The 121,896-nt window shown below is 40.2% G+C and overlaps 9 protein-coding genes across 10 annotated transcripts; 4 read left to right on the top strand and 5 right to left on the bottom strand.

The window, feature by feature from the left end:
* The first annotated feature begins 2,499 nt into the window (after positions 1-2,499).
* dync1h1 (dynein, cytoplasmic 1, heavy chain 1) lies at positions 2,500-28,807 on the top strand. 2 transcript variants are annotated; one of them, XM_085343391.1, is made up of 78 exons: positions 2,500-2,861; positions 3,947-4,034; positions 4,136-4,309; positions 4,435-4,690; positions 4,842-5,028; positions 5,130-5,401; positions 5,530-5,757; positions 5,878-6,531; positions 6,659-7,081; positions 7,190-7,369; positions 7,510-7,659; positions 7,792-7,938; positions 8,121-8,261; positions 8,431-8,607; positions 8,774-8,884; positions 8,983-9,102; positions 9,192-9,431; positions 9,608-9,763; positions 9,923-10,036; positions 10,142-10,252; positions 10,347-10,556; positions 10,661-10,807; positions 10,941-11,107; positions 11,301-11,474; positions 11,621-11,975; positions 12,077-12,271; positions 12,369-12,651; positions 12,741-12,841; positions 12,958-13,117; positions 13,347-13,587; positions 13,667-13,850; positions 13,992-14,204; positions 14,314-14,552; positions 14,657-14,813; positions 14,922-15,146; positions 15,235-15,465; positions 15,582-15,722; positions 15,817-16,050; positions 16,194-16,400; positions 16,505-16,626; positions 16,731-16,896; positions 16,997-17,160; positions 17,272-17,401; positions 17,546-17,679; positions 17,788-17,902; positions 17,982-18,143; positions 18,302-18,516; positions 18,612-18,816; positions 18,951-19,124; positions 19,234-19,353; positions 19,477-19,597; positions 20,195-20,390; positions 20,727-20,844; positions 20,932-21,147; positions 21,257-21,469; positions 21,628-21,755; positions 21,844-21,997; positions 22,196-22,342; positions 22,471-22,621; positions 22,732-22,985; positions 23,120-23,254; positions 23,344-23,438; positions 23,533-23,707; positions 23,793-23,868; positions 23,984-24,144; positions 24,227-24,338; positions 24,447-24,507; positions 24,592-24,715; positions 24,817-24,930; positions 25,024-25,194; positions 25,344-25,561; positions 25,645-25,748; positions 26,727-26,935; positions 27,200-27,353; positions 27,445-27,587; positions 27,714-27,882; positions 28,162-28,286; positions 28,405-28,807. In XM_085343391.1, the coding sequence occupies exons 1-78, from the start codon at positions 2,612-2,614 to the stop codon at positions 28,531-28,533; spliced, it is 13,923 nt and encodes a 4,640-aa protein (XP_085199517.1). In that variant the 5' UTR covers positions 2,500-2,611; the 3' UTR covers positions 28,534-28,807. The 2 variants fall into 2 exon arrangements, with proteins under 2 accessions (XP_085199517.1, XP_085199516.1); XM_085343390.1 differs by lacking the exon at positions 20,195-20,390 and adding an exon at positions 19,819-20,014.
* Positions 28,808-29,825: 1,018 nt separating this feature from the next.
* Positions 29,826-31,328, bottom strand: LOC146612347 (uncharacterized). Its single transcript, XM_085343631.1, has 5 exons — positions 31,289-31,328; positions 31,029-31,084; positions 30,857-30,931; positions 30,557-30,649; positions 29,826-30,467 (listed from the first exon to the last, which is right to left on the bottom strand). Exons 1-5 carry the CDS (start codon positions 31,326-31,328, stop codon positions 29,826-29,828), a joined length of 906 nt encoding a protein of 301 aa, XP_085199757.1.
* Positions 31,329-32,665: 1,337 nt separating this feature from the next.
* wdr20a (WD repeat domain 20a) lies at positions 32,666-39,091 on the top strand. Its single transcript, XM_085342397.1, has 4 exons — positions 32,666-32,929; positions 34,850-35,032; positions 35,466-36,809; positions 38,374-39,091. Exons 1-4 carry the CDS (start codon positions 32,666-32,668, stop codon positions 38,425-38,427), a joined length of 1,845 nt encoding a protein of 614 aa, XP_085198523.1. The 3' UTR covers positions 38,428-39,091.
* A 2,032-nt stretch (positions 39,092-41,123) lies between these two features.
* Positions 41,124-46,037, bottom strand: mok (MOK protein kinase). The gene is made up of 12 exons (XM_085343248.1): positions 45,854-46,037; positions 44,056-44,170; positions 43,625-43,714; positions 43,484-43,554; positions 43,317-43,395; positions 43,184-43,232; positions 42,908-43,086; positions 42,577-42,678; positions 42,015-42,188; positions 41,707-41,866; positions 41,437-41,634; positions 41,124-41,201 (listed from the first exon to the last, which is right to left on the bottom strand). Exons 1-12 carry the CDS (start codon positions 46,035-46,037, stop codon positions 41,124-41,126), a joined length of 1,479 nt encoding a protein of 492 aa, XP_085199374.1.
* A 216-nt stretch (positions 46,038-46,253) lies between these two features.
* nemf (nuclear export mediator factor) lies at positions 46,254-56,049 on the top strand. The gene is made up of 32 exons (XM_085342502.1): positions 46,254-46,428; positions 46,540-46,608; positions 47,438-47,540; positions 47,830-47,955; positions 48,073-48,221; positions 48,340-48,407; positions 48,503-48,592; positions 48,681-48,754; positions 48,826-48,896; positions 48,990-49,065; positions 49,160-49,300; positions 49,411-49,619; positions 49,712-49,885; positions 49,964-50,027; positions 50,926-51,014; positions 51,100-51,203; positions 51,284-51,346; positions 51,460-51,572; positions 52,478-52,535; positions 52,622-52,680; positions 52,766-52,886; positions 52,969-53,212; positions 53,303-53,345; positions 53,433-53,482; positions 53,589-53,736; positions 53,915-53,992; positions 54,103-54,318; positions 54,546-54,581; positions 54,710-54,816; positions 54,893-54,936; positions 55,022-55,101; positions 55,511-56,049. The coding sequence occupies exons 1-32, from the start codon at positions 46,370-46,372 to the stop codon at positions 55,586-55,588; spliced, it is 3,204 nt and encodes a 1,067-aa protein (XP_085198628.1). The 5' UTR covers positions 46,254-46,369; the 3' UTR covers positions 55,589-56,049.
* On the bottom strand, positions 55,796-61,330 carry klhdc2 (kelch domain containing 2). Its single transcript, XM_085342503.1, has 14 exons — positions 61,269-61,330; positions 60,379-60,660; positions 60,205-60,284; positions 59,978-60,095; positions 59,725-59,837; positions 58,523-58,607; positions 58,249-58,332; positions 57,955-58,035; positions 57,745-57,803; positions 57,449-57,558; positions 57,287-57,359; positions 57,106-57,193; positions 56,968-57,020; positions 55,796-56,889 (listed from the first exon to the last, which is right to left on the bottom strand). Exons 2-14 carry the CDS (start codon positions 60,640-60,642, stop codon positions 56,766-56,768), a joined length of 1,332 nt encoding a protein of 443 aa, XP_085198629.1. The 5' UTR covers positions 60,643-60,660; positions 61,269-61,330; the 3' UTR covers positions 55,796-56,765.
* A 2,495-nt stretch (positions 61,331-63,825) lies between these two features.
* pole2 (polymerase (DNA directed), epsilon 2) lies at positions 63,826-69,469 on the bottom strand. Its single transcript, XM_085342994.1, has 19 exons — positions 69,399-69,469; positions 68,987-69,087; positions 68,822-68,897; positions 68,481-68,558; positions 68,233-68,326; positions 68,064-68,138; positions 67,861-67,944; positions 67,646-67,702; positions 67,512-67,560; positions 67,344-67,416; positions 66,589-66,761; positions 66,418-66,507; positions 65,045-65,099; positions 64,897-64,956; positions 64,729-64,806; positions 64,471-64,579; positions 64,118-64,294; positions 63,952-64,019; positions 63,826-63,844 (listed from the first exon to the last, which is right to left on the bottom strand). The coding sequence occupies exons 1-19, from the start codon at positions 69,467-69,469 to the stop codon at positions 63,826-63,828; spliced, it is 1,587 nt and encodes a 528-aa protein (XP_085199120.1).
* A 1,019-nt stretch (positions 69,470-70,488) lies between these two features.
* On the top strand, positions 70,489-78,185 carry LOC146612341 (kelch domain-containing protein 1). The gene is made up of 14 exons (XM_085342727.1): positions 70,489-70,574; positions 70,851-71,005; positions 71,473-71,543; positions 71,781-71,898; positions 72,308-72,420; positions 73,015-73,102; positions 73,219-73,302; positions 74,935-75,015; positions 75,106-75,164; positions 75,280-75,389; positions 75,495-75,567; positions 75,669-75,753; positions 77,497-77,549; positions 77,916-78,185. The coding sequence occupies exons 2-14, from the start codon at positions 70,898-70,900 to the stop codon at positions 78,058-78,060; spliced, it is 1,188 nt and encodes a 395-aa protein (XP_085198853.1). The 5' UTR covers positions 70,489-70,574; positions 70,851-70,897; the 3' UTR covers positions 78,061-78,185.
* Positions 78,186-78,604: 419 nt separating this feature from the next.
* LOC146612340 (uncharacterized) lies at positions 78,605-80,627 on the bottom strand. Its single transcript, XM_085343351.1, has 3 exons — positions 79,860-80,627; positions 79,640-79,707; positions 78,605-79,273 (listed from the first exon to the last, which is right to left on the bottom strand). Exons 1-3 carry the CDS (start codon positions 80,367-80,369, stop codon positions 79,171-79,173), a joined length of 681 nt encoding a protein of 226 aa, XP_085199477.1. The 5' UTR covers positions 80,370-80,627; the 3' UTR covers positions 78,605-79,170.
* Positions 80,628-121,896: the final 41,269 nt, after the last annotated feature.

The following is a 121,896-nucleotide window of genomic DNA, read 5'->3' as shown; positions in this document are numbered from 1 at the left end:
AATCAGTCCTTTTATAGATCTGTTTAATATTTTCTTTCGTCTGTGTTATGATCTCAAGGAACAAATTTTCTTTGGCCTTCCCGTGTTGTCCTATGACTTTATTTTGAAAACCTTCAATTAATTCAGTCAATTGTATATTTTAGATATTGGGCAAAGAATGTTAAACATGGAGCTGCCGTGCAGGCGGAAAAGAGGAAGACCACAGAGACAAATCATGGATGTAGTGAAGGACAACATGCAGATAGTTGGTGTAACAAAGGAGGATATTAGGGATAGGGTGAGAGGGAGAATAGGATGACCAGCGACAATAACCTGAAAAGAAGAAGGGAGTATTCACTTTTTATATAGGTGTAATATAGATTATTAAATATAAGCAACCAATTTTTTTTAAAGTATTACCTAACAAGGATTATAACTTTTTCTTGAGTAAAGACTTTAACACAAGTAATTCAACACAAAACAATTCTCCACGTTTCACGTACTGATAATAAATATGTAGTAGGTCACAGGGTTGCACATTATGGAGGGCCCAGAGTGCCAAAGGGAATTAAATAAATGCATAATTAGTATGTGAGAATGCTGTTTGTAGATTACAGCTCAGCATTCAATACCATCGTTCCCTCGAAGCTGGACAGGAAACTGCAGGATCTAGGACTGAGCAGCTCCCTCTGCAGCTGGATCCTTAGCTTCCTGTCTGACAGACGCCAAGTGGTCAGACTGGGCAGCATCACCTCATCCCCCATCACACTGAACACTGGTGCTCCACAGGGGTGTGTACTGAGCCCTCTCCTGTACTCACTCTACACCTACGACTGCACGGCCACTAACAACTCCAACATCATTGTGAAGTTTGCGGACGACACTACAGTGGTGGGTCTTATCACCAACAGTGATGAGACAGCTTACAGGGAGGAGGTCAGCGCCCTGACCCACTGGTGTCAAGACAACCATCTCACCCTCAACGTCGCAAAGACAAAGGAGTTGATAGTGGACTTCCGGAGGTGCAGAGAAGTACACACCCCCATCACCATCAACGGCGCTGCTGTGGAGAGAGTGAGCAGCTTCCGGTTCCTTGGTGTACATCTGGCTGAGGATCTTACGTGGTCAGTACACACAAACAAAACAGTGAAGAAGGCCCAGCAGCGCCTCTTCTTTCTCAGGAGACTGAAAAGATTCGGCATGAGCCCCCGCATCCTCAGGACCTTCTATCACTGTGCCATTGAGAGCATCCTCACTGGATGCATCACCACCTGGTATGGCAACAGCACCGCCTACAACTGCAAAGCTCTCCAGCGAGTAGTGCGGTGCTCTGAACGGATAATTGGAGGTGAGCTTCCCTCCCTCCAAGACATCTACAGGAAGCGGTGCCTGAGGAAAGCGGGGAGGATCATCAAGGACTCCAGTCACCCCAGCCATAAACTGTTCAGACTACTTCCATCAGGAAGGAGGTTCTGCAGCATCCGGTCCCGTACCAGCAGACTGAGAGACAGCTTTTTCCATCAGGCCATCAGACTGCTGAACACTTCATAGACACCTCAGCTTCACTACTGGAACTTTAACATTATGCACTCCATACTGTACAGTAACGCCACTGTTTTGCACATGTCTCACTCTGTATATTTTATTTTATATATTTTATTTATTGTTTACTCTATTTAATTTGTAAAATATGTGTACACACACACACACACACACACACACACACACACACACACACACACACACACACACACACACACACACGTAGAAAAATATTTAGTATACACATCCAGAAATGCATATACTATTATATATTGTACATATATTTATTAGTTTCAGATGTAGCCATTCTTGTATTTTGCTTGTTTACATTATTGTATTTTGCACAACTCTGTTGCTTGTGAAGCTCGCACACAAGAATTTCACTCACATGTGCTGTACCAATGTACCTGCACATGTGATGTGACAATAAAAGTGATTTGATTTGATTTGAATTAAATGAATATTAAAGTGTGTCATTTAATAATTAAAATAGGAAATAGTTAATCAACTAAATGAGTAAATAATGAATTAATGTCAATTAATTTCTTTAAAACATTCCATAAATTCATTTATTCATTTTTTTCAATTATAATTTATTAATGGTACATTTAATTCATTAATTATCTATTTATCAAATTTATTTTGGTACTCGTAGTCCCCAATAGAACATGGGCCTCAACATGCCTTTGATTTTTTAAAATTACATTATTATTGAATTAACAATAGCACAAATCAAAGTTTGTATTTTAAAAGCTATTTCAGCTGCATCATTCGAGACAACTCCCTTTCTCCCCCTATTTGTCGCACATGGTACTAACAAAAGGACAGAAAAAAAACTGATTAATTCAACTGCATTATGGGTATTGTAGTCTTTGACAACCACAGCTCGGTGAACTCCCCATTTAAGGAACGACAAATACCATAATCCTTTGCGCATATAAAACAGATTGCGTCAGTTGCGACGTTTTGACAGCGGCAGTCAGTCAACCTATGACCCGCTGGTAGAAGCTTCAGTCAGCTTGTTACCGTCATCCTTTTTTCTTTGTTCACTTTCACACAACACCTAGTCGTCGTTGACGCTCTTAGAAGGATGTCCGACGGCGGGGGGACGGAGGAAAACTCCGGCACTATGGAGGTGTCGGCCGTTCAGACGGTGGCTGATACCTCGGTGCTGCAGAAGCACATTCGGAAGCTGGTACCGCTGCTTTTGGAAGATGGCGGAGAGGCCCCGGCCTCGCTGGAAACCGCCCTAGAAGAGAAAAGCTCCGTGGAGCAAATGAGAAAATTCCTGGCCGATCCCCAGATTCACACCATCCTGGTCGAGAGAAGCGCTCTGAAAGGTACGTCAGAGAACTCGACTAGCTCACAAATATGATTTTAATAGCAACACTGTTTGTTCACCCAGTTACTTTAGAATAAAGTCGGCGTCTTTGCAAATTAGCTTTTCTTGTTAACCACCTGCCAAATAGTTTGGAAACTCATCGTTAACTGCTGCTTTTACAACGATATTAACAGATGTCGCTAAAGCTGTCCATCTACTTACTAAGATAACTGCGCCGCACTGGGTGGGGACGATAAAACAATCAATCACAACAATAAAAAAATGGAGCTGTATGTTGACGTAACTCCGTTATTTTTGTGTTCCTTCTGCATTTATATAAAGCTATTATATATGCATATCACGTTGAGGCCTGGTGCACAAATAACGAGACAGATACACAGTCATAATAAAAACATGAAGCATAATTATAGGAATTCAAAGAGAATGGCTCCTTTGTCATAGCTGTAAGTCATTTTATCATGTGAACCAGCTTGTGTCAATAAACACATTATCTTCAGTTTCCCCAGGCAAATTAATCCTCAGCTTCTGAGCTGCTTTCCTACTATATCTGTGCTGAATCTTGATCCTTTGATACCACACATGACCAGTCTTAGCCTGGAGGTTTTGGATTCCTAGCCCAAAGAGTCACTTCCCCGGCCTATTCGCGGTTTTGCATTAATAATACTGATACTGCAATGCAGCCCACTCATCACTTGTAAGGGAGGGTGTGGACATGAATAGCTGCACCATCATCTGCTGCAGCATTTCTCATTGTGCACATCTATCTAGAGTCCAAATAGTTTAATTCTTTTTTAGCTGCATTGCAACTTCACTGGCCTTAAGGAGTCAATCATGCATGTCTTTAAATAGTTTGAAATAATTTAAAAATAAAAGCAGTCACATGCCCTACCTTATTGTACATGAGGCAAATGGAAATGTAATAAAGCAAGACTATTTGCACTTTGGTGTCCTCATATTGACATAGACAAGGTATTAATGTGCTACTTTGACCTTGTTTTACACCTAGTATGAAGAACCTGATGCACACATTCAATGATGGGTCATCTGTTTAGTTAATTAATATATGTATTTGTTTCCTCACAGAGGAGGTCGGAGATGAAAGTGAGGAGGAGAAAGAGTGCATCACTTATAATGTTAACATTGACATCCACTATGGGATCAAGTCCAACAGGTAAATAATGCACTGGAAAAAGTAATACTGCATATGATCCTTCAGTTATTTAAATTCTGGCTATTCTGGATGAATACATTCACCTTTTCTTTACTCTGTAGCTTGGCTTTGATCAAGAGGACAGGCGTCATTGATGCAGACAAACCGATATCAACCCAAGTGCGAGTGCTGACTTTGAGCGAGGATTCTCCCTACGAGACGCTTCACTCTTTCATCAGCAATGCTGTCGCACCTTTCTTCAAGTCCTACATTCGTGAGTCTGGGAAAGCCGACAGGTAATGTTACTTTGCAAAGCCTTCCTTAAATAAACTAAATCCTGAACTTGCATTGAATTGTAATGGATGGAAATGTAATGGAAGGAAAAAACATTGTAACATTGTTATCTGTTACAACTTTCTAGAGATGGGGATAAAATGGCCCCCTCTGTCGAGAAGAAGATTGCTGAGCTGGAGATGGGCCTTCTCCACCTGCAGCAAAATATTGAGATTCCTGAAATCAGCCTGCTCATCCACCCCATCATCACAAATATCGCCAAGCAGTGCTATGAGCGTGGGGAGAAGCCCAAAGTCACTGACTTTGGCGACAAGGTGGAAGATCCTACTTTCCTGAACCAGCTGCAATCTGGAGTTAACCGCTGGATCAGGGAGATCCAAAAGGTAAGAGGAATTTCTATATATTTGTCCCAATTTAAAAGTCCATGATGGAAGTATATAACAAAGCAAAACCAGTCTTTGGAAAAAAAAAAAACCTCTCTAATAAAAAACCCTTGATTTATGGTTGCTATCATCATTGCTCGCGCCCTTCTAGGTGACTAAGCTCGATCGTGACCCGGCCTCGGGCACAGCCTTGCAGGAAATTAGTTTCTGGCTGAATCTGGAGAGAGCCCTTAACAGGATCCAAGAGAAGAGAGAGAGCCCAGAGGTTCTTCTCACTCTGGACATCCTGAAACACGGGAAACGTTTCCATGCTACTGTCAGTTTTGATACAGACACTGGTAAGTTATAACTTTGCTGTTTTTACTTGGCTGGCTCAACACATGTTTGCATTTAGAAAAGCGCGAGTAAATGTTCACTTCTCCTCTACTTCTTCCTGCAGGTTTGAAACAGGCAGTGGAAACGGTCAATGACTACAATCCTCTGATGAAAGACTTCCCTCTTAATGACCTGCTTTCTGCCTCAGAGCTTGATAAGATCCGCCAGGCTCTAATGGCCATATTTACTCACCTGAAAAAGATCAGGAACACAAAGTATCCCATCCAGAGAGCACTACGCCTAGTAGAGGCCATCTCCAGGGACCTGAGCTCCCAGCTGCTCAAGGTGTTGGGTACCAGGAAGCTCATGCATGTAGCCTATGAGGAATTTGAAAAGGTTGGTGTGGTTTTTTTTTTTTTTGTCTCCAGCATAAAATAACACCCACAATTACACACAAACACACACACCTTGGCCACTCACAGTATTATACATTTTCCTGAATGCCCTTACGCTTCTCTGTGCAGGTGATGGTGGCTTGCTTCGAGGTGTTCCAGACTTGGGAGGATGAGTATGAGAAACTGCAGGTGCTTCTTAGGGACATCGTGAAGAGGAAGAGAGAGGAGAACCTGAAGATGGTGTGGCGTTTGAGCCCTGCTCATAGGAAACTTCAGTCCCGACTGGACCACATGAGGCGTTTCAGAAGGCAGCATGAGCAGCTGAGGGCTGTCATCGTCCGTGTGCTGAGGCCTCAGGTAAACCTTTAAATAGTGTTTTTTTTTTTTTTTTTTTTTTTTTTTTTTTTTTAAATCACATCTTGACTAAGAGATTTAATGTTATTCTTCTGTTGTTGTTGTTTTTTTGTTTTTTTTAAGGTATCTGCAGTGCCTCAGCATGCCCCTGGAGAGACAGTTGAACCTCAAGATATGAAGGTGGCTGGAGTTCTCTTTGATGCTGCTGATGCCAATGCTATTGAGGAGGTCAACCTGGCATATGAGAATGTGAAAGAGGTTGATGGCCTGGATGTGTCCAAGGAGGGCACGGAGGCCTGGGAAGCCGCCATGAAACGTTATGATGAGCGCATTGACCGCGTGGAGACCCGTATCACGGCCCGCCTGCGTGATCAGCTGGGTACTGCCAAGAATGCCAATGAGATGTTCCGCATCTTCTCCCGCTTCAATGCTCTCTTCGTGCGCCCCCACATCCGTGGTGCCATCCGGGAGTATCAGACACAGCTCATCCAGCGTGTGAAAGATGACATCGAATCGCTGCACGACAAGTTCAAAGTGCAGTATCCTCAGAGCCAGGCCTGTAAGATGAGTCATGTCCGGGACCTGCCTCCGGTGTCTGGCTCCATCATCTGGGCCAAGCAGATAGACCGTCAGCTGACTGCGTACATGAAGAGGGTTGAAGATGTTCTGGGAAAAGGCTGGGAGAACCATGTGGAAGGGCTGAAGCTGAAGCAGGATGGAGATAGTTTCCGGGCTAAACTCAACACTCAAGAGATATTTGATGACTGGGCCCGGAAGGTATTTTATTCAACACCGATTCAGACATTTGGAAGAATATTAGATTGTAATTCTTACATATTGCTTCCTTTGTTTTGGGCTAATTGCAAATTCAAAATATTTGTTATCCCTTTCTTTTCTAAATCAGGTTCAGCAGCGTAACCTTGGTGTGTCTGGTCGGATCTTCACCATTGAAAGTACCCGGGCCCGTGGAAGGGGAGGAAACATGCTTAAGCTTAAAGTCAACTTTCTTCCTGAGATCATCACCCTCTCCAAAGAGGTCCGCAACCTCAAGTGGCTGAGTTTCCGTGTTCCTTTGGCCATTGTCAACAAGGCCCACCAAGCTAATCAGCTGTACCCATTTGCCATCTCATTGATCGAGAGCGTTCGCACCTACGAGCGTACTTGTGAGAAAGTAGAGGAGCGGTCCTCCATCTCCCTGCTGGTTGCTGGACTTAAGAAAGAGGTTCAGGTTCTCATAACTGAGGGCATTACTCTCGTCTGGGAGTCTTACAAGCTGGATCCCTATGTTCAGAGACTAGCTGAGACGGTCTTCAACTTCCAGGAGAAGGTCTGTGTGAAATAGATGTTACAGATATGCACGAACACAGACTCCAAACTGTCATTTAACTTTTAAATGACAAGTTGTATCAAACAATTTTGTCTTATTGTTTTTCAGGTGGACGACCTCTTACTGATTGAAGAGAAGATTGACTTGGAGGTTCGTTCTCTGGAGACCTGCATGTTTGACCACAAGACCTTCTCCGACATCCTGAACCGTGTGCAGAAAGCTGTGGATGACCTTAACCTCCATTCTTATTCCAATTTGCCCATCTGGGTCAACAAGCTTGACATTGAGGTCTGTACTGAAAGTTACATATTGTTCTGTAACGAATATAAAGTAATAGAAATACTTGGAATGTTTTGGTGTATAGTTGAACCTTTGTTTTGTTTTATAGGGTGCTTGTTGCTATGTTATTAAAATGGATGTTCTTTTAGATTGAGCGTATCCTGGGAGTGCGTCTTCAGGCTGGTCTTAAGGCTTGGACTCAGGTCCTCCGTGGCCAGGTAGAAGACAAAGCTGATGTGGACATGGACACAGAGGCTCCACAAGTCAGCCACAAACCAGGAGGGGAGCCCAAAATCAAGGTGAGAGTTGTGAAGTGGTACTGTGTTGCTTTGTCACGCTTTTCAAATGTTGATACACTTCTTTTAACATCTTGGAAAACCATGAACATCTAAGCACAGCTTGCTGTTTTATTATTATTTCTTTATTCTTAGAATGTGGTCCATGAGCTGAGGATCACTAACCAGGTGATCTACTTGAACCCACCAATTGAAGACTGTCGCTACAAGCTCTACCAGGAGATGTTTGCTTGGAAGATGGTTATACTTTCTCTGCCCAGGATCCAGAGTCAGAGATACCAGGTAGCCATCTTAAAACAGTTGTTGTTTGCACTGGTGAATATCTGGTGTAGGTAATCATGTAGTGTAAAACCACTTTTTAGACAAAATGTCTTTATTTTACTCAGGCAGGAATGATATTTGATGGTTTGGCCTATTGTACTTTGTACTGTTTTTATTTAAGCCACTCTGTCCCTCCTTGTTAGGTGGGTGTTCACTACGAGCTTTCAGAGGAGGAAAAGTTCTACCGTAATGCCCTCACAAGGATGCCTGATGGACCTGCGGCCTTAGAGGAGGCCTACAATGCTGTGGAAGACATCGTCAATGAGGTGGAGCAGTATGTTAAGGTAAGGGGCACCTATTTTAAAATAAAACATTACCTTACAAATTGATAGCTATTGATTATTTATTTTTTTTATTGTTTGTCTTTAGCTTTTATGACTCTTCGGACATACAGGATATACATTTGTGGTTATTTCACTGTTTATATGCTTTATTTTTGTTACTGCTGTTCAGGTTTGGCTGCAGTACCAGTGCTTGTGGGACATGCAAGCTGAAAACATTTACAACCGTCTTGGTGAAGACCTCACAAAGTGGCAAGCCCTGCTGGTCCAGATCCGCAAAGCTAGGGGAACCTTTGACAATGCTGAGACTCGAAAAGAGTTTGGACCAGTGGTCATCGACTATGGCAAGGTAGTAATGACTGATGGTTCGCAGTGTTGTGTTTAAGTAGGAGGAGGAGAAATACATTTCCACATTAAAATTTCCCTTATTTGTTTCGTGCAGTTGTATTTTTGACAATCCAGAACCCCCATGTGTTGGCTATACATTAAATTTTCATATTTCTATCTGATAACAGGTCCAGTCTAAGGTGAACTTGAAGTATGACTCCTGGCACAAGGAGGTTCTCAGCAAGTTTGGTCAGATGCTGGGACAGAACATGCAGGACTTCCACGCTCAGATCTCCAAGGTAACGTATGGTTTTACCAACATAGTTGGATGGATCACTTTCACACAGGGTAATAGTTATTCAGGACAGATGACTCATGCTTTGCTGTTCCTCATCAGTCCCGTCAAGATCTCGAACAACATTCTGTGGACACGGCTAGTACTTCAGATGCTGTCAACTTCATAACATATGTCCAGACTCTGAAGCGAAAGATCAAACAGTTTGAGAAAAATGTGGATGTAAGTACTCCAAACTATGTTTTTTGTTTTTAAAATCGGTTAAATTAAAATCATTTTCTAATCACAATCTCCCTCCTTTTTACCCGTAGTTATTCCGTAACGGACAGCGTTTGCTGGAGAAGCAGAGATTTCAGTTCCCTCCTTCTTGGCTCTACATTGACAACATTGAAGGCGAATGGGGTGCGTTCAGTGACATAATGAAGCGCAAGGACACCGCTATCCAGCAGCAGGTGGCCAACCTGCAGATGAAGATTGTCCAAGAGGACAAAGCTGTGGAAAACCGCACCACTGACTTGCTTAATGACTGGGAGAAGACCAAACCAGTTGCTGTAAGAAATATTTATCTTAATAAATTTAGTTTTCTATTTATAGCACATTTAATGCTAGATGTAGTTAATATTTTTAGATGCATAACTTCATGATGCCTTAGTTATAAAGAAATGGCAGATAAATTTGACTTACATTTTTTTTTTTTTTTTTTTAAATGTCTGATCTGTTCCCTTAGGGTAACCTGCGTCCTGAAGAGGCCCTTCAGTCTCTGACCATCTATGAAGGCAACTTTGGTCGTCTGAAGGTTGAAAGGGAGAAGTGTGCCCGTGCCAAAGAGGCCCTGGAGCTTACTGATACTGGTCTGCTCAGTGGCAGTGAGGAGAGAGTGCAGGTAATGCCAGCGCACATTTACATAAATGGTTAAATTACAAAATGATAAATGTAAAATTCATTCATTATGTTTTCTGGCTGCATTTCATTATCCATAAACTAAAAATTAAACCATTAACTGAACATTTTGAACCATTTCTGTCTTTGTGGTGACCTGTAGGTGGCGCTGGAGGAGCTGCATGACCTGAAAGAGGTGTGGTCTGAACTGTCGAAGATCTGGGAGCAGATTGACCAAATGAAAGAGCAGCCATGGGTTTCTGTACAACCACGCAAGGTACCAAAAGCAGAGCAAACATTTAGATTAAATCCCTGTGCCGTTCTGTATGATCCTTAAATTCTTCACAGAATATAACATTAGTTGATTTATTTGTACATGTAGCTCCGTCAGAGTCTTGATGCACTTCTGAACCAGCTGAAGAACTTCCAAGCAAGGCTGAGGCAGTATGCTTCATACGAGTACGTACAGAGGATGCTTAAAGGTTACTTGAAGGTCAGTAAACTAGTTTCACTCAAACTAATCAAAAGTTCTAACTTACACGACAAATTTACATTTTACATTTCCTGTGGTTTCCTTTTCACTCCAGGTCAACATGTTGGTGATTGAGCTTAAATCAGAGGCTCTGAAGGACCGCCACTGGAAGCAGCTGATGAAGCGCTTGCATGTGAACTGGGTCCTGTCAGAGCTGACTCTTGGACAGATTTGGGATGTGGATTTGCAGAAGAATGAGATGGTGGTGAAGGATGTTCTTCTGGTAGCCCAGGGAGAAATGGCTTTGGAGGAGTTCCTGAAACAGGTAAAGAAGATTTGCAAGAGATGGGCAGTTATAGCCTACATCATTAGAAATAGCTCTGTGGTTTGTTATGCTATAATTGTACTTATGCTTCTTTTGGTTTTCAGATCCGTGAAGTGTGGAACTCCTACGAGCTCGACCTGGTGAACTACCAGAACAAGTGCCGTCTGATTAGAGGTTGGGATGACCTCTTCAACAAGGTCAAAGAACATATCAACAGTGTGTCCGCCATGAAGTTGTCTCCTTACTACAAGGTAAACAGAACTATACGTTTAGTTTATTAAGGTGGCAGTTGAGCTTTTTTTTTTTTTTTTTTTTTTCCTTTATATTTCAGCCAGTCAGGATGGCATACATCAGTACCGTGTTTTTCTTTCCGTTTTCTCCCAGGTGTTTGAAGAAGATGCCCTGAGCTGGGAAGACAAGCTGAATCGAATCATGGCTCTGTTTGATGTCTGGATTGATGTGCAGCGTCGCTGGGTCTATCTGGAAGGTATCTTTACAGGCAGTGCTGACATCAAACATCTTCTGCCTGTAGAAACTCAGAGATTCCAGAGGTAAGTCTTTCTAAATGCTGCCAAATCGTGTCAGCATTTTAAAAATATTAAAAAAATATAAGTAAAAAAAATATAAGTAAACTTTAAGAATCATAACCTGATTTATTTGGCGCACTCATGTTTAGTCCCCATTTCCTTCCATAAAAATATTTTCTACTAACTTCTTGTGTAATCTGTCTCTGTCTTTTTCCAGTATCAGCACTGAGTTCTTGGCACTGATGAAGAAGGTGACAAAGTCTCCTCTGGTGATGGATGTCCTGAACATACAGGGAGTGCAGAGGTCCCTGGAGCGACTGGCTGATCTTCTTGGAAAAATCCAGAAAGCCCTTGGCGAATACCTGGAGAGAGAAAGATCCTCATTCCCCAGGTATGAAGGGCATACTAAAGCTGAGCAAACAGAAGGAGGAATGTGTAACATGTCTTCAAATGTATTTTAAAAGTGAAAGAGTGTATCGGATATTTTGAATGCATTTATTAATACAATGATTTGATCAATTACTTTCTTGTTGGCAGGTTCTACTTTGTGGGAGACGAGGACCTGCTTGAGATAATTGGCAACAGCAAGAACGTGGCCAAACTCCAGAAGCACTTCAAAAAGATGTTTGCTGGTGTCTCCAGCATCCTCCTCAATGAGGACAACACTGAGGTGCTGGGAATCTCATCACGTGAGGGTGAAGAGATTATCTACAAGACACCAGTCTCCATCACAGAGCACCCGAAGATAAATGAGTGGCTGACACTGGTGGAGAAGGAGATGAGGGTGACCTTGGCCAAACTGCTGGCAGAGTCTGTCACAGAGGTCACTACTTTTAACAAGGGCACAGCCATTGACCTGAGCCAATACATCAACTGGATTGATCGCTACCAGGTTGGGATTTAAATAATTAATTCCATACTGTTTTAATTTCGATACACTCTTGAAATCTGGAACTGTGTTAATGTCGCCTTATCTTTATTCTCGTTTCACAGGCCCAGCTGGTGGTCCTGTCCGCCCAGATTGCCTGGTCTGAGAACATCGAGTCTGCCTTGACCACCATCTCTGGTGGTGGGGACATGACGCCACTGCAGGGAGTTCTGTCGAATGTGGAAGCCACACTCAACGTGTTGGCTGACACTGTGCTGATGGAGCAGCCTCCAATCCGCAGGAGGAAACTGGAGCACCTGGTGAGTTTGGACTTTTTTTTTTTTTTTTTTTTGATATTTGTGAAAAATTGTTGTTGGATAAAAATTGTCTAAAATCCATTTCGCTCTCCATTCTTAGATCACAGAGCTGGTGCACCAGCGTGATGTAACCAGGACTCTGATCAAGAACAAGATCGACAACCCCAAGTCCTTTGAGTGGCTCAGCCAGATGCGCTTCTACTTTGATCCCAAGCAGACAGATGTCCTGCAGCAGCTGTCCATTCAGATGGCTAATGCCAAGTTCAACTATGGCTTTGAGTACCTGGGTGTCCAGGACAAGCTTGTTCAGACCCCACTGACTGACCGTTGCTATCTCACCATGACCCAGGCCCTGGAGGCTCGCCTTGGTGGATCTCCATTTGGTATGGAACTACTATTTAACTTTTTGTTTTACAACATGGCAAAGAGGGAAACAACCCCCCAACCTTGACTGAATTTGTCCTTTATCTAGGTCCTGCTGGCACTGGGAAGACTGAATCAGTGAAAGCCCTCGGTCACCAGCTTGGACGCTTTGTCCTGGTCTTCAACTGTGATGAGACTTTTGACTTCCAGGTAAATTTATCATTTTAGCAATTTTATAACAGGACACCAGCATACCATCAGAGATTAAACACTGTGCTCTGTTATTGCTTATTAATTCAGTGACCATTTTTCGTTTTCTCCTTCAGGCAATGGGCCGTATCTTCGTGGGTCTGTGCCAGGTAGGAGCCTGGGGCTGCTTCGATGAGTTCAACCGTCTGGAAGAGAGAATGCTGTCGGCCGTCTCCCAGCAGGTCCAGTACATCCAGGTCGCCTTGAGGGAGCACAGCAACCCCAACAGAGACAGAAGTATGCATAGTATTTGTGAAAGATGGCTGTCCTTTTAATGAGAAATATCCAGACTTAGACATTTGTGAGAATAAAACGCAGCAAAGCAAATATTCTTCAACACTTCATGCTGCTGAGGAAAAATATCACCAGAATATGCCACTATATTCATCACCAGTGATTAGGTTTTTCCAGGGGAGTGTATTATAAGTAAGTCTTTTTTCCTTTTTCCTTTTGGTCACTTTCCTAGGCGTACCTATCACTACAGAGCTCCTGAACAAGCAGGTCAAGGTGAGCCCAGACATGGCCATCTTCATCACCATGAACCCTGGCTATGCTGGCCGTTCCAACCTGCCTGACAATCTGAAGAAGCTCTTCCGTAGCTTGGCCATGACCAAGCCTGACCGCCAGCTCATTGCACAGGTCATGCTCTACTCTCAAGGTTTCCGAACAGCTGAGACCCTTGCCAAAAAGATTGTGCCCTTCTTCAAGTATGTATTGTTTTAGTTAGTAACTTTGACAGGACTTTAAGTCAGAGGTATGACAACTTAATCTTTTGCTTCTTTAAAGACTGTGCGACGAGCAGCTCTCCTCCCAGAGCCATTACGACTTCGGTCTCCGAGCACTCAAGAGCGTGCTGATCAGTGCTGGCAATGTCAAGCGTGAGCGAATCCAGAAAATCAAGAGAGAGAAGCTTGAGCGTGGAGAGGATGTTGATGAGAATGAGATTGCAGAGAACCTTCCAGAACAGGAGGTATGTAAAGTAGACTCTTGGACATGGAGGTCATGTTTATTCAGGGCAGAGTTTTTGCAAGTATAACAAACTTATTTTAGAAAATGAGTTGTTTTATTCAGTCTGTCATTTTTTTTTTTTTTTTTTTTTTTTTTGTTTTAGATCCTGATCCAGAGTGTGTGTGAGACCATGGTTCCCAAGCTGGTGGCAGAAGACATCCCTCTGCTGTTCAGCCTGCTGTCGGACGTCTTCCCTGGAGTTCAGTACCATAGGGGAGAGATGACTGCTCTGAGGGAGGAGCTGAAGAAGGTCTGCGGAGAGATGTACCTCACTTATGGAGATGGGGACGATGTAGGCAGCATGTGGGTAGAGAAGGTATGAAGCTGAGTGGAACTGATATACTTTAGTTCAATGGGCTTTAAACATTTTCCTGTTATAAGATTCATATATACTGACATTTAACTTGTCGTTCAACCTTTTCCAGGTGCTCCAGCTGTACCAGATCACACAGATCAACCACGGTTTGATGATGGTGGGACCTTCAGGAAGTGGGAAGACCATGGCATGGAGGGTGCTGCTCAAGGCCCTGGAAAGGTTGGAGGGTGTGGAGGGCGTGGCCCACATTATCGATCCCAAGGCCATCAGCAAAGACCACCTGTACGGAACCCTGGACCCCAACACTCGTGAATGGACTGATGGCTTGTTCACACACATCCTCAGGAAGTGAGTTCTGTAATAATTGAGTAATTACACATCTTCCAAGCTAGTCTAATTGTTGTAATTAATTTCTTTTTAATCTTTAAATGAACGATTTCTTTCAATTTCAGGATCATTGACAATGTCCGAGGTGAACTACAGAAGCGTCAGTGGATCATCTTTGATGGCGACGTTGACCCAGAGTGGGTTGAAAATCTGAACTCTGTTCTGGATGACAACAAGCTGCTCACCCTGCCCAATGGAGAACGTCTCAGCTTGCCACCAAATGTAAGAGCATGGCAGTTTATACACAAATTTATTTTTCTCTTTTCTTAATGAAGTCTGTCCTGGAGACTTCATTAAGTATTCAACCCAAATTATTCTTTTTCTGTCCAGGTGCGTGTGATGTTTGAAGTGCAGGATCTGAAGTATGCCACCCTAGCCACTGTGTCCCGGTGTGGTATGGTCTGGTTCAGTGAGGATGTTCTCAGCACTGACATGATCTTCAACAACTTCCTGGCTCGCATTCGCAGCATCCCATTGGACGAGGGAGAGGATGAAGCTCAGCGGAAGAGGAAAGGCACAGAGGATGAGGACGAGGCTGCGTCACCAATGCTGCAGGTAAATCTAGAGAAGAACACATGCTGTATTTAAAAACAAACAAATAAAAAACACACTAATGCTGTCCCCACTTTCTGCTTTAAACTAGATCCAGCGAGATGCTGCATCGGCCCTTCAGCCGTACTTTACCTCCACTGGCCTCGTGATCAAGGCCTTGGAGCATGCCTCGAAGATGGAACACATCATGGATTTCACCCGCATGCGATGTTTGGGCTCATTGTTCTCAATGTTGCACCAGGCCTGCCGTAATGTGGCTCTGTACAACAACAACCACCCCGACTTCCCCATGCCCATTGATCAGCTGGAGAAGTACATGCAGGTAATGTTCTCCTTTTTCTTGCTCTGTAATGAAAGAAGTATAAATGCTGAGGTGTTGCATCAACATGATTACTGTGCTTTCCTAAAACTAATTGTTTTCATGGAATTTCTTTGCAGAGGTATTTGATCTACGCTGTGCTCTGGTCCTTCTCTGGTGATGGAAGGTTGAAGATGAGGGCAGAGCTTGGGGAGTATATCCGTCGCATCACCACTGTGCCACTTCCCACTGCACCCAATGTTCCCATCATTGATTATGAGGTACATCCTTTCTTTGTCAAAGAGTTGCTGCTGCTATTAATTCCCTATATCCACTTTTTTAGAGATTAATTATTATGTTTTTATTTGTGTTTAGGTGTGCATCTCAGGGGAGTGGCAATCCTGGCAGGGCAAAGTGCCCCAGATTGAAGTGGAAACCCACAAGGTGGCATCCCCAGATGTTGTTGTTCCTACCCTGGACACTGTTCGCCATGAAGCTTTGCTTTACACATGGCTGGCCGAGCACAAACCACTGGTGCTGTGTGGACCACCTGGCTCTGGAAAGACCATGACCCTGTTCAGTGCCCTCAGGGCTTTGCCTGATATGGAGGTACTGGGCTATGAAATCATTTTCACGTTAATTGCCTGATCTTTGAAATATTCACAATCAGTTCTAATCAGATATTGGCATTATTGTTGTAACTAAGCTGTTCCCATCTAATAGCTAAAATGTCTACTGCTGCTTTCTACCAGGTTGTTGGTTTGAACTTCTCCAGTGCCACCACACCAGAACTGCTGCTGAAGACGTTTGACCACTACTGCGAATACCGGCGGACTCCAAATGGTGTGGTCCTCGCCCCTGTCCAGCTGGGGAAGTGGCTGGTGTTGTTCTGCGACGAGATCAATCTGCCAGACATGGACAAGTACGGCACACAGAGAGTTATCTCTTTCATCAGACAGGTATGACAAAATGATTCTGTGTTAAGCCCTTTGTACTTTTAAGTATGTCTAAGCACTTCATTTAAGTCATTGCTGCATCAAATTGGGATCCTATGTCTGTGCAGATGGTGGAACACGGAGGCTTCTACCGCACCTCAGACCAGACTTGGGTCAAACTGGAGAGGATTCAATTTGTTGGAGCCTGTAATCCTCCCACTGACCCTGGCAGAAAGCCTCTCACACACAGGTACAGCTCTCAGACTGAACATCTGATTAGAACTGTAGTATAATTAATGTTTAATGCAAAAGGCAGGCTCTAACAGTGGTCATATTACCACATAATCTTTCTAGGTTCCTGCGTCACGTCCCTGTGGTGTATGTGGACTATCCAGGCCCAGCCTCCCTTACCCAGATTTATGGAACCTTTAACCGTGCCATGCTGCGCCTTATCCCCTCTCTGCGAACCTACGCTGAACCTCTTACAGCCGCTATGGTTGAGTTCTACACCATGTCTCAGGTAAAGATGATTACATTTCTCTTAATATGCATGTTTTATTGGAGACTTTTTTTTTCCATATAAATAAAAATATTGAATATTATTCTTTTTTCCACTTCAGGAGCGCTTCACCCAGGACACACAACCCCACTACATCTACTCTCCCAGAGAGATGACCCGCTGGGTGAGGGGTATCTTCGAGGCCCTGCGGCCACTTGAGACTCTTCCTGTAGAAGGGCTCATCCGCATCTGGGCCCACGAAGCCCTTCGTCTCTTCCAGGATAGGTGGGTGCTCACTGATGTGAGGCTAGTTGTGCTTGCTCTGCATCAGCTATAAAGTGTAACATTTTTGATAGTAACGTTTAAAATGTGATCATATCTGATTGTGTCATTCAGGCTTGTAGGTGATGAAGAGAGAAGGTGGACAGATGAAAACATTGACACGGTCGCTCTCAAACACTTCCCCAACATTGATAAGGAGAAGGCTCTCAACAGGCCTATCCTCTACAGTAACTGGCTCTCCAAGGTACATATGTGGCCATATGTACTCAAATATGATGGCCAAACTCTGATCCTGCTGCTGTTAAGTTACTAAAGAGTTGTAAGAATTGACTTCATCATTAATGGCTCTAGTAAGAATTTTACTGAGTTTGTGTTTTTGTGTATGTAGGATTACATCCCAGTGGAACAGGAGGAACTGAGAGACTACGTGAAGGCCCGTCTGAAGGTCTTCTATGAGGAGGAGCTGGATGTTCCTCTGGTGCTCTTTAATGAGGTTCTGGACCACGTCCTCAGAATTGACCGGTGAGTAAAGGCTTCTGAGCGTTGTCATCTCAGTGTTACTTTAATTATAAATGACAAAAATAAATATTAATTTTGGATTACATTTTTAAAATCTTTATCCTTTGTTAGAATCTTCCGTCAGCCTCAGGGACATCTACTGTTAATTGGTGTGAGTGGAGCAGGAAAGACCACGCTGTCCCGCTTTGTAGCCTGGATGAACGGATTGAGCGTCTACCAGATTAAGGTAGATACAAGTGATTTGTAGTCATAGAACATTTCCCTGCCTTTTGCATGGATTGTTGAGCGTGTTTTTGTGTTTTCAGGTACACAGGAAATACACTGGGGAGGACTTTGATGAAGACCTGCGTACTGTGCTGCGTCGCTCAGGTTGTAAGAACGAGAAGATCGCCTTCATCATGGATGAGTCCAATGTGCTGGATTCTGGTTTCCTTGAGAGAATGAACACACTTCTGGCCAATGGAGAGGTAACTTACAGCTAGTTTCTTATTTGTGGTGCTTTATTCATTTGAGTGTAAAGACAACACCGCCCCTAGTTTTCTGAGGTTAATGTATGTCCATTGTTTTCTGGCTTTTATTGTGTTAATGTTACCCTTCTTTTTTTTTCTTCTTTTTTTTTTAATAGGTTCCTGGGCTGTTTGAGGGAGATGAGTATGCCACCTTGATGACTCAGTGTAAGGAAGGAGCCCAGAAAGAGGGTCTGATGCTTGACACACATGAGGAGCTGTACAAGTGGTTCACCAGCCAGGTTATCAGAAACCTTCACGTGGTTTTCACCATGAACCCCTCATCAGAGGGCCTGAAGGACAGAGCTGCCACATCTCCTGCCCTGTTCAACAGGTACAGACACTTAGAGTGGATGATTGTAATAAATGTGAGGAAAAAGAAAACTGCACTGAGTTTCCGTGTTTACTGAAAACATTCCTCTGCGTCAGGTGTGTGTTGAACTGGTTTGGAGACTGGTCCACAGAGGCCCTATATCAGGTGGGTAAGGAGTTCACCAGCAAGATGGATCTGGAGAAGCCCAACTACAAAGTGCCAGACTACATGCCCATCGTCTACGACAAACTGCCCCAGCCACCATCTCACCGAGAAGCTATCGTCAATGGCTGTGTGTTTGTACATCAGACACTTCATCAGGTAGAGCTGTTTCCAGCAAATGAGCTACTTTATTGTTATTTCAACAGCAGTTGCAAATTTGCAAACGTTCTTGGATACAAATGATTGTAAAATTTACTGAGACGTACATAAATAATACTTTTAATTTCTTTCAGGCAAACAACCGTCTGGCCAAGCGTGGCGGTCACACAATGGCCATTACTCCTCGTCACTACCTTGACTTCATCAATCAGTATGCCAACCTGTTCAATGAGAAACGCAGCGAGTTGGAGGAGCAGCAGATGCACCTCAACGTTGGTCTCCGCAAGATCAAGGAGACTGTGGATCAGGTGAAGTAGCCTTTTCGTTTCATGAAATCTTAAAAAGCCATCAGATTAGTTTCTCTAATGAAAATTTTGTCAGCTTGTTAGAAGTGCTTGTGTTTGTCTCCTTTCACAGGTGGAGGAACTTCGTCGTGACCTGAGAATTAAGAGCCAGGAGTTGGAGGCAAAGAATGCTGCTGCCAATGACAAGCTGAAGAAGATGGTGAAAGACCAGCAGGAGGCCGAGAAGAAAAAGGTAGGAAGGCTGAACTTTGAAATGACTAGTTTTTAAAGACTTTAGACATTGTTGCTTAGGCCTGCAATTACGTGTTTAAGTGTTTAAGATTTTAATTTATTTACTCTGTCATTGTGATTCAAGGTGATGAGCCAGGAGATTCAGGAAGCTGTGTACAAGCAGCAGGAGGTGATTAAGGACAAACAGCTGAGCGTCAAACAGGATTTGGACCAAGTGGAGCCAGCTGTTATTGAGGCTCAGAATGGTACAGTGATTCTTGTTCATTTATTCATCAGTGTCTTTAAAAAAAAAAATTAATTTAAGATTATTCTTTCAGTCATTTGATGTCATAAAACCAGCAAAACCAGTACAACAGCACTTGAATTGTTATGTAGACTTTGTTAACATCTTCTGCTTACATCCTCCCATCATCATGCCCCCTTCCCTCATCATAAAACCTCATCCTTGCTCACCTGATGTTGATAGCTGTTAAGTCCATTAAGAAGCAGCACCTGGTGGAGGTGCGTTCCATGGCCAATCCACCCGCAGCGGTGAAGCTTGCTCTGGAGTCTATTTGTTTGCTCCTGGGAGAGAGCACAACGGACTGGAAGCAGATCCGTTCCATCATCATGAGGGAGAACTTCATCCCCACCATTGTTAACTTCTCTGCTGAAGAGATCAGGTGACATGAGAGAATCTTTGTTTATAATTGTTTACTAAAAATTTCCCCTTCTGTCTCCCTCTCTCCCCCTCCTTCATGTTTTTCTGTCTTTGCCCCCCTGAACCTCTTTCCAAATTCTTCCCCCCCCCCAAACACTACTATTTGTATCTTGCAAACACATTCCTCCTTTCACTTAACTAGCCGTGAGTTCTATTAAGCGGCAGCACCTAGTAGAAGTACGGGCTATGACCAACCCCCCAGCTGCAGTCAAACTGGCCCTGGAGTCTATCTGCCTTATGCTGGGCGAGGAGACAAATGACTGGAAAAAAATCAGACAAGTTATTATCAGGGATAATTTCATCAGCAGCATAGTCAACTTTTCCTCTGAGGAAATGAGGTATATGTGTCAGTGTGTTTTGTTTTTGTTTTCTAATGGAAGCACAAATGCCATTTAATCAGTACAAGTGGCACCTGTGATTAGCAATCAGTGTTAATCTACTGGAACAAAGTGTAATCGGCTGGTTTTAAATCTAAGAATAAGCTGATGGTAAAAACTACTGTGCTTGTGATTTCTTGCAGCCAGAAATTGGTAGAAATTGTTCCCATCCCCACCTCCAAACCCAATTCAAAATAATCCTCCACACTGTTCCACAAGTTTGATTTTCTCAATGATTATTGACTGCACAGAGTGCTGCTGTATTGTAACTCCTTGGACTATTTCAACGATTTCCAGCGACTCCATCCGTGAGAAGATGAAGAAGAACTATCTCTCCAACCCAAGCTACAACTATGACCAAGTGAATAGGGCATCATTGGCCTGTGGACCCATGGTGAAATGGGCGATTGCTCAGGTAGAGAAGCCTGAACAATATGAAAATAAGGACTATAACTGGGTAATGAGGGTTTTCGTCTAATGTACACTTCTACCACTCCTCTAGCTTAATTATGCTGACATGCTGAAGCGAGTGGAGCCTCTGCGTAATGAGCTGCAGAAGCTTGAGGATGATGCCACGGACAATAAGACGAAGGCAGAAGAGGTGGAGCAGATGATCAGAGACTTGGAGGCCAGCATTGCTCGGTACAAGGAGGAATACGCTGTCCTTATCTCTGAGGCCCAGGCCATCAAGGCTGATCTGGCAGCAGTCGAGGCAAAGGTAATTGTCCATAAAACATGCCTGGTTCTGTTCAGATCATCTGTTCAGGACTAAACAGAAGTTTCTTGGAGGAAAAAAAAATCTCATTTCTTATGTTCTTTACTCCCAGGTGAACCGCAGCACAGCCCTGCTGAAGAGTCTGTCAGCAGAGAGAGACCGCTGGGAGAAGACCAGTGAGACGTTCAAGAACCAGATGTCCACCATCGCAGGAGACTGTCTGCTTTCTGCAGCATTCATCACATATGCCGGCTACTTTGAACAACAGATGAGGCAGAACCTGTTCACTACATGGTCTCATCACCTGCAGCAGGCCAACATTCAGGTATTTCCTACTCCAGTCCACATGTCCAGTCATTTTTGATCAACACGTCTCCAAATGTCAGCCTCATTGTGATTACTAATATAAACCATAGTCACCAGCAAGAGTGCTGTCAATAGATCAAATTTCAAGGTGCTCACTGACTTGATTTTCTCCTGCAGTTCCGCACAGATATTGCTAGAACTGAGTACCTGTCCAATGCAGATGAGAGGCTCCGCTGGCAAGCAAACTCTCTCCCAGCTGATGACCTCTGTACTGAAAATGCCATCATGCTCAAACGGTTCAACAGGTCCGCAAACCTCACCTATCTCCTTTAGGCTGTGTGTTCAGTTGAACTTACTTCTAAACATCTTTGATCTTTCTTTATCTCTTATTAGGTACCCACTAATAATCGATCCATCAGGCCAAGCCACAGAGTTCATCATGAATGAGTACAAAGACCGCAAGATCACAAGAACCAGCTTCCTGGATGATGCCTTTAGGAAGAACTTGGAGAGTGCTCTGCGTTTTGGAAACCCACTGCTGGTTCAGGTAAGAGCTACCTTCTCCAACTGCCAGTGTTTTCCTTGTGTGCTTGCTGCTTGATAATTTTCTTAAAGCTGCCATAATCAAAGGACTAGTTTGTTTAGAGTTTTTGGGGGGGGGGGGGGGGGGGGTGTAATAAAAAACAACTTGGAAAATAGATTTTAATCTCAAGGGAGATTAAATTTGAAATATTTATTTCCAAAGGACGTAGAAAGCTACGACCCCATCCTAAACCCAGTGCTGAACAGAGAGGTCCGCAGGACTGGAGGGCGTGTTCTCATCACCCTTGGAGACCAGGACATTGATCTGTCACCTTCGTTTGTCATCTTCCTCTCTACCCGAGACCCAACGGTAAGGGCACTGTTTATTGTATCAGTATTGATCAACTAACATTGTTATTTGCTTTGTTTAAAAAGTACAAAACAAAACAGTTATACAAAAGTGTTTATCTGCATTGTTATGGTCTCTTGTGTCTGCAGGTTGAGTTCCCACCAGACTTGTGCTCTCGTGTTACCTTTGTCAACTTCACTGTGACACGCAGCAGCCTTCAGAGCCAGTGTCTCAACGAGGTCCTAAAGGCTGAGAGACCTGACGTGGATGAGAAACGCTCAGACCTCCTTAAACTGCAGGGTGAGACAGAAACATTGAGATTCTGTGATAAAATGATAAGACACAGGTGGTGGGAAAAGAGATTGGTGAAATTTTAATGATTCAACTCTTATATTATGACTGTCTTTCAGGCGAGTTCCAGCTGCGTCTTCGTCAGCTGGAGAAATCTCTGCTGCAGGCCCTCAATGAGGTTAAGGGTCGCATCCTTGATGATGACACCATCATCACCACACTGGAGAATCTGAAGAAGGAGGCAGCTGAGGTGACTAGGAAGGTGGAGGAGACTGATATCATCATGGCTGAGGTGGAGGCCGTGTCACAGCAGTACCTGTCTCTGTCCTCTGCCTGCAGCAGCATCTACTTTACTATGGAGGCTCTGAACCAGGTCTGGGCACATCTCATTTGCTCTTTAAACTAGTACTGTTGGTAGTATTGTCTTCTTTTCTCAAAATTGCTGTAACATCAATGCACACAGAGATAGGAACTCAGAAATAAACTGAGCAAATGTTCTCCCTTCAGATGCACTTCCTCTACCAGTACTCTCTTCACTTCTTCTTGGACACGTATCACACAGTGCTGTATGAGAACGCCAACCTCAAGAACATTAGTGATCATTCACAGAGGCTTGCTGTCATCACCAAGGATCTTTTCCAGGTTTATAACATAACTCCTATGAATAAGGGTTGTTTTGGGGGGGTGAATGTAACAGTCATGAGCTTTATATGTGATTTGTGTGGCATTAGGTGGCGTTCAACAGGGTTGCCAGAGGTATGCTGCACCAGGACCACATTACATTTGCCATGCTGCTGGCTAAGATCAGCATAAAGGGCATGACCAGGTAAGAGAACACCTGAGTTACACTAATGGAGCACAAGCAGTCATGGCATACTGCATGAAGCACCGTTACTTATTTATTTTCTCCTTTTTTCCAGTGAGCTGCCATATGATCCAGAGTTCCAGCACTTCTTACGTGGTAAGGAGATCGTACTGACAGGCACACCACTTCCCAAGGTGAAAGGTCTGACCGCTGAGCAGAGTGAGGCCATGGTTCGACTCAGCCGCCTGCCAGCTTTCAAAGACTTGGTTGAAAAAGTCGAGGCTGACGAGGTGAGTAATGGTAGGCCGATGGGTAGTTTGTAGTTTGACTCTTAGAAACTCTATTAGTAATCATTTGTTTTGCTTGTTACTTCAGCAATTCTTCATGTGGATTGAGAGCAACACTCCAGAGCTGGCTGTTCCATACCTGTGGTCAGAGGAGAAGCAGTCCAGTGAGTATATACATTGTGTACAAACATTAAGGCCAAGCAAAAAACAAAACAAACACACTACAGTGTATATATTTGTATAAATTATATCTGCCTGAACTGTCCATTATATGTTCAGCTACCATTGGCCAAGCTCTGCACCAGCTCCTGCTGATTCAGGCCTTCCGTCCCGACCGTCTCCTGGCCATGTCACACATTTTTGTATCAAAGGTGCTGGGAGACACATTCATGAGCATCATTGAGCAGCCTCTTGATCTAGCTAATATCATCGACAGTGAGGTAATGATCACTTATTTATTTCAGATCAATGACCTTCCCATTGTCACTCTTGCTGATAATTCTTATTTTTTTGTGTCTGTAGGTGAAGCCCAGCACTCCAGTGCTGATGTGTTCTGTGCCAGGTTATGATGCCAGTGGGCTTGTCAGAGATCTGGCTGCTGAGCAGAACAAACAAATCACCTCAATTTCTATCGGTAAGAAGGAAATAAACGTAACTTTTGGTTTACCAGTAATGTAGATCAAGTGCTTAATGAGAAATTTTGAGGATATTGTAAATAACTGCTTACTGATGTTTTCCACAGGTTCTGCTGAAGGTTTCAATAAGGCTGACAGAGACATCAATACTGCTGTCAAGTCTGGCAGGTGACTAATGTGGTTTCTTTGTGTTTGTGAGACTGTACAGTTTGTGTTCTTGTACTGATATCCTGACTGTTCCTTGTCCTGCAGGTGGGTGATGCTGGAGAACGTCCATCTGGCCCCTGGGTGGCTGATGCAGCTGGAGAAAAAACTTCACTCTATGCAGCCTCATGCCAGCTTCAGGCTGTTCCTCACAATGGAGATCAACCCCAAGGTATATCACATCATTCATTAGATTTGTCATTTAGACTTGGATTAATTCATTGTCAGTTTTCACTACTTCCTGTTTTTCATGCCGCTGTGTTTTACCACCAGGTGCCAGTGAATCTGCTTCGTGCTGGCCGTATCTTTGTGTTTGAGCCTCCTCCCGGCGTCAAGGCTAACATGCTGAGAACTTTCAGCAGCATCCCAGTGGCTCGCATGTGCAAGGTAACATAATGGACATACACAAATGTGAAGAATAAACGATCAGTGCTGTCCAAACATTCTCCATGTAAATCATGTTGTCCCATATCCACGCAGGCCCCCAACGAACGTGCGCGTCTCTACTTCCTGCTTGCTTGGTTCCATGCGGTCATCCAGGAGCGCCTGCGTTACGCACCACTGGGCTGGTCCAAGAAATACGAGTTTGGAGAGTCTGACCTCCGTTCTGCTTGTGACACGGTTGACACCTGGCTGGATGACACTGCTAAGGTTGGAGAATTAACACTTTAAATGTTTTCTAGTTTTTGTATGACTAATCCTTTCCTCCTTGTAGCTGTTGCCTAAATCTATTAGATAATGGTCAGTTTTAAATAATATGACCTTGCTCCACTCCAATCGTTACACTCATGCACACACAGGGTCGTCAGAACATCGCTCCAGACAAGATCCCCTGGGCAGCTCTGAAAACCTTGATGGCCCAGTCAATCTATGGCGGTCGGATCGACAACGAGTTTGACCAGCGGCTGCTCAACACCTTCCTGGACCGCATCTTCACCAAGGGAAGCTTTGACAGCGAGTTCAAACTGGCTCTCAAAGTTGACGGACACAAGGACATCAAGATGCCTGATGGCATTCGGTCAGTATCTGATAAGTTTTAGCTTTTGTTGTTCTCTGATAAACATTCTCTGTTAAGCGTCTGATCATTTTGATTTGTTACAGACGTGAGGAGTTCATGCACTGGGTGGAGATGCTTCCTGACACTCAGACGCCATCTTGGCTCGGATTACCGAGCAATGCAGAGAAGGTCCTGCTTACCACTCAGGGTATGCTGTTGTTGCTGTTACTGAACGACAGCTTGTTTTTCATCTGTGTTCCATTTATACTTAACAAGTTGAGATTGAATATTCTCACTGGGTAGCTCATTAACCAACTCTCTCTCTATTCTAGTGTCATAACTCGTACTTTGGCAGGCTGTCGCCGTGCAGTGAGAGGTCGAAATCTTAGATTTAGTTGTTTTTTGCGTCTACTTTGGACAGAACACTGTGCCGGGTGTCAAAAAACATGTTAAGAACATTCCTTTTCCTCATCTCTCATCCTTCCATCAGTTCTCTTCCCTCTTTACCAGTTAGTTTTCAGAAGCAACCTTCTGTAGCATAGCTATAATGTGCAGCGTAGCTGTAGTCATAGCCATTTTACTTTAAAGGTTTTCTTCCCAAAGGATGGGTGTGGGTCTCCTCACCCTTCAGCAGCTGTATTTCACAGCCATCATGTTGCTTTGCTTAGATGTTATCTTGTCCCACCTGCAGATTAGGACTTCAAACATCCTACCATGCCTGCTTCCCATCCTTTCACTCCCCCTCTCTGACCTCCACAGTCATGGCTGCCAAAGCATCCATCCCTTGAGCACATGGTCCAGTCTCCCCTTCCTTCATCCCCACTCCACCACAAACTTTCTCCCTTAAAACCCGCCCCTTTTATTATTTATTTATTTTTTTGGGGTTGTGCTGATTTCTTTTACAGATCCAGTCATTCAGAAATGTGGATCGTTATCCACTTGGCAATTTCGTTTAAGGTTACATGTGTTGGAATTATTGCCTGAAGCCTTGTGTATTTTGTCTGACCCAGTGTAGTCCTATTTTTATTTTTTTTATTTTTGATAAAACAAACCCTTTAACCCATCCTTGAGGTAAGGTGTTTGTTTCTTTTCTGTGATTAATTTCTTCTTCCCTTCCTACATCCCACCATGGCCTTGTCTTCCACCTCCCTCCTTGCCCAATCACTCCCTCTGCCGGGCTGCGCAGGCACTGACATGATGGGTAAGATGCTGAAAATGCAGATGTTGGAGGATGAGGATGACCTTGCCTACGAGACTGAGAAGAAGGAGCGCACTTCATCCACATCTGACACCCAGCCAGCCTGGATGAGGACCCTCCACACCACCGCCTGCAACTGGCTGCAGCTCATGCCGCAAACGGTTAATCCTCTCAAACGCACAGTGGAGAACATCAAGGTAATGACAGAGAATAGAGGACTGGCAAGCAGGCTTGTGCTGACAATATCCTTCTTTCATTTATAACCAAGGAATTGTTTCACCGTCGGGTGATTTTCAATCTTTGTGCCTGAAATGTGAGGTAATCGGGTATAACGGACTTTAAAAAGTTTGATTTTCAGTAAATGAACAATTTTTCTTTTTCAGTTTCACCAAAGCACATCTGTCTGGCTTCTAATTTATGGTTTTGTTTTGGCATTAATATTATCTTTGTCCAAATACCAGGACCCCCTGTTCAGGTTCTTTGAGCGTGAAGTGAAAATGGGAGGTAAGATGCTTCAGGAGGTCCGTCAGGATCTGTCCGACGTGGTACAAGTGTGCGAGGGCAAGAAGAAGCAGACCAACTACCTGCGAACACTCATCAGTGACCTTGTCAAAGGTTCTTCACTCAGACTATTTGATGTACTTTAATGAATTTGTTTATTTGTTTGAATACTTTATATACCTGTGGTATACACCTGTCTGTTCAGGAATCCTCCCTCGCAGCTGGTGTCGGTACACAGTCCCCGTCTCCATGACTGTAATCCAGTGGGTGTCAGACTTCAGTGAACGTATCAAACAGCTGCAGCAGATCTCCCAGGCAGCTGCCAGCGGGGGTGCAAAGGAACTGAAGGTACTGTTTGTGCACACATTCAAACAAGCTTTGGTTCTTAAATAGTTTGGTTAAAAATGAAAACAAAATGTGTTTTCATTTTCTTTTTATTTCTACTCCCTTGTCTCTTCCTCTCATCATTTCCAGAACATCCATGTGTGCTTGGGCAGCCTGTTTGTGCCAGAGGCTTACATTACCGCCACCCGCCAGTATGTGGCACAGGCAAACAGCTGGTCCCTGGAAGAGCTGTGTCTCGAGGTTAACGTCACCACTGCTCAGGGCGCCTCACTGGATGCCTGCAGCTTCGGCATCAAAGGTTAGACTTAACACATATCATCTGATCTAGTTGGCGGCAAAAGCACTGCACAAATCAGATAACAATGCGGCCTTTAGACTGAACAGACAGCGTTGTAATTAAATCATATCCATATGAATTTAACATGTTTTTTTTGTTTAATCTGGACTGAAATCTAACCTAAAAAGGTGTTCGCAGGACTCTAAAACATGCTACTAACTGTATTTGTGGTCTAATGTAGTGAGTTGTTAAGACATGAATTTCTTTTTCTCGTTCCAATCTTGCTTGCTGCACCCTCAGGTCTGAAGCTTCAGGGAGCTACTTGTGCCAACAACAAGCTGTCTCTGTCCACCTCCATCTCCACTGAGCTGCCTCTCACTCAGCTCCGCTGGATCAAGCAGAGTAATGCTGAGAAGAGACACATGGTAACCCCCCCCCCCCCCAAAAAAAAAACCCCAGCCCCATTGGGATCTAAAAAGCTAGATTTTGAAATATAGCTATGGAGTTGTCCTTCTCACCTTTTGTGTTTTCCTTTCGCTGCAGGTCACTCTACCCGTGTACCTGAACTTCACCCGGTCTGACCTAATCTTCACCGTCGACTTCGACATCGCCACCAAGGAAGATCCTCACAGCTTCTACGAGCGTGGAGTTGCCATCCTGTGCACAGAGTAATTGAAACGAGACGTTTCCTCACTTTAAGTCTTGATTATAATCAAACCACATTTAATCACTTACATTCATTACCCCATAATAGTAGTTGTAGTAGAGATGTTTGTGGAACTGCAGTGAACATGTAACAGTTCTTAGTGTTTAGAAAGTGTTTTGGAAGGTTGAGACGTTGTCTGATGGTTAATGAAAAGAAAATGAAATTTGGAAAGGAAAGTTGGAAAAAAGATGTTTTAATGGAAGAACCAGCACGTTGTTGTATTTAGATGGAATAAAGCTCATTGGAATGAACTGCTTGGTCTTTGTGTTTTAATTAATGTCGTGCATGGTTGTTGCTATGGAGCTCTTTTCTTCTTAGGAGCCTGTTCAGACTGGGAAGTATTCTAAAGGAAATGTTTAAGTGACATAATGTTCTTTCTTGTGAAGCTGCTATGGATTGTCCCAAATGCAATATCAGCATTGTAACTTTAGACAGTTTTTTCCTGAATGATTTTTTTTTTTCCAAATTATATAAAGACATCTGGACTGAACATGAGACAAAAGCAAAGTTCAGCAAGAAATCTCAAATGTAAACTTGTTTTTTGCCCTCTGTCACAGTCCTCCTTTTAGTTACTTTTTTTTAATGAAATGTAATGAAACCTTCACTGAGCTGCCAGGCACAACTATATAATTATCCATTACTGCCACCTGCTGGTTGGAGGGGTAAGTATATTACCAAAGTTTCATGACAATATGCATAAAATATCTGTTACAGCAATAACTGTTTGGCAAAACCATTTTTATACACTCACTCTCTTTTAGAGGGTCGACAATAGACTGACAAGGCCAGGTGAGCCTAGTTTCCCTGTTACTCAAACCTAAGGAGTCAAATCAACATAACCATCTGGTTAAAAGGAAGGAATGCACAGACCAGCACAACACCAAAAGGCCATGTTTTGCTAAAACCCTTTAAGTAAAGCTAAAGGTTTGCACTTAAAATCACATATTAACTGTTTGAGGTAACATTACATTGTTCAAATGCTTACTGACCTAACTGCAGACACTCATTGAACCTCCATGAACCACTGGAGACTTAAATATTTTACTTTATTCATTCATTTGGATTTAAGCAGCTCATTTGAACAAAAATTAGGTTTTGATGAGTCACCTGTGACTAAATTTTAAGCAAGTGATAACCAAATGCCACCTTAACGATCAGGAGGTGCTCAAAGTTAACTATTCATGAATAAACAGAGTGCAATTCCAAATAACTATTTACAGTATTTCAGTCCACCTTAAATCTCAACTGTTAAAGAACTCTAACATGGTTCAGATGCAGAATTGTTTCCTTCTTGTTCATCGTCCATGTTGAAGACACACTGCTTCTTCCTGTGTCCCAACTCAATCATGTCTGTTCCAGGGAGACTCAGCTTTCTCTTGTACAGAGATCCAAGGTTACACAAGCAGGGAGATCTCTCAGAGAAGCAACCCAGCATGTGAGATGAACTCCCCTCCACTGAGCTTTGAGGTTTAGGTGGGTGAAGTGTGGAGGATCTTGTAATACGCAAGCCTGAATCATCAAGCTGCAATTCCATATCAGAGATTTGTCTGTGTGTTACTGAATCAGTTACCCTTTCTTCTGGAAGATTTTTACAAGCATCCCTGTCACTGTTAGAGGGAAGAGTGTCCAGTTCGCAGACCAACCGGTCAGAGTCACTTCCACATTTCATCTGGACATCCAGAAGATTCGGCTGTTCTCTCAGACAGTCTCTCTTGTCATTTTTTGTCCCTTCTCTGAGGGCAACAGAAGCAGAGTGATTACAGATACATCGCCTGCTTCGGCCCGAGAGTCGACATCCTCCTTTTCCACCACCTTTTGCCTGCTGCCTCGATTGCCTGCTGGAGACATTGACATTTGACTCGTCAGAATCCTCAGAGCTCCCATCGTACGGGTCCAAATCCTACAATCATAACAAGTGCACACATTTTAATTCATGATCAGCAATGTGCATTTTCAACACAAATGGATGAATGAGAGGAGAGTGCATACCAAAGAATAACAGCCATGCCTTTCTGCAGGCTTAAGCGTTAATGGCAACGCCCTCCTTGAGGCACCACTCTCTGGTGCACTGCTCACACATCCCTAAACACAACCACCAGAGGTTCAACATCAATAAGTTGGCAGTTATTTTTACAAAGATCGGTGCATGTCTGGCTTTATATATTAAATGATCACTAAAACTGTTTTTCCCCTACTATTTGAAAAATGCTTAAACTATACTATATACTTCCAAATTTGCTTATTATGTCAGTGTGCATGTATTGCCCAATTGATGAATTCAAGCAGTACCATGGTACTGGTGTCGGACCATCTTGGACTGATTTCAGAGTCAGAATCTGTGCTGGACTCCATGTTGCACATCTCCTAACAAAAAACAAAGGTCATACTAGTCCAACAGTATGCAAGTGGTCTAAGAAGAATGCAGAGCACCTGCAGATGGGCATTGGGTAAGTATTCTTACCATGTAATTTAAAGTAAGCTGGTCCATACTGCTGGGTGCTTGTCTATCAGTGCTGTCTGAATGTAGAAAACTATATGTAGGTTACATTGCAATAATGATTAAATCAAAAGACAGCCAATAACATATACAGGTGATTTATTTATTTTATTTATTTGGAAAAGATTGTGCACATGTTACGTTGACACCACAAATGAAAATGAATTAACTAGGAAAATACCACGTCTAAGGAGAAAAAACAATTAAATAGTAATCACTGATACCTGGAAGTGGACGTTGTGTTCTTCTTCTTCTGTGTGCCATGACATTTGGCGCGTGAAACAAATTTTCTTTGGAAATAACGCAAATAAGTCGAGATAAGATGGTCAGGAATGCTGGCAGCTTAATTAAAGAGCAGGTGCCTTGAATAAGAAACAGCCAAGTGTGGCCACAGTCAGGTGAGCAGTCTACACAACTGCACTGTCACAAGTTTTAAACACCACAGACTTGGCTAATTTCAAGATTGTGACAAAATAATACGTCCGGTTGTTGCTTTTTCAAAATAAAACGTGTACCGGTCCTGCGTTTTTTTAAGTTTTAAAGCTTATTCTAACTAAAATGTAAACATATATTTTTTTTGTATGAAATATATATTGTAAACTGTACTTTAAGAAAACAAAAACAGCAACTTGATCATAAGCTTAAACGTGTGGTTGATCGAGTAGTAACTTACTATATATTTATATATAAACAGTGCAAATATCTAAAACTTGTATTTTTTTATTTTTCAAAATGTATTTTTTTATTTTTTTTTAATACAATCAAGCCTAGTTTATGGGAGCTTGTTTCCGTCTCTGAAAAAAACTAAAAACAACAAAAATAAATAAATAACATAAATAAACCTCCTTCCATCAGGAAGGAGGTTCTGCAGCATCCGGTCCCGTACCAGCAGACTGAGAGACAGCTTTTTCCATCAGGCCATCAGACTGCTGAACACGTCATAGACACCTCACCTTAACTACTGGAACTTCAACATTATGTATTACTGTACAGTAATGCCACTGTTTTGAACATGTCTCAACTCTGTATATTTTTATATATTTATTTATTGTTTACTCTATTTAATTTGTAAAATATGTGTACACACACACACACACACGTAGAAAAATATTTAGTATACACATCCAGAAATGCATATACTATTATATATTGTACATATATTTATTAGTTTCAGATGTAGCCATTCTTGTATTTTGCTTGTTTACATTATTGTATTTTGCACAACTCTGTTGCTTGTGAAGCTCGCACACAAGAATTTCACTCACATGTACTGTACCAATGTACCTGCACATGTGATGTGACAATAAAAGTGATTTGATTTGATTTTGATTTGATAAATAAACTTATTCCTGAGTATTTGAAATTTCGAGATATGTAAATGTTCACTCACGGGCGAAAATTAAAATCAAAATTAAAATCTGTGGCTGAATCAAACTTCTGTGTTAAGTTGATAATGCAAGGTCTTAGATAAAGCTGTCACAACTTGTTGAAACCAGTCGCATCCCTTCCACCAGTTCCACCGTGAGCCGTTGGGGGGAACGGGAGAGTCGGAACGGCCGCTCACATCCGTGCGTAAGATCCGGCCTGGGGGAAAGGGATGAATGTTAATTTCAAAGATGGCGGCGGAGGGAGGAGGGAAGGAGATGAACGAAATTAAAACTCAGTTCACCACTCGGGAAGGCGTCTACAAACTTCTCACTCACTCCGAATACAGCCGTCCTAATAGGGTGCCTTTCAATTCACAAGGCTCCAACCCCGTCAAGGTCTCTTTCGTGAACGTCAACGACCAGTCAGGCAACGGCGACAGGATCTGTTTCAATGTGGGCCGTGAGCTCTACTTCTACATCTACAAAGGCGTTAGAAAGGTAGCATGCTAATGTGGCTTATGCCTGAGGAAATTCGCTATGCTGCAAGTTAAAATGCCACACTGCTGTGTGAGGTGTTGCAGGAGTTTAGGCGTGTCAAGTCACTCTGACAGGTGCTTGACTTTGAAATTAGCTGGCAGCTAGCTACTTAGCTCAAAGCTAGCCTATTAGTTAGCTAGCCAGCGTAACTGGCTAACGTTAGCAAGCCAGTAGCTACCCCGAGGCCAGGGGCTAAAACTCCCGTCTCCTATCCGTCACTCTCTTTACACTTGATGGCGGGTTTTTGTAGTTTTGCAAATATCATGTTGGTGAAGTTGACCTACTGTAACGGTTCAAGTTGACAGAGCTTAAATGGTGTTTATAACGGGCTTGGTTTGTAATAAAACTGTCCGTGTCAGCATTGACAGATTTACGTTGCCACCCTTGACACCTGTAGAAGACCTTTTGACTGACAGATATCGACAATCACGGTGATGCGGATTCATGTGGCTAACTGCTGCCGTAATGGCACTCTGATTTTGGCTTAAGAATTCTTCTTGAGAGGCTGAGCTAATCAAACTGAGCTGATTTGGTATATTTTTGGTATTTAATAACAATCAATGGGCACATAGTGTTATTGTGATCTGCTACCCCATAGTTGAGCATAATGTGGAAATCACATAGCAATTAATATGAATACAGGTCTTCGCTGTCATTGAGTATCAAAATTAACTGTCCACGTTACTGTTGATAAAAAATATGTTGTCGCACCTTAATGTGGTTATTAACGGATACCTGATTTGACATCACAGATTGAATGAGCTCTTTGTTCAATTGAACCTGCGTATAAAAGCATTTTCCATATTTACACACAAACATGTCATGTGTAGCCATTTTTTTTTCAGAGGGAAATAGTTGTATCCTGGTTGAAGGTCTGCCATATATTTGAGCTGTTTGAAGCAATTGGGAAAAGGAAAAAACTCGTGTGACCTCAGGGTTTTTAATATGTGCAAGTTAACATAGTTAGAAAATGTTAAATGCCAGGTTACTACACAGTTGGCAATTACTTCAAGTCATATATTTTGGAAGGCTTGGTAAGTAAGAAATGTATTCTGATATATTGTAGCAGACATACTTTTTGAAAACAAAAAACACAAACTAGAAATGTACAGTAGCTAGAGTTGTACAGTAGCCATCACTGTTGGCACATACTGGTTTTTGGAAAACATCTGCATGTCAGCCCTCAAGCCAATGTGTAATACAGCAGGTATGTTTAGTTGTATTGTAACATGATGAAGTTTTCTTTCAGCCTTTGTTTCTGCCATTGTGAGGCAGAAGTCTTGTGATTTTGTACTTTTTAGTGGACTCTTGATCAAGACCTCCATTGACACGTTTGCTCTTTGAGGCAAGACAAAAACAGTCGCATGTCATGGAAATGGAGAAACCCCTGAGTCATCACCTTACCCTGAAAAGAATTTTCCGTTCTACCAGTTGTTCAAACTGTTAATCATTAACAAATTTAACTGTTGTGTTATATTAACTGTCTGCAATGTATTTACTGCAGCTTCTTTACAGTAGTATAATACTGTTTCCTTAAAATGGCTAAAACAACTGCTTTTTGATCAGTTTCTCTATAGAGAAAAGGCATGCCCTTGCTCTTCATGCTCTTCTGTGTGTTTTTCAATGTTTAGTATTTTGCTTCCAGGCACTTGTCTTATACGCGGTTCAAGATGCTTGATTTAAAACGCACTGCCTCAGTCTTAAAGGTTTGATAGTTTGATATAAAACACGGCACTCTCAGCTGCTATGGTTTATTACTGGTAGTGTGACTAAGTATAGACTTTGCCATGCAGTAGAGTAGTTGGGCATTTTAGATATTTGAAGGTTGCTGCAATCTGTATGCATTCATTCCCCCCTTGCAATCTCGGTCTCTGTTTTCAGGCCGCTGACTTGAGCAAGCCCATAGACAAGCGCATTTACAAGGGAACGCAGCCCACGTGTCATGACTTCAACCACCTCACAGCTACAGCAGAGAGCGTGTCCTTGCTGGTGGGTTTCTCAGCAGGACAGGTACAGCTCATTGACCCTATCAAGAAGGAGACAAGCAAGCTCTTCAATGAGGAGGTAAGTCTAAAGGACACAGGTTGGAATAACATCTATGTACTATTTTTGTAGTACTGTTTAAGGTTGCACCTTACCGTCACGGTACATATTTTTTTTTAGGAACCAGGAAGTGACAATATGGTGCTTGCATGTCATCCAATCCCACAGAATTGATTATCTTCTACTCCACAATTAATTTACAACTGATAAGATTTTTTGTGTGATTAATGCATTGATATTCTTATGTATTTAATGCATCTTAATGAAAAAAAAAGTCAAGTAAAAATTACTAATAACATTACCAAATGGCCCAAAGCTTGTTGTATTAAAAACTTAAAGCTTGTTGAGCATACCAACGTCAATTTTACTGTATTAAAATTATTATTTTTTGTCTTCCCCTTCTCTTCTGCTCTCTCCTGCCTCTCAAACCTCAACCTATTTTTTCTCCTGACAGAGATTAATAGACAAGTCCAGAGTAACATGTGTGAAATGGGTGCCAGGCTCAGAGAGTCTGTTTCTAGTGTCTCATGCCAGTGGGAATATGTACCTGTACAATGTGGAGCATACCTGCGGCACCACAGCGCCACACTACCAGCTACTCAAACAGGGAGAGAATTACTCTGTGCACACTTGCAAGAGTAAATCCACGAGGAACCCTCTCCTTAAATGGACTGTAGGAGAGGGAGCTCTGAATGAGTTTGCCTTCTCTCCAGATGGGAAGTTCCTCGCCTGTGTAAGCCAAGACGGCTTCCTACGGGTGTTCAACTTTGATGCTGTTGAGCTTCACGGCACCATGAAGAGCTATTTTGGTGGTTTGTTGTGCGTGTGCTGGAGCCCTGATGGAAAATATATAGTTGCGGGTGGAGAGGACGATCTAGTGACTGTGTGGTCGTTCTTGGACTGCAGGGTCATTGCTCGAGGTCACGGCCACAAGTCGTGGGTGAGTGTGGTGGCTTTTGACCATTACACCACAAGTGTGGAGGAGAGCGACCCGATGGAGTTCAGTGGCAGCGATGAGGACTTCCAGGATCAGATGATCCACTTTGGACGAGACCGGGCCAACAGTACACAGTCTCGACTTTCTAAGCGTAACTCCACAGACAGCCGGCCTGTTAGTGTTACATACCGGTTTGGCTCAGTGGGGCAGGACACTCAGCTGTGCCTATGGGACCTCACTGAGGACATCCTTTTCCCGCATCTTCCCCTCTCACGGACACGGACACATACTAATGTGATGAATGCTACCAGCCCTCCTGCAGGTGCTACAATAATCACTAACACCTCTAGTAACACTACTAATGGAAACAACAGTGGTGCCAATACTCCTGGCATTAACTCCATCGCTACTACTTTACCACGTTCCAACAGCCTTCCCCATTCTGCTGGCACCACAACAACGACGGCAAACAATACCAACAAAGCCAGCAGTGGCGGTGGAATCAGTAGTGGTATTATGGACAGCGCCATCGCTACAGGTGTGAGTAAGTTTGCTACACTGTCACTCCATGATCGGAAGGAGCGCCACCACGAGAAGGACCACAAACGCAACCACAGCATGGGTCACATCAGCAGCAAGAGTAGCGACAAGCTCAACCTGCTGACAAAAACCAAAACAGACCCTGCCAAGACTCTGGGCACTCTGCTGTGCCCGCGCATGGAGGACGTGCCCCTCCTCGAGCCCCTCATCTGTAAAAAAATAGCACACGAGAGACTGACTGTACTCATATTTTTAGAGGACTGTTTAGTGACTGCTTGTCAGGAGGGATTTATTTGCACATGGGCGAGGCCAGGCAAAGTGGTAAGTTCTTTTTAATGTAGGAAATGGGAGGAAATTTGAAATGATGGCGCTTATGAGTCGATAAAGCAGTTAAGAAACTAAACTTATTTTGAACGCATACGTTAAACTGTGGATATTTGGAATACGATTTATAGCTTTTATAGTCAAATTGCCACTGAAGTAATAAACATAAGTTATAAGACTTGGTTTAATGTACACCTGCTTTCCAATGCCCAAGTTTCAGTGGGAGAAAAAAAACATCCTATGCTATGACAATACAGTTTGTGGTTATATAATAAGATAGAATTTTCTGTGGACCTGTCAGGTGAAGGAAGACATAAGATGTATTCATTGGTTCGCCATAATGATCTCGCAATGCATAGCCAACAAGTCATTTGCATATGTGGTCACATTCAGAGGGTTATGGTTGGGTTCTTGTCATCAGATGCATTTCCCGTTCAGCAAGATGGTCAAATTTCATCAAGCTCAGACACTCTCAAATCTCGTGCACACTTGTTTTTGCTTTTTTCGTTTTTATCTCTTAGAGTTTTTATTTCCCATTAGCAAAGCAATGATCAAATCATGCAGGTGATATAAGCAGCTTCTCCGTTATTGCTAGTGCTGTCTGTTGATTTCTCCAGTTAAAATGACTTGCCATTAGTGACACTTACTTTGTTAATTCTGTAAAGGCTCCATTTAAGCTGTCTCTTGGTTAATGTGCTTTCTTCAGTCCACTGACTTTTTTGTGATGAAGACATTATCACTCTGCAACCACTATTTATGTTGATTTTTGTTGCCCAGAAGACAATTATCTATCAAATTAACATTTTGAGCAAGTGAATTTTGTGGTGTCGGTATGTTTGAGCTGTGATATCAGTTATCAACATTAGATCTTATTTTCAGGTTTGAGATGCAGGTTGTGAACAGGTTGGCTTAATCATTGTTAGTCTTCATTAAAGCTGCGACCAGTTTAGGCCAGCTGATCGGAGACCTAAACTGAAACTGTTTGGATTTGATAAACTACTATTGAATCCCAACCCTGCTCATATTTCACCCTTTATGCTAATAGCTCTGTATTTGCCCAGGCTCTCTGCACTTCCCCACACGCTTACAGCAAAATATGTTTGTGCACACTTGCATATCCAGAATTGCACATATAGTCTGGAATATGCAGCATAACTAAAAGTCTACTTTGTATTGAAAAGACATATGGTTAAAAAATGCTTTAATGCTGAGGCTGTGGAAAAGTTATTTTTTTAATACAAAACCCACGGCTACAGAGAAGTGTGCTGTGTTAAGGATCCAGGTGCATTGTAATAAAATGTCAAATGTTCATAAAGGTCCCATCAGGAGGGTCATAAGGCTAGTTATAAAGTGAAGTGCCTTTATCGCGGATGTTATTACACCAAGCATTTATTTAAACCGCTGTGCACAGGCTCTTCATTTCTTGCATCGGTTGGAATATGGAAAGATAGGACGCATTTTCTAATGAGCTGTTTGTTGTTTGATTTTTTTTTTTTTTTCCTTTCTTTGCTTCAGTATGTGGACTTTCCCAATGCAAATCTCCTTGTTTTCCTTTTTTCAGGGTTTATTGTCATCCCAAAACCAAGCCAGCTCTCCCAGTGGAACAGTAGTATAGCCACAATATTTCTGCTGCTAAAGAACCCTGCAACCCAGAGTCTGATGCTGCTCTTCACCCTGCAAGCATTGCAAGTTTTCCTTTTCTTTTCTACCCCTCCCTCTCCCAGTTTTGTTAATGGCTTTTCTGTTGTTTTTTGTTTTATCACTCACTCGACCTAGAGAAGGAATGGAACAGGAAAAGGTGTGGTGCAATTGTGGACTATTGTGCTTTTGTTCTCGAGTTTTAATACATTTTAGAATTCTTTTTTTAAATCTTTTTTTTGTTTGTTCGTGCGTGTGTGTTTGCGTGCGTGTGCGCGCGTGTCAAATCTCATTAGGCTTTTCTGGAATTAATGCTTGGCTTTGTTAGATGCAAACCAGACAACTGTGGCTTGAGACTAAAGGGATAGTTCATTTAATTTTCATAATCATCTTTTTTATTTTAATGTTGTCATTTAACCCAACTCAGGGTTACTGACGAAAATATGAACTTTAGAAGAACTATCCTTTTATGACCAAGTGCGTAAGCATCTGAAATTTTTGCATCCATCCACATTCACCCACCACTTCTCTTTTCTTGAATAGAATCTCCCCGTTGATGACTTTGCACTGATTTTTGTTAGCTACTTTGTCGTTTTTTTGTTTTATAACTTCTCTAATGAAACAAAAAAAGAGAGTTGAGGATTGCCTGGTTCCACTTGGCTTTACCATCCTCAGTCTTGAATTCTGAATCTATATAGCTGGATGCTGCAATCATAGTCTTTTTAAAGAAAAAAAAAAAGGTTTGCACTTAAATTAGTTTATAGAAGAATATGGCTTTACATTTTTTGGGTGTGCTCAGAACTCACAGATGGCTAACAGTAGGTCAAGAAAATGATAAAAAAAAATACAATTACCGTAAAACCTTTATCTATTGAGCATTTATTTTAATATTATTTCAGATTTAAATCTGCTCTGTATCATAATGTGTATATTGTAATTAATTGATTTGATGGGGGCCTAAGCAAACTACCATTACTCCAGTGGAAGTTTTGTCATTGATAGTTATATTTCTAAAGTATACATATTAATAATATTAAAATAATCTTGAATACACTGTTTGCCGTTTTCATTCATTCCTGCACTCACGCCTAATTCATTTGGTATTAACAAAAAGCTGTAATGTGTGTTGTGTGGAATTTCCAGTGGAAGTCTGGCAGATACTTGAATCTTAATGCTGCTCAACTTCAGAACTGCTGTTTTTAATTTATTTTATTATTTTTCTCCAGATTGAAATTTTAACTAATGAAAGACGAAAAACAGACAAACACAACAAAGGAGGAGGCTTTTCCATTTGACAGTTATGCATTTTTAATGCACTGATAATAATGCCATAAGTGACCCCTGCATTAGATGGAAAGCTGATGGAGCTTAAATTACCCACTTTCTCATCAGTTTATTCTGTCAGCACGTCAGGAGTTTGTCGATAATATGCGAGCTTTGAGCAGTGGTTAATACAACATTATACAAATGGTGCTTGATGAGTTTTTCTTTTTACTCCAGTAATGTTTCACAATGATGTGCAGACTGAGTCACAGTCTGATTTAAAGAGCTCACAGCTCTGAGAGAAATGAAAAGCAACAGTCCCTCGAGCGAAGGGGTATGGAGGTACTGGCCAAGCTACATTTTTGCATCCAACAAACATTCAAATATCCTTTTTAAACCTAATCTGCAGTCAGTTTTTAAGCATAACTGTGCAAAATCTGTTTCCAACCACAACACTGATGCTGAGGACTGTTTTAAGTTCTTGTTCTTGACATTTGTACAGGAAGACTGGGCTTTTTAAAAAATTGTTTATTTCAAGGACTTCCATCACATCTCTAGAAATAAAAAAAAAAAAAAAATTAACACCACCTCTGAATGTTTTCACATTTATTACTTTTTACAACTTTGAATCCCAGCAGATTAATCAAAGCTACTGTGTGGAATGTCAAGATTTCCAGGTAAGGTAGTGCACTCTCCAACTGGACCTCTCCTATCTTACTGGGGGGGAATTCCCTGATCTCAGGTTTTCCTCAAAAATATTTATGTCAGCTTCTGGAAAAATATGAGTCAACAAAGTTAGTGGAGATTTGTTTGAAATGTCCCTTTGTCTTTAAAAAAAAAAAAAAACCCAGCTGTTGAAACTTCCAGAGTATTACAGTGAAGTCAAACTATAATTATATAGAGGCAGTCTCAGTCTCATTCAAGTAACGTTTTAAACTTCTAAAAGTGGTTTTTGTAAAAATAGCTGGGAGGTCAGAGCAGGGTAGCAAATTGAAGACATCTGTGTGCACTTTTCTTTTTTTGGGGGGGATGTTAAAATTGGCTTAATCATTTGATTCAAAGTTGTACAATAATAAAGCTCAAGCCCAAGTGGCTGCTTTTTGCAGGTGTCGTATTGCTTTACAAGAAGTTCCCACTGTACAGTGTGTTCAATTTTTAAGAGTAAAACTAAACCTCCATGCTCTTAATCCGCGGCATTAAAGAATATGCCGTTTATGAATTTCAGTTGTCAGTTTGCAGTTGAGATAACAGGTTTTATGGTCTTCTGTGACTCGCGTCTCAAGCACAGTTGTGATGTTTTACAGACGTGTCTTCTCAAGTTATCCATTTCAGTACAGGTCTAGCCAGTAGCTTTATTTTTTCTTTCTTTTTTTTTTTCTTCTTAATGTAATACTTCCTGTTTTTTGGCTCTCAGCAGCCTCCATGTTTTCTATCCAGAGGTGGCATATAGTAGGTCTTGAAAGCTGCATGGTGTGAGTCATCCCGGGGCTGTGAAGAGAGTAGATGCAGCCAAATGAAAGGCCATATCAAAAAGCATCATCAGGGCACTTGGTTAGTGGTATTAATTTGATTCTTCACATTTTTTTCTAGTGACCATTAATATGCCTTTTGTTTTTTTATTTTACTGCATTTGTGTAATGCTCTTGGTAGATGTTATTCCCAGAAGGTATAATGAAGAATTCAAAAATGTGAAAATCCTGGTGTCTGTCATACTGGTGTTTACCTTGGCCAACTGTGACTGGCACTTTTTGGATGTGATAGTTGGCAGTGTGCCTCTGTGAGTGACTGTAAATGCAGGCATAGTGGAGACTGGGAAGGAGATCTGCGGTCCCGGTACAACCACGTTGAGCTTGGGCAGCTCTGCTGGATAATGAGGGATGTTCCGTCGGATGAGGGTGTCTGCTACATGCTTCATGTTGTGCTGGAAATAGAGAAAGTATCAGATGTAATTTGGTGGATTTTATTGGAGCCAACTTTTAGAGCTTTAGCTTACACTCATTAAAGGTGTTTGTCTTGTGTGTCTCCCTCTCAGTTGTTTCCCAACTCGAGCTGGTCGACAGATATGGTCAACTGAGTTTTGTGTCACACAACTTCCGATTACATCCATAGTCCCAGAAACTCTGTGAAGACTCTCGGCCTTCTTATCTGCCATCCTAGGAGAAGAAACACAAGAGCATATTTATTTAAAACCCTTAAGCAATACACTCAAACTGTGACTTTGACACTAAGGAAGGCTATAATTTAACTTCTGGAAAATATTAGTTATCAGTTAAGATACATAAATACAATTAAGCACTTCACCTTATTTCCCTAAAGTATGTGTGCCTTAGGGCTGTTTCAGCAGCGATTCGTTCATCGGAGTCATAGGCAAGCATTTGATAGAGGAGAGACAGAGCTGGAGCTGGGCATCTGGGGACTAACCGTGAGATGCCAGTGCCTTTTTTTGGAGGGAAGTTGAAATGCATCGCTCTAGACCTGCACAGACATTACAACACCGGGACAAGCATAGCTGAGCACATTAAACTTCTGTACTGATTAGCTGATTTTGTTTTGTGTAATAACCTTAGCATATTTAATGAAGTCATGCAGAATTTTGTGATAATTGGAGTGGGTATAAATTTGTGTGTGTAATTTGGATGAAGTTTGTAACAGAGTTTAAATGTATTTTCAACCCTAGCTCCCACCCTAGTGTACTTGGAGTACTTCATTACATTTCTTAAAGTTGTAAAAAAAATAAGCTCAATCTAAAATATTTATACAGTTCAAGCATTAATGGAAGGACCTGTATTCACAATTTATTTGTGCCGCTTTCGGTCACATGTAATTACCATAATGAACTGTAATAAACATAATGACCACCTACTGCTTGAACTTTTGGAGCAGACTTTGATCTGGTGTTCCCAAAATATCATGAATCTTGGCAATCTGGTCCAACTCGTTGGTTCCAGGGAAGAGAGGATTCAAGCTGAAACACACAGGTATTATTGACACAGCAAAGCCATTCACACAGGTTTCATTTCACATTTGTTTATGCTGGGGGTGGGAAGACAGGAGGTCGAATTACACAGAAAGCTGAGAATGCAAAGAAGGGCAAAGGCAATGCTCTTGTACAAGGAATGAAGTTTAATTGAAATGCAATGTCCTCTAGCCAAACTTCAAGTATTACAGGTGAAATTCTGTGCTGCACAGGATACCTCATGATTTCAAAGAAGACACAACCGGCGCTCCAAATGTCCATCTTGAGGCTGTAATACCCGTCAGTGAGCAGGCACTCTGGGGCTCTGTACCAGCGTGTGGAGATGTACTCTGTGTGCGGGGGCTTCGAGTACACGCTCCGACACGAGCCAAAATCGCCAAGCTTCAAAATGTTTTGCTGCAAGTTGCACAAATATATGTTAAAAATGACACTGAAAATAAAAGTGCAACTATTACATTCTTGTAAGTCTGATTACTGCAATGATGCATCTCACCTTTATAAGAATGTTTTCTGGTTTTACATCTCTGTGAAAGATCCCACAGCTATAAAAGAGAACACAGCCTCAGGATACCCAAATAATGCCTTTATTTAATCATTTCATGTGAACTTGAGTGTTTCCTTTTTACCTGTGCATGTGTTCAAGCGACTTGCAGAGCTGGTACATGTAGTGCTTTACTGTATGTTCGGGCAGAGGTGTTTTTCTTCCTGCAAGGAATAAAAACTGTTTTGATCCTTAAACAGCTACAAAGTGAGCCTAAAAGTTAAAGTGACTCCCTGCCAGATTTAAACTTACCTTGTATATACTCATAGATATTCATTTCCATCAGCTCACAAATCAAAGATACCCTTCCAGTTTCCTTGTCACTGAAACATTTTGTTAAATTAACATGACGTACCATATCATATATTTAACTACGTGACAGGCAACACTTACAAAATCAGTTCATGTAGCTGGACAATATTTGCATGAGGGCTCAGTCTCTTCATTGCCTGGACTTCCCGCAGATTGTTGGCCTGCTCAAGACTTAACAACAGAGTAAACCATTAGCACATTTAATATGACAGAGGATGTACTTTTTTTTTTTTTCTTTTTTTTTTTTAGCTTTTATTGCGATAATACAGGAACTCTGGGAGGGAGTGCAGAGGAAGACACTCAGTAAATGGCCTTGGGGCGATACCCCTACATATATGGGTTGCTTTCTTAATTCAGTGAGCTACACCAGGCTTACCAGATTTAATGACCGTAATTGGTGCATTATTGTGAACAGAATACTCAACTGCTGACTTATGTATCAATTGCCCTTACAAAGCAGAGTATGGGGGAACTGCACATTACTAACTGACAGCTAGTTCCAGAGTACATACCTGTTTATTGTCTGCTTCATGGCTTTACATGCATAAAACTTCCCATCTTTTAAGCTCTGAGTTTTCAGGACCTCTGAAAATGTGCCTTCCCCAATTTTCTTGATTATTTTGTAGCCTGCAACAATTCATAAAAAAGACATATAAAAGGTTTTCAAAAAACAAGAATACATTATTTCTCATATTAATATTATGAATAATTTAAATTGTGTGTGTAATTGCACAGGAAAAAAACAAGTCTGCCTAATCTAGAGGGGAAGAACACGCCCCATTGGACAATAAAGCCCATGATAATTTTGGTGGGAGACAAGGAGCTGTCATTCTCTAATTTATAGCCCTCAACATCCAATTGAAGACATTTTGTCTTAAAACTGTGAGAAAACAATGAAGACTATTAATTTATCAAACATGTAAGTTGGTATAAAATCATTTTTTTTCATACATCCAACAGTCAAAAACCCAAAGATAGTCAGTGTGTTATGAATGCAGAGGTCAACCTATTACCCATATAGAAACTAGGGTCTTTCAGAATTTGTTACTTACAAATGTAGCTTTAATTTTAATGATTTTAACTAACTGGTAATAACTATTTTACTCCTTCTATCACTTCTCTCCACCCTGCCTGAACTCTCTTGGTCACCTCTTGGTCACTGCTCCTTGCTTTGGACGCTTGATCCCAACTCATCTACCTTCACTACCTCTACTCCTTGCATCCTCATCTTTTGTACCAACTCATTTTGTATAACAAAAGCTGTAACGTCTGTAGTATGGAAATGTCAAAAGTGGAAGTCTCGCCTTTTGTATCTGTCTTTTTCTAATTCACACACATAATAAATACACGAAAGAACCCACAAGAGCAAAATCACTTCGTGTCGTCTATAAAGGAGATTTACTTTTGTGTGACTGCAGCTTTGTCAATCTGTATAGCTAAATTCAAACCAGATAACATCATTTTTTAATGCTCTTTCTTGCTAAGAAAGCTGATTTTTAATGTCTTAACTATCCAAAATTAATAAGAAAAGTATTTTTTAATATATAGGCTGTCTATTTTTATTTTTTTATTTTAATTACTGACTACTGTTTATAGTCTCTCTCTCTGTCTCGCTGCATGTCTGGCAATAGAAATGGCAAATACGGGCGGGCGTGTAGGTCAACTCTAACGTTACCAATTATCGGTATAATGCTGATTTAATGTATGGGGAAAAACATATAACTAACAATAACATTTACTTAGTCAGTTACAGTTAAAACAGCTCATAGTTAGCAAATACATAAAAGACATTTGTAAAGAAACGTAATCGATGTGTAACCCAGACAGACCTGTCATCACTCCGCTCAGCTCCTAACTAGTTACTTACGATGCATTCCTTTGAGTTTTAGACACCACTTATGCGTCGACTATCCACAACATGCATATGTGGATGCTTCATTTCGCTCATAAGTTTAAAAAAAAATTAATATATATATATATATATATATATATATATATATATATATATATATTTTTTTTTAGCGTACTGTTGCGTCAAAAGGACATTGAAGTCGCATTGAGGGTGCTAGCCTAGCGCCGTTAGCGTGAATCCTGTTAGCTGACCGTCGCCCTGGTAACGGAGCACGCCTTCGCCCTCCACTTTGACCTGAAGGAGGAAACTGGAAACTCTAGCTGCTTCCCTCACATCAGTCCGAACATGGTTTGAATTAAAAGAAACAACAAAATATGGCCTGTCACGTATGAAAAGTGCCACTCGAGCTGAATTATTCGCAGCAGGCCCAGATATATAGCTGCAAATCGATTTCTTACCTTTTTTCAAGAGATGAATGGCAGCTGCTAGTTCGGATGCTTTTTCGTTAAGATGCGGGTTGTTATTCTGCATGTCCGCAATATTCCCCCTCTTAATCCAGTCGGTGTTAGGTGGTGATTTGTACTCATTTCGAAAGCTTGCCCTGTTTTTTACGTCAATGAGCCAGTTTGAGTAGTGCATCATTGTTGCACATTTATTGGTAAAATCTAGACCATTAGCTTAAAAGCATACAGAAACAAGTCCCGTTGGAGCAAAGCAGCCGCTTCACCTACATTCATATAACAAGAATAACGTTACCAGATAAGAGTCCTATTCACTCACGACCACTGTGCGCAAAAGGCGTGGACCTGATCATTTTTGTGCCTTACCAGTTTCCGTAAAACTGCCATATGTGCGCATGTTCAGGAATTACTTGCATGTTTTCTTTGCCGATTTTGCTGTAGAAATGTGAATATTTTCCCTATCACTTTGAACAGTTCTTTTTTGTTGTTGCTGTACCCTGAATTAAAATCACGATGAAAACACGATTTACTACTGTGGATATCAGGGCCGTTATTGCCGAGATCAATGCCAAGTAGGTGCTTGTTGTTAAGCTAAGCTAAAATTAACTCTCGTCTGACTGGCTGTCCACTGCATATTCACACACTTTTAGTTATTCATGAAGTTTTACCTCTTTCTTCCGCAGCTACATTGGCATGAGAGTCTATAATGTGTATGACATCGACAACAAGACGTATCTCATCCGTTTGCAAAAGTAAGAAAACTGTCCTCTGAAAGTTTTTCTCTTTTATAATGAATAAAGCTAGTAAATACAACAGAAACATCACAAAACTAGCTATGCAGCAGAATGACATTGTTAGGTTTTGCATTTCATTTATGCTAATGACAATTGATGCATTCATACACAAGTTGCCACATTTCAGTGAATGCATCGTCTTCGGAAATATGTTTCAAGTGTGTCCCAGTCAGTTGCTGTTCATCTGCTGTAGATAGTTTTTTTTAGACTTGTCAATTCTTCTTTTGTTCTTTTGACTAATAGTTCCTTAGTAATCACCTTGTTAGTGGAAAAACACAATTTTATGCCCGTCAAACTGTGATGTCTGTATTTTGCATAGCTTCAGCTACAGAAATGGGGACAGATGTGTGCTTTTGTGGCAGGTTGCTAGTAACAGAGTTAAAAATAGAATTTAAAATTGATTTTAGACACATCACTCATTTATCCTTTGAGTTATGTGTTGGCCTGTTAGATCAGTGTCAAGTGCCTAAAAAAACAACAACAAAAACCAACATTCTTGTGAAAATGGTCAGGTACAAGGACTGAACTGAAAATAAATAACAAGGCAACCAGTCTCCAAGGGAAACTTTGAAAGAGCCTTAGGTCAGTCAGTAAAGTCTGATATACTTGGAAAAGTATATAGAAATTAGGGACGGCGCAATACATTTGCACACTTATGATATTTTCCTTCCTACCAGAGCAGGAAATGGAAGTACTCAAGTAAAGTACTTTAAAATTAAACAGTAAATTTACTGAATTGTTTCCAGCACTTTGAATCAGTGAGAATAACAGAGTGTTGCATCGGCAGGCCTGACAGCAAAGCTGTTCTCCTGATCGAGTCTGGGACTCGTATTCATTCCACAGACTTTGAATGGCCCAAGAACATGATGCCTTCAGGATTTGCGATGAAAGTAAGACTATTTAAAAAACATAAAATAATATAATTGTGTTGATATTTTAGGATATTTATTGTGATGTAATGAGTTTATTGTCCCTTTGGCTTCACTGTGGATAAATAATTTAATTAGTATCCTTACTTGCACAAATTCAGTGACTGTATTGATTTGCCTGTCCCTAATAGATGGATCTGTACAGTAAATGTCATGTGGTTGTTGTGATTTATTTATATACTACATTTGTGTTTGTTTGTTTTTGGATCACTTGTTGTGATGAAACTGATGTTAAAGAGGTTTTTTTCAGTGTCGAAAACACCTGAAGACACGCCGACTGACTCAGATTAAGCAGCTTGGGATTGACCGGATTGTCGACATGCAGTTTGGCTCAGATGAAGCTGCCTACCACTTGATTATCGAACTATATGACAGGGTCAGAAAACATTTCAGATGCTTTTTACATTTCATGTTCATATTCAAAACCTGTTACTTACGTGCAACCGCATATCTGTTTATGCCTATTTGTCGGGGTGTTCATCTCCATTTTCAGGGTAACATCATCCTTGCAGATCATGAGTACACCATCCTGAATCTGCTGCGGTTTCGGACAGCAGAGGCAGAAGACGTTAAGATTGCTGTGAGAGAGCGCTACCCTGTGGAAAGCGCCAGACCCCCCGAACCTCTCATCAGTTTGGAGCGGCAAGGACCTCTTTACTAGTTTCTGGATAAACTGAACATGGTTCAAAATTTAGTTAAAAAAAACAAAACAAAACTCAGAACCTTATATCAGTGATTTATTGTTGTTTTTTTTATTTAGGCTGACTGAAATCCTTAGCAAAGCACCAAATGGGGAGCAAGTGAAAAGGGTCCTGAATCCTCACCTTCGTAAGTATCCAGGCAAAAGATACACAAGTTTAATCTTTTGTTTCAACATGTAGAAAGACTATGAATCTTTTTTTCCTTTCCTAACGCATCCACAGCATACGGAGCCACTCTGATAGAGCACAGTTTGATAGAAGCAGGACTGTCGGGCTCTATCAAAATTGACAGTCAAGTTGATTCTGCCCAAGGTATAGTAGGGCAGTTAGACTATTTTATTTCTCTTATATTTTTCTATAAATCTCCAACTAAATTTGGTCTCCCTGCTTTTTTCTTCAGTTGCTCCTAAAATCCTGGAGGCTCTGCAGATTGCAGAAACTTACATGGAAAAAACTGAGAACTTCAGTGGCAAAGTAAGCAGTTTTTAGATTAAGATTCTGTAGTTGTCTGATTGAATTCACTAACTCTTCTTTATTATAACAAGGGTTACATCATTCAAAAGACTGAGAAGAAACCAAGTTTAACTCCTGGCAAACCCAGTGAAGAGCTTCTCACGTATGACTCTGCTTTTACATCAAGGTGTACCTTTTTTCATCTGGTTGTGAAGTAAAGGATTGTTTAGCTCATGTGTATGATGTCTACTTGCAGATACGATGAATTCCATCCATTCCTTTTTGCCCAGCATGCAAAAAGCCCCTATTTGGAGTTTGATACCTTTGACAAGGTACATGTTAGCGCAGCTACATACCTGGGGGATCATAATTAAGTTATTTTTTCAAGAAAAATAAAGACTAATCCACCACAATAATCTGACACAGGTGGTAGATGAGTTTTTTTCCAAGATGGAGAGTCAAAAAATTGACTTGAAGGCCTTGCAGCAGGAGAAACAGGCTCTGAAAAAGCTGGAAAATGTTAAGAAGGACCATGAGCAGAGGTTGGAGGCCCTGCACCAAGCACAGGTTAGCAGCAAAGGCTTTACATAATAATTCTTGCTTGTACGCACAAGGAGATGTTGAGGACAATAACCACTCAGCTGATCGTGACTGAAATCTCGTTCTGTGTGCTGCAGGAGGTGGACAGAATAAAGGGTGAACTAGTGGAGATGAACCTGCCTGTGGTGGAGAGGGCGCTGCAGGTGGTGCGCAGCGCACTGGCCAATCAGGTGGACTGGACTGAGATCGGTGTTCTTGTCAAAGAAGCACAAGCTGCTGGAGACCCCGTGGCCTGTGCCATCAAAGAGCTCAAGCTGCAGACCAACCACATCACCATGCTTTTAAAGTGAGATCACCCCAAAAAGCAATGAACTTAAATGTCGTAATTTTTATGTGAAGTCAGATTGATATACGCGTGTTGTGTTGTGTCACATCCAGGAATCCATATATTTCTGAGGAGGATCAGGAAGAGGAAGAAAAGAAAGAAATTGTGGAAACGAAAGGGAAGAAAAACAAAAATAAAGACAAAGGACAGAACAAGAAGCTGCAGAGGAACAAACCCATGTTGGTGGATGTGGATCTTGGGCTGTCTGCTTATGCCAATGCCAAAAAGTAGGTTGATGTGTGATGTGCACACAATAATGCATTCTGTGGGGAAAGTTGATAGACTTTATTATTGTGTTTTTTTAGGTACTACGACTCCAAACGCAGCGCTGAAAAAAAGGAACAGAAAACCATTGAAGCAGCAGATAAAGTAAGAAAACTGTCTTTTCATTTTTCCATATGCCATGATGTGACTGTACGATCAGCAGGAAGCAAGATCCAGATCTGTTCTTCTAAGGAACGTTGTTTTCTTATGCATTAAAAAACTCTCCTGTGGAACAAACTCCCAGTTTTTTTATGCGGGGGAGCCAAGACACTTTCTCTATTTTTAAGATTAGACTTAAAACGTTCCTGTTTTAGTAAAGCTTATAGTTAGGGCTGGATCAGGTTACCCTGAACCATCAACTAAGCTTTGTCCACACTGGAAGCGACCACTGACTGTACAAAGCGCATGATACCACTGGTGATGGGAGGTAGGTGTGAGATACATTTTTATCTCTTCTGAGACGGGGTGACTGAAGCGACCACCACTAAATAAAATGCTACCATTGCCTGGCATATGACCTGGAACTAATTGCAGTGGAGAAATGAATGTACTCAAGCCGACTAGCCGTCACCTTCAGCTCTTCTTCACTCATCTCTTTTTGCTTCCCACGTGTTTGTACACCACTGCTGTATTTAATCATAAGTTATCACTAAACTCTGGGGCTCTCTCTCACAGTTTCTCTCTTGTCCTTTTTCTGTTTGCTCTTTTTATTTTCCCCCCATACCCCCAACCAGTCACGGCAGATGGCTGCTCTTCCCTGTACCTTGTTATGTTGGCGGTTTCTTCCTGTTAAAAGGGAGTTTTTCCTTCCCACTGTGAACAGTGCTTGCTCACAAGGGGTCAACTGATTGTATGAGTTTCTTTCTACTACTGCCAGGTCTTCACGCTACAATAAAATGCCTTGAGGCTACATCTGTTGTGAAATAACAGAATAACATACTTTATACTCTTATACTTAAATTTAGATTTTACTGATAATTTTTCTAACTTAATGTCACTAAAGGCCATGAAATCAGCTGAGAAAAAAACACAGCAGACCCTGAAAGAAGTCCAGACAGTGACCACCATTCAGAAGGCCAGGAAAGTCTACTGGTAAGACATGGATGTGTATGTGTGGGAACTTTATAATGTGCTTGATCTGTTGAGTCTGCTTTAACTGTCTGTTCCCGTTTGGCAGGTTTGAAAAGTTCTTGTGGTTCATCAGCTCCGAGAACTATCTCGTCATCGCAGGAAGGGACCAGCAGCAGAACGAGATGATCGTTAAACGGTACCTCCGGGCTGGTAAGGAAGCTTCTACACACTTCTCTTGGAAAATAAATACCGTCAAAATCTGGTTTATCACTTGTTCTATACTTTCTCAGGTGACATCTATGTTCATGCTGACCTCCATGGAGCAACTAGTTGTGTCATCAAAAACCCCTCAGGTAAACTTAAAATGCAGCTTTCAATGCATTTCCCCCCACTAAACTAGTTTAGGTTTCTCTGAGTTAAACTAGTTTCTCCTTACACCCTCCACTTGCTCATCGTCTTGCTCCAGGGAATCCCATCCCTCCCCGTACTCTGACAGAAGCTGGCACCATGGCTGTGTGCTACAGTGCTGCTTGGGATGCCAAGATTGTCACCAGTGCTTGGTGGGTTCATCATCATCAGGTGAGTCTAGAAAACTCTTCATGTTTTTTATGTATGTATTATCATTGAGGAGAGTGATACGATTCATCCCAATGAATCATGACGTTATCATTTTGGAATATACAGGCGCTATCAGAGAAGGAAAAACTTGGTGATTCAGTGCATTTAGATAGTCAGCTGGCCTCATTGGTGAATCTAGACCTGACCAACTGAAACAGCCTCAGATCATAACATTTTCCCACAAGCTTCTGTGGTAGGCACTGGGCACGATGAGTGGATCACCTCATCCGCCTTGCTTCTTACCTCGACGCACCCATCACTTCAGGACAGGTCTTATCAGACCACATGACCTTTTCCTCATTGCTCCAGAGTCCAATCTTTATGTTCCCTAGCACTCTGAAGACTCCTTTCCCTATTAGCCACACTGATAAGTGGTTTTCCTACTTTAATTCTTTAGTCTCCAGTTGTCTTTGCATTGTCCGCATGGAAATGTTCTTACTTTCACTATTAATCAAAGCTGTGAGCTCTTCTGATTTGATATGCGATCACTGATTACAATCCCTCTTCCTAAGAGATGGTTAACCACTAATCTCTCCAGGTTATTGTAGTTTCTGTAGTTTCCTTACTTGTTTCCTTTGCTTGAAGCAGGCCAATAATTACGTCTTTTGATATATTTTGATATGACTTTGGACATGGCTGTTTAAGAAATGAGAAGCTACTCACAGATATGTTAGTTTTAAAGCAGCCATCCTGTTAGCAGTCAAAGACTGCAGTAATTAAATCAGGGATACACTCACAAAATTGCTCCATACTAAAGTCTAAACACTCTCTGGGACCTTTGAACTTACAGGCATGTGGTGTTTTTTATAGTATAATTGTTTATTAATAAATTGATAAGTGGTATTATGTGTTTTGTTCTCCCCCAGGTGTCTAAAACCGCTCCCACTGGCGAGTACTTGACAACTGGAAGCTTCATGATCAGAGGTATCAAAGAGCAGAATTCGAATGCACGAAAGACCGACTACAAAGAGATACGATGGGACTCATTTTTGTAATTTTTTTTCCCTTAGGAAAGAAAAATTTTCTGCCACCTTCTTACTTAATTATGGGCTTTGGGTTCCTCTTCAAGGTGAGTACCATCACTAGCTGTGAGTGTATTTTCAAGCCTTTATCATTTTTAAAGAATTCGCTAATGTTTCTTCTGCTTTTTACAGGTGGATGATCAGAGTGTGTTTCGGCACCAAGGGGAGAGGAAGGTGAGAACCATAGAGGAAGACATGGAGGAGGCCACATCCAGAACTGCCGAGCTATTAGATGAGGGAGAGGAGCTCATAGGTAGGAAGAAGCCATCAATGATGTAATTTCTGTCTATATCTATCTATATGCATTTGTTGAGCCATTTCTGCTGCCTTTCTAGGGGATGACAGCAGTAATGAAGATCAGGGTGAAGAAAGAGCAGACGATGGAGAGACCAAGGAGGTGGAGGTGAAAAAGGAGGATGACACAGAGGAGGAGGATGATGGCGCGAGTGGAGAAGTAGACTCTGCAGCAGATACAGGAGCGAAGGTGTCAGAGCAGAGTGACAGTGGTATGGAAGAAGAGAGTGAAGAATTCAGCTTTCCAGATACGACCATCACCCTCTCTCATTTACAACCCAGCAGGTAGTACCACTAACCAAGCAAAAGAAAAGCCAAACAGATGTATATTTGCAGAATTAAAAGTACTTTAATAACATTTCTCCTTATTTCTAGGAGCTCCCAGAATTCCGGCTTCAAAAAAGAAACAACTGCTCAGGCAAATATTACCATCTTTGGACATTTAAGTTTTTTCCATCTCATTTAAAGTACAATAAATAGCAATTTTTTATTCATTGACTTTCAGGATGACGTAGATTCACAGGGGAAAAAACACATGACTGCCAAGCAGAGAAGGTGAGCGTATAACCCAAATGAAAATCCTGTTTTATATTACAAGCGGATGATGACAGCATGAGCAGAGAAAGATGACCGGTTGCTGTGTTTTTGCCTCCTCCCTTAGAGAAGAGAAGAAGAAGAAGCAGCAGCAGAAACAGGAGGGCTGTGAGACTGAGGAGAAGCCTGACAAGTCATCCGGTGGACCGGTGGGGGATCAGGGGTCCAAAAGTGGCAGTGGACCCTCTCAGCAGCCGTTAAAGAGAGGTCAAAAGGTGAGACGGACGGATGAAGTTGGCATTTTTTGTGCTGTGCAAGCATCAGAGGTCTTAAAACCTTTTAGTATTTTTTTTTAATTGAGAGCTGAAGTTTTACTAAATGAGAAGATTATAAGATTACATTTAGTTTAAAAAATGGGCTAAAGGTACCAGCCACACTCTTCTGTCATTACAGAACAAACTGAAGAAGATCAAAGAAAAGTATAAAGATCAGGATGAAGAGGACAGAGAGCTGATGATGCAGCTGCTTGGGGTGAGAATGAATAGAAAAACCCTTACATGCAGCTGGCACTAGTACTTGCAGCGCACGTGGTTCTCGATGGTGTCGCAGTAAATAACATTTCCGCTGCTTTGCTTCCTTAGTCAGCTGGTTCCACGAAGGAGGAGAAAGATAAAGGGAAGAAAGGAAAGAAAGGGAAGGGGAAAGAGGAGCCCGTCAGGAAACCGGCCGCTCAAAAACAACATCAGAAAGCTCGTAATGTGGAGACTGCTGGGAAGAAAGCAGAGCAGGGTGCAGGGGAGGAGGAGGAGAAGAGGCAGCCCGGAGAGGAGGGAGGTGCTGCAGAACAGGAGGATAAGGTAATGAAAGGATTCAGTATGTGTATGTATAATAATGTTTACAAAGTTATCTGCATAAAAAAATAATCAAAGTCTGCCTCCTTAGAAGAAACATATAAAGAAATTAAGAGTAGCTCAAGACTTTTACACAATACTGTATTTAGAACAAACCTATCTGTGGCTGTTTGGTGACTCATGGCCACAGACCGGTACCTGGAAAGGTTCAACAAAGCTTTCTTCTCTTTCAGGAAGATGAGGTGGACCAGGACAATCCTGGAGCAGAGGTAAGTTTGCAGTATAAATATTTAAATATGGATTATTAATCCTAAAAAAGAAATCTGTATGCCCTTTAAAAATACTACTAAAAAGAATAGCTTGATTTTAAAGGATTTCTTTTTGTCTGTTACTTTAGGAAGCAGAGAATCTGCTCACCTCTCTAACAGGCCAGCCGCATCCGGAGGATGTGATGCTGTTTGCAGTGCCAGTCTGCGCTCCGTACACTGCTCTTTCCAACTACAAGTGAGTGGTATCAGCTTTTCCTTGTATTAGTCAAATTGAAGAGACCAAAGCCTAACTGCTTGCTTGTCTTCTGCAGACACAAAGTGAAACTGACACCAGGTTCTCAGAAAAAAGGCAAAGGTAATTCGGAAAGCTTTTGACTGACATTACTGTAAAGATAGTTTCTTTCAAGCTGATGGTAAATTCTTGTTCGTGCTCCTACCAGCTGCACGCACTGCAGTGTTCAGCTTCATGAAAGCCAAAGAGGTGTCACCAAGAGAAAAAGACCTGTTCCGCAGCGTCAAGGTACAAAAAACCTTCTTGCCTTTAAAGAGTGCTTTCTGTTAATTTGTGTTGCTAAATTTACATAGTTAGTATCCATTAGAAAATAACTACAATCCAGTCATTTATCAAGGAATGCTACACAAAATAAGAAGCATTTTAATAAAGTCGCCTCACTTGTAGCCATTTCATGAGATTAAAATGAATGAACTTCAGCACAGTCATCTCACCTGTTGCTGAATCTTTATTGGATTACGTTTAGGGTCAAACAGATGTTTCAGGGTTTTTTTTTAACTTCACATTTTCCACCCAACAAACTGTAAAAATAGAATAATCTTATCGAAAACTGTTTGAAACTGTTACGGCATGGAAGCACAGTTTTCCCTTGTGTTACAATTCAAACTGTCCCTTTTCTCACGACGCTCTGCCGCAGGATTCTGACCTATCCAGAAACATGCCAGGAAAAGTCAAGGTGTCTGCTCCAAACCTGCTGGCTGCCAAGAAAAAATGAAGGATAGAAGACACGAGCCGGAGAGACTTTTGAAATTTACAGCATTTCTTCAGCACGGAACTGCACCTCAGTCCGGTTCACTGAGACTCTGCCGACTTCACCTATATTTCAGACATGGGTGGTTATTTTCTCAGAATTCTTGAGATTGTATTTGGTGAACCACAACATGTAACAAAGCTGAATATGTCATGTGTTTATTTTCTGAGTACAAATTATGCATTGCAGTAATAATATGCCTTTTTAATCCCACACTTAAAAACAAACAAACAAACTAAATCAATCAAGGGAATTTTGTGCAAACCAGGCAATTCCAAACAAAGCCGCAGCCCCAATAAACTTGCAGTGAGTTATTGATTAAATTAAGTTCGTATGCTACAGTAGCCACTTTCAACAATTTATTTTCTCCAATTTCAGGCTTTAAAAACCTCTTTGAACGTACAGAATCTCACACACACACACACACACACACACACACACACACACACACACACACACACACACACACACATAAATAATCATATATACACATAAAAACTTAAAGTTAGCATTTCTGTGCCTTAAAGTAGATAGTCATGTGTAGCATCAAGCACGAGTTTTAGGTCTGTGAGAACTTCGGAAAATCATTCAACATCAATAAACACTGTATTCAAGATATTCTCAAAAATTATAGTAATAATTACAGCAAACTTATTTTTAATTTGTTGTTTGATACAGAATCACTGTCTTAATGAATTTAAGTTTTGTTTTTAGTTCACGTTTGTCGTCATAAGACTCATCTAATCTGGACAGAAAACGACGCCATCATTTAAGCTTTTCATAACTACTGTCGAAACGACTCATCAAAATTAAGATGGGCAAAGAATGTTTAGAGAGGAAAAAAAAAAAAAAGCTAATCCCAAATGTAGTGAGAGGTTTCTCCTCTGTGCTATCGCATCACCACCACCACTCAACAATGATGGTTGTCCCGGCAACATCTATAAAGGTGATTAACAGTTTTGAGGATGGCCTGTGAACCATCATGCGTCAGGCGGGACCCATTTCTAACAAATCCGAAGCCGTTCAGCATTCCTTGGAGAGGTTTTTATGTATGAAAGTATCCACTGACATGAAAAGGACTACCTGCTTTCAGAAAGCATGTATCCCTTCCACGCATACATATTGTCCTCTAATTGTCCTCTTAAGAGCCCAGTGTGTTGACACGTGCCATTCTCTGTTTGAGGCTGTGCAGGAGGTGTTTAGGCAAACAGTCCCAGTAGCTAGACAAACGCTCCCTGTGCTGAAGGATGGTCTCCATGCAGAACCTGGAAATTGGAGAGTTAGATGAACACGACGTGATGGCAAAATAAATTGAAATGGATTTCAAATCTGTATGCACTCACCGAACTAATGATTTGGGCTGAACATTGAAAACCAGCAGGTCATTGCTGTGTGCCTGTGAAGTGGAGGAAAAAATCTAATTCACCAAGTGAAAATTTGCATTAACTGCAGGTTAAATTGAGATATGATGACCATCTTACAGCTCTGTGCTGCGACAGCAGGTTGTTGGCACACCCTCCGAACGCAAACACTTCGCCATCTGGACCAGCGCACGCTGTGTGCCACAGCCTAAAAATCACAAAGTCAAACATTGTCCACATTTTAGCTCAGGAAAAACTGCCAGCGCACTGCCAGCTGTTCACAGTAACGTGAGATGGTCACCTGGGGCTCTCTGTGTGACTGTGTTTGAAAGGCTTCCATTCATTTTTGCTCACACTGTACAGCCAAGCATCACCTAAAAGACAGAAAAATAATCTCTTTGAGATCAGGTATTATTTTAGGACCTCTGATTATTTGCTCCTTGAGGTCGAGTGTCTGACTCACTCAACGTCTCCCTGTCTGTGGTGAAACCTCCAAATAGCAAGATGTGGTCTGGTGACACAGGAGTGAAGGAGTGCCAGGAACGGCCCACTGGACCCTGCTGGGGAACGCTCCTAGAACAAGGCAGAGTGGGTCACAGGGGAATAATCGGATCAGATAGTCTTGCAATTCGAAACGTGATATAAAAAAAAAAGATTCAATTCAAAACCTTTGCTATGATCCGTATAATATGTATAATCTGATTAATAAAAACCTTTATAGTGTGGATTACATACCACAGCACATTAAGAAGCACTTACATTTCATGCCACTCCCACGTGTCCAGGTCAAGATAGTACAGGTCATTTAATCTGTAGTTCTGTGAACAAAACAAAAGTACATTTGTTTATTTTGAAAACATCTTCATCTTTAAATGAGTGCACACACTTATGCACATAATTTAGGAGTGGAAAAAAAAAAGAAGAAAAGTGATGCTTTGATTTGAAATTTCACGTTTTGCCCATGCTTACCTTGTATCGGCCACCAAACACATAGCCTCTGTTGCCAACTGTTGCGCAGGCATGAGCTGCTCTGGGTGAAGGGGTGTCCCCCTGCATCAGGCCAAACCAAGACAAATTGAAAATACTGTTTAAAGATCACTAAGATCTCTCTTTTTTTTTTTTTTTTTTTTAATTAGAAGAAAAAGGGAGAGGCTGTTTGATTACAGAGGATGTTTCCAAGTTTTACTGCAGGGCAATGTGACACACGCATTTGTGTGTATGCATAAAATCGAATGTGCTGAAGTTGTAAGGAAGTGTTTTTACCGTGGTAATTGGCTGACTCCACGTTGACGTCTCCAGATCCAGGATATGGATGTGGTTGTTCCAGCCTCGCCCAGGGCTGTCCCACTGTAGCGGTGAAAACAAAGAGGACAAGGCAGAGGGATACATTTAGATATTAAGCCGTAATTATTCAAGAAGCTCCAGCTATCAAAAGTACATTTAATTAGCAAAAACAGCATCTAATGGATTTCAAAACAATTTTATAATAGTTTTGTTTAAATGCATCATTTGTCATAAGATTTTTGTTTTTACAGACCACAAGAGAAGAGGATTCATCATATTCAAAAGTCCCTCGATGAGCGCCCTGTGCAGCGTAGCCATAGCCCCCAAAGTAGATAATTCTGCAATCATTCAGACAAATTACTTACATATTTAAAATCTTACAGAAATGATCTCTCTTATGCATTTCTCATTGTGTTGTGATCAGAAATGACCACAGATTTATCATGAGCATGAACTCTGGACTTTTAATGATTTCTTTGGACTGTTTTTCCAGCGTGGAAGGATTGTACATGTGTCTTTAATGACTTAAAAAACAAACAAATCTCTAATCCACACAGTGTCAAAAGCATACATACAAGCTCAAACATATATATAAACTCACTTAAATCTTTTAATAAGTGGCTCTGAAGGCAAAGGCCTCATTAGTGATCGTGATTGACTACAACGGGTAGTTTCTATGTGCAGCATTGAAAAGGATTTGCCTGACAGCAGTCATTGGATTGACCAATACTCAGAACAATGTGAAACTTCAAGAAGATATAAGAAGGAAAATTTTAGATTCACACACATTCAGATGTGTCACCACTTTGTCCAGTGTCTAGAGGAAGAACCAAACTGTCACCTTCAGATAAGAGGAAATTGGTTAGGATGTTTACGAACAACCCAGGAACCACCAAGGCTCAAGCCTGCCATGAACTGGAAACTGCTGGAGTGCTAGTGTCACCAACCACAATGAAGCAAGTATTGATGACTAGAAACAGCATCTAGTCAAAGGAGAGTTTATCAAATTTTAAGCGGGGGTGTATGTATGTATTTGACCCTGTTTGGATTAGAGGAAATCCAAAATAAATTCAAACTTGTGCACTCAGTCATTAATGATGTCTGCCGTACAATCATTCCATCCTGGAAAAAGAAATCATTAAAAGCCAAAAATTACCACAACATTCATTTCTACAATTAGAGTATGTAAACTATACAGTAATAAAACTTCTAAAACAACGACCATCATTGTGTCAAAATTAATGCCATTTTACTTTCAAGTAAACTCAAGATCAATCTATTGTTTTTACTCTTTTTATAGGAAAAAAACCCATTTCACAGTTAATCTAAAAACATGTTTGTCAAAAGAAATGAAGGATTGGTGAAACTGAGCCTTATTTTCTCAAGCACAATGAGTAACTACATTAAAAAAAACCTCCAAAACAAACATACAAACAAAAACCCTTATCCTGTTACCGGTTTTTCTGAACCCAGCAGCCCAGCTTGTCCTTGGATGATGGCGGAAGTCCTTTAAGATCCCTCATTTCCTCCCACACAAGGCTGGGAGTTCTCAAGGGCAAGCGGTAAATCTATACGAGCAAAGACGTTTTGTAAAGACTGTCCGCTCGCACAGCTGGCTGATATGTTTTTAAGGTAATGTGATGCAAGCACCTATTTAAAAACACCAGAAGCAGATAGGAAATTTAGTCTAACCCTAGTCACACCCTACCTTGTTTGTGTTTCCCCGGGCGTGATGTCCCCCGAAAAGGTAGAGAACTCCATCAACACACACCCCACAGCTGCCTGACATCGATGTGTGGAGGCTACCTCCAGCTATATGCTTTGTCCTGTAAATAGAAAAAAATAAATATATATATATATATATATGTTTATATTCATTTTTGTACACAATTACAAAGTAGAGGTATGATTGGCTTGCAAGCCAGATGCCCTCACCAGACTCCTGACTCCATGTTGTAGGTCCAGATCTCGTTTCTCGGCAGATACAAGTCGAAGAATCCATGGTTTTCAGCATTCTTGTTCAGGAGGATGAACACAGTGAAATTTAGACAATTATGGAGACGGCAGAAAGATACAGAAACATAATGGCAATGCAGTTTAGGAGCATACCTTGTATCCACCCCACACATACATGATGTTTCTGTCAACCACTGCTATATGACCACTGCGCTCAGCTGGGGCGTCCTGCTCAACTGCTTCAGCGTCTAATAACTGCTCATCGTCCACTTCCTCATCTTCCTCGTCCTCATCCATATCTTCATGTAATATCCAACCAACTAATCTGTTATCTTCATCTCTATCCGAGTCGTTGTCATCCTCTCCGTTGGGCAGATCTCCCCTGTCTTCTTCCATCTCTGCCCTTCCCTCTGCCATGCCAGCCTCTTTTGTTTCCTATCAAAGCAAGACGTAAGGTACTGAGAAATCGACTAGGTTATTGCCAATAGGATTATTCTATTAACGCATTAATCCCGGGCCAAAAATAATCTTTAAAACAAGCAAAAACAAACAATCAAGGAAATGACCCACATTTTAAACAGTGGAGGTGAGCAAAATTAGCCATAAAAATAGAACATGCTCTCTCTGTGTCAAGTAGAGATTTGCTTGTTTCTAGGTCAAAGTCACATCATCATTTACCATGGCAGCGGATTGTATCATGTTAGCAAGTAGCACGACAAATGCTGACCTACTTTTCTACCTTAACTATTTAGGCTACTAGCCCAACGCTGGCATTTAAGCATACCTCTAATATTACATGGAAGACTTACAGTGAATAACAGCTTAACAAAATGCTGTTAATTCATATATTTGTCTAAAATTCTCTTCATTGCTTTGCTGTAATTCGTGCTAGCAAGCACCAAACAGTTATTTCCCTCTGCAGAAGAAAAACACACCGAAAACTGTGCGCTAAATATCGCTCAGATATATCTACCTCGTTTGTCTAAACTAACCAGAATTCAAATATCCTACACAAAATCTAGCCAGTCCTGTCATCGCTTTACCTTATCAGATACTAGGGTTCCTTGCAAATTTCAGGAGCAATGCGCCATTTATGTAAGGTCATCACAATCTTCTGGGGGGCACGACCGGAAATGACAGACTTTTTAAATCCACCATCTTTATAAGGTCGGAATTAACGGGCTAGGCCGTCCTGCGTTGTATAAAGGTTTTATTATTTATATTATTATTGTTATAATTACTACTACTACTACAAAGTCACTACTGCTACAGGACAACTCTCATATAAGAAACAGGTACACACAATTAGGTCAAAATCAAATGGAGACGTTTTTCTTTTCAAAATAAAAGTCTCCACATTTAATTGTTTTCATTAATAGTAGGGTGGAAAAGTACCCCCAAAATTTAAGACTCCCAAACGCAGAACAAAGCGCAACAACGCTTTTCGTTTCGTTAAAGTTTCATATGAAATGGATGTTATATAAAGATAAAATTATAAAAATAAATAAATAAATTGCCAAGCTGAATGGGAGAGGCTACAGCAGAACTCAAAGCTCTGACTGTGCTGAATCCAACAGCATATACAGTGGGGCAAAAAAGTATTTAGTCAGCCACCGATTGTGCAAGTTCCCCCACTTAAAATGATGACAGAGGTCAGTAATTTGCACCAGAGGTACACTTCAACTGTGAGAGACAGAATGTGGAAAAAAAAATTCGTGAATTCACATGGTAGGATTTGTAAAGAATTTATTCGTAAATCAGGGTGGAAAATAAGTATTTGGTCACCTCAAACATGGAAAATCTCTGGCCCTCACAGACCTGTAACGTCTTCTGTAAGAAGCTTTTCTGTCCCCCACTCGTTACTTGTATGAATGGCACCTGTTTGAACTCATCATCTGTATAAAAGACACCTGTCCACAGCCTCAAACAGTCAGACTCCAAACGCCGCCATGGCCAAGACCAAAGAGCTTTCGAAGGACACCAGGAAAAGTATTGTAGACCTGCACCAGACTGGGAAGAGTGAATCTACAATAGGCAAGCAGCTTGGTGTGAAAAAATCAACTGTGGGAGCAATCATCAGAAAATGGAAGACATACAAGACCACTGATAATCTCCCTCGATCTGGGGCTCCACGCAAGATCTCATCCCGTGGGGTCAAAATGATCATGAGAACGGTGAGCAAAGATCCCAGAACCACACGGGGGGACCTGGTGAATGACCTGCAGAGAGCTGGGACCAAAGTAACAAAGGTCACCATCAGTAACACACTACAACGGCAGGGAATCAAATCCCGCAGTGCCAGACGTGTTCCGCTGCTGAAGCCAGTGCATGTCCAGGCCCGTCTGAAGTTTGCCAGAGAGCACGTGGATGATACAGCAGAGGATTGGGAGAATGTCATGTGGTCAGATGAAACCAAAGTAGAACTTTTTGGTATAAACTCAACTTGTCGTGTTTGGAGGAAGAAGAATACTGAGTTGCATCCCAAGAACACCATACCTACTGTGAAGCATGGGGGTGGAAACATCATGCTATGGGGCTGTTTTTCTGCCAAGGGGACAGGACGACTGATCCGTGTTAAGGACAGAATGAATGGGGCCATGTATCGTGAGATTTTGAGCCAAAACCTCCTTCCATCAGTGAGAACTTTGAAGATGAAACGAGGCTGGGTCTTCCAACATGACAATGATCCAAAACACACCGCCCGGGCAACAAAGGAGTGGCTCCGTAAGAAGCATTTGAAAGTCCTGGAGTGGCCTAGCCAGTCTCCAAACCTCAACCCCATAGAAAATCTGTGGCGGGAGTTGAAAGTCCGTGTTGCTCGGCGACAGCCCCAAAACATCACTGCTCTCGAGAAGATCTGCATGGAGGAATGGGCCAAAATACCAGCTACTGTGTGTGCAAACCTGGTAAAGACCTATAGTAAACGTTTGACCTCTGTTATTGCCAACAAAGGTTATGTTACAAAGAGTTGTATTTTTGTTATTGACCAAATACTTATTTTCCACCCTGATTTACGAATAAATTCTTTACAAATCCTACCATGTGGATTCATGGATTTTTTTTTTTTTTTTTCACATTCTGTCTCTCACAGTTGAAGTGTACCTCTGGTGCAAATTACTGACCTCTGTCATCATTTTAGGTGGGGGAACTTGCACAATCGGTGGCTGACTAAATACTTTTTTGCCCCACTGTATGCCTGTATCAGGGACAGGATGCATCTATCACAAGAGCCACTCTTTGGTATTTACCTTGCACATTAATTGAGTAAAATTGGTTGCACATATAAAAATGTGTCGGTCCTTTTGAAACAATTTTAGAAAAACATATTTCACAAAGCTACGATATAGTGACTATAGAGGGTAAAACAGGAGTTGATAATGTTATTAACTTAATGCTACTGACTACTAAGGATGGTTCAAGTTGCAATTCAATGCATAGACACAAAAAGGTCAGAAAGTTCAGTACAAAGCATAAAAACTTTATTATTCCTCATAGAACAAAGACTCAAAGACCATAAAATTATTTGATTACCAGTCAATTTTCAACATCTAATATCATACAAAAGTAATGTACAGTCAAATTGCAAATCCGGGATTTTCTTCACAGCCCTTGAAGTTTGCTGTGAAGAAGAAATAAGAAAACTGTTTAGTTTGAGCACAATCACCATTAAAACCACCATTGTCACTGTTAAATACACCAAAAACAAAGAGAGAGGAAAAACCCCACCTGTCCTCAACTGTCCTGTTGGATGGATAGTACACCTTGAAACTGAATCCACTTTTTGGGAAGGAACCCTGACAAAGTAAACAGGTTAAAAAAGATATTGCTTACTTATATTAGAAGAAAGCATCCTCTACGATTTTCTGACAAAGAATCTGTCATTCATTCATACCGGGTTGACACAGAGGCAGTCTGTGTTAGTGATGCTGAAGGGGTCGTATTTGTCTGCGAAGACGATGACGTCAGGTACCGGGTAGACTCGTAGGGAAAAGTCATAGGCCCAGAATACAGGACTGACATACAGAGGCAGTGGAGTCAAGTGACCCTGGGATAGGATTGTCCTAACAAACTGAGAAGAGAAAGAAAAAGAAAAATACTACTATCACTACTAAAAGCTACTTTTTGCTTTAAAAATATTAGCAAAAAATGATTAACAAAGGCTTATAAACCTCTGACAACATGATAAATGCTGAAGTGATGATTCTTCCTGTATGAACAGGTTTGTTAAGAAAAGTTGAAACTCACATGGTTTGGAATGTCAAGATTGTTATTGGGCAATCGGACACAATTCCTACACATCTTGTTGACCAGGTCCTCTCTGATAATGATAATCTCCTGGCTGCAGTACTGAATCCTGTCAGAGAAATATGCATCATTACATTATGTATCTGCATGGTTTTAACTAAAACTATTCAAAATCATATCTAAAACCTGTACTCCAAGCTTAATTAAACACACTAGCAGATACTTGTGCATCAAATAAGAGCCACATGTTTGTTTCACCTGCATGGATTAGTTGTGAACACAGAAAATGGCACTCTCTGTCTGAACTCCTCTGTGATGTGGTCTGCCAGGGGAGGTCTGAAACATAGTTTACCCACATTTGTTCAAACCACTCGAATCAAAATCTCACAGAATAAAGTTGAAATCTAAGCGTCTATTAAGGTTTACCGTGGCAGGATGGTGCCTGGACCAGGGTCTTCAGGACCGGGAACAAACACAAAGCGACTACTGCGGGTTTAAGATGAACACACTGAAACATGAGTAAGTAGAAAACAAAACAATAGCAGAACAGAGTGAAAAATCTATTAGAGCTTACCTGCTATGAATGCTGGGGTATGAGCATATAGCATCAGCAAGGGCTTTCAGTGACTCTAAAAAACAATAAACAAAATTAATAATAATAAAAAAAATGAGTAAAACCTCTGAAAACCTTTGTCTTTGTCCCTTTATTAAATTGTTCAGATGTTCTACAGATTTTAGCATTGACCGATTATATATGTATAGCTATTCAAAATATCCATCTAATCAGCCAATCACATGGTAGCAACTGAATGCGTTTATGCATGTGGAAGCATTTAAGACTTAAACCATACAACAGAATAGGGAAGAAAGGTGATTTAAGCAGATGTGATTGTTTTTGCCAAAAAAGCTGGTCAGAAACTGCTGATCCACTGGGATTTTCCCACACAACCAACTCTGGACAAAACTGGCTTGTTTCCTGATGGGCAGTCAACAGTAACTCAAATAACCACTTGTTACAACCCTGTATCCTTAAGAGCATCTCTGAATGCACTACATGTCAAACCTTAAAGCAGACGGGCTACAGCAGCAGAAGATCTCTCTGATTGCTACTCCTGTCACCTAAAAACTGAACTGAGGCTACAATGGATTAAAATTGTATAACAGAAGATTTGAAAAATGTTGCCTGGTCTGTCGAGTCTCGATTTCTGCTGTGGCATCAACTTTAAATGCCACAGCCTACCTGAATATCATGCTGATCATGTCCACAGGGTATCCATATTCTGATGACTGCTTCCAACAAGATATGACTATGAAAGTGAGTTTACTGTACTCACATGACCTCCACAGTCACCAGGCCTCAATTCAATAGAGCACCTTTGGGATGTGGTTGAATGGGAGATGTCCAGCCAACAAATCTACAGCAAGTGTGTGATATTATCATGTCAATATGGACCAGGACCAGTGTTTCCAGCAGCTTGTTATTCTTCTTATCGTTTTAAACAAATAACACTGGCTTGTGGCTCTTTATTCACTCTCTGTTTCCTATAACAGTTAATGACTTGCACAGCAGCCATATTTGCTCCATAAATAACGTGCACTGAAGTATGAGATGGTCAGAGTATGCAGTATGTCAGGGGCACTAATGTTTTCATTCCACGGAGGAATTTTTTGAGGACACACACCAGGATTCAGACACCAAAATAATAGCGGACAGCAGAGGACACGTCGTTTCACAGCTGTCTTGTTTAAATAAACATTCCTGGAATTGTCACAGGACATACGTGACAGGAAATCGCTGTGCTTACGTTCAGCGTGAGCTCCATATCACGGCCAGTCAATTGATCCATACAGTGTTTACACAAAAAACTATGTCAATAAAATTTTAGAGCATCTGTCAAAACTCACAAGCAGAGATTTCAAGATGTTCAGTGTGTTATGAGACTTTACCTTTGAGTGATTTGAGCTGTGTCTTCCCATACGGGGCAGAAGAGAAGTTTCCACAGAAAATGAAGCAGGTGGGGGGCATGGCAGCATATCCTGCAATTTAGAAATGACATCAAAAATGTTACTGGTGTCACGCAAAAGTGTACTGTTGACTTGTAAAGTTCACTATCAGACCTGAGAACATGATGTTGAGCTTTTCCATCACTTCCACACTGTCCAGCCAGACATCGGAGACGATAACAAACATGGCGTCTTCATTCTCCTCTTCCAGCTGCTTCAACTTTGTGGACGTTTTCACTGAAGTGGCAGATGGACCTCCAAAAAAGTTAATGTTTCCGTAGTATGCTCTGGAAATAATATAACAATTACACCAAGGAATCAGAATCATTTTCTGGGGACCTCATATAATAGAGCCGTAGTTATCAAGGAATTCAAGTAAAACATGAAATAATACTGTGGACCCAAGCAGGACAGCCCAAATCCACAATTGCTCATCGTGTTCTCATAAGATGCTGTTTCTTAACAATCCCCTGATGGTAACTGAATTAAAATTATACACTTTAAAAGTTTCCTAAAAAAACATTTTTAAGTCCTGCATTCTGACTACAATAAGGCTGGGGAACTAAGCCCTCCTGTAACATACTGTGACTGTATTCAGTCTTTATAGTCTGCTGTTGAGAAGTGTGATCTTGGCATGTCTGTGTAGCTTATAATGACGATGATCTCCAACTTAAAGAGTATTTGCCTTCATATTAATTCAGTGGCATTTTCACAAATTAACAAGGAAGACAAGTTAAACTGACTTCACTTCACTGGAAGCTCCTTAACTTTTAGTCTGAACATGATCTCACACACACAGAAACTCATACTTTATACTAGAATGTAATGTCAAAATGTATATTTTGTAGTACAACTACTCTTCCTCTGACCTTGTGGCTGATGAAGGCTCTGTTGGTGGGAACCCGAAACCATTGACGTGGAACACAGAGTCCTCGTACCAACCTAGAAAACAAACCGTGAGTTGCAAATTCACAAATAGGCTTGGATGTGTGTATAAAATCCACATTTTGCCATTTTTACTAGAGTAATTATCTTACCTTCTGCCAGTACAAAGCAGGATTCTGTGTAGAGGCCATTATGAAACTGGTGAGAGTGGAGCTAAGGAATTTATCTTTTATATTCCATGTGATTTTGCATAATATGAAGGACTTTTATTAACATCAAAGGATATTGCTTTGGACAAGTCCAGCTGTATTGTTCCACTTGGGTCCTCCAGGTAAAATTTACCCTGAAAAGAATGGTTTTCAAATGTTAAATGAACCAGATTAAACAACAACAACAACAACAAAATCCTCAAACTGAACATAAAGTCACAATTTTCATCGCATTCAGTGAAATGGAAAACAAAACAAAACATAATCTCTTATATTTATCTGGATCACTAACCTCTTTCAGTTGTGTGATCATACCAAGTACAATCACCTCTCCCAGTTTAGCTGTGCTACCAAGCAATGCTTCAACCGTCTTCAGCTAGGAAACACAAATAATGCTAAAAATGGTTAGTTAAATTTGTTTTGTTTTTTTAAATAGCTGACATGAGGTAATACACGTTTAACACAGTGTCCATTACAGTAGCTTAGATGTGATACCTGAAATTTGTTTTGACCCTCTTCAACAGCAGCTCCTATCGCTGGCGGGGTGAAGAGTTCATGGCGATGTGTTCGCTGCAGAAATGAATACGACATGCACACTATACATATTAAAAATGGCAGCAAAGACAGCAGGTCAGCCTGGAATCATGAGACAGATTTTACTGACTTGCTGAAGGATTGTATAGCGCTCCCTGAAGAGTTCAGCTTTTTCTCTGGCCAGGCCACACAGACTGGGGGCTGGATGACTGGTCATACTGATGCTGGATGGAAGTCAAAAGTCAAAATAAAAGCTTTACAATCTTTGCCAGACACACTGCGGTCTGCAAAACGGCAGAAACATTTATATTTAAACAATAATTTACATTAACTTTAAAACAAAAGAGAAAAAAAAAAAACCAAAGTTGTTTTACTCACGGTACAAATTTCTTCCTCTCCACACTGTAAATGTATCTGGGCACATCAAAGGCTCCAATTATGTTGAAAACATTATCTCTGGAAGGGACGACTCATATAAGTAAACAAGTTAATCCCAACCTTACTCTACAAAGAACCTGCAACTGAATGATTTCTGTCCCAGCATTTAGTTTTTACCGGCATTCATTATATTAAAATGCTTTATGATCAATTAATTAAGCATACTGTGTCAGCTTCTACATGAGTAATAAGTCCAGTGGATATTTCATTTCAGTCGATGTACAAAGGACACCCCGAGTCCTTCCAAAAATATTAGAACAATGCTATTTTTTTAAACTTACATTGTTTCGTCACAAGTTTGAGTGCAATCCTGCACGGCACTTTCCACCACGGACATCTCGATCATGCTGGAGGACACTGCGCGAAAAATCAGTACAGTCACAGTCTGAAAAAACTCACATGGGAGCACAAACATAGGAGCACACAACAAGCTGTACTGCACTCACATGGCTGTTTTTCCACTGCATCCAAGACCCTTTCAATAATATCATCAAGTTCAGAATGACTGACGGACTCCAGCACCTCTACAAGGTACCTGCTGGCCTCACTGGAGCGCAGAACAAGAAGAAGCCAATCAACAAATAAATAAACAAAGATAACAACTACATGACTAAACACGGTCCAACTACATCGAATTATATGTGCACATCCAATAAAAATGAAGTCTAACAAAAGTGTAAAAAGCTTTCTTTGTTCGTTTTTAAAAACATTTTTTCTGTATTTAATAAGGCAAAATACAGAAGGCTTGCACAGCGAGCTGCCTGTTCGTAACTTCAAGATGAAACAAAAGACGTCGTTGTGTTTTCGAAAGTTTTCAAAGCAGAAAAAAAACATTTTTATCTACACAAGAATACATACGGGCGCAGTATAAGTCCTCTCATCTTGAAGCCAGAAGACACTTTCGTCTTTATTCTGCGTGCAACATCCATGATTATTTCTGCTCCGACTCAAGCTTTGGCGCTAAATGTCAACTTCCGCAAACTTCCGCAAGTGTCGTCACTTCCGTCTTAGGGGCCGCCTCTATTTTATTAAAAAAAGCGAACTTGAAAACAAATCTGCCGAATCATTTTCACAAAATTATGTTTTTTTTGACTGTGAGTTTCTCTTTTAAGTCTATTCTAATTTCCATTATTGTGTTTTTTAATACAGGCTAAAGATGCATAAAACATCACCTAGCTTTTTAAGGATAAATTATTTATGAATAACAAAAATAATAGCAATAATAACAGAAGTTATCAAAACGAAGCGCAAAAGGTGTTACATTGTTTATATTGTATATTTCTTAGCATGTTAATAGTGATTTGACAAAACAGAATACAATTACTCTATCACGTGTCACCTTATATTTTACTGCCATTTATAGACTGTGATAATTATATAAAACATAGTAGTTTCATTATTTGTCAGTAAGCTACCATAGTGAACCATACGTTAGTAATTGTTTATTGCCACAAATTAACTGTATCGATGACACAAACAATTCTGCTCCAAAACTGTAGATTTGTCTCATGGTATTTTTTGATTTTGAAATTGATTTTGGAAAATATTTGTTTGTTTGGCCTTAATTCAAGTTTATAAAAAAAATCCTTTTGAATATATTACTGACTATATAGTGTAATTAGTCATAAGTACTGGTTATTAGTGCTTATGAATGGATGGACAGAGAAACTGTCCATGTTGTACAAGCTGAACAACTGTGCCTTTCTGGGTCTTCTTTTGAAACAAACAAAACCAAAACAAAAATCTATACAAAAATAAATAAATAAATAACAAGACAAAATGCTGTCCAAGAGTAAAATTCTTGGCTTAATATCTCGAAATTTTGACTCAATAACTTCAAAATTCCGAGTTATTGTGAGATAAAAAAAAATAAAAAAAAAATAGAAATTTTATGCTGGAAGAGGTTCACCGGAAGTAGTATTTTATTTTGTAGCTGTGTTTACAGTATTTGGCACCGAGGCTTTCTTGTCCAAAATATGTAGGTTTAAAAACATGAAGAAATAATATCCGACAGCTAACAGCGCGTTGCGTCCCGTGAGTATGCACTAAGTATGGTTATTTAAACGTTAGTTTTTCAGTGTTTTTGTACTGTGGTTATGTATTAACCTGTTCCGAGCTTTTGTCGGTTGAATTAGTAGACTACCATTTTTTTCTTTTCGCATACCCAAATAATATTTAGCATAAACCGAAGACAGTAGGATGGTTCGAGTTTCTACTCACAGTTAGCTGTTGCTTTTGTTCTCGTAAATACATATAGTTGAGCATAGGTGAGACATTTAGACATTTTTTCCTTTTTTGTGTGATTTTTAGGTTCAAGTGCATGCCTTCACGTCTCTGTGTGTAAATAGCAGTCAGTTATGGATTCCGCCTTTGAGAGGCACTGCTCGGAGCTGGTCGCCCGGGAACGAAGCGGACATACTGCTGTGTTGCATGACAATCTCCTGTATGTGTGGGGAGGCTATATGGTGAGAAAACACTGAAACATAAAAGACACAAATGACAAGGAAGAGAAGGGAAATTTCTCCAGTACTGTATTAAACATGTGATATTTAAATGGTGGCATTAACTGTATATGCCAATTTATACCTAGTAAAATTAAAAATAAAAATACATTCATAAATAAATGAGGACTGCTGTGCATTATTATATGTAACAGCTTCTTGCTTTTTTTTTTTTGCTTTCATTTCCCAAACCACATGACCTAACTCCACCGCCTGCACCTGTATTATAATGCTTCTTATATGTTAATAAGTCAGTAGTGATTAAACATCTGTTAATATAAAATATTTTTTTTAGTTTAATTTAATTTCGTTTTGTTTTTCATTTCTGACTCAAACACCTGACACTTCTCTGGAGACAGATGAAAATATAAAAATGAAATGAGACGTTATGCTAAAGTGCTTAATTTATTTAATTATTTTGTTCTTTCCAGTCTGTTGCTGAGGAAGAAGTTTTCTTACCTAATGATGAAATCTGGGTGTATGAACTAGACGCAGGTATTTGGTAAGAAGACTGAAAAAATTCCTGCTTGCTTCTGTTTGCAAAACAAAAAATACCAATGCCTGTTAAGCCCTGACTTTCACTCTGTTTTTCAACTCGTGGAAATTGTGTTGGAGTCATATGACATTTCAGCTATGTTTGAACTTACAAGCACTCTCCTGGGGCTGTTTGACTTCTGAGTTGTGAGTGAATATAAGCAGTTTTTCTGCATTTTTCTTTTCTTTTTCCATTTTTCTGAAGGAAGGTGTGTCACATGGATGGGGACGTCCCTCCCCCCATGTCTGGGACCTGCAGCTGCTACATGAATGGACACATGTACATATTTGGAGGTTGTGATGACAATGGACAGACCAATCAGGTTTGACTAATATCTGAGGAAGTGACTGTTAATGACACGTGTTTTTTTTGTAAACATAGTTATGTTTACATTGTGTGAATGCTTAAGGTTTAGCAAGCACTCCCGATGCTTTCTTTCCTTATGTAAAATTTGCAGAGATAGTGTTTTAAAAATAATGTACATTTTATGTTTTTTGTGTCCATGATCAGTAGCTGGAAGTATTGATCATTTAAAGATTACTCTGTAGTGCCTCTAGTGGTCAAAAACTCCACATAAACCTTATAATGTTGTGCGAAACAGAAGTATCTATGGGCATGAACTTAAGGTGGAAAGACCGGAAAGACGCTGAAAGAAAATGTTAAATGTTGATAAATAAATGCAGCAAAGAGATAAAGGAATGAAGATTTGATCAGTGTTTCTCATCCTACAGATGTACGGCGTCAACCTGGAAGATGGGAAATATACATGGAAGAGGATAATGCATGAGTTTGGCTCAGCCCCCTCTCCCCGAGACAAATTGTCCTGCTGGGTTTACAATGGACGGTGAGCACAGTGAAATTTTAATCAAGTTTAATTTTCAGCATTTTGTTACCACATAAATCACTACAGGAAATCAGTAGTTGTGAACTAAAATCTATTTTTAAGATTACTTGTCAAAAACTGGTACTAAAGAAATTTTGAGGATTAGATACTGAATTTTCCCCGCATGACGCTGGTTTGGAAAAGTGAAAGAAAATGGACAGATAAATAGATAAATTAGGTTTCCGTGTCTTTTTCATTTTTTAAATTGAATGCTGGGTGTTTGATCTTACTTTGATACATGAAGTGAAGAGGCTATCCATGTGTCTTTGTTTCCTGCACCAATTTCCGAGCAGATTTGGATGTCCACACAATCAACATTTTTTGTTAACAAGTTAATCTTGTAATCTTGGTTTTACTGTTTTTGGATTTGACGTTAAATCCAGGTTTTGTCAGGCTTTCAACATCTTTTTAGCATTCTTTATCTTAAAGTCATCATCCGAACAAAAACACAACCTGTGTTGAGTTTTGAAAACTATTCAGCGTTACGTCTGTTCTTGATTGGATGTATAATTTTATGTTAATTGGAAATTATTTTTTTGTGTGATATTTTTCCAGGCTCGCCTACTTTGGTGGTTATGGTCACAAACTACTGAGTGATCTCGACCGGAGGAGTGGAAGCTTTATTGTGGATGAAACTTCATGGGTAGGTTTTTTGTTACTCACTACAAGTCTGTTAGCTGTCTCTGTGAGATTTTTTTGAAGGTTTTTGTTAGAAAAGTTAGCTTCTTTACACCTGCTTAGCTCTTTTGTTATTGCCAGGTGGGAGATGTCTTTTGGGGATGGAACAATGAAGTTCACATATTTGACCCCATGCAGTCCAGCTGGAGTGAACCGCGGACCCACGTGAGTCAGTTTGAGATTAATTCATGCTGGTATTGACTGAAGTCAGGAATTTCATGTGTGGGATTTTTCCCCTGATGCTATAAAACTTTAATTAGTAACTTCACAAGTGGAAATATAAATAAAAGATAATTATTAAGACCTAAGGCTAGGCATGTTTGACTGTTGCTCTCAAAATGTTCCAAAATTGAGCACATGCAATCTTTATACAACACTTTGATGAGACAGTGTATAAGAAATGTGGAACATCTTTGACTGCAGCTCCTGCAGGGCATGCTTACACAGCTGAACAGAAACAGCTGATGCAATATTTCATCATCACCTATGCGTGTTGTTCTTATCCAGTGCAATCTGTAAGAAATGCTACCATGTACAGTGTGAAAAAGGGTTTGCCCTTTTGCTGTTTTTTTTGCATATTTGATTTACTTTCATATTACATGATCGTCATTACAGATCATCAAACAAATTGGAATTTCAGACAAAGATAACCAATGTAAACGCAAACGGCAGTTTTTAAATTATGATTTCATTTATTAAGGGAAAAAGGCTATCCAAACCTACCTGAAAAACAGAATTTTCCCCTTTTTAAAAAGGAGTTAACTGTGATAAACCGCAATCTGAGTTCAATTTCACTATCAAACCCCAAGACCTTTAGACCTGTTGGCTCAAGAAATCACTGAAATATAGTCTGTCTAACAAAGTGAAGTTGGCTAAAAGATCTCAAAAAGCTACAGAAACAACTGAAAAGTCAAATTATTGACATATGTCAGTCTAGAAAGGGTTGAAAAGCCATTTATAAGGCTTTGGGAATCCAGTGACCCACGATGAGAGCCATTATACACAAACGGAGAAAACTTGGAACAGTGGTGAACCTTCCCAGAAGTGGACAGCTGACCAAAGTTACTCTAGGAGCTCATTGATGACTCATCCAGGAGGTTAGAACAGAAGTCACAAAAACATCTAGAGATCTAGAGAGAGAGGCCAGCCTCACTAGCCTCAGTTAGGAGTTCATGATTCAACAATAAGAAAGAAACTGGGCAAAAACAGCATTCATGGGAGACCTCCAAGGAGAAACTTGATGAGCTCAAAGATGTTTGGTAAAATATTCTGTGAGACAAAAGTTTAACTTTTTGGAAGGTTTGAATTCCTTTACATCTGCCATAAAACTAACACAGCATTTCAATACAGAACAGTCAAAAATGGTGGTGGTAGTGTGATGGTCTGGGGACTGGGATGACTTACCGAAATTAATGGAGAGCAGATTGAGTAGAAAATGTCAGATCATCAGTTTTGTGCACCAAAGCTCAAGCATACTTGGGTTATGCAGCAGGGACAATGATCACATTAGAAAGTCTATCACTGAATGGCTAAAAAATAAGTAAATGAAACAAAATCAGGTAGTACATTTCTGTGTTCATAATGCTATCTATTTTGAAAACACCATTGGTTGAAATGCTCTTAGACACTCAATGTTGTACAGAAAAGGTAACTTTGACTTTCAGAAAGTCTGGAGAACTCATCAAGAACTTTAAAAACAATTCCAATAACATCTGGGTCCCTGGAAGCAAAAAAATAAAGAAATGTTGGAGTAGCCTGAGACTTTTGCACAGTACTATACACTGTTTTTGCTTGCAGGGCCGAGCTCCTGCTCCAAGGGCAGCCCATGGCAGTGCTGCGCTCGGTTACAGAGGATACATTTGTGGAGGTAGAGTTATGGTAAGAGTCCCAGTTGGTTTTCGATGTAGTGTTTATGGATGCATGTTGTGTTGATCAGAGAAAGTTACTTGTGCTGTTTTTTAAATGCAGGAAACCAGGACAAATGACATCCATTGCTTAAACCTTGAATCATGGACATGGTCAGAAATGTATGTAGCCATGTGTCATTGCTATACTGTACCTTGTCATGTGGTGTATGCAGAACCTGAGCTCACAGTGAGTTTTTAAGTTAACTGTGTGTATCATGCCAAATCGGTTTTCCAGAATCCCGTTGTCCCCAACTCCGGTGGGGAGATCATGGCACACACTCACAGCAGTATCAGACAACACCTTGTTCCTGTTTGGAGGTCTGAGTGTTGACTGCAAACCAATGAGTAAGAAAATGCATCCTCTTATTCAAGTTTATTTCCTTTGCTGCTTTGGTCCTTTTATGTCCTCTAGTTGTTTTCTTCTTAGTAAAACAAACCTTGCTCGATTAGGTGATGGGTGGTTGCTTGATGTCGAAACAAAGAAGTGGAAAGAGTTAGAGCATCCCTTTAAGAATAAGCCAAGGTAACAACTTATGAATGTAATATTTATTACTCTGAACAAACGTTATAAAGCGTTGCTGTAAACTGTGATCAGATTTTAAGTGGTACCTTCTCCTGTTTAAGGTTGTGGCACACAGCTAATCCAGGCAAAGATGCTGATGTGATTGTGTTTGGTGGAAGTTGTGACTACATCTTGCTTGTCGACACTGTAAGTATCAGAGGGAGACGCATGTAGAAGCTAAAAACAAAGGTGAAGTTAGTTTAATTTTCCACGTCTTTGGAAATCATGACACAGGTGCAACATGAAAACTATGTTTTTGTTTACATGTATGTTATGTAAAATTTAAACAGGGTTTACTCTATACTGCAGGGGCTTGTACTTCGAAGCAAGTTCAACGTGCACAGTTATCATTTGCTTATCTGGCTTCACTTCCACTGACACAAACAAAGGTGGTAATTAACTAAGTCAACCCAGCGCTTCCAAGCTATGACATGAAAGACAACAATCGTAGACATGGACAAGTCTGCTGGTAGCACAGTGGCATATTTCAGAAAGAAAGGGCAAACTTTTTCTTCATATTAGGAAAATATGAAAAATCTGAACATATAATATCGGCTAAAGGTGACACAAATGCAGCCGAAGCAGCACTGTGTAAGTGGGTTTGAATGGCTGCAGCCAATGCAAATTAGAGCTTGTTTTTGACGATCTATGTTTTTTATTAATGCTTATAACAAAAAAACATAGACTTTAAACAGTCTTTTTAAACTATAGATCTGCCTTTACATGGGCTCTTCCAGGAATGGTGACACTGTTTTCCAGAGAATTGATTTGTGATCAGGTGGTATTTTTGTACTGTTTATCTCTTAACTGAAACATAACCTGCAGAGCAGGTCAGAGTGCTATATGTGGTAGCAAGTTCAACACAGCTATATCAGAGGTTAGTTAGTTTGTCTGCAGATCAAAGTGAAGCAGGTTTTATTGATTGAATAAGTGTTCCTGGTTATAAAAAGCCTGAACAGTTTCTGCTCTGTGTTCTAGTAGCTGCAATTCCAGATGTGTAAACAAGTGTTAGCAACTGATTAAAATCGAGTATAAAATATTTGTAAAATTTCAGAATCACCAGAATTTACATTTCATTTAATGCTTTATTACTTTGAGGCTCCTGTATTTTAATTCATTATTATCAGGTTGCCCCAAAAGCTCCCTGAAAAGCCAATTGATCCAAAGTGGTGCAGAGAGTGTACTGACAGGGACTTGAAAGAGAGACCATATTTCTCCCTTATGAGCTGCCCTATATTGGCTCCCTTCTAAATTTCCCCTCTCCCTCTTCTGGTCATGGTGGAAGGGTCACCCCTCCCTACGCCTGGTTTCTGTCTGAGATTTCTTCTTCTTAAAAGGGAATTTTTCTTTCCGACTGTCGCCACATACTTGCTCATAGAGTGTTGTGGGATTGTTTCTAGTACACTAAGTACTTTATATAAATAAAACTGAAGCAAACTGAATTAATAGAATAGGGAAAAAATTGGAACTTTATGATGATTTCAAACCGAACATGTTCCTGTCTGGGTGTTTTCAACATAGATTACTAAAAAAGTCAGCCCATTTCGAGACTTCGCAAATTAACCCATTAATCCTGATTTGTAGTACTCCCCTTAGGTCTGAAGTACAAGTTACCGTGGCAGTGTACCCTAACATGAAGTGAACTGCCTTTCTAACACTGAAAACTCAGCGTTAACCATGAAGTTAACTAAGCCCTTAATCTTGCTTTGTAAGGCATCAGGTCTCTTTCTCTCTACAGAGCAGTCTACACCTGACAATGAGGCATTAAAAAACCTACGGAGAATGTTTGCTAAAGGAACTGATCTAATGAACATAGTTTTGTGAATAAATGAAGACTACAAATATGTCTATGGATGTGAACCTATGTAAACCTTGTGCATTTCTTTTCAGGGTCACTGCAATGATGCACTTGTTTTTCAGACGCAACCATATCCCCTGCTTAGGTAAAAAAACTTTCTGTGATACCTTTACCAGCAAGATGTCAAAAAACTAAGGCAAGAAAAGTAAAAGCGAGATCCCTTGTACGACACAGAGCATTGCAGCACTTATTAAGTCCGATGCAAAATGAATAGGATGTAAAGTGGGATGGAGGCGGAGTTTTCACAGGCGCCATCAGCCTTGCCTGACCTACCGTGATTCTCACTTTATTGCTACAAACAAGTTTGTCCTGCAGCAGCTCTGTTAGAGACAAGTAAAATATCTGCTGTCCTAAGTATCTGCTGCTTTGTAGGGCACGTTACTTTAAATATGCATTCGTCTCCCAAAATAGAAATGAGAATTGACAGGCTTTTTTTTCCTCCTCCTGACAGGATTTGTGAGGATTACATTGCAAAGAATGTGAGAAACAACGAGGTGCTCCGAAATCAACTTCCTCTCCTGCCTCGCAAGCTACTGAAGCTCTTACAGAGAAGGATCTCTTTCTACAGGCCTTCGAAAAAGCAAATGACTAGCTAAAAAGACCTTGAATGCCATGCTGTTTAAAGTGCTATATTTCTCCTTTATTGTTTTACAAATTAATATTTTATTTTGTACAGTCTGCCTACAGTCCCTGCGATGACTGCGCTGAATAAATGACAGATTGACACTTTGATTTGCCTGATGCAGATTATTACAATACGCAGATAACTCAGTCAGCAGAACAGAGCAGCTACAGACACGTTTTCTCCCAGAGTAGTCACATGACCAACAACTCGACATTTTCTGCTTTTTTATTTCAAACACACACAAAATTTTTTTTAACTCTGCTTCCAAATTTTCATATTGGAAATTTCCTCTAAAAAGTTTGATAAAATTTCACGTTTGTATTCATGCACACAACTTCTGCATTCTGCCACTAAGTGGCAGCAGGCTTTTATTTTGAAGTGTTTCAATGGCTGAATTGTGTCAGCAGAAACAGACTTTGCCCAACTAAAAGTCTCTCTGTAGCCACATTCTCGCAGGGTGGAGAAAGTGCAGGAGCTGCGGTCAGGAAGGAAATGTTAAGTAAACATTCTCTGCTCATACCTTGGCAGGGTTTGCTACATGAGAAACTAAAGCCCTGAACACTTTATGCTCACACAAAACCGCTGGTGGAAACAAGTCCATCTTTACTGCTAAAAGATCACAAGCATGTACCTCTCCTGCTGACATTTACAGAACTGGCAGAAAGGGTCTGTGTTGTCTCATTAAACAGACATGTTATACCATGTTAGTAATAGGTAGCAAATGAGTGCTCAGTAGGAGTCGAGCTGGACAGTAACACCCTACCTGCTTCAGAAACCCAACCCTTGTGAGTGTGAGGAGAACTTCCTGGCACATATTCAAGCTGGTGTTTTAACTCTGCAATTACTGCTGCATCTTGTTAAATAAGACTTGGCTAAATGCACAGACTGGGAGTGATGCTGTTTTAAGTTCAACACAGACTGTGTTCATTATTTTTTTCCTGGCAACCCTGCATAAATATAGATTGTGCAGCCTTTCCAGCAAGCAGGAAATTTGTCAGAATAAACCCTGGTTCCCTTTCTTTGAATACAAACGGTTTCCTGTCATGAGAGCTTGCTAAAAGAGCTTTCTTAGCTCGGAGGGTCAACTAAACTCTCTTTCAATGGTATCCATCAGCTCCTCTTCTGATCCATCGTACAGGATGACTGGCGTGGTGAGAGAAGAGCCATGGCAGCTATCAAACGTCCTGGGAAATGTAGAGACCCACATCAGGAAGGTGAAGATTACAAACAGAAAATGTGACACATATTTAAACAGTTTAACCCAACGCTCAGAGTGTAGAGGCCCAAACAAAACAAAACTAACAAAACAAAAATGGCGCTGTGAGAAAGTTGGAATAAAGTTGGAAATATGAATGTTTTTCTTTTTGGCATTCTTCAACAATAGACACTTGTCTGTTTCTCCCCTGCTTGCAAACATCTGGCGTATCTGATACGCTCTGAGAATAATGGATTTGGTATTTCGATTCCTTTAAGGTGAATTTGATCTGGCTCTGCGCATTTTTCCTCCACTGAGGTCAGGAATGAATAATTTATTTAAGTTGCCTACTTACGGTTGTTGTTCTGATGTGGGGACGTCTTCCGACAAAGCCTCTGTTGTCAAACAGCCCTGTGAGGAGGACTGACATAAAGCAGAGAGGGAAGGATGGATATTATGTGTTTCATTCAATAATAACTCGCGGTTATTGTTACTTTAAAAGCATACTTTTGTTCTCATAAACTGGATTACAATCTGGCAAAAGTACTTAAAAGTAGAAATTTAAAAGTCCTTACATTGTGCTCGGTGGTACACCCAGATGTGTGCTTTTTAACGTGTGCGAAGGCAGAGTTGCCCTTCTTGTTTACATCTCTTGACACACTGTGTGCGACACGTGGCTCTTGGTCTCTTCCTGACGCTCGGAGCCTCGGAGCAGAGCTGAAGTCGTCTTCAGCGTCCTCCTGGCTGAAATGACACAGTCCGTATGTTTTGGATCTGATGAACGTCTTCTTCGGAGGGGTCTTCTTTACCGAAGCGCTCTCTCTTTCTGTGTAATCTGCCATAACTGTGTCCAGTTCTCCATCAATATCCTCCTCATTCCCAGAAAAGTCCGAATCCTGCCCTTCGCTGTGGCAGTCAGGTTGCGCGCGGTTACGCACATTGCGCAAAACTGAGTGAATTTTAAGAGGCTTGAACAGACGGCTGTCCTTTTGAGGTGAAGCGACATCGGTCCCCGTTTTGGTCACGTTTACCTCGCTGACACAAGCAGGTGCGACTCTTTTTCCTCGGCTTGTACCCGAGCCCATGTCCGTGTGTCTGGGCTGCTAGTGTAGTCTCATTTCCAAATTGCTCCTGAGGCACGGCAAGCGCTTTTGCAGTTGAATATTAACCAACAAAAGCGTGGTCCTTGGCAGTGGTTAAGGTCAGTCTTCAATTAGTTTTACGATAGGAAGGCAGTTCTTTGGCAAAAAACGAAGCTTTTCTTTAAAATGTTTCTACAGACAGGTTGTTAAAATAAACGGCAGTAAACTTTCGAGTAACTCCAAATCAAGATGAGAAACTGTGTATCCCTTACATAACCAAGTTTGGCTCAGGACCCCAGGGAGAAAACTCCGCCTTCTTATAGGGGGAAACACACATCCTCCATTGTGTCTACTGCTAAAAAAAATAACATCTGCCTGTGTATTCTCATGGATTTAAGCAACCAATCCCCAAAAAAGGGAAATATACGTAAATATTCACGTGTTCCCTTTAATGATAGGGAGTCATTTTGAAAGGCTAACAGGAAGAATTAGTCCAATTTGTCTGTATCAGAAACATGACCAGCCTATTTCCCTTCTTCACCTAATAGATTTTATTGGGGCCAACAGTGAGTGAATTCCTGTCACCCTGATGCAGGAGCCCCCCTCCTCCAGTGAATGATTAAGATTAAAGTGCTGGACCATGAGAGAGGGCATTCCTTTCCAACAGCTCAGGCTTCCCAGAGATTCCTCAATAAGCTTTTGTTTGGTCCACTTGCGCATACAAAAGACATGACAGGAGCACCTCAGTGCCAAAGCTGTCCAACAAAAACCCAGAGTGCACCAAAGCAAAGAAAAAAAACTTGTTTGCCATCTTTCATTAAATGCCTCATTTTCTCTCTCTCTTTTCTTACTTGTGTGTGTGTGTGTGCACATGCAAGTGTGTGCCAGACAGCTGTGCAACCTGTTCTCTCTGGAGGCTGACCAAGTCAAAGACACCTGTCGTTTAGGAAATTGGCAATGTGAGAGTAGAAAAAAAGCAAGTCGGCCTGCAGGTCTCAAATGTCTCATTGAGGAAATTCCTGTCTTGGTCACTGATTATTAGAGAACACACGCAGCATGTCGGCAAATCTTACTTAACCTGCAAACTTTTAAAAGTAAAATGATACTGAAATATAAAAATAGCTCTTCTTCCATACACTCTCAGCTGCAGTTAGCTACATCTCATCATGACAGAAGAGCCTGTGTGGCATCCTGATCACATTTACAGTAGTATGAAAACCTCCTACTACTGACTCTCTCCATTTCAGTGATGCTGTCCAAAGATTGGATAATCTCAGAGATTGCCTTATAGGGGAAAAAAATGGAGATTCAGAGCTAAGCTGGAAAACTGAGACATCTTCCCGATTGTGCAATAAATTGCATGTATACTGCAGATGTTGCCTCTCTCTCCCAAATGTAAATTAAATCTCCTTAAATGAAAATAAGTCTTGTTTTTCGACAGTAGTCAAACATAAAACTTAAACAACAAGCTTACTTTCCAGCCCTGCTTCTCGAGCAGTCTCGTTTATGTTATTTTCAACCTCTACTTCTGTTAACTCTCCGCCTGCACTGCACTCTGGTGTATCATTAAAGAGATCGGGCCGCCACATCTGGAGAAAAATTCAACAGCTTCCAGACGAGGGGGAGGATCTGCCACAAAATAGAAGCCACGGCCCAGCTCGCTACATAACTGTGGTTTTTCTTACTTCTTCCAGATTCAAGAATATTTCTCCAGTATGGATGAAGTTTAAAAGACTGGGAAAAGCATTTATGAAACGCTGACCTTGGATTTAGTTTAGCTTTGTACATCATATCCTATGCAAACTCTGAATCAGCAGACATGTGAGTTGTTTTTGCAGTGCTGTGGAAACAAACGTCCTTTGTTCCCTCCCAACAACAGAACATCATATGTGAAAAATGTTAATTATTATGACTCAGCTGCTCCATTTGGAGGACAACAAATAAAAGCATTGTTGTTGTGTTTGAGTAAAAAAGGAAACAAACTGCCATATGTTTGTAAAAAAACAACAACCCCAAAACCAAATCTCTGGAGAGTATTTAACAAGCCAGCTGCCCGCTGATAGGCATTCCAGTAAAACTGCCTGGACCTCTTTCCTCAGTAGACAAGCATTAATAGGACAGGGTCAACAGGATCTACACACCACAACATTGTAAAGCAATTTATTCCTTCTTATTTTTTCATAGCCTAAATGATGTCTTAATGGGGACCACATTGAATCAGACCCTTTTCTTTAATAGAAAAAAATATGATTATATAAATATTTCCCTACAGCCTCACAAAAGACCACACCCGTCTTTGGCAAGACCACGTCATATAAATTGATTCATCATCACGATATAAAAAAAAAAAATCCTCTTTTTTATATAACTTCAGATTTTGCCTCACAATAATCAGATCCAGACTTCCTTCAGTGACAGAAAAATCCACATGTGTATATGGGATCTTATGCCAACATTTCCAACATAAGCAAAATACTGAGGCACTGTTATGCTTTTACTGTTTTAGAAGTAAATTTAATAGGTTTAAAGTATAGCCTAAACAAGTGAACCAAACGCACTTCTTAGTTGGATGCCTAGGACTTGGTTAAGGGGCTAGAAAATATATCACACTGCTGAATGTTCTCACAAAGATAGACAAGAAAATGTGTGTGTGTGTGTGTGGTGAGCAGGTCTTACTCATGTTGTGGGGACCTCATTTTGTTTACATTGTTACATTCTGGGCACATGGCTTCCTTTCATGAACATAAACAAGTCGCTATAACATAAATCCTTAAATTTAAAGGTGACGGCATGCCTTAAGGTTAAGGTTAGGGATGTAGTAGTTCCCTAGATTAGAGTAAGTCTGCAGGAAATGAATCCAAGGCCATATAATGCCTCTGAAGTCATGGATAGATTACAGATTTTCTACAGGGAAAGGAAGCCAAATTGGTTCACAGTCAGATAAAAGGGCCGTTCAGGGTCACATACTGTAGACGTAATCAGCTGAGCAGATGAGCGGAGCTGAGACAGAGGGATATTGTAACTTTCACAGGGTGACATAAGGTTGTCAGGGCAACAGTTAGTGCAACCAAGAGGAGTTGAAGTGCAGTAAAAGAACAAGGAGCGTCTGTATTTATCTTTGAGCTCTTAATCTGCTACATTACCAAGCATAAATTAAAGCGTTTGCTTTTGTGATAGCGGTAAAAGTACGTCACAGAGATGAAGCGGCGACAAGCCTGCAAACCTTTAAAGTTAACGAATTCTCCTTAACATAAGAGTCTGACAGGTCGCTGTAAGGGAGGACTGCCTGCTGATATCTAGAAGTGGTGAAACTGTAACCAGCAGATGGAGCTAGTATTCAACAAAAGCAAATTAGGGTGTCTTCCATGCCGATCCATGCACAGGACAAGTTGTTACTCTTCATGAGCTAAATGCATTTTTTATTTTTAAAAAGAACAAAAAGAAAAGCTTAGAGCTCCTTCTATGGGATTTCACAAAATTATACCTTTAGTAATGGTATAGTTATTTAAGAAAAACAATGCATTTCACACTATTTTAAACAAAAAAGCAAAATTTTACCACTGAAATACTGAAGCAGACACAAGGAAATAGACAAAAAAGAAAGGAAAGGACAAAAAAAGAACTCTATAGTTTAAAGTGAAAGTATGTGAGTGTAACAGTGACACAAGTAACCTGTCAGATTATTATAAATACCAAACTATTGGTCATATGAGAGCAAATAACAGCAAAAACCATGACTTTAATAAATATGAAAAAGTATATAAGTTGCATAAATGCTACTTCATGTTAAAAGCAAAGCATGTTGGCACTTTATACAGCCACGTGTTTTACATGTGGACGTGAAATCAGCTTTGGAGATCCTCTCACTTCCCCACTATTAACTGTTATAACAGTGTCCTGGAAGGTCTTCTCAGGCAAGCCAGTGGTCACTGCTGCAGTGACCCATTTTTCTGTCAAAAGGCCATGTAATCAACAGAAAACAATTACTGCCTCTCTTTCAGGTGCTCGGAGAGCTCAATACTAGCATCTGCTCACTTCCTAATTACCTGCTCGGTAAGAAGCTTCATTTGGAGAGAAACACACGCTTGTTTGTCAGCATCCTGAAGTGTCACGCTGAAACCTCTGTTCATTTCAGTTTTGTTTGATTAACTTCTGCTTGACCTACATTCTGTTTATTGGATCTTGTATTTATTGCTGTTAATTCCCTTTTAAATGTGCCTCTTGTTCATGTTTATATTACAGTTCCCTCCTTTTACTCACTCTTTTGCTCCCAGGCTAGTGCTAACCTTTTCCCCCTAGAGCATGGGTTTTAAAAGTGTATCCTTTGTTTAGTGCTTTTTTCCCTCTGTCTTTTCCAAATTTCTACATTCTACAAAAGATTGCCTATTTTGTGGAAAGAATGTGTCACCCTAAACACCCACTCTTGTTTTTAATGGTCCCATTGCATGTCTTTGTGCATTTGAAAGTATGCTGAAAACAGTCTTCTTCTTCGTTTCCACTGTTCCTTTTAGGACTCCCCACAGTGGGTCGTCTGCCTTCATCTTACCCTATCGTACTTTTCTGTCACACCAACCCTCTACATGTCCTCCTTCACTACATCCATGAGCATTCTCTGTGTCAACTTCCTTTGTATCCACTATTTATTCATCTCAGCCAGACTTCACTCTGATGTACTCGTTTCTAATCTTGTCCATTCTGGTCACTCCCAGTGAAGATCTTAGCATCTTCAACTCGACCTCCTGTCGTTTTGTTAGTGACACCATCTCCAAAGAATACATCATAGCATCAGCATCTTATAAATCTTCCCTTTCACTCTTGCTACTATCCTTCTGTCACAAATCACCCCTGACACTTGTCTCCACCTGCTCTACTTTGCCTCTCTTTTCCTCACCTCTCTTGTGCACTGACTGTTGCTTTATATGGTTGATCCCAGGTATTTAAACTCATCTAACTTCACTACATCTACTCCTTGCAGCTCCACTGTTACACCTTTCTTTCTATTATTCACACATGTATTCTGTCTTGCTCCTACTGACTTTCATTCTTCTTCTCTCCAGAGCATGCCTCCACCTCTCCAGGTTCTCTTCCACCTGCTCATTACTCTCACTACAGATTCGCAATTTCATCTGCGTGGAAATTTCCATGGAAATTCATCCCTGAGCTCAGAGATGATCCCTAATGTAACCGTATGCCCACCTTGAGCCTATCTGTAACTCATACCACACACCTCACCACTGCCTCACTGTTCTAGCATGCTGTAAACAGTCAAGGGTAAAAATCAAGGCCATAATGGTGGGAATTAGGAGGTAAATTCTTTAAAAAAATCTTTGCAATCTTTTATGGACTGCTAATAACTTAACTGCAGACATCTTTCGTGGAAAGACTACAGCATCCATCCTCTTCCACTTATCCAAGGTCATGTTGCAGTGACAGCAAACTAATCAAGATATTCCAGACAAATTTCTCGTCAGCTAGACTTTCCACTTCCTGCTGGGTGAGGTGTTCCCAGACCAGGCCGGATAAGAAATATAATCTCTCCAGTGGGTTTTGGATATATCCTGGGGCTTCTTCCCAGCTGGGCATAAAGACTACAGTGATTTACCTGTAGTCCAGGACGTACCTGGATTTTTGAACACGCATCAAGACATTTTAGTGATATGCTATGCTAACATGCTAAGCTATGAATGATAAAAATGGTATAAACCAACTAACATTCTCACACATTCATAACTTGCTGAAGAGCAGTTTGGAGCAATTTGAGGTATGCATGTGTATGAGCAGATGGGGAACCGAACCACTGAGCCACACCCACCCCTACTAATCGGAAAGTCAGAGGTTTGATCCCGAGCTGCTCCAGTCTGCATGCTGAAGTATCCTTGGACACCTAAAGTTGCCCCTGATGCATTCATTAGGGCAAAAGTGTTAGAATGTTAGCTAAAAGCACTCCAACTGGAATGCTCCAGTTGAGAGAAAAGCACAGGTACACAAGTGTCAGTCCATTTACCTTTTCTTGCTATGATTCTATTTCATACAGAGTTATGTGTGGCGTTTTGTTGCACAGATCGGGTACTTGGTCCTGAGCAAAGTCATGGGCATGTTTTATACTGTCTTGTAATCTTAATGTAATATTTATACATGTAATTATAAATGCTGAAGTTATTATTTATAGGTTGACAAAATCAAATCAGCCTTTGGTTACTCCAAATGTGTTACTACACATTTCTCCACATAGCTGTGGAGAAATAAAGTCTTGAAGGTCCTTGATCATGTAGACTTTTATTCAAGTTTTATTTTCCCAAATAGTTCTATTCATTGAACTGGTACTTAATTCATCCAGCTTTCAGTGAACTGCAGATAACAGTGGAATAATGACAGATTCTTAAACATTTCAGTTTTGCTTCATATTTTGCTTATCTCCTGTGTATTTCATCAGCATTTGCCTGCTTCATCAATGCTTTAAATAATTCTTTAAATGGTAAATGTAACTACCTTTTCAATACAGAAAGAGCCTCTATTGCTGTGATACTGAACAGGACCCTGAAACGTTTCTGTCAGTGATTTCCTGCCTTTTCTCTTTTACTCTCTGACAAAACAACAGAGAGAATGTGAAAGTTGATCTGATTCCATCCCCAGGTATTTCACTTCCAAGAACTTTTTGAAGGTACAGAAAAAGTACAGAATGCCCAGTAGAGGAAGCAACACCAATTTGATGCTGTCCATGGTCCTGAAAGTACCCTTTAATTGATAAAACCCAGACAGCTATAGAAAAATATAGTGTGGTTTTGGGGAAAAAAAAGTGTCACGCATGTGCAACCGCCTCTCCCTGTCCATGTTACATAATAGGACTGTTGATGGCTGGCATCATTATCGGCCCTGTCTATGCCAGTCTAAAAATATGGTTCAGGGTTCCAACAGTATGTGGCATTTATGTAAGTGAAGAGAACAGGAGAAGGGTTTGGATCACAAGCCGTTTCTGTGACAGTCCAGAGCCGATGTGACAGAGAGGACGAGCGAGGAGAAAAGATTCAGACTTGAGTATAAAGGGAGCGGGAGGTAGCATGTGGGAGTGTGTTGAGCAGAGAGCCACAGAGAGAGTAGCGGTGGGGGTGTGGAGGCGGCGGAGGTAACTCAGCTCCATTATCATGCACACTTCAGATATCCCTGCAAGGGCCACCTGCAAAGAAACTTTCACCCATCTGCAGCGAATTTCTTCAAACTGTGATTCATCTATTACAACACTACGCTGCATAAACAGCCTTGTGCTGTTTAATTTTATAGTCCTTAAAGGTATTATTCCAATAAAGCGTATTAAAAACTAATACTACTCTCACAGATATTGAGAGAGGAATTCAATTAAATTTGAACATCTAAGAAAAGTTTCACAAATTAAAGGAAGAAGAAAATGAAAAATTACAATCTTTGCTTTTAAAGCCCCCAAAAAGCATTTTTCTCATTCAGCTTCTTTTTCTCTTAGTTTCATCTACGTCTACAACTAATGAAGAAGTCCCCCCCCCCCCCCCCCCCCCCCTTGATTAAACAAGTAAAGCATTTTTTATTATGCCTAAACCTTGTGAAACTTCCTCCACCTGTCAGAGTTTAGCATCAGCTGAACCATGGTCCTGCAGCTGTGTTGTGTGCCTAGGACACTTCAGGCATTAATCACATCTGAACAAAGCAATCCAGACAGTTACTGAATTATCAGCTAGTAATACTGACATTGAACTTTCCAAAACACAAACTGGACGGTGAATTGTGTATGTGTATTGCCATTTCAACCTTTCTCAAAGTACAAAAAACACAGGTGCAGAGATGTAAGATACAGGTTAAAGGTTATGTTTGTTGGATAAACACTACAGGAAAGTAGCAGCCTAACAGTACTTGCAAAGCCAAAGAGCACAGTTTTTACCTACTCCATTATTTTGTTGTATCCCAGATTACACCCATCTCCAACAAGGGATAACCTCTATATTTCTGATTTGTTCACAATATCACAAATATTAGGTGTTAACATGACAAACTTCATTCTTATGAACATGTTTGAATTGGGGAGGATTTTACGCCATATGCTCTTACTAATGCAACCCTCCCTATTTATCCAGGGTTCGGCTTCGTCACTGGGAGTAAACTGTCCCCCCGCCTCCTGTAGCTGCGTTTATTAGAGGGTTTGTGTGACAAAGGAGTATGCTAGGGATAAGGTGAGATGGAGGCAGATGATCTGCTGTAGCAATCCACAAAGGAAGCAGCGGAAAAAGAAGAAGGAGGAGGAGAAGAAGAAAGGTAAACTTGGCAAATCTGATCTGTGATTCAAGCTAAAACCTCATCATTTTACCTTATGGTCATTTCTCTGCAAAGAAAGTAAAAGAGAAAGTAATTTCTCTGCATTGTTTTCTGACATCATCACACATACAGTAAATCGTCACCATCAGGTAGCAGCGTGCAGATATGTCGAGGTAATTCCTTGTTTATCAGAGTGACAGTCTTCTCTGCTCCCTCAGCTGTGTTGTGCTTACAGATCAGACTCCTTGAAGGGAATCTACTTAAGATTAGAGCAGCATTGTTGGCTGAAAGTTTCCCTTAATTAGCATGCAGTTAAAGTCAGTGATAAGACCTTACTGTCACTGCAGCATCCCTAAGCCCTGAAGATGTTTTCCCTACAGTTAGTGTTTTGTGAAGATAATAGGGATGATTTACCTCCTGACTGACTCCCTGATTGGCTCATTCTGCAAAAAATACTTGACAATTCACACACAGTTACGCATATTATCAGCTTTTTATTTGAATCTTGGTATTTGCAGTCCTTTGGAGGGCAGCAGCGCAGGAAGTTATCATAGACTGTCTTGCACGTGTTGCAATACCACATTTTAACATACAGAAATCTGCAAAATGCTACTCAAGGAAATATTATCTGCAAACCCGAATCGTTAAAATACAAAAAAACACCCCAAACAAACAAACAAACAAACAAAAAAACCCAACAACGACTTATCACAGCTGAAAATACAGAAGAAAAGCCTGGACTGTCTTGTCTTGGTCTCGATGACATCTCTTCCATGGCCTGATGTAGTGATGCCACACTGAACACTGAGCCCTATCGGCTGTAGCACGCCACTGAGGTGGAAGGGCGCACGCTCTGTGTAGAATAGAGTTACCCATTCTTGACAAATTACACCTGGTAAGCAAGTCTGAAACACGTTACCTCAGTGTTTGTAAGATTTATGAGCACGTCTGCATCCACATCTAATTCACTTGGATCTGGCAGACACGGCAGAAAGTCAGCAATGAAGAAAAAAAAAGGAGATTTCCTCAACAGTTTTTTGTGAAGACGTGTGCACTTCCCCCATCATTCAAAAGAGGTTGTAAAAGTTAACAACCTCTGCATATAATAGGAGTGCAGTAAACATACTCTGACATATGGCAGGTTATGCTGATCAAAGCCTTACGCTGGGGTGTAGACGAGGAGGACATTTAAGCTTTTTTTTGTTTGCCCTTTGCTCGTTTAAAAATTAGGAGGAAGGATTTAATACCACTCTAATCAGGCTGTAACATACAGATCTAAGTATTGTCTTTATTTTGCTCACTTTGAGCATTTGCACGCACATTTTTTTGATTTGAAAACACAAGTGAAGCTAACTGACTGCACACAGGGTGCAATGCATTGTCCATATGAAGCGATTCACTTCTCCGGCTGCACAGAGCCCATATACTGCTGTTGTTCTGCTCGTGTTATCAGAGCTCAGTGGACTTGGCTGAATTATTCAACGCTCCCAGCAGCATCTCTCTCGCTCGCGCTCTCTCTCTGCACCGACCTAGTTTACATCAGGAGTTTACACACTGGGCAGGGGGCTGAACACTTGCAGCTCTGTAGTCTGGACTATAAGGAAGAAACTCCTGCATTCACCGCTCTCTTCTGACAGCCTTTTTTTCAGCTAGAATGTAGAATTCAATTTTATTGAACGTGTCATATCCGTGGAACACTGAAGATTCCTAAACGTATCCATCATAGTTGATATAACAATAGCGCTCATGGTGACAAAAGGCAAATAGGTTGCAGGACTTAACTTTGAGCTCCATCCAGAGGCACAGTGTTGGTTCAACCACCTGCCAGGCTGACAGAGGATAAATGTTACGCCTGTTAAACAGACCACCAACATCCCAAAAGCTCTGCTCAGTGACAAGTCTGATGGTGCTTACAGCTCTGCTTTGACCTGCCAAGACTGTTGAGCCCAAATGAGCTCAAAACGCAGCGTGAAACACAGGCTGTCGACGCTCGTCTGCGAGCGGGAGGCTGCTCTCCGCGAGCTCTGGATTCATGAGTGTTTGAGAAGTGACAGTGCAGATCTGTCACGTAAAAAGTCATATTTTGGAAGTTGTCAGAACCGCACATGTAAATTTAACCTTCTCACATCCCTCTGAGTACTGACAGAGTGCCGTTTGGAAAAACGATGTTGACTTTAGCCGTGTTTTCTTTTTTGCCCCTAACTAAACTGCGGGTAGGACCGCAGATGCCAACCACTGGAAAAAAAAAAGAGTTAATGAAATTTTCCCTAGAGAGAGAGAGCGAGAGAGAGACATGAGAATCCAACAGAGTAAAATTGAATTGGGCAGCTCTGAGTTCAGGGAAGCCAAGGTTAAGGAAATGCAACAAAGTAGTGTAGTGTTTTCATAGAAAATCAATACTGTGCTTCTCATTATTGTCCTCATACTGCTGTGTACAAGGCGAGTCAGATTCACTGAAGGAAAAAGCTCAAACCCAGTGCAGCCAGGTTGTACCAGAGCACCTGGCAGCCACTTCAGGCCAGGAAAGGGAAAAAAAAGGTCTGTTGTTACAAAAACAGCAGTTGGGGACATCATTTATCAAATCAAATCAAATCAAATCAAATCAAATCAAATCACTTTTTATTGTCACATCACATGTGCAGGCACACTGGCACAGCACATGCGAGTGAAATTCTTGTGTGCGAGCCCCACAAGCAACAGAGATGTGCAAACACAACAACACAAACGAGCAAAATACAAGAATGGCCAACCTGAAACTAATAAATATATGTACAATATATAATAGTGTATGCATTTCTGGATGTGTATACTAAATATTTTCCTACGTGTGTGTGTGTGTGTGTGTGTGTGTGTGTGTGTGTGTGTGTGTGTGTATACACATTTTTACAAATTAAATAGTAAAAAAATAAAATAAAATAATAATAATAATAATAATAAAATATATAAAATATACAGAGTTGAATATGTGCAAAACAAGTGGCATTTATATACAGTGTGGAGTGCATAATGTTGAAGTTCCAGTAGTGAAGCTGAGGTGTCTATGACGTGTTCAGCAGTCTGATGGCCTGATGGAAAAAGCTGTCTCTCAGTCTGCTGGTATTTATATTTTCTCCATTTAATGCGCTCCTTTAACTTCAGACTTTCCACAAACTATGTTTAGTTTTTGGAGACATTTGGAAACGTCATTACTCTCACATCCCATATTTCATGGCATGGCTCACACTTTCTTTTAACCTCTGGCTGACCTCCCGTTACCTTCAGCTCTCACAGTGTGACACGGATATCACGCTTCAGGTTAATATTCAAATCACATCTTGAATGTGGTGAAGCGGTCTATCCTGCCAAGTGTCTGCTAATCTATTCTGGGCAAAAATGAAGTCTTTTCCACTATTTGCCAAAACACACACACACACACACACACACACACACACACACACACACACACACACACACACACACACACACACACACACAAATAACAATAACTACATAAAAACACACAAATGTTATTATGTAAGTATATAGATATTATAGATTATACACTATTCAACAACATATTATTGTTGTTGTTATTACTAATAATATCATTAATAATAATACCACCACCACAGCTACTATTACTACTTCTTAATAATCAGAAGAACATAAAATAAAATAAATAAATGAAGATAAATGACAATATTATTGAAAATAAAAATAGAAATAATGATAAAAGGGATAGCAGGAAGCTGGGAAAACTATGACCTTGGACTGTGGGGATGGCACAGTGTGATCCTCATCAGGGTTACCGTTTCATAGCGTTTATATGAAAGGTAATTTTCAAATATAAGGGATGTTCACCAAGTAAAGTTTTATAAATGTAAATTTAAATCATACACATAGTGTCCTGATTTATTTTAGAGATTTTAATTTAGATATTATATCTACATAATGTTGCTGAATTATGCTTTTGTAAAATGCCTTCTTAGAACCAAACTGAAGGATATTAATTTTGTGTTAGTCAAAGGTTTTATGAAAATGAGCTCGGCAGCTTGCACAGTTTGGTGAAGGCTTAACTGGTTAGTTTCCCGTATTGTGATTACGTTTCCTGTACTGCACAGGCTTTTGGACAGGATGTGGTATTCACAGTCAGTATTAGGTTACATCAAAGGTACCAGACAACCAAATGTTAAGATGATGGTGTTGATTAGATTCACATAACCAAATGTTACCTTTTATACCAGCTTTATAAAGCAGGGCTTCATGAGCCTTCTGACTTTTGGGGTTTTTCCCTGAGAGGTCAAACCTACTGCAACTTAAGAAATATTAAAACGCTGCTAAAGCACACAAACACAACAGAAGTTCAATAAAACAGAATGGAAAAAAAAACTAAACTAAAAACAAACAAAAACACAACAATTCACAAAACAGAAGTGTTTTTGGTGACACAATATTGTGATGGAACAACTGCAGAAGTGACAGGTTAACAGTAACAAGCTAACATTAATGATCTGATTGAAACACACAGTTCCTGCATCTTTTTCGCCCTCACAACACCGATGAATCATCGGCTTCTTTTAAGAGTGTCCCAGCTGTTCTGTTACGTTATTGTTGCCCCAAAAATAATTTTGTTTTTTTTCTACTTTGAAGCATTTTTGATTCATTGGTGTTTTCTTAAGTTGCAGTGTGTTTGACCTCTCAGGGCTAACCTAGCTTTAAGTAGGAGGTGTCAGAAAAGTTATCACAAGGATAATCGACTAGCAAACCCAGTTTTTGATGTCACCTCTTGCTGTGAAGCAGAATTCACCAAGCATTAGTGTTACGGCCCAATGGCCACCAGGAATATGGACTCAAATGCAGACAGCACACGGAAGCATGGGGAATGGGTGAAAGCAACACTTTATTTACAATTAGTGAACGAGCAATAGTGTAACTTAAACTACACAAAGGAGTCTTAAACATGAGCGATGATGGCCTAAACTAACTGAGGTTAGCAGACAATCTGGCGAAGAATGATTGTGAGCGCTGGTCTTAAAAGCCGGCAGCCAAATTACTTCCAGGTGCAGCCTGTCAGTGATGATGCGTGACTCCGCCCAGAGGAGGAAATCACTGGCACTGTGGAAAAAGCCAACACTCACCGGGACCGTGACAGTTAGATTATTCACCCACTAAAAGGGAACATGAGTGACCTGGGTTTAGACAGTCCTGAGGCCCATTAGTTTTACTCTAGTGATGTATGTTTATTTATATAAGACCAACAGGACTCAACCCAACAAAACCATTAAAGTATATGTAGACAAAATTTATAATGTAAGTGCACAAAAGCAACTAGTAGGGCTGCTCAATTAATCGAATTTTAATCATGATTACGATCTGGGCTTTCAACGATCATTAAAAATGACTGAGCCGATTATTAGCCCCTCCCTCATTTATCCGTGACACCTTAAAGGCCGGTCCGTGAAAATATTGTCGGGCATAAACCGGTCCGTGGCGCAAAAAAGGTTGGAGACCGCTGATTAAGAGGACCCAAGGGAAGCTCGGAAAGCTAAGCAGAAGTTATTTGGAGAGTGACTGCCGTTGGTTGAAAAGAGTTAAAAAAAAAAAAAAACTTCAGTGGTGTTGCACACTATTTTATATTATTTTTTAAAAGTCATTGTTAACCCTTTAAAGCCGGTCAGAGCAGCACGCTCCGTTTTGCGTAACTATTTTTAAATCCCTGTAGAACCTGAACCGTGTAAGCTAGCGCAATAATTTGTTTTGCATATGAAACCGGAGGAGTTGTACTTACATCTTATGCCATCAGCTTGTCCTCGGTCACGGTTTCGTTCCACATATAGCTTTGCAAAAATTGCATAAAAAGCGCTTGCAGGAACAAAAACATAATATTCCAGAAACACGCTTTGCCATTCCTATCAGCTGTTCGTAACACTTCCCACAGTGAAATGATGCACATGCTGTTTTCTTTGCAAATTTGCATCATAGGATTGTTTTTTGTTTTTCCTGCAGTATATAAAAATTGCTGTATCTCCAAAATAAAACTATGAAGACACTCAAAATAAATTTCCTGTGGTGGGAAACTATTTTTTGCAACTTTATTGTATTTAAAGTTTTGAGGGATAAACCTCTTAAATTTCTCCAAGTAGAAATATATGTATACAAAACAAAAGCAATTTTCAATTTTTTTTGTAGTTTATTGCACTTTTTTGCAATTTATGTAATTACTATGGACTTAATGCATACATATTATTAAAATATGGGCTATAACAGTTGTATTGATGTATAGCAACTTGAAATGCTCCCACAAATGGCACTACAGCATGTAAAAAAAATTATATAAGCTCTGGTGGACTTGGTTCTATAGTAGGTCTTAAAGGGTTAAATAAATATCGTCAAATAATCGTGATCTCAATTTCAGTGAAAATAATCGTGATTATCATTTTTGCCATAATCGAGCAGCCCTAGCAACTAGCATGTTTTGCTAATGCCATTCACATGTATTGTTATTCTGCAATTGCCAATGCAGGTTGACGGCATAATGAGCAACACCTCTGCTGCTAATAAACACAGCTGAAGGTCAAACTACCCCTTGTGCTCACGTCTCAAAACAAAGGACGACATGTTACCTCTTTAAGTGCAACCAACAATATGTCACACTAAATTAAATTTCCGATCCACGAAGGCCGGAGCTGCTGCTTGAGCCCCCTCAGACACTGACCCTCTTTGCCGGTCAGTGCAGCCAGCTCGGGGAATGAAGTGAACGAGCCCCAGCCGCAAAAGGCCAGCCCTGCTTAGCTCTGATCTGTGCTGCCAGAGCTCACATCAAAAGGTGTTATTACCATATAAATGAGATAAGGTCTGTGGTAATTGCTGTCTGAAATTAAAGCGAAATGACCGGCTGTGGAGACAGTTTGTCTGCATGGGAGGAAATCGTGATGCTTTACAGTAAAGTGACTCCTAGATTAACGCTCTTTTTTCTGCAGCTATTTGTTGAAACATGTAGAAATCTACTGTACTACGTGAAGCATCTTGTTAGAATATTTACATAAATATGTTTCTATTCTAAAATATTAACCATTAAATGACAACATTAACGCTGGTAAACTGTCAATCCCACTGAAAGACCAGTCACATTCAACTTAGTCCCCATATTAGCAGTCAGTAAATTAGAGCTTTTTTTAAGTGCTAAGTGCTTGATAAGTAATTACATCTCCTCTGAGGTGTGTGTCATTCACTGATTTGTTGTGTCAGAGTATGTTATGGTGCTTTGGTGCTGAGAGAGGGGCATTGGCATTTATTGGTTGATGGAATAGCCCACCTGGGATAAAAGCAGCCATGACATTTCAGCAGTGGAGCAGGGCAATTACCCCGGGTGTCAGCAGCAATAGAGCAAGCAACAGCCTTCTGTTGTAGTTCAGCTCATCTAGTCTTTGATTTGTACATAGATTTCTCTTGTTGGACATAAAAGAAAATCATTTTTTGTTGTATTTTTAGGCTAAAAAAATGAACAATTTAGCTGTATCTACTGCTTTTTCAGCATCATACCAAAAAGGTTTCTTATTTTTTTGAATATGTACTTTGCTAGCATGTGCAAAAAGGGGCTAGCTGTTTGCACAAATTTCTATTCTTCATGGGAAAAAAACAAACAAAACAAAAAACTCCAACATTAAACATAATTAAAATAAATAAACGTATAAGAAAACACAACATTAATATGTAAAAAAAATTACAAAAAGTTTAAATAATTTAGTTTTTCATGGTTTTATGTTTGCCCTTCTCAGACGTGAGAAGGGTTTTTTATTCCAGCTAAAAAAATAGACTCACTGTAGAATAACCTTACTTAACCCTGACTTAAGGCTATGCCTCCAGAGGAGTGAATACATTTAAAAACATTAGGAGCCCAGGCAATTCAGGCATTTGACTATCTCTTGATAAGAAGCAAGCTGTGAACTATTGATCATATAAACTTTAGTTCCATATAAGGTCAAAAACAATTTCCCAGGACAAGTTACGGGATGTTTAACACTTTAATTGAACCGTATCTTTAATTTTTAAAATCTAAATCTTAAAATCTTTCACTTTTTGCAGTGTTTTCTACCTGTGATACAGATTAGACGTTACATTGTAGCCTTGCAAGGCCTAAGATCTAAATGAATAACCCTGGCTTTTTTGGCGACCTTTCACTGCCATGAAGCCAGGAATAAATACTTCCACTAATCATGGCCCCATGTTTCAATTACCTCCACATCATAACGCTGCGCTCCTCTTCCCAGAATTCTGAAGGTCATGGCAGCTTTTTACTACCACATGCTGTCTAGGACTTTTTGTGCTTGACCTTTCACTGTCTGTCACTTTGCAGGATAACACCAATCACTCCGATTGCATGTAAGGTTACAAAATGAAACCTTAGCTATATTTTGCATGGTATCCATGGTGTAGTGGTTTACATATTTACATCACAAATAAAGGTTCCCTGGTTTGGTCTCGGGAGGAGACACCAAACCTCTTTGAGGTTGCATCAGGAAGGGGATCCTGTGTAAAAAAAAACATGCAAAGCTATCAGCTGTGGTGACCCCTTGTAAATAAGGAGCTGCAAAAAGTAGCTTCTTTATGTTAGCCACACAGTTCACCTTCAGTGTTGAGTCTATCATTGACAGACTGAAAGAAAGACAAGTTAGCATGTTTTTTAAAAAAAAGCAGGAAAGAAAGAAGGCAAGAGACTGATTGTGCCTGTGATGAGCTTTACTTGACTGATTCGCTCCTGACAGGATCTACTCATTAATCTTTTACATCTTGCCTGCGGTTATCATTACTAAGAAAATGGTAAGACTGTCTTCCCTTATTTTGACAGAGACACTTACTTTCATCTTCACTACAAGAGGAGAAGGAGACTTGTTGTTTACCAGCATCCCACCCACCTCTTAATTTCTGCTGTGTTTAGCAAGTCCTCCACTGAGAGACGTCTGGACTGACAAGCACCTCCTCTCTACTTTTGTTTTTGGAAAATGGGAGCTACAGCTTTATGCCCCGATTGCACCAAAAAGTCATGCATTTGAACGTGTGTGGATAAAATCAACGTTGGCATTAAAGCATTTTTTTTTTATTAAATAAGCTGACATTAAGGTCATGATTCTATGATGTAAAGATGTAATCTTTTCATTTTACTCATGGCAAAAAACACTCACAAGCCAGGTTTAGTTTACCTCTCCTGCTAAATCCCTAAACTACGCAGTGGGATGCTGTTCAAGACAAATAACATCAATGAAGGCAAAATAAAATAAAATTTGATAATATGATTATTTTTCCAAGCGCTTAAAAGTACAATTTCACACTTATCTAAAGTATTGCGTTATCGGTCCTTCTAATGAGCTACACCGGCTAACCCAAAGAAATGTGCAGCTAGCTAGCTAACATTAAACTTCAGTTGAAGGGGATGCCATTAATGTTTACATCCTGTGGCAGTGTAACAAGTTCTCATCACAGTTAGACGCAGGTTTCCTTCTGCAGTTGGCAGATGTCGTGTGGGAGAAATATAACCCCTACACTGTAAAAACTGTGATTGGGGTTAATTAGAATCTAATAGGAGAGTAATAGTAATTATTACTCAGTAAAAACGTGTATGAGTAGTTTTAATCAAATCTAAGCAAAATTCAACAATTTTGAGATGTTCAGTTATTTAAATTTACACAGTTTTGTTTGGGGTAAATTCAGCAATGGTTTGTTGAGTAGATTTAAAAAAAATGTTTGAGTACTAAAAAAATTTAAGAAATCTAATAGATTTAACTGATGAAAGCATTTTCATTTTAATCATTGTACACTTCCGCCCATAATCCTTTGTGCCACGTGCAGGACACACGCGCTTCGTGAGTGGACGTCTCCATTTTGTCAGAGGTAAGACTTCTTAATTTGTTCAAATATAAGACACGGTTTAAACAATAACGTATATCGGTTTTGAGTAAAGGTTTTAAACAGTATGATACGTCGAAATTTTATTAATAATCATCACTGTAATGATAGTATCGTATTTTTACACAAATGGCAGTTAGTGGACTGCTAGCACAAGGTCACTTTCCAAGCCTTCACGACTGTGTTACTGAACAGCTTTAACTAACCACATGTTTTACCGTATTAAAAAATATCAACGGTATATTCCGATGAGTTTTAACGTCTTTCATCCACGTTTAAAAGTTCATGAAAAGGTTTTGCGGTCAGTTGTGAGTGATTTTGTCAGCCACAGTCAGTTTTTCGAACTCCAGTTTCCAATAATGGCGGCCACTACTAAGTTTTAAAATTACTCTTAGTAATCTTTCTGGGTCACAAAATAAACTTTTAACATATTTTCAGGCGCGAAAGTAGCTGTGTAAACATCAAATATCTGCTCGGTTTATCAAGATATCGCATGTTTGCAAAAGTGCTTCGACGTTTTCGGAGCATCTGCTACCCACCAGCTCGATAGCAAGCCGGGAGCTCGAGGGTCACTGAAGCCGCTGAGAACGGCACAACTCCCGGCACATCATTTTCAGATCACCGCGGGGTTTCGCTACTCAGTTTAAACGTAATGTATAAGTCACTTAGACAACCTAAAAATGTTATTGTTTGGTTTTTTTCAGTGTTTTATTTGTTCGTGAGTAAATCGGTTTGGCTGAGATTAAAGTTATTAGATTAGATTAGATAAAATAAAACTTTATTAATCCCCCGGGTGGGTTCCTCCTTGGTTTTTACACAGCTGACTAAACGTCAAAAATGATAATGTTGCTTTCCTTTCAGGTAATGGAAGATCCCTCAACTTAAATTCACCTGATCAGCATGGGATTGAAGTTGCAGGCTATCATAGCCAAGGTATTTTCCACAGACATTTCAGCTTGGAATTTTATTTAAAGAATTTTTTTGTCAAATTTCATTTGCATGGTGCACAGCTCCACTAATTTGTTTGCATGTTTTTGTCAGTGCAAGAGGACGCCAGGACGTCACTGATATAATTAACAACACAATTATGGGTTTCATGTTTTAATTGTATTTTAAATACATGTCTATTCTTAGTAAAAAAAACAAACAAAAAACAAACAAAAAAACACAAGTACAGGTATTGCTGGGTTTTTGTTTTGTCCCAAGAAGGAAAAACCCTTTCTGACGAACATAAACTAAATTAGATAAAAAAAAAACTAAATGACTAAATTAATGTAATTTACTAAAACGACACATTTAAAGATTGAACCTGTCAAGCATGTTGACAATACCTTTGTGTTGACTGTCAGCACCCAGGCATGTGCATTAACATCAGCTAATTATCGCACATAATGCTCCATGTGATGATAATTTGATATTTAACAGTTTTTTTTAATACTGCCAATTCTCACAGTTTTGTCTTAATAAATGGTCACTTATCTGATGGTAATTTTTGGAATTCTTGCTCATTTTCAGTCACCAAGCAATCCTAGCAATAACATAACCAGAAATCTGGTTATTCAGTGCTTGATGGTGTACCTTGGGGAGTCCATTGATCAACTGATCAAAGAGTACAGTGTAAGTGTTGAAGTAGAAACATTATTCTGTTTTTGTTATTCATATGTGTTTGTCAAGTTTCAAATAATTTGAGGCATTATCATGTTTTATTTGTCATTCAGCTACAGGATGTGTCCAGGAAATATTTCATGTGTGCAACTACAGTCAGAAAACCCATGTGTTTGTTGTTTCAGGATGCTGATGAGGATGGTGTGTCACAAGATCTTTCTGAACAGAGGATGAAAATCTACAAAATCAAGGCTGTTGGATCTGAGGAGGATGACATTGGCATTGTGCTGGAGGGTGTGAGAGTTATGCCTGCTCTGGGCAATTTTCCAAGAGCATGCGCAATGCTGGTTGGATTGACATATGCAGTCGATCTTGCCTATCCCAAAGAGCTAAAATACACCTTGGAAGTATTCCAGAAACTTTTCCTTGAACTGTATTGTGCTAAGCTCTCACCAAAAGTGAACAGCCTCAAGAACAAGTTATTGGCTTAAACGAGGACTCTGAAAGAATGAAAGGGAAGTAAGCTCACTGAAAACCTTTGGTTTGTCTTTGTTAGATGCAGCTATCTTTTCAGTTTTTAAGTTAATTTCATCTTATTCATATCTTACCCAAATGACCTGCAATGTGTCAGGCTGTATTTGTGCTCTTCATTTTAATTTTGTTTTTTATTACCTACAAGTTTCTTAGGAATATTCTGTTTGAAAGGCAGCAAATTGGAGGAATCACTAGTGAAGCTTTTCTTTGTTTATAGTGTATGTTACTATAAAACATTGGTTTAAAACAACTTTAAAATTTAACAGAAGTGCAGTCCTGTAGCTGTAGAAATGTTACTTCCTCTTACATGTGTCTTAGATTTTCTCAGGTTAAACATCCAAATTGGGATAAAAGGTTGATTTACATTATTGATATTCCATGTACATGAGTGAAAAACCTTTGTTCTACAGTTATATTGAGTGATTCAATTTAACAAAAGATTGACAAACTAAAGTTTTTGTTTGTCAATCATAAATAAGTAACAGAGATAAAGGAAACGGTAAAGGATATTCAAATTTCAGGTTCATGTTGATATTACAGTCTAAAGATTAATTTCTTTTTTACAAAACTGGTTTACATTCATGCAGTTTATGTTGCTGTTGCTCTGTACACAAAGCTGTGTGATAAACTGTTTATGACACTAAAACAAATTTACAGCAGAGGAATGTATTTAGGAGATCAGGAGATTGTTGATGAGAATTCAGTGTATACGAGCAGAAAAATGTTATATTATAAATTACTGTGTTTTATTTTCCACAATAAAACAAATTACTGTTTTGATGTTTTCTTTGTGAAATTGATTCATTTTACTCAGAAAATAAGTAAAATTCATTTCATTTTCTCTTATTATTCAGTCATTATTTTTAAGGTTTATTTGGAAAATTATTGAATCCAATTTGAGTTTTACTGAAAAAACAAGAAGATTTCATTTCTTTGTAATGGATATTTTAGGAAGTTTTTACTAAACCTTTGCCAGATAGTTAGTAAATTCAAAGTAATTTTTCTCAGAGACTTATTTCATATCAATTATTTTTTTTGGTAAAGTTGGGCAATTTCAACCTTCAGTTTGAGATTTTGACCCTAAATCCAACACACATTTACAGTTTAATTCTATTAATATCTACTTTTGTTTTCTATTTGAATTTAATTAACATTTTCTCTACATTTTACATAAATCTTTTGAAATTAAAATCTACTTAATTATTTCAAGTGTCACTTTGTTGCCATAACTTTTTTAAGTAACCTCTAGTCACAGTTTTTACAGTGTAAATGAAACTCACAACAAAGTTTGTGAATTCTTTTCTTTGAGTAACTGGGTCATTATTTCTGGAGAGAGTGATTGCTGCTAAGCTTTTAAAATGTTTTTCTTTTTTTTTTGTTTTCGGTGCTTGGAGCACCACAAGTCCATTTAGTTCCATTAAATCCAAGAGGGAGGCCGACATTTCTACAGCCAATATCTCAAAAAACTGGGAAACTCACAACAAAACCATATAGGTGCATAAATAGCAGAAGGAGTCAGAGAAAAATACAGTACTGTGCCAAAGTCTTAAAACCACCCCCCATTTCTTTTCCAGTACACCAAAAAAAATGGGAAATAGGTGCGATGACTTGTTGAAACATGTGCGAACATACATGGAAATCTGGTAAAATAAGGCAAAAACAGAATTTGTAGACTTCTTGAAAGTCTTATGATCACTTTTTTCTTCAACACAGCCTGAGCCCCCTTTTTAGTTTTCTCGTAGTTCTTTAAACAATCTTCAGGAATAGTTCTTCAGGCTTCTTGAAGGACATTAAAACCTTTTCTTTAGATCTTGGCTGCCATTTGTTTCATATTCTGTCAAGATGGTCTCACTGTGCTTTAATAATATTGAGGTCCAGGCTTTGGGGGGCCAATTCATGACTGTGTCTTCCACTGTGTGTTTTTCTATCCAGATATGTGTTATGCAGTGCTGTGTAACAGGCAGGTTGCGGACACAAATGCAGAACCCAGGACTGTGAAGCAGAATAGAGCAAATCCCTCCCCCCCGAAGCCCCCCCCACCCCTCACTAGTAGAGAACACCTGTCGTGACAATAAACAGGGTGATGCAGAGAGTGAATACTCTCTTAATAAAGAGAGGGAATACTCTCTTAATAAAGAGAGGATGGAAACAGGCGGGATCACAGCTGATAATAATCAAGGCAGACAAGACAAAGGAAGCAAAATTAAATATGGCGCACACAGGACAAAGACTAAGAAAATAAAACAGGAAGTTACTAAACACAGACTTGTAGACAGACGAGATGCACAGAAGACAAAACACAGAGTTGGTACTAGACCACCCATGGGAACATAAACAATAACAATAAACTGATCTGCAAGGCCAGTAACATTGTAGATCCATCCATCCATCCATCCATCCATCCATCCATCCATCCATCCATCCATCCATCCAACCATCCATCCATCCATCCATCCATCCATCCATCCATCCATCCATCCATCCATCCATCCATCCATCTCCTTCCAGTTGTCTATTTCAGAGGTGCCTGAAGATATAATTTGAAGTTGGTCCTTTGCTAAGTTGTCTCTTATGTGTAGACACAACACTGGTTCATCTATTTTTATAATTTAATAATGTATAGCTCAGTGTTAAGTAACTTTGAAGCAAACAAAAAAACAAAACAAAAAAAACAAGCAAACTAACAAAATACAAACCTCTGAAAATGGTCAGAGAAAATGGTAAGTGAAAAGGCAGAATAAAGCAAGACTTTGAAAGACCTGAAGAACTATTGCTAAAGACAACTCTAAAGAACAAAGTCAGGAAGGAAAATGTAAAGAAACAAGGGGTAGCTCAAGACTTAGACAGTACTGTATGCAGATGTAATTTGGGGGCAAACTGTCCCCTAAAAAAACAGAACAAAACATGACTTAAGGGAAGTAATCATCACTGTAAACAGCTTCAAAGAGCAGATCCCATATGATTCATTCATTCACTGGAATTCATTCACAAATTCTGAGCACAGTCACTATAGTGTTTGTACATTCGGCATGTCAGGACTGCTGATCATTCACGGCGCACTCTGAGCATTATGAATATTCAGAGCAGTAGCAAAATGTCACCGAGCTACCCCATAACAATAATGGAGCTTGAAGTCTGCAGACAAGTGGGCATGAACTGAGGCGAGTTAATGAATGTAGCTGCCTCTACTTGATTACCTCGGATGACAAATGTTTTGAAAGACAACCGCTCTCTCTGGCCTCAGTCCACATAACACAATTTCTTTTTACTTTTTGTGACAATGCTGAATTCAACCAGAGGCAACACGAAGCAGGAAGGTTATTGTTTCACTTGTATAGTGTTTATCAGTCCAAAAATAATGATAGATTCCTACAAATGGACTTTCCTTTTGTTCACTTTGCAAAGTACCAATGATGCATTAATTTAAACAAAAACAGACGCACGATCAAAAGACAAGAATGGAAGTGTCCGTATAATACATAAAGCAAAATGAGGTAGAGGTACAGGCAGTATAATTCGATAAATGTCCAGCTCAAGCTCAAGTCGAGATATGTGGGCCAAAAACCACCTAATAAAAAAACTGTTCCTTGCTAATGCTAGCCTGTGTGACAGAAAATACTAAATGATGTCATTTGAAGGTCTGGCTTGCTTCAGGAATACGGTCCACTGGCTGAGTTTATTGTAAATATAATTTATACCTGACACTTTCTCGCGGTTCTGTCACAGGGAATCTCGAAGCTGGAGCATTACCGGGAGCTGGCGTCAGCCTAATTACTGGGAATAGTGCCTGTCAGGAATTTAGGGCAGGACCTGCAGTATGGAGCAAAGATTAACATAAAGAACGGCGAGAGAGATTTAATAGGATTCTCAGCTTTTTGATGACAGTTTATACAAGAAAATGCAGATGTAACATATTTATTCTGACAACAAATCAGCTCTATTTTATAGGCGACTGTAAAGCCTAAGACATGCTAATTCACTCTGATGTATATACACAGTCTCAAAGACTAACACGCACAAACACCATTTACATGCGACCAAATTTGCATATAGACAGACACACATTTCCCTGTGTCTTCTGCTTCATGCACAACCACAGAAAATGCGCGGGCTATTAGCCGTCACAGTGATCCAGCAATCATTTTAAAAGGGTTAACAGTGCTTTATATAATGGTTGATACCTACTTTGGGAAAGCAACTCTTTATGTAACTAATTAGCATATTTGGCTCTACTGTGATTGCATGCTGTGGCAAACTCAGATCCAGCTGAGGTCCTTCATGTGTCCACATCGAAGACCAGATGAGATCCACAGCGATTCTATGCTTTCTGCTCAGCTCAGCTGATCCAGGTCATCTGGACCTTTTACCGGATGGCCGAGGGCCAAGAAACAGAGAAAAAAAAAAACTAACTCAAACAGACCCACTATTTGTAATTTGAAAGTGAAACAGCTGTCGACCTTGCCAGATGTACTTCTCGAATGAGACGCTGTTTTAAAAGTCTGTCTTCAATTGACGTTTCATTGATAAATATGGTATATTTGGGGGTTATTTACAGGTTGAGTTAGCCAAGGTTTGCTGTTGGAGTTGGAGAACAAAATTAAATATTAAACCACCGCAGCATGCTGCAGGGCAAAACTCAGTTCATGCAGTAACAAAAAGCCTTTTTACGTACCCTCATCTTTCAGCCTCATTTTTTTCTGTTATTACTATTAGTTTTTGATTAAACTCATCAAGACAAAGGCGGACACTGAAGTCTGTCAGTCGTCCTTCACGTTTGCAACAATGAAGTGTCAGAGCAACTGAATACATTTAATCAAGTGCTACTTTGAGGTAAAAGTGCTTAATTATTTGGACATTCTTACTTACTTTACACTTTATTCAGCTTTATTTCCAGAAGACAACTATTGTAACTCTTAATCTACAACGACATAGACAATGACAGGGGGCACTTTAAAAAACTACTTCATGTGTTGTTTGATGAAAACTATACTAGTAATGGAAAGAAAAAAATAAATAAATAATGCTTATTAATGTTTACTAATTGTTTAATAAGTGACTGGTATACATCTATGGACCCTATGTGGAAACCTATAAAACGATAATAAATAAGTATATTCCATTTAAAATAGCAAAAACTACAGAATAGTACCAATGCTGTTTAGCACAATTTTTCATCTGAATGAAAAAGTGTGTTTTTTAAACCAGAAAGCGGGAAAAGAGGGTAAAAAAATGTCTAAAACTGGGGGAAAACAATTTGGGTAAATTTAACTGAATGACTAGGAAGGTTAAAAAATAAGGAAGAACAAGAAGAGGAAGCTACTTGTAATAATAGCTTTATTGTTCATCAAACAGATTAATGAAAAAAACCAGATTAATATTGAAAGTTTGATTTTCAGCAACTTATAGCTCAGTATGCTTGTAACGTTCCTCCAGTCTTTATTCCTTCAACATGGATGACAAGTACAAGAGGCAGTGAATGCAGGACAGAACAGAGGCGAATACACTCAATTAAACCTCAGAAAAATATTATGAACTTGAAATTAAAGTATAAATAGCTACAGGGGGTGCGGCAAAATAAATTCCTTCCGGGATATAAAATAGAACGTTTGCTGTTGTGCTGTGCATCAACCGTTCTGGATACCAATGAAAATAGATTTCTACATCAAAGAGGATTTTACATTGCACCTAAATGGATTCCCCTGCAGGGACAAGCAAGAGATGCTAAATTGCACTTTCCTTATTTCTAGTGTAGCATTAATTAGACATAGTGAATAATGAGCTGAATATATAAAATATTTCCTTGGTGCCATTGTGATACTGACCAAAGGAAAAAAAAAAGTAGAGTGTCGTGAGGAAGCCAGCAAAAAAAGTTGAAGGCTTTAAACCCAGCATTTGGTCTAAATTATGGGCTTTTGCCTGCTCCTGCGTCTGCCTATAACATGTCTCAATAAAGCCCGCTTTGCTCTTTGACTAGGGATGCCATCTGCCACTGTGCATAAATAAAATCAAAGAAGCTGTCCACCGTGATCTGCATTGGATTTAATGTCGTTTCAATAAAAGTAGAAAAAGACGCATAAACATATGAACATGATGCAAGACAAAATGTCTAAAAATACAACTTTAGTCATGCACTGATTTTTAATTAAATCTTTAGTTCCAGCACATTTGTCACGATCTGGTACAGGGATTCAAGCGCAGAGCGGTAAGGTATCTCCAAGGTGTGGTTTATTTACAGTGCAGTGCAATATATGTACAGTGAAGGGATCCAAAACTCCGGGGGGGAAATCACAGGGTAACTCGCTCACGTCTTCTTCTCTCACACTCACACACTTTCCCGCCGCAGGGAGGTCGCAGGTCCGGGGGGGGATCTGAAGCAGACGAGAAGGCAGGTCACCAACTAATCACAAGTCACGGATATGAAGCACAAGAGCTGTGAGAACACTAACGTTAGGGGTACAATCATCCAGCGACGAGAGGATCTGTGTTCCAGCCTCAAATAGTGCTCCCGGTGATGATGGGTGAGTGTTGTCAGGTGTGTGTGTGGGCCAAGGGCGGGAGCCCACAGTGAGCTCCGCCCAGGCAGAGAGAGAGAAAACAGCAACAGCAATTGTAGCCTTGTGGGGCCGACCGGGCAGGCACGGAGACCATGACAACATTAGGCCTCACTGAAATACCTCACTGTTCGATGGATACAAATTTAAACCGACATTTACTGTAACCAGAGGATAAAAGTTATCATTTACTGGGAATATAGGAGGTGAAATCTCTCATAAATGATTGCAATTAAGTAAGTCACACCCTTTTATAACAAAAACACGTGTTCTAACATAGTCAGTATAATATACAGAATAAAATACTCCATGCAGTAATAATATGATGCAATAATGGAGATAAAATGCATATTAAATACGATCAGTTTGAGAGAGTTATTATTCCACAATGTAATGTTTAGTAGAAGTTGAAGTGTTTCATTAATATTCAGTTTGACAATAAGTAATCATAACTATGTGATGATTTTGTATTTGTATTTAACCTTATGTTATGAAAAACTACTAGTTCATACTACATGCAATTAATGGATTTACCAGGGAACTACTGCATGTCTCTTTCCATCATTTGGTGGAAAGTTTGCATCATTTAGAGAAATATCTCTTTTTTATGTTGGCTTATAAGATAAAACCTTATATTTATCATTCCACAAAAGCAACGGTGCTATTATTTGGTTGTAGCCTAAAGAGTTATAGCTTTGCCCTATGAGATCCTTGAAGCCCTCTTAACTAAATGTGTTTGTATTTTTTATGTTTCAGTGCCAACCCCTATTAGTATCATGTCACTAAGTGCCCTTGACTCCAGTCAAACAGTGCCGCGCCTGTCGGCGATGTCTGGGTTGTATTTACAGTCTCCCTCCCTAAAATGCAGCTTTGTACAGTACTGAAAAGATCAAATAAAAAACTAATTTGACAGATGTTTAGTTATTCATCTGAGGTCAGCTAAAGAAGATTGCGAGTCCCTTGCTTATCTGCAAAACAACTCCTTATAATATTACTGAAGAATATATACTTACTGAGGAGACTATGGTAGAATATTCAACAGAATGTGAACTGAAATAGTCTGCATGGTTACATTAATGGTACAATGTCATATGCAGTGTAATACCCAGTGCTGTATTACAGTAATATTGGCAAGAGAGTGTGTAAAATATAGTTCCTATGTCTTTCTGTGATGACGGCTCTATTTTACACACATGACTACTTATAATTCTTTATAATGTCACATTAGCTGCTCTGTGAAAGTCGTGTGTGGGTGGCTAAATCACACAGGCATTATATTGTATGAGCAAGTTCATTAAACTATTAAACACTACTTTCATGTCATTAAACTCGAGAGTGAAAAGTACTCTTCAAATATATTTCACAGCGGTGGGGAGGTCTGTTTTTTTTCCCCTCCCAAGTGTTTATCAGTAATTTTATGCATTACGTGATCGCCTGTGCATGTTTCTGCTCCGCTATTATGCTGTAGTTATATTGCTAAAGGCCAGAGGAATTATAGTACTTACAAAAAAAAAAAAAAAAAAAGAACTACAGCACATGTGAAGCTGAGGTGAGATCACTAGTTTAAATATGAAACCAGCTTTTTCAATCATGATGCTGTTGGACAGTTATTGTGAAAAAAAAAAGGCTACAATAAGGTCTTAGAAGAATTTATAGTTGTGCTTTGAATTCTGGTGCAGCAATGGGTGTTGCTCTATCAGCCGATTTGTGGCACAGGTGAAGTTTGAGCAGGTTTATTCTTCAGGCAAGAAGAGGTTCATCATTCACCATTGTCTCTTCAAACTTGGAGGACCCTCTATTAGGGGCGTTTCTATGATTTCTTGAGTGGGGTGGCAGAGGGGGGGACAAACGGTGTTTGTGCTGGGGGGTGGGGTCATTAATTTAACAGTATATAATTGTAACAAACACTGAAGTCTGTGCTCTTCACTTGATGTTGTTCTCTGTTTTAATGTATAGATTTTGAAATCCAGTTACTTTGATTTTTGAAACCATGAGCTTTACATAAAAACAGACAAATTTAACCTAATAACAGTTAGGAGGCTATAAATCAAAAATGAAGCAAGCCCATCACATACAGCAAAGGTACAGCCACAAGTTTTAAAATCAGTATTAGGTCACATGGAAGCCATTGTGAGTGTGAAAGTAGTTTTATGCATATTACTTTGCAACAAGGAAAAAATGTGATTTCACATCTTTAGAACTTTATTAACTAACTTTGTATGCCAAAAAGAAACATGTGATCTGCAGTTGAGTTGTGACTCTGCTGTTTGAAAAAGGGACACGTTTTGAAATATGCAGATAACAGTGTCACACTTGCATTATCAGTGGGCGTGCACCCCATGCCGCCCTTCTAGACTCATCCTTGCCGTCTATCTGTGAGAGTTTTATTCATCTTAAAACTGATACATTTCTGGCTACAGCTTCACCCCTGGAGTTCAGGAGAGCACTCAAAACCTTCAAGTATTTCTTACTCATATGTTTTAAGTAATTTGGGGTTTGTCTTGGAGTTGTTCTTCAGTGTGGAAAAGTTAGTGAGACCTGGAGCTGAGGCTGACAGAGTTGAAGATGTTTAGGTTCTCATTGGAAGTGACCAAGATGGATGAAATCGAAAATAGGAAAATGAGTACATAAGAGAGACAGTCCAGGTTGAGGCAATTGGAGACAGACTGGCAAGGCTGAGATGGACATATGCAGAAGAGGGATAGTTATGGAAGAGGATTAACCCACAAAAAAATAAATAAAAATGGGGATGCCTTTTTTTTTTCAGAATTCTGTGATTAAAGTCAGATTCCTGAGAAAAAAAGTCACAATTCTGACTTTAATCTCAGAATTCTGAGAAAAAGTCAGAATTCCCCATCTCTGTTTTACTTGCATGTACCAGTTCTCTCCAGTATGGTGATGTTTAGCATTTTTGCAATGCAAAGGGATGTGGTGATTATGGTTGCTTTAGAGGCAGTGCTTGTAAAAAACATCTTTGTGGAGTTTGGGACTCAGTGTTGCTAACAATGTAAACTGGAGTATGCCAGCGTGCAATTTTGCACACACTTGTCAGTTTAGACATGTCGTCATTAATGGACTTGATGGTGTTAAGTTGTCTAGTAGACATCTAATCCTGTGAAGGGTCTTAATAAGGGCTCCTGGCTTTCCTGTGTGATTTTCCCAAGAAAAAAAAGCCTGGGATGTTACTAAGCTTAAACAAATTTGGGTCTCTAGTCAGCTCTTGGAACATAGGCAGGCAGTTACTGTCACTGAAGACATGTTCAATGACCATGTTCTTCTCGTGTACTCCTCACTTGGAGTAGTGCAATAATTTCCTAAAGCAAAATTCAAAGGATCAGTATTCCTCTGTGACAGACCCACTGCCTACTTGACTCCATGATACATCCACTGGTGATGCCTATGTCAGCTGTGATCTGTATCTGGGGGCAGAGCCTGAACTAATAGCCAGTGGTGCATCGCCTGGCATGCCGCTGAAGTTTACTTAGGATGTCCTGCAGGGTTAGTCATTAGTGCAAGCATATTATGCAGACAGAGTTTTTCTCTTCTCCTAATTGAGGTCACTTCTGTTGGCTGAATCTTCTTGCTAAAGGTAGACATGGAAGCATTATACAGAACATACCTAAAGTATTCCCATATTTGGATGGGTCTGGAGGACACTTATGTAGTAAGGGTGTTCTGGCTTATTGCATTCTGAGAAGTGATTTGTGTCAAATTCAGCAGTCTGTTAGCTTACTGTGAGCTTGATAATTAGTATCCTGGAGCTCCTTTTAACAATTAGTTAATGCTAGTGCTAGTGGTTGAATCCAGAGTGTTTCCGGTGACCACAGCGAAAGCTCCACCAGCAGTTTCCCAGTCATCTTAATTCTCCCAAAGCCAAAATCATCCCAACATTTTGACCAGGTGTTGATCACCACTTAACTTTGGTCTTGTGATTGTGCTCCACTTCTGTAGAGGAAGTCAGAATTTCATGAGGACCGATTAAGACATTCAGTCCTGTTGATGAGTAGAGCTGGAGAGGCAACATGCTGTCAGTTCCTGGATTGTGGCAAGGCAGCACACTGTTGGCTATGGATTGCCCAGCTTGAGGCGGGCTGTGGGTACCTAGGGAGTTGCAATGACCTATTCCATAAGGAGCCACAGGCATCTAGCTCTGCACCAATTGAGCTGCAGTAGACTGCTGTGTTATGTTGATGCTACAGAGGCCTCTCTGGTGATGTAGACATAAAGGACACATATATAAAGGACAGACTGATAATTGTGCGGCCTAAACCTAAAATGGTGTGATAAGAAGATAGAAACCAAGACACCTAGTTCTAGTAACCTTGCACGAGTTGCCAGGTTATTGCTTTTTGCAGCACTCTAAAAACCTTTCCTAAGGGTGAGTATAATAGTGATACTAGTGCTTTTTGGTCCAAACACACTATCACCCATAACCCATGGTAGGCAACCTTATAGCTACTGATCCTCTGGGAAAGGGGAAATTATATTATCATGTGGGCAAGAAGATTTTATTATATTATATTATTTAACCTCTAAAATAGCTGAAAACAAAAAAGGAGTGGCAGTGACAGTAAACTGCTCTACAACCTGATTAATTGCAGAAAAATATTTGAATGAAAAAAACCTTTTCTGTATAATTAAAAAAGAGAAAGCGTCAATAACTTCACGTTGTGTCCTGGCTTTAATTCTTTGTCTCCACCTTAAGCTCTGCTTTGAGCTAGGCAAAACAGGTGAGAAGTGCTGTGGCATCCAAACAGAGAAAACCTTGCTTGTTGGACCCAGAAAGACGTCCTGTACTTGGGTCAGCAATCCTTCTACCCCCTAAAAAGTGCAGCCAGAGTCTCTTTAGAAAGATTAATGACCATTGATCCCCGGCACAAGCCACCAGGGCAGCAGACTACTGTTTTCCTCTAGTCCCCACGAGCAGTAAAATCCTCATTACACACCTTCTGAGTCTTTAGGTTACCCCTCTGCCCAGCCTGAACCAAGCCCAAGGACAGCCGCTGATGTTTGCTTTGTTTAGATTTCTCCGGTGAAGTGTGTTAATGTAACTGATGTTTGCATGCTCAGCAGTGTACTTTATTACAAATTCCTCAAAGTCTGAATTTTAAAAAAATGTTGCAAACATTTTCTTTTAAGTAAACAACGTGATAAAGCAAGATGAGAAGGACCTGAAGCCGATGACCAGCGTGAAACTGAGAAAACTGCACAGTCTGAACTAAATTACTTAAAGAGATGTGCTAAAAAAAACACAAAGCCGAAAACAAAACCCCTGGAGACCACACTATACCGCAGGCCCGCTCATTTGCTGATGAAACAGGAAGCATGTATAATCCTATAGTTTGGAGAACTCGCAGTCCATATTTCCTTCTTTGAGCATCACCTTCGCTATCAGATGAACATTTCAAAAGCACAAGAGGCAGGAGGTCACCACCAATATAGAAATGAGACAGCAAATTACCATTCGGCAGGAATATTGCTCCTGTAAATCAGCTCCAGCGCTCTTCTAATCTGTGAATATCCGTCTGACTTCTGCCTCACACGCTATCTTTGATGTTGGTAGAAGGTTTGAAGCGAGAATGATTAAAATATAACAGCAACTGTCTCCAGTATGCCGTTTATGTCTTCTTAAAAATCACTTGTCAACAACCTAATTTTCTTTGGAAACCGATATCTGACTGACAAACAGCTTAACATGTGTTGATAGTGACTGATCAGTTGTATACCTGAAAAACACGATACTGAAGACTTTTCATTTTGTTTATGGTTTGATGCCAATCTCAGTTTTGATGACGCTGAGCAGGGATGCTGTGAAAATTGAGTGAAAACTGTTAGTGTCTTTGAAGTCTTTTGCACTGTATCTAATTGCAATGTCACGCTCCACCTCTTCCATGTCAGAAATGAACAAGTCAGAAATAGATGGGTGCTGTCTGTAACAGTTAAAGGGCCTAATGGGCAAATCCTCCATCAGATATTCATTGAAATGACCTGTTTTAGTTGGTAATTTGCCATTTAGCTGATTAGATAGTTTCTATCTTTTGTTTCAGACTTCTGATGTCTTTCAACTGACTGTTGTACATTTTTAAGGGAACGCATTCAACCTCTGCATAATGAAAGAACACTGAAACAACAAAAACAAAACATCAAACTAATTTAAGTTTTAAAGTCCACGATGATAGCTGGGCAGCTTTCAAACTAGTGGAGACTTCTTCAAAGATAAATGATGTGTAAACCATTCAAATCGTGCTACAGTTTACTTTGACCATTATGTCACAGTAACTGGTACCAGATACTTTTTTAGTACCTGGTCAGCCAGGGTTCGAAATGATCAGAACAGGTACTAAAATATGACGTCATGAGACTGCATGCCACCTATTGGCTGGTCAGTCTCGATGAGTTGTGAGAGTGTCTCATTCACGAAAATCAAAACCGCCCTTTTTGAAACCCGGCAATGAGGGAAATGGCTACAAAAAATGACGATGCGGTTCCTGAGTCTGACAAAAAGCCACAGACCAAGCAGCAGGTATATTTGTGCCTCCACATCCACCTGTGTTGCTATGACAACAACCACGCACATTAGGAGGTACTAAATTGTAATGGAAAACCAGTCGATCCGAGTCGAGTCGTGGCGAGTCGAACCGAGGAGGTAATAATGGAAAAGAGGTTTATGAGTCACTACAAGTCATCACGGTCGATCCTCACCCAACAAAACATGAATTTTTCATGTTGAAAAACTGAGACTGACTGTAGAAATTGCATCTCTTTCCCTCACATTAACATTAAATGTGTAGTTAAGCTTATTTACACTGACATAAAGGGGAGTTTGACTGGTCTAGTCCACTTAAGATCAAAGTAGTCTACAATGTACAATGAGTTTGACATCTCTGGTTTATGTGCTTGAGTCATAGGTGCATCATAAATAAGTAAATAAATAAATACTTGTTTGTTAAACCTTGAAAACCCCCAAACACAACATGTTTATCCATCTTGATCCCTTCTGTTTTGAGTTACTGCTGTGGTGCATCCATTTATAAGTAAACAGATGCATCCCGAGTAAACATACAGCACTGACGTTGCTGAATGAACTGCGTTGTTCTCGGTCTATCCAGATGAGTTGATGCTACTCAAAAATTGACCTACAATGCTGACATCAGTGATCTGGAAGTGGTAATGGTGTGTGGCTAAATTTCCCATAAAATCAGCATGAGGAAACACGCTGTCACAGCAGCCCGATCATTAGCACACCAAACAAGGAAATGCTCTGATGGACACTAATCATTCAAGATCAGATGCATTTCAATTAACCAAAAGCATCTGCTCCCACATTCACTCTGGTGCTTTGCCATATGTTTCGCAACCTCAGTGTAGCACTCACGAGAGATGGATATACCACCATTTGTTGCCAAAAGAGGAAACAATGATGCTTCTCACAGGCTCAAGCATATGCGCCCTGCCATTTAAGGATTCTTGAAAGTGACTTTGAAAACTGTAACCCTAACAAGTAATTAGTCTAACAACGCATCTCCAGCTTTTTTTTTTAACATATGGTAAACCATGAATTAATGCTTGTGTCTGCTCAGTCACAGAAATACTCGTTTTCAACACCACTAGAGATCTTCTTCACCATATAGATACTTGTTGTGATGGAGGCTCATCATTTGAGCTTCAACACATGATATCTTTCATATGATGGCAAAAGGAAATCTGAGTCTTTCATTTAAATAATTGCTTTTGTTCCTCTTTTTGTCCCAAGTTAATTAGCAAACATTTTAGCTCAGAGACAAAAAAAAAAAAAAAATCTGCTCTTATTAAGTGGGATAAACAGAGGCTGTCAGCACATCTTTACAAGTCTTACGTGTAATAAGTAGCTCTGTAACACAAAATAAGCTTGGCTGCTTGTAGCTGCTGAAGCTCGGCGAAGGTTTTCATCCATAGCTGAACAATTTTCTGCTCCTCTGGGATCCTTTGCATCAATTCAATTTATTTCAGTAAATGGACCAATTCATCAGGGAAATTCGGTATGCCATTTGTGGTTTTCATCAAGCGATACCTTCCTTTGCTTTTTTTCCACTAGGAAAAATATGGATTAAAGACTTATGCAGACATCTCAAACATACAGTATGTTTGCATGAGATGGTATTGTGTTCTTACAGCCTAGAGAAACCAAAGAGCTCAGTGTTTGTGGGCATTAAAATAACAAGTACAATCAGATGTTTACTGCTCTTGCTGTGAGCTAATAGTTGCATGACAAATTAATTTGAATTGGTTGATACCGGCTCAGATAATAATGGTTGGTACTTTGTACCCTTCCAAATGTCCGTGTGTGATACGCTGCTCCCTGCTGGCCCACACTGACAAGCTCGTGTCATCCCTGTTACATTTCCAGAGCCTTCACATTTCATCAGGACAGTAATTAATCACTGCTGAAACAATGTGGTGGCCTGGAACACCGGGGTTGCCACATCGCTGAGGAGGAGAGCGAGTGCTGCCAGGGGCCTCGTTGGCACATGCCAAAGCGTTGCCATGGTGAAACCTTTGCAGCATGGAGGACCATCATCCACATGAGCTGGCATCCAACATCTGCTGGCATCTCAGGGACTTAAACGTAAAAGGCAGGAGTCAGATTTTGCAAGTGTACGATACAAAATGACCATATTTAGTTGACAGTTTTCCAAATAAAGCAATATTATATTATTATATTAAGCGTGAACCACTCCCGGAGACCTTGAATTGGATAAGTGAGAAAAAATGGATAACTATTTTCACCTTTATTAGATAACAAGAGACTAGACCAAGTGATACAAGAAAGTAGGGAGAGAGAGAGGAGGAAGACATACAGCACTCAGATCAAAATCAAACCTTTGCATTCAGCCTTGTGGCATATAGTAGTTTGCATCCATTTATTCTACTTAAAGAATAATTTCAAGATAGTTTAAAGTATCTCCTGTGTCCTACAATTCTCCCTCTGTATCACTCTGGCAGCATACGACCAATAATTATATACTGAGATGTAAGGAATCTGTTTTTGTTTTTTTTTTAATCTAGGAAAGGGAAAATTTTTAAGTAAAAGTACAAAAGTTTGTAGCAGTTAGAAGTAAATCTAAACATTTTACACTCCTTTTAAATTAATTAATTAAAGACCTAGAGAACTTCAGATCTGCATTTAAATACATCTTACTTGAGTAAATGTACTTGTTACCTCTGGTGTCTTGTCAGGGCAGTAAAACATAGTGTACAAAAGATGAGGCATGATAAGGAAACACAGCCTCCAGGCAGAAGTAAAAGCTGAAAGAGAGCCAGATGTGCCCCAGACTTTCACAGTGTATTAGGTGTAGGAGTACAAATAACCTACTTCAGGTCTGTCAGCTGTGCACACATTTTCTGAAATGCCACTTTGAATAAATCAGATCCATAATAGCGACTTATTTCTGAGGAATATCCTTATTTCATGACACTCACTATACCGTTATGTATGGAGCGAGCACATTCTTCTGCTTTCTATTAAATTCAGCAATATTTGGCGGTTATTTTGGCTTTTGCTTTTTGCCAAAGTTCATATCTATCACCGGCTTATCACCTTGTCATCGTGACCTTTTCACGTGTTGTTCTTTGTGTGTGCTTGTGTGTGTGCGCGCTCTTTATCAGGCAACATTAGTGCCATATCTTGCTTGCTTTTAATGTTAATTGGCAGTGATCTGTAGAAAATGGCTTCAATCCAGGACAAAACAGCATCAGATGACACTGCATTACAGGAGGATTGTTGCCACAATATAACCGTTGCAAAATAAAGCAAGGATGCGGCTGCGAGATGAATACTTACTCCCACTTTGCGGTGTTCATACAGCATGCAGAATGAAAATCATAACTCCCCAAGTCAACCAAACAGGTGAGGTCAGATTATTATCAAAGCTGCTGAACCAGAAAGTTGATACAGTGCGCTGTATGTGCTCAGGGGGGAAGACACTGACAGTTCAAGGCCTTTGAGTCTGCAAGAAAACAGGGAGCTTGGTAGAAATGCATCTGCAAGCACTAGAATTATTAACATTTAGGTATGCTTACAAGACAGTATAAAATCGAAGTAAGCAAAAAAGAAGGGAAAAGGGCTGAAGCAGTGCTGTGTAGATGGACACTCGCATCCACACTTTTATTCACTCATTTACAATTCATGTCAAGTCACTACCGCCTACCCCCACCCTGCTGCTTGACCCCCTCCATCTTTTTGAGAGAGAGAGAGTCAAAAGAAAAAAAAAGAGGACACAAAAGCCTTTGGGTCAATGCAGATCTTCTATTTGACCTTCACATAAAAGTCATCATCAAGCAGGTTGTTTTTGACTGATTTTTGACACCATTTAAGAACCCATTCTGACGTCATGTCAACAGATGCTGTTCTATTCATCACGATTCGCTTAAGGCACAGCAACATGGCTCAAAAGAGTGGACCAATAATTATGGCCACAGTTTGGCTTCGACCTAAACACATTTCCTGCTGTTTAGATCAGAAAATGATTTCATGACGTTTTGGCAGTTTTGATGTCACTGACAAAAACAGTCTTGTCTCTGCGTTTGATATCGTTAGATTGAAAATATTTGCTCTAAAGGTCAAGGTTAACCTCCTAGGACCTGGCTTCCACATATCTGGACATCACATTTTGGGATGTCTAGACCAAAATACAAAAATTTGCTCTATAAGGGTCTGATTTCCACTTACGAGGACATTATAGTGCCTCTGTTCTATTGAAATTTAAAGCAAATATCCTCATATGTGGATCGCATTTCTCTCAGAAACAACAAACAAAGTTAAAAAAAAATCTGGTAATTCTATGTTTTTACATTAATCAGGTCCCAAACAGCCCAAATAGCAAAGAGAAATTAAAAATGCATGCCATGGAAGAGTTCGGGTCTAAGGAGGTTAAAGTGAGGGTTTCCAGAAAAGCTGTAATTTCCATCAGAAACACTTCCAAAAGAATTCTGGTTGCAAATGCTTTGCTCTTTGAAGTTACTCACAGAAAACAAAGAGAGTCCGTAAGCTTAAAAAACAACCAGTACATGTCAGGCCATGCTGTACACAGCGTGAACATGATTGGATGCGACTAGTCAGCTGATTGCCGTACAGCTGCTGTCTGAGCCAATGATGGTGAAGGGTGAAACAGCCGATGTCAGTGTACTAATACAAGCAGAGCTGTTCTGCGCTTGAACTGCTTCAGCTTCTAGTATCTATTTGACATAAAAAAGCACGATGGATGACAGATGCTCACTATTGTCAGTGATTAAAAATATAACAGCAGTTTTGGTGTCACTAATTAACTCCATATTACTTGACTCATGCTTCTACTATTTAGTATGCATAAGAAATCCAAGTGAGCTTGAAGTTCAGACCTGAGAATAAAGATTTTAGACAGTTTTTAATTGTTTGTAATAGATTTTTATCTGGTAATCAGCCAAAGTATTGTAAAAGCACATCTACTCTGTAGTAATAAGAAATTTATTTCTTTTAAAGGTTTTATGGCCCTTTGTGTGTGAAGTTATTCTGAGTGATCTTCCTCTTATTTGGTTATTTCCTGTTTTATTTTGGTAATTTGTGTCTAGTGTTTGGTATTTAGTTTACGTCTCAGTGTCTGGCTTTTGCTGTGATTAGTTATAGCTGTGTTCCTCTCCTGTTTCCTCTTCCCTGGTTACGTTTATCGTCACTGTTTTCTCTTGCCTTTTGTTAAGTTGGCCCACTAGCTCTGGTTTTCCTTGTGGTTTTCCCTGAACCTAACCCTTTTTCTGGACTGCCTTTTAGGAGCTCTTTTCATGGAATAAATTCTGGATTTTGCATTCACCCTTCGTCTACTGCGTCCTCAATCTTTCACCACACCTCGCACAGATCAATCTGACAAAAGGCCCTTTTGTTCCCATAATTTTCTAGTTTCTTACTTTTGTCTTTCTCTTGTTGTTTCCAAGCATTTGACTGCTTGATGTGACATGTGCGGGATCCACTCTAAGTGTACTCACACCAAGTGGTCCGTACTGTGCTTGAGTAAGTCCACTTTGTTTAACTAATCACCAGTTACTATTTATGTGTCTGGTAGAGGGAGAACTTGGACTTGAACTTGTTAATAGAACTTGGACACTTCCTCATCAACAGTTGACTACAAAATAGCTGTCTTGAGTGATAAATCCATTAAGTAGGTGACAGGATATTTCACCATTTACTAAAATTGTCCTAACTAAGCCAGAACAGTTGAGCTGCTGAGACAAACTGAAGCTTACTTGGGTGAGTGTAACTGTGCTATGACTACATCCTTACTCTGCCAGATTGTCTTTGCTGACTGAATGAAATGCTCAGACATTCCTCATGTTAAATTCCCTTGTACCTGACACTTGTAACATCAAGTAAAGACTGCCTGTTTGAACTTGTACCCGAGAGGTGCGCTGCTAAGCAAGATTAATGGGTCATTGAGGAATGTTAAGCCTAAATCCAAGCTATCAGTACATTGTGGCAGTTGTTAGTCAGCTAATGAAATGTGTGTTCACTTTAATTTTTGCTGGTGCAACTAATAAGTGAAGATGAATGAACCAAGTTGTCTGACCTTTTCTGTCTTTCCCAGTGTTCTTGGGGGAAACTGCGAACAGGAGGGCAGGCAGGTGAGATGTCCAAGCTTTTGCTATTTTCAGAGTGCTGCGGAGAGGCATTGAGCGGAAGGGGGGAGCAGGTGAGTGTTCAGCAGTAGTGTAATGGTGGAGTAGACCAGTGTCAGTGAAAAAAACAGAAAAGCAACAGGTGAGTTTGACCGCTGGTCCAAAACAGAGGTAACATCATGTGGCAGCAGATGATCTGGTGGAGAGAGGAAGTCTGAGCAGGTCTTACATGCAGGTCTGCTGATTACTGCTGATGGCGAGAGGAAGTAGAAGCAGGAAGCAGACCTGGAGGACATGGTTATACAAGCTGAAGTGGACCATGACCCGTTGACTCTTTTGATTTCATTCAGGCAACCTTATTTGGAAGAATTTCTTGAAAGTGACTTTAAGGGAATGACTCCAGAAGATAACCAAGCTTTTTGATCCGCTGCTATCGTGGGGCCTGGGTCCTCTCTTGATTGGCTAGGCAAAAGTTTAAGTTTGCTTCCTCTTGATATAGTGGACATTTCTTATTGGCGTTATTTCACTTTTCAAGCTTCCTGTAGTTGGTGGATTGGCAGCTTTAGTACTGATTTAGTCAGACAGTCTATCCCTTGAACCCTTCAAGGCAGTCTACTGACTTGATAGATGAGAAATGAAGAAGCCAATCAATAGAGATCACAGCTTTAATGAAGAGTGATTTTAATTGGCTGACTGTTATTGACATGTGCTTCCCTTAGCTCCTTGGACTTACAGCCACACAAGTGCCTGTGCTGCGACTCCTGCAGATGAAGATTTGCTGATACTCGGCTCTTAGGTGAATGAAATGATGGCTAATGAGGGGTGACAATAGCAAATCAGATAAACGTTTATTGGGGACATTTTCAAAGCCCAAGCCTGCCAACGGTATGTCTATTTTCAGGGGCTGTTAAGAGATTGATAAACACACTAGAGATGACAAAGTGTCACAAAATTTGTTCCCCATAGTTTTAGACGCATCCACGGTCTGGCTGTTAAAAAATATTTGCAATCAATAAGAGCTGCAACCAAAGAAATATGTTTCTGCTAAAACTAAAGGTGATATGAATCAGTGCAGGGGCAGAAAGCATTTACAGTTCTACTGAGACTAGAAAGAAGCATCTTGGGTTTTAAACCAATTAGTCGAAATGACAGTTGCAACATTAGCTCTAATAGACATCCATTTGAGCTTTTATCTATAAACACAAGGATAATTGGCCTCATATTATGCCTTTTTCCTGCTAATATATTCAGCCGACTGACATTTGTCACTTTGACTATTTCTCTGATCTCTCTACAAAAGAAATTAACAGGAGTGGGTGTGAGATTTTCTCTTCTTCTGAAATCTTCAGGAAAATATGCAAATGCTGCAGATAATTATGAAATAAGATCTGGAAAATCACTTCAACTTTTGAGACACGCACAGTCAGCAGCAAGGGAATGCCGGTAAGATTAACATGGAAGACCCCTCTTCTTATTACATTAGGGGTGCCTGAACAGGCTGTTTTAATAATGCATACTCACTCATGCATATTCTCAGCGCTCTGTCAAGTACAGTGGAATTAAACAAGTTTATCATCTAAAAAATGACACGCTCCACATCAGCCTTTTTCACTGAGCAGACCGCGAAAGTCGATGTAGCCTGTATGAAGATATTCAAATATGACTGTTATCGGGAGTCACTAAAAATTTGTAATTTTCTGCTAGGATCAGTATGTTCAGCTTAACAGCACAAGAATGGTTTTGATACTGAGGGAGAAACTGAAAAACTGCATTTCAGAGTTTGAAGGGAATAAACTGGTGCTCCAACTGAACCACTGTTAACAGCATATATATATAATATATCAATGCATTGATCCTTTTTATGCTTAAACAGCTTAGGAGTCGACTGGAGTTTGTCTGTCTCACATGGAAGAGGCAGACACACTCTGGAGTGGTCACCAGCCCATCGTAGGGGCCTCATGTGTACATATAATATTTACATAATTTGATAAAATAATTGTTAAATACATTTGCAATATCCAAAATACTTTATAGTTTGCTGGAACAAGCATGACTTATTT

Source organism: Diplotaxodon limnothrissa, linkage group LG19, assembly GCF_057381915.1.
Source record: "Diplotaxodon limnothrissa isolate DT_005_m linkage group LG19, D_limnothrissa_male_GT1.1, whole genome shotgun sequence".
NCBI lineage: Eukaryota > Metazoa > Chordata > Actinopteri > Cichliformes > Cichlidae > Diplotaxodon > Diplotaxodon limnothrissa.
This window is presented reverse-complemented; position numbering and strand designations above follow the sequence as displayed.

Bases quoted from the DNA above. Each gene is read 5' to 3' on its own strand.
- LOC146612341 (XM_085342727.1), top strand. From the start codon at position 70,898: ATGGATTCCGCCTTTGAGAGGCACTGCTCGGAGCTGGTCGCCCGGGAA. The intron at 75,165-75,279 runs GTATGTAGCCAT...TCGGTTTTCCAG, and splicing joins TCATGGACATGGTCAGAAAT to AATCCCGTTGTCCCCAACTC. The intron at 75,754-77,496 runs GTAAGTATCAGA...ATTTCTTTTCAG, and splicing joins ACATCTTGCTTGTCGACACT to GGTCACTGCAATGATGCACT.
- pole2 (XM_085342994.1), bottom strand. From the start codon at position 69,469: ATGGATGTTGCACGCAGAATAAAGACGAAAGTGTCTTCTGGCTTCAAG. The intron at 69,088-69,398 runs GTATGTATTCTT...TCTGCGCTCCAG, and splicing joins AGAGGACTTATACTGCGCCC to TGAGGCCAGCAGGTACCTTG. The intron at 67,417-67,511 runs GTAAGATAATTA...TTTGTTTTCTAG, and splicing joins CTGCTTTGTACTGGCAGAAG to GTTGGTACGAGGACTCTGTG.
- nemf (XM_085342502.1), top strand. From the start codon at position 46,370: ATGAAAACACGATTTACTACTGTGGATATCAGGGCCGTTATTGCCGAG. The intron at 47,956-48,072 runs GTCAGAAAACAT...CTCCATTTTCAG, and splicing joins TTATCGAACTATATGACAGG to GGTAACATCATCCTTGCAGA. The intron at 50,028-50,925 runs GTAAGAAAACTG...ATGTCACTAAAG, and splicing joins CCATTGAAGCAGCAGATAAA to GCCATGAAATCAGCTGAGAA.
- LOC146612340 (XM_085343351.1), bottom strand. From the start codon at position 80,369: ATGGGCTCGGGTACAAGCCGAGGAAAAAGAGTCGCACCTGCTTGTGTC. The intron at 79,708-79,859 runs GTAAGGACTTTT...GCTTTATGTCAG, and splicing joins GGTGTACCACCGAGCACAAT to TCCTCCTCACAGGGCTGTTT. The intron at 79,274-79,639 runs GTAAGTAGGCAA...TACATTTCCCAG, and splicing joins CCCACATCAGAACAACAACC to GACGTTTGATAGCTGCCATG.
- wdr20a (XM_085342397.1), top strand. From the start codon at position 32,666: ATGTTAATTTCAAAGATGGCGGCGGAGGGAGGAGGGAAGGAGATGAAC. The intron at 32,930-34,849 runs GTAGCATGCTAA...CTCTGTTTTCAG, and splicing joins TCTACAAAGGCGTTAGAAAG to GCCGCTGACTTGAGCAAGCC. The intron at 35,033-35,465 runs GTAAGTCTAAAG...TTCTCCTGACAG, and splicing joins GCAAGCTCTTCAATGAGGAG to AGATTAATAGACAAGTCCAG.
- LOC146612347 (XM_085343631.1), bottom strand. From the start codon at position 31,328: ATGGCACACAGAAGAAGAAGAACACAACGTCCACTTCCAG. The intron at 30,932-31,028 runs GTAAGAATACTT...GTTTTTTGTTAG, and splicing joins AGCTTACTTTAAATTACATG to GAGATGTGCAACATGGAGTC. The intron at 30,650-30,856 runs GTACTGCTTGAA...GGTTGTGTTTAG, and splicing joins GGTCCGACACCAGTACCATG to GGATGTGTGAGCAGTGCACC.
- klhdc2 (XM_085342503.1), bottom strand. From the start codon at position 60,642: ATGGCAGAGGGAAGGGCAGAGATGGAAGAAGACAGGGGAGATCTGCCC. The intron at 57,559-57,744 runs GTAAGTGCTTCT...GCCTTGTTCTAG, and splicing joins ACGTGGGAGTGGCATGAAAT to GAGCGTTCCCCAGCAGGGTC. The intron at 57,021-57,105 runs GTAAGATGGTCA...TCCACTTCACAG, and splicing joins TGCTGTCGCAGCACAGAGCT to GCACACAGCAATGACCTGCT.
- mok (XM_085343248.1), bottom strand. From the start codon at position 46,037: ATGATGCACTACTCAAACTGGCTCATTGACGTAAAAAACAGGGCAAGC. The intron at 44,171-45,853 runs GTAAGAAATCGA...GAATTGTTGCAG, and splicing joins CATTCATCTCTTGAAAAAAG to GCTACAAAATAATCAAGAAA. The intron at 43,715-44,055 runs GTATGTACTCTG...TCTGTTGTTAAG, and splicing joins ATGAAGCAGACAATAAACAG to TCTTGAGCAGGCCAACAATC.
- dync1h1 (XM_085343391.1), top strand. From the start codon at position 2,612: ATGTCCGACGGCGGGGGGACGGAGGAAAACTCCGGCACTATGGAGGTG. The intron at 14,814-14,921 runs GTAAGAGCATGG...TTTTCTGTCCAG, and splicing joins GTCTCAGCTTGCCACCAAAT to GTGCGTGTGATGTTTGAAGT. The intron at 24,339-24,446 runs GTAAGAAGGAAA...TGTTTTCCACAG, and splicing joins AATCACCTCAATTTCTATCG to GTTCTGCTGAAGGTTTCAAT.